Raw genomic sequence first — 144179 nt, forward strand, 5'->3', positions numbered from 1 at the left:
GTTTACATTGACCGTCCGCAGCTTCCAGTGGCTATACTTCACTGTTCCCCGCCAATGGGAGCTGCGGGAAGCCGCGAGCTGCAGGGACTTTTGCCAATCACTTAAAATCCATCTTTTGTAATCAATAAACTTATTCTAATGTTTATCATTACCAGTGCATTTGATTGAAGTGCTTGGTAAATATGCTCAGGTTACAAAGACTAGTGTATGTCCACTTTCCATTGATGAAGTGGTGAACCAATTAATAAACTTGCATTGCTCAAGAAAAGGTCTTGAGCAGTGCAAGAGGGTATATTCCTGAAGTACAAGACTGGGAGCAGGGAGGATTTGGCTGGTGCCTTTCTCTGTGTGATTCGTGAGTGGCTCTGGGAGCATTCATGCAATCTAGCTGGGTGTGGGGCTTCACATGCAATTGTACTGAGTGGTAACAGCACCTGGAGGGGTTGCTGCTTGTCACCAGTAAGGCATTGTGAGAGACAACCCAGATTAGTGAGTTAAGGGGGCACAGCAGTCCCAGGTTGCATCCCTGGGTTCCTGTCACAGGCTCACACACTTTAAAGGAGCCCACCTTGAGTTTTGAAGAGGATGGTTTTTAAAGTAAGATTAATTCAGTGTAAGTGCTCTTTTGAGTTGTAATTAAAAAGGTCAATAAGTTCATGTATTAACCATGAATGGCTAAAAGGGATAGGAGTTTCAATTTTCCATTGCTAGTTTCCTCAATAAAATCGATTTTATCTATCCTGTTACAGCGACATATGTCTGCACCTGCCTGTTAGTTTTTCAGAAAACATTTACACTGAAGCAACATTTTTCGTAAACAAAGTGCTCTGGCTCAGGTGCTGTGGATTCTGTTATTTAAAAACAGCTTTTGCATCAATATTTTAAGAGATTTTTCAAAGAGGAAATACGGGCCACGGTGGGACAGATCTTGTTGCCTTTGTCACATAAAACTCCCACTGAAGTCATTAGGAGTTTGTGTCACTAAGGCAAGTATGATTGGGCCAGAGGTGGTGTCTGGCTAGAAGTTCTACTGACAAGAGTTTGATCCTATCTATACATGTTCAGAGGGTGTACGGTGACCAAACTTCCCAAACCACTGTGGGGTTGGCCTGAGTCCTGCCTGCCCCTCCTGCAGCACAAAGCTGGGGTTGCTGCATGCCTGAGCCCTTCCTGCCTCCTTTCCCACCCCCAGCCCCTGTGTGATTGGGGTTGCTGCTCACCCAAGAACTGCCTGCCTCCCTTCCATGCGAGGCTGGGGTTGTTTCCCCTCTAAGCTCTGCCTGCAACTCCCTCCCCCATGCAAAGCTGGGATTACTGCTCGCCTGAGCCCTGCCTGCAGCTCCCTGTGTGACGTTGGGGTCGCTGCTCGCCCGAGCACTGTCTGCAGCCCCCTGTGCAAGGCTGGGATAGCTGCTCACTCAAGCCCTTCCTACCACCCCCTCCCCCCCAAGTGAGGTTGGGGTCACAGCTGGCCCAGGCCCTGCCTGCAGCTTCCAGTGGGAGGTTGGGATCACTGCTTGTCTGTGCCCTTCTTGCCGTGCCCCCTGTGAGGCTGGGGGCGCAGCTTGCCTAAGCCAGTCCAATCCCCCTCTCCCCTGTGCGAGGCTGGGGTCACTGCTTGCCTGTGCCCTGCCTGCAACCCCCTCCCCCCCCACGCCAAAGTGAGGTTGGAGATCACCCAAACCCTGCTTGTCCCCACCCCCCGGTGAACCTGGAGTGGCTGTTCTCCCGAGCCTTGCCTGGCCCTGGCCTCTTCGCCCCCATGTGACACTGGGATCGCTGCTCGCCTCAGTCATGCCTGCCACTGCTCCTCACCCCTGCTCGAGGCTAACATCACAGATCCTTCAAGCCCTTCCTACCCCTACGTGAGGCTGGGGTCAATGCTTACCAGAGCCATGCATGCCCCTGCTCCCCACCACCCACACAAGGCTGGGATCATGGTTTGCCCGAGCCCTTCCTGAACCCCTGCCCTCATGCAAGGCTGGGGGATCGCTGTTCGCCCAGGCCATGCCTGCCCTGCCCTAGGGTTGCCAGGCATCCAGTTTTTGACTGCAAAGCCTGGTCGAAAAGGGACCCTGGCGGCTCCTGGCGGCACCACCGACCAGGCTGTTAAAAGTTTGTTCGGGGCGGGGCAGGCTAAGGCAGGTTCCCTGCTTACCCTAGGTCTGTGCAGCTCCTGGATGCGGCCACCAGGTCCTTGCGGCACCTAGGCGCATGGGTGGCAAGGAAGGTGCCATGTGCTGCCCCATTGGCTGGAAACCGCAACCAATGGGAGCTGCAAGGGCAGGACCTGCGGGCGCGAGCGCAGTGGGTGGAGCCTCCCTGGATGGCCATGCACCTAGGGGCTGCAGGGAGCTGGCGGCCGCCTCCTGAGAGCCACGGTAACCCTGAACTCCCTCCCACACTCCAACACCCTGCCCCAGCCTGCTGTCCCCTCCTGCACCCAAATTCCTCCTGGAGCCCACCTCCCAAGCCCTGAGCTTCCTCCTACACCCCAAAACCCTCATCCCCAGCCCCACCCCAGAGCCTACACACCTAGCCAGAGCCCGCCCCCACTCCGAACACCTCAGCCCCAGCCTGGAGCCCCTTCCTGCATCCCAAACCTCTCATCCCCAGCCCCACTCCAGTGCCTGCACCCCACAGGCAGAGACCTCACCCCCTACACCCCAATCCCCTGCCCCAACACAGAGCCTTCTCCCCCATCCTGAACCCTGATTTCTGGCCGCACCACCAGCCAGAGACTGCAGCCCCACCACACACCACAACCGCCTGCCCCAGGCTGGTGAAAATGCGTGAGGGTGGGGGAGAAGGAATAGAGGGAGGGGGATGGAGCCTCAGAGAAGGGGTGGGGTCTTGTGGAGAGGGCCGGGGCAGGGCTGTTCAGTTTCGTGTGATTAAGAAGTTGGCAACCCTACCTGCTCCCTCCCACGCACGAGGCTGGGGCCACTGCTTGTCTGAGCCCTGACCGACCCCCCCTGTGTGAGGCTGTGGTCACTGTTCGCCCAAGGCATACCTGCCCCAGGGGTCACTTCTCCCCCCCCAGCCCTGTCTGCCGCTGCCCCTCACTCAGCGTGTGAGGTGGGGGTGCCTGCTCACCCAAACCCTGCCTGTGGCTGTCCTCTCCCCCACTCAAGGCTGGGGTCACGGCTCACTTGAACCCTTCCTACCCTTCCCTCCCCCGAGCGGGGCTGGGATCGCCCCTCACTAGAGCCCTGCCTGCCATCCTGTGTGCGAGGCTGGGGTGGCTGCTTCCCCAACTCCTGCCTGCCCCTTTCCCCCATCCACCTCAGGCTGGGGTCACTGCTTGCCCAAGCTCTGCCTACGGCCCGCCCCCACATGAGACTTGGGATGCTGCTCTCCTGAAACATACCTATCTGCCTCTCCCATGCACAGCTCGGGGGGGGGGGGTCACAGCTCGCAGGCGCTATACCTGTCCCCCTCCCCCACGTGAGGCTGAGGGTTGCAGCTCACCTGAGCCCTGCCTGCTCCGTCCCCCTCCCCCTGCACAAGACTGAGTTCGCTTATCCTCACAGCCCTGACTTACCCCCCACCCTCCCCGTGCAAATCCTGCCTCCCCCTGCTGCATGGTGCTGGCATCACCACCACCCCTCCACATTCCTCTGCGCCGCAGCCTGTTTTTTGACAAAAATGGGCATTTGACCTATTTGCTTTTGCCAGCTGATGAAGTCGGCCCGAGCAAATGGGACAAATGTTCCCTTTGCCAAAAAAGTCAGGACGACCGGGACAAGGCTTTAAAAAGGGACTGTCCTGTCCTGTCCGAAACGGGACATATCCTCACCCTCAGAGGGTGGAACGTGTCAGTGCAAAGTAGAAAATGATGAGCGAGGGGAGCACACACACACATTTTAAAGGGTGTTGCTGTGACTGGTTACTCCTGCCTACTAACTGGCAGGTGAAATTCACCCCTGTGCAGAGGGCTACAAGTCCCAAGCACCTTTTTTAAGTCCCTATTATGCCTTCAAATAGGGTGTAAGTGGTGCACAGGTCCCAGGCTGGCCATCTGCAGAGGGATGAATTTTATTCTACACCAGGAGTGCTTTAATAAACACCCCATTAACTTGAGGCTTTTACTTAAGCCAATGACAGCCTTGCCCTGCTTGTTACCCTGTGCACTGTAAGTGGAGAGAAATGGATCTTTACTACCATTCAGCACTTAATCTTACTGGTGAGCAAGTGATGCCTTCACTTGCACTTCCATTGGGTAAAGACTTGGAAGATGAAGGCCTAAATGACACAAAAACGCCTTCACAGCATTAAACAAATGGTTAGATGTCTGGCAATCCTTGTAGATGTAAAGCACTAAGCTAAAAAGCAGTCAGACAAAATACCGTGTCTCTAATACTGAACACTTTATGTATTGCCATCCCATACACAGCTGGTAGACCCAGAGGTGCCTCAGAACTTATACATGCTTTCCAAGCTAATAGATTTTGTGTCTAAATCAAAGCCCTGTGTATTCCACGGCAAACTGGACCAGAATGCTGAGGCAGTGGCCCTGGATCCTGCAGCCTTCTTGGGTTCTGCAGGTTTTTTTGCAGTGGTTTCAGTTATATTATTTTAAAATTAGGTTTCTATGAATTAAATATGAAAATGACTAATACAATCAGTACGATACTCACTGTGTTATATATTTTGGTACTCAATTCAATCTACATTGTATGCTGTCCACACATTGGCATTGTGCTGCAGATTTCTATAGCGATGATAGATACATCCATCATAGAAGTTGTTGGGGAAGATGGAGGTTTTAGTGGTTGATAGGGAAAGTGTGCGAGGCAGTTTGGGGTTGAGGATTAATGTTAGCTAGCTGCTTCACTCAAATGACCAGCAGTTATACAGTTAATACCTTTCCAAGTTATTTTCTCAGGCTGGGTGAATGTACAGGAAGACAGTGCAACATCAGTTTACTAGGTTCACGTTTCCAAGATTTTCTTCACAACTATGAGGGCTCAACTGTTTTTTGAAATGACAGCTTACAATCTGGCGTCTAATACTGTGCCAAAGGATAGAATTTACTGCAGGCCTTTTGCCTATGACCACAGAACAGCACAATACATGGCACCTTCATCGAGATAAATGGTTTCCTTTCAGGGCAGTCCATGCATTGCGAAAATATATAGAATGCCCTGCTGCAAATGACAGCTATTTCATTCTGTTTTTGTAAAGCCTTAGATGCTTTAAAGTGTTTGTTGTAGGAAGAAGTCACAACTATTTTTTTTTTTAAAAAGTCCACAGTTGTCAGTCTTCCTTCAATCTCTTCATTCTGCTATGTCATTACTGAAAATTTCGGAATGATTTCTTCAGCTGGCAAAAGAAAAATAAGTCTTAGTCTTTAAGTAACTAAAAACTAGTAATCAACTAACAACTAGTCTCTAAATAGCTAAACAGTCTTAGTCTTTAAATATCTGGTATAAAGGAACACAATACATTAAATGAAATCTTTAATTGCTTGTTTGGTTCTCTAAGCCAGGGACTTCATTCTTGGAAATGATTTCGTGATTCTGCTTTACCACTATAAATCAGGGATAACTCCTGTGTATAAAACTGGTATGAGAATAGGGTTGCCTACTTTCTAATTGCATAAAACCGAACACCCTTGTCCCGACCTGGCTCCTCATGGCTCCCGGAAGCGGTGACATGTCCCTCTGAACGCCCCCTTCTCTGAGTTCCCACCCCCTGCTCACTCCATATCTCCTCCCTCTGTCACTCGCTCTGCCCCACACTCACTCACTCGCTCATTTTTACCGAGCTGGGGTATGGGGTTGGGGTACAGGAGGGGGTGAAAGCTCTGGCTGGTGGAGCAGGCTCTGGGTGGGGCCAGAAATGAGGGGTTTAGGTATGGGAGAGGGCTCTGGGCTGGGGCAGGGGAATGGGGTGTGGGGGGAGAGGTCTCTGGCTGGGGGGTGCAGGCACTGGGATGGGGCCAGGAATGAGGGGTTTGGGGTGTGAGAAGGCTCTGGGCTGGGAGAGAGCATTGGAGTTTGTGGGGGGGAGGTCTCCAGCTGGGGGTGTGGGGTGAGGATGAGGGGCTTGGGGTGCAGGAGGGGTGCAGTTCCCAGCCAATGGGAGCTGAGGAGCTGGCACATAGTGTAGGGGCAGTGCATGGAGCCTCCCTGGCTGCCCCTGCGCTTTGGAGCCAGAGGGACATGTCGCCGCTTCCGGGAGCCATGTGGAGCCAGGCGGGAGCCTGCCAACTGGACTTTTAATGGCCCGGTCAGTGTCCGAAAACCAGACACCTGGCAACCCTAAAAGTGAGAAGAATAAAATCCACTGATTTTACTGAGGCTTATATGAAGGTAGTGCAGAATTTGGCTCTATCTATTTGCTTAAGAGAAGGTCCAGCCCTAAAGATTTGGGTCCATATTCTTAAGTGGAAAAGTGAAAGACCAAGACCATTACCCATCTGACTTTTTAGGTAGACCACTTTCTAGTTAATCTCTTTTACTAAGTTTTTGTATCTTGAACAATAAAGAAAAAAATCTTTGTCTGCCCTATCTATTTAGATTGTAAGGTATTTAGAGCAGAAACTATAGCTTGGTAGGGGTATGTATAACACCTAGCACAAAGGGGCCCTTGATTGGGCCTCTAGCCACTACTGTAATAAAAACAATAGTAATCTTGTGTCAGCATGTTCTGACATTGGAATATGCAAGCAACCAGAATAAAATGAATTCTTACACTCTGTAGAAAAGCCTTAAAGTCAATTTTTGGCTGGGGAGGACCTTTTATTTCCTTTTTACTGCTGGGGAGTTCCTGTGGGTCTAGCTCCGCTGTTGCCATAGCAGGAAACTGTATCTCTGGCATTCCTGGCATTGAGGCTGATGGAGCTGATGGGAATGTTTCACTTCTGCTCAGGCACCTTGGAACTACCGTTTCTGAGCACCCAGCTCTAGGATGCGTAGTGTCAGCGGCATCTGGAGCAACTTGTTTATTCTGGGCATTTCTTTCTTCCTTCCAATCAGGGAGTCCAAGCTCTGAAAACAGATGGGATTGTTCTCCTAGTAATTGGTCCAGCTGCAGCAGAGAAAATAGGGAAGACATGCATATTGTAGTAATAAAAATTTATTAAAAGGTATCAGACGGTGATACACAGGAGAGGTTATGAAGCATGCCCACTTCTTATTGCTGGTCAAAAAAACAAAGTATAATTTGGCAGCTGATATGCTGCCGTGAAAAGAATTCAGTAATAAATTTCAATCCCATTTTCAGGTTTCAGTAACATAAATTTCAAATTTTTATTGTGATTGACTGACACAGTTGCCTTAGGCCTGGTCTACACTGGGGGGGAGAGGAGGGAATCGACCTAAGATGCACAACTTCAGCTACGAGAATAGCATAGCTGAAGTCGACGTATCTTAGTTCGACTTACCTCCCATCTTCACGGCGCGGGATTCACTGCCACTGCTTCCCCGTCGACTCCGCTTCCGCCTTTCACCGCGGTGGAGTTCCGGAGTCGACAGCAGAGCGATCCCCAATAGATTGATCACTACCTGCCAATCTGGTGGGTAGTGAAGACGTACCCTAAGTACAACCCCCCCAAGCAGACCTCTGTGGATGTGTGCGGCAGCCCTAGATTGAAAAGGGTGTATCATAACAATTTGTGGCCCAGATTCACCAGTGCGCCATGCACTGTGTGTCATGCAGGCACTGCAAAATGAATGGCTTCAATCTGGAAATGGCTAATGGAGAATTCCTGTGGTGGAGGAGAAAGCTGGTGGAGATGTTGGGGCAGGCACAGAGTGCTGCATTGTCAATTCAACTATTCTTCCTCAGCTACTGTAAGCGACACTAAAACCAGGCAGAGCAACCCTGGGGAGATACAACTCTGGTGGCCATCTCCCTACTTTGCACCAAATGAAGATAGGGCTTCCTTCTTCCCTGTCCCCAATTTGAGTTGTGTTTTAGGGCTTATCCACACAGGGGAAAATGACAAGCACAACTATAACACAATAAGTAAGTCTCTACAGATATGCTGGAGTAACTCCCCATGGGAACACTATTCCAGCATAAAAGTGACTTTATCAGAGTAAATATTCCAAAATAAAGTCACTTTTATCATTACTGAGCTCTAGCAATGCCAGTCAATTTCCCTGCATAGATAAGTCCTTAGGGAGGCAACATAGGCTAGGAAGGAAGGATAGTTCAGAGGTTAGGGCATTAACTAGAGACTTGGGAAAACAAAGTTCAGTCCCCAGGTCTGTCAGAGACTTCTTGTGTTACCTTGGGCAAATCACTTAAGATGAGATTCACAAAGGTATTTAAGTGCCTAACTCCCATTGAAATCAATGGGCATTAGATGCCGAATACCTTTGTGAATTCTACCCCTAATCTCTCTGTGCCTCAGTTTCCCATAGGGCCAATAGATTGGTGTAGGAAGGGAACTGGTAGTGGGGAATTCCCAGATGAAGCTCAGCATCGTCCAGGCCTGAAAAGCTATTGGACTATGTGGCCTGAGCCAAGTGTTAGACAGGGAATGCTGGTGCGGAAACTGCCAGGATCTTGGAAAAGGTCTGAACTTATTCAAGGCGTGGTGCCAAAGAAGGAGGTCCTTGGGATTGTGAGGGTGTGTGGGGCTTGAAAAGAAATGGGAAGTAAACCCAGAGCTCCAATGGTCTCTACCCAGGCCAGGCATTGAATGAAAGAATGGCATTGGCTATCTTGGGGCCTTTGTCCATTATACCCCAAGGGAATAAATATGTGCTTCTAGTGGCTGACTGTTTTTCAAAGAGTGCAGAAGCATATCCCCTTCCTGATCAGGAAGTTCCGACAGTAGCATTTGTCAATAGGTTGTGTGCTACCATAGACACATGCCTCAGTTCCTGCATGCTGATCAGGGAAGAAATGTTGAATTCCCTTTGTTCGAAGAGGTGTGTGACCTTTGGGAGGTCCAGAAAACCTGCACTACACCTTATCATCCCTAATCTGATAGGTTAGTTCAATGATTCAACCACGTGTGTGTTGGTATGCTGCCCTCCCTGATTCAAAACAATCAAAGAGAGTGATATGAGCTTGTCCCCTACATTAGGATGGCCTAGTGGAGCACTGTCCAGTCATCTACAGGATATACACCCTTTATGGTGTTATTTGGTGGAAGATCTGCCTGCCTGTTGAATGAATAGCTGGGGTAGATGTTTTGGAAGAGTTAGAACATTAGCATACTGGGTCAAACCAATGGTCCACCTAGCCCTATATCCTGTCTCCAACAGAGGCCACTACCAGAGGTTCAGGGGAAGTATACACAACAGGACAATTTTGGAGACATCCAGCAGGCTTCCCCTCCGGGTTTTTGACAGTCAGAGGTTTGGGGTCACCTCAAGTATGGGGTTGCAGCCCCAACCATCTTTGGCTAATAGCCATTGATGGACTTATCCTCCATTACCTATCTAGTTCTTTTTTAAACCCAGTTATACTTTTGGCCATCATAACATCCTATGGCAATGAGTTCCACAGTCTAATTGTGCATTTCCTCTTGTTTGTATTATATCTGCTGCCTATTAATTTGATCAGGTGACCCTTGGTTTTTGTATTGTGGGAAAGGGTGAATAACACTTCTCTATTCACTTTTTCCACACCATTCATGATTGTATAGACTTTTATCATATCCCCCCCATGCCCTTAGTCATCTCTTTTCTAAACTGAACAGCCCTGATCTTTTTAGTCTCTCCTTGTATGGAAGCTGTTCCATATCCTTGAACATCTTTATTTCCCTTCTCTAAATCTTTTCTAGTTCCACTATATCCTTTTTTGAGATGGGGAGACCAGAGCTGAGCACAGTATTCAGGGTGTGGGAGCACCATGGATTTATAATGGGGATTATGATACTCTCTGTCTTATTTTCTCTCTCTTTCCTAATAGTTCCTAACATGGTTAGCCTTTTTGACTGCTGTTGCACATTGAGCTGAAGTTTTAGGAGAAAACAAGTTTAGCAATCCATCCAACTATGTCACACAGGTAGCAGGATACTTGAGTTCTGTGAGCTGCTAAGAGGAATCAGGCTACGGCCACACAAAGACAGAAAGAATATTATGATGTCTGGGTCACCAGAGAGGTGTATGAGCTAAGCAAGTCGGTGTGGGTATGAGACCAGGAAGGGGCAGGGTCCAAAATTATGCAGAAAGCTTAATGGTTCCTTTTACAGGCATCAGGAAATTGTCTGGGGTGCTTCGTGGATAAACTTTTGTGGCAGATTACAACCAGTTGAAGCCCTCTGTGAATTGAGGGCAGGGACATTGAGCCCACACAGGAGCCCTCGGTGACCACCCAACCTCAGGCAAAATACTCTCAGGAGTTCTGTATTGCAGCTCATCTGCAGTTCTTACATACAAGGAATGTTCCTGTGTCAGAAAGCCTAGAATGGGTACCCTGGCCTGATGAAGATGGGGATCGTGAACAAACACTTGAGGTGGTATCAGGATAGGGCTCAGCAGAGGGTCATTCCAAAGACTCACCCCTGCCACCAGTCTCAGAATCCCAGGGCAGACTGCAGCAGGTGCACAGACTGGCTTAAGGACTGTTTGAAGTAGCTTCAGCAGGATGCGGAGGCACATCATCTTAGAAGGTGGGCATGGAGGGTAATGTAATAAGCCAGCAGATGGCACCTAAATGTGAACAGCTACGTTATGGGAGTCAACGGCCTAGAGGGGCAAGAAACTGGAGGATTCCATGACTGTGGGGAGGAGCTGGAGGGACTTGCCATCCTGACAGGAGCATGTGTTTTGGGGGTGGGGGAGAGAGTTCTGTGGGAGGAAGAAGGAATGTGTTGCCCTGGGCGCAGTGTGAATGAGCCCAAGAACAGGACTGTCAGGGACAGCTAGATTGGGACTGGTGATGAGCACTGGGGACTTAGGGTTGCACGTATCCTGAGGGCAAGGGAAGACTGAGTAGCCATGGAGCAGCAAATCCCACCAGGACAGAGGCCCAGACTGAGCAGCTACTTCTCCCGGCCTAATTAAATGGTCTCAGAACTCTGTGTGCACTTGGGTGTTTTTGTGGCAGGGGTTTCCAGATCCAGGTCTGTGCCTGACCTGAAGAGAAACAGGTGCAGACATGCTACCTTCAGACATTTACCAGATCCTGTGTCCAGCACAGAGAAGCGGGTGGGTAGGTTGGTACAATGCTTTATAGCAACAACTGTTGCTTAATGGGGATGACAATTATGCTTAATGTGGATACCCTTCAAATAATTTAGGAGCACTTAAATCTTTTTGGGGTTTTACTCTCATGCTGGCTTTAGTTACTGCTCAAACAACAGCTTTCAGTCACTCCATAGCTACGATACGTATTCTGTGTACATCAACTGTTTCACTACTGACTGCTCCTAGCAGTTGTTTTACTTCTTTCATATTAACTGCAGACGATGGGTATCCATGCCAGGTGAATCCTTACCGCACCTACCAGCCATGTTAATTTTTACAGGCTCTTATCAGCCTTCAGTAATTGAAAATTTCTGCACTGTGAAGTTAGTATCAAAATGGTTGTTTTGTGCGTACGCTTACATGACTCTAAGTCATGCAGCAATTCTATAACTACAGTGGTTGATTTGGAGGAAAGTTGATGACATTTTTGGTTATAAAATCACAAATGGCAAGAAACAAGTGATCAGTTCGAGATCTGGCAAAATATAAAGTTCTCTCTTTCCAAAGAGAAAACTTTTGCTTTGCATCTGACAGCAGTTTATTAATAAAATACTTACTGGATTTAACATTTTTTAGATTTTGAAAGAGCAACAGTGTGGCCAACACCACTAGTGATTTTGAGTGTATCCAGGGTCTGGTTTTCAGAAGGTTGGACCTCAGAATGTTTTGAAAATCAAAGCCCTTTAAGGAGTCATAAACTGGGCACCTAAAAACTGAAGCGCCTGGAATCACTAGTCCCTTTTTGAAAATGTCGGCCCACGGTTGTACCAGGTGACACAATTTAACCTTGTTGGTTTGGTCACATGTTCAACTGACAGCAAATGCATGTGGAATCCACATACGGCAACCACTAACTGTGACATTGCACCAGTAAAGGCAATAGGATAAAGCGTCTTTAAACTAGATTCCTTTTTCCTATGTTTCACAAGAATAGCTGCTTATACAACGTACCATCAAAATTCCCTCCCTAGCCTGGCGAGATCGATCATTCAGCTGGAATTCCAGTTCAGAAACCTCACGACGAATAGCTTGACGTAAGATCTGCAGTTGTCTTTTTTCCTCCCTGTAGTAGACAACAGAAGAAAAACAATCAGGTGAATAGTGATGCTCTGCAAAGCATCCATTTCTCATTCATGCCATTAATGCAGTGTTGTTTCAGACATAGCACCACAAAACAGTCTAAATAATAACCTAACAGTACCAACATCAGATAGTTCCTTTACTGCATTGCACTATGCAGGCCACAGAACTCTGAATAAACTGAATCCATGTGTGTGTCCTCCCTTTCTCTTTTAACCTTTCCCCATATTAATTCATAGGGAATAACCATTCAGTCGTACAAAAATAGTCCTGGGCACTAGTTCTCACTGCAGACAACCCAACTAAACAGATTTTGGAGCCAGCCATTTTGAGTTATGACATTACAAAAAAACAAAAACAAAACAACTGAACAAAAAAAGACATACCTTCCCCCCCTCCACACTTCAAAGTGCTCTTCATTCAAAAATGTCTTGTTCGATTAACTGCTACCTTTTCTCAAACTACCCTCCTCTGCCAAGGGACTGCACATGAAAAATTTCAGCCAGAAACAAGTTTTATTAGAAGGAAAGACTTATTTTTTAAAATTAAGTGTATAATGGAGACTGTTTTACAATCTTGATGATGGTGTTACTGCTATGATTCTAATACAGTGCTTCCTTTGGTTATGGCCCAATCTGTATAATGCCCTCATCATCAAACCCTACCTTCCTCCCACAAACCCCCACCTATGTTCATCTGGAATGCTGAGGTCAAAATAAATGAGATCTATTGCAAATTATGCCTGTATTTCCATAGTATTTTAAGTCATTTAAAACTAAAATAGACCATATTTTTAATTCTAATGTTTCTGAACATTGAAATTAATGGAGACAAGTCATACTTTTCTATGGACACAATTACATAAAAAGTCCTTTTCACTTGCAGGGTGGGCACACGACATGCACAATACCCATGATGGCACCTTCATGATTGGGGATGTCATACTCATGAGGAATCCCAGCCATTGAGTCTGAGAAGTATCAAAGAGAGTGTACGTTCGTTGGTATATATTATAAATCTCTTATGTACACCTAACCTTAATGCAGCATAAATTGTTTATAACATACACTGCCATGATCAAGTTTAGAAAATATTGGTTGGATAAATGGATAGTAATAAAGTGATGAACAACTGAATGCTGACTTCTGTGTTATACAGTAAAAATGTTAAGTCTGAGTGTTGGCACATACAGCAAGATGCTCTGCACATGCACTCATGGTCCAAAATGTTGCTTTTTTAATGACTATAATATGTATATTTCTGTAGTGATATAATTACCTTCCTTCATCTGACATAGCACTGGAAAAAAGATCATGTTGCTCTACCAGGTGCTGCTCGATCTCATCTAGCTTCTCCCGGAATCTCTGGCAAGATCTCTTCATAGCTTCTATTTCATGGATTGTGCACTACGAAGAAGAACAAGAAGAGTGACTATTTCATTACTTTCCTTTTAATATTTGTCATACTGACAGCTCAGGAGGCAGCAGTCCTATTCTCATCAACAGAACAGGTACATCATAAGCAGGCTTGTCAGACATTAGTAGGTACAAGCTTCCAGATAACAAGTGAGATGACTTCTGAAGAATATAAATGTCGCATTTAGTTATCAGCTCTTCTTTTTAAGTCACATAGGCCTCCCCTGAAGTCAATGGAAATTTTGCCCTTGTCTTAAAGGGAGACAGGATTTTGCCCATAGTTTTGACACAATGGGTCAAATTCTTAGCTTAGTTACACTTATGTAAATCATTAGCATTGAATAGAGTTGCCCTGGATTTACACCAGCATCACTGAATGAAGAAGTTTGCTCCATGTGTCTGATTTGAAAGACAGGTTGAGCACTGTACCTCTAGAACCATCATCACATTTTCTTGACCCACCATTTGTAGACGTTAACGTTTAGCTGACTTTTACATTATTAGTGGAGGTAAAAGGATTAATAAGAATAAAAATAGCAACTGCAATTGCACTAGCTAGGATAAAATTGCAAAGGCTATACAATTCTTTTGGGATTCGAGCTGGCACTATGACATATATAGTTCAGTTCTCTTTGTATAACACATTATTTGAAGAGTTTTGAGCAAATGAATAGATCTGTGGGAATTGTGATGTTTGCAGACTTTTGGCACAAATATATTTCAGCCTATAGATTGCTCATCAACTGTCCTTGGCAAATATTGCTTCGAATATCCATTATTAACTATTTAAAATTTGAGCTGTTTTCACAGGACACAAGATTTCTGTCCCCAGACTGGATGAGTATAAGTCTTGGAATCAGGTTTCCAGGACAAATTCAAAGTTTGCTTTTTGCAGAGAGTTTGCAATATTTGTTCACAAGTCAATGTTTTGGGGACCATTCCTGCCAGTAACATTGCTTGATAGAATATACAAACACGGCCAAAGCACATTTATTTATAAAGGATATAAACTCTCCTACTTCATGGCAAAAAAGTCAATCACTAACTGACAGGAGTTAGAAAAAAAATTTCTATGGGCAGGTTATTCCCTAATCGTCCACTCCAGGTTCTCTCTTGCACAAGGTATTGGTTTGAATGAACTGTCTTTCTCTAATATGGCAATTCATATGTTTATATCCTTAAACATTGAAATAAATATTTGGAAATAATGTCTGCAGTGTTTCATCTCTACTGTGGTCATTGATTGGTATTGGGAAGTAATTTCCCCGTAGCATAGTATTTCTCCGGGGACTTTACATTTTCCCATTAAGACTCTAGCATGGGCCTCAGTTAGAAACGGGATTCTAGACGAATTGTTTAGATCAGTTATACATTGGAATAAATAATCAATGGATCACTGGCCTGCTCTGCTTTGGAGGTTCCTGCACATCAAGATGTTATGGAATGGTCTGTCCACAAGGGTATAAAGCTTGTCTGTGCATGAGACAGAGCTTTCTCAAGGGCTGGTTCAAGGTTGTGGAACCAACTCCCATGGGATCTCCGAACTACCTCAAACCTCACAACGTTCCATGCCAAGATCAAGGTATATTTCTACTACCTGGATTTTGCTAATATAAAGACATAGCATGTCATATGTTAAAAATGTAATTTCCCCCTCTAGGGAGAGGATGAGAGAAAGAAATAAAGAAAGAACCAGACATGAAAAATGTTGGTCATGTCCCCTAATTCACTGCTGGAGATCACTCAAGTACCTTAGTGATAGATATGGTATAAGAACATGAATAGACTTGAATGATGTTATGGCCACTTTGGAAAACCTAACCAAAACAATTTTTTTTAAAGTTGTGTTAATCAGCAACTGAGCCTCCAAAAGGTATGGAAATAAAGTGTTTCTGTTGGGAAATAATTTCCTTGTACAAGAAAATGTCATACCCAGACGAATAAAATATAAACATTCAAATTCAATATAATCTGATGGCTATTTGCTCTTTCAGTGTTTTAACACTGACTTCTGTCAAGAACAATGTTGCAGTTAATATAGATTTTGATTACTTTCAGGATTTTCTCTTGTTTTAGCAAATGTTTGATGCTTAAATCCCTTGACAGGCTGGACTAAAGATTATGGACCAAATCCTGTCATGTGGAATAAAGCCTACATACACAGGATTTTCTCCATATGAAGAAGTGAGGAGCAGAATCTTCAACATAGTGCAGTGGAGCAATACCCACAATTTTAAAACACCGGATGTAGCAGCAGATGCAACCTGCTGCTGCTCTCCCTGCAACTCTCCAAGATTTTAGCCCAGTAAAGCCTCAGACCCACTGACTACACACCAGCATACCAAATGCTTTCCAATTTAGATGGGGATGGAGTTCCACTGTACATAAAACTAGGAATGTTTTCTGACCCCCCTATATGGGCTTTCCTACATGTCCCTTACACCCAACACACATAATCACAGCTTTCCCAGTCGTTTGGGTCCTTCTGTGATGCAGGGGCTGGATTTCACATGATTAACCCCAGACAAGTGCCAGATTTAACACATCTTTGCTTAAACACAGGGCCAGTGCTACCATTTAGGCAAACTAGGCGGTTGCCTAGGGCGCCAAGATTTGGGGGCGCCAAAAAGCGGTGCCCCCAATTTTTTTTTACAGCGTTCCTGGGTTGGGCTGCTGGCGGCACGCTGACACGTGCAGCTCAGACTCCCTCTCCCAGCGCAGCGGCCACTCCACTTCTCCCGCCTCCCAGGCTTGTGGCGCCAATCAGCTGTTTGGCGCCGCGAGCCTGGGAGGGGAGGAGAATTAGAGCGGGGGCGGCATGCTCGGGGAGGAGGCGGAGCAGAGGTGAGCTGGGGTGGGGAGCTGCCGCACGGCTCCCCGGGGGGGGAGCTACTGCAGGGAGAGGCATCTCAGGGCGGGGGGCAGGGAGCTGCCGCAGGGCTGGGGGGGGGCGGGGCGCAAGGTGGAAGTTTCGCCTACGGCACGAAACTTCCTTGCACCGGCCCTGCTTAAACAACAGAGTTTGAACAATAGTGTAGTGTGCAGTCAATGCCTGCAGTATCCTCAGTCTCAGATTACTGAAAAAGCATCACTGTTAATGATCAGAGGAGTGATAAATAAGTTGGACAATATAAATTCAGCTGTAATGTACTGAAACACTGACATCTTGTGGCAATTGAGAGACATCTCACAAAATTCATAGCACTTCAGCAAATAGTTTAAAGAAAAGCCCCCATAGCATTGATATAGTCAATAACATGAAATTCATCAGTTTCACTTCATAGGAGTTAATCTAACCGTTTTCTGCACTTTTACCCACTTGTGTTTACAACAGTCCCAAGTTTCACTTTGAGTTTCAGGTTCAAAGAAAGAAAGGAAGGAAGAAACTCATTTGAAACCATCAAGTTTCCATAGTTTCAACACAAAACCAGGAGAAACACTCACATTCCTCATGGTGCAGAAATATCCATTGGCCCAGCTTTTCTCAGAAGCATTGTGAGCTTTCCGACAATCCTAGCAGGGCCGGTTTATGGGGGCCTAGGGCAAAATCTGAAATGGAGCCCCCCCAACCCTTCTAAAAAGGCTGACAACCACCCCCTGGCACATGAGCCCCTATACCCAGCCCTCCCCCAGGAGCCTCAGCCCTCCAGGGAGCTCCCCTGCCATCCCCTCCAGGAGCCCCTGCCTCCCCAGCCCACTCCTTACCTTACCCCTCCCTGCTGGTGAGACTTGCCTTCTGGTGTTGGGTCCATCCTGCTTCCCAGCCAGTCCCCACTGCTGAGAGAGCCACCATGGTTTTGGTAGCCAGCAGATGAACACCTGGCATGTGGCACACTGCATGCAGGGACCGGTTCATCTATAGTAGCACTGCAAGCCTGTGTACCAGATCTCAGCAACACTCACTCAATTTTGTCCCAGCTGTCCCCCACCCTCTGTCATGACCAAGGGGAGGCTGGGCCAAACCTGAGCGGTGCTGCAACCCTGAGTGCCAGGTTGCAATGCCACCCACTACAGTTTACCCCAGCTGCTCTGCATCATTTGTTCCATGGATTTGGGGTGCCTCTCAAACAAGTGAGGCCCTCCAATCCCCGGGTGACCCTGAATCCTCAGTTTTGAGTTCATAACAAAGTCAAAACCTGGTGACTTTTTGTAGTTTCAGTTCTTGTTGCAAACATTTCACATGGTTCCGACAGCAAACACAGCTTTAGGTTGGCTAAGGGTATGTCTACACAATTAAACACCTGCAGCTGACTTGGGCTCGTGGGGCTCAGGCTACCCGGCTGTTTAATTATAGTATAGACATTTAGACTCGGGCTCTGGGACCCTGTGAGTCAGCTTGGGTCAGCCACGGGTGTTTAATTGTACTTTAGATATATTCTAAAATGTTCCCTATTCTACCTGGGTCAGATTTTCTGAGATACTGGGTACTCCCCATCCACTGACTTCAGTCGGAGTTTTGGCTGCTCAGCCCTTCTGAAAATCAGGGGTATACAGTATCATATCAATTTTATTGAAATCGTTGAGTCTATTCATGGGATTATTGGGTCATATGTGATTTCATCCTTATTTACTAAGTATATAGCAGCAGGTATATAGACCAAAAGGAGGGCATTCTGCGGCTTCAGACATAAAGTGGTTAAGCTGTATAAGTTCACAGAAAACCATAAAATTTCCCTTTGGTTTCAAAACACTGGCTGACCTTGTATTACTACATAAATTTGCAAAAAGAACAGGAGTACTTGTGGCACTTTAGAGACTAACAAATTTATTAGACCATAAGCTTTCATGGGCTACAGCCCACTTCTTCGGATGCATATAGAATGGAACATATATTGAGGAGATATATATACACACATACAGAGAGCATGAACAGGTGGGAGTTGTCTTACCAACTCTGAGAGGCCTTGCTTAATAAATTTGTTAGTCTCTAAGGTGCCACAAGTACTCCTGTTCTTTTTGCGGATACAGACTAGCACGGCTACTACTCTGAAACCTACATAAATTTGACTTGTTTTTCTACAAACCTTTCCCTCCCTTTAGCCATTTCTATTTTTTTTTTTTTGCCATGAATAAGGGCCCTGATAAAATAAAGATACAGGGCCAAAGTGAGGTGAGTCTGAACTAGTGTAACTTATGGCATCTGCTGGCCCCTTCAGTGTGGAAATCACAACTATTTAGGCTCTTTTTTGGGACTCAAACTCACTTGGCCAAATGCAGAGTGGTGCATAAGAGGGTACAATTTACATATTGATAGGTAGGTGTGAGTTTAAGCAAGGCTGAGTGGGTTTGAGAGCGTGTAAGACCATTTTTGTACTGGTATAACTATTTCATTTAGGGGTGTGACTTTTTTTTTTTTTAATTGAAACAGTTATGCTGGTACAGCTCCTCGTGTGGATGCAGTTATATTGATATAAAACTGCCTTGTACCAGTGCAGTTTATTCCCTTGCCTGGCTGGGAATAAAGCTGTATCAGTATAAGCACTGTATAACTGCAGCCATATTGGGGAGGGGGAGGTTGTACTGGTGTAGTTTAAAGCAATACAACTTTTTATGTAGAGAAGCCCTAAGGGAACCCAGATTGGTAGAATTTATACACTGAAGAGAATGGAAGAAGCAGCAAGTAACAGCAGTTCATTCTCACCTCTGAATTTGACCTGTATAAACCTTAGTCCTTCAGCTCATCTTGGTCAGTTGTTAACTTAGCAGGTACCATTTAAACACTCTCAGCATTAAGAGACGTAGTCTAACACAACCTAATTTGAGTCAAAGTATATTTCGGACATTCCTCCAATTTGTCCAGGACGAACTGTCCCTTCTTCCTATCTGTTTCCTAAACTACATTCCTGACACTTTCTCTGCAACACTGAACAGTGCTTGAGTGGACCTTGAAAAAACGAACACCCCAGGAGTTTATTCTCAATGCGCCAGATTCTAGGTATTATTTCAGCAAGAAACATACTTACTGGAGAAATACTCCTCACTGCTGTATCCTGCAGGAGCTCTAATGTTTTCAAAAGCTGTAACTCTACGGTGCTGTGATTTGAACAACAGGCCCCAAGGTGTTCGGAGGAAGCAGTGAAGGGAAAGGCCCACTGAAAGCAGCAATGATGGCAGCAGACACAATGACAGCTGTGACCGCACTGGGCAGACTGGGCACCCAATGTTTCATGGTAGAATGATCTGTATTTCCCATGAAGCCCAGTGTCTAGGGAGACTGATTTTGTGAGATGACCACGTCTACAAAATGGAGGGAGAAGATTTGGGTCAGGCCACCGATTTCTTGTTTTTATTCCAATTGGGTCAGTTTGAATCGAAGCTTCTCTTGTCTCCTTTAGACTTTCCTTCAAAATACCCAGTTCTGAAGTAATTACTGGCTCACCCTCAGAGCATTGGGACCCTATGGATTTAATTTCTAAAGACTGGCCTTTGCCAAGGCCTTCACTCAGGGAAACTTTTTGCACAGTGGACACCAGCCTTGAAGACATCTGAACAGTAACAGACTTAGAGGGATTAGTATGTATTTCAGCGTTTTGGACAGAATCATTCTTCTCCGTTTTGTTGGCTTCTGATATTTTACCCAAACAGCAAGTCTCTGTGCTTTCCTGGGAACTAAATTCAGATCTGCAGTAAGCAGAAAAATTAGCCACTTGTAAAGAACTGCTTGAAATAACCTTGCTTTCATTTTGTACTTGTGAGACCTGCCATTGTGTCTCTGGTGTCCCTGTTTCACAAGGGCGGCTTATACTGTGTATATCAATGTCCGGTTTGCAAAACTGCTGACCACTTGTGGCCTTGGAGACTGGAGCCAGGGTATCAACTTTACTGAAAATCTCCTTATCACATTGCTTTCCTTTTACATGTCCTGTAATACCTTCCTGGATATTTTCCTTAAGTACTTTCCCAGCATCCTCCTCAGTCAAAGGTCCCTCTCTTGCCTCTTGTTTGGCACAGCCTCCACTGCCAGTGAAGTCAATGGGAGTTGTGCCATTCTCTTCAGCGTGAGATGGAGCTGGAGTTTTGGGTACTGAACCAAAGTATAAATGACAGTCAGGTTCTGGGGTGACAATATCTCTCACATCCTGATTACCAGCCTGAAAACATGGAGTTTGCTGTGGTATGCAGCTCTCCTCTTTCTCCAATTGCCCTCTTCCAATTTTAATCTCCTGCTTATTCGCATTGTACACCATTTCTTTGACAAAACCCTCTGATTGATCACTGAAGACTTGATGTAGACCATCTTCCACAGTTAGTGAGAGGGCGGTCTCTTCCCTCTGGTCCTTGTGTTCTCTATCTGGACTAGACACCCTTGGAATGTTCTTGCAATCTGCAGTGGAAGTGTTAGCAACAGGGCCCTTTGGCTTTTGATGAAAATCCTGGTGTGACACAGCGAGAGCTGTTCTATGTGGCAGAGCTACTTTTTGGTCATGGGTATCACAGCTGAGGTTCAGGTGTCCTGGAAAAGGTGGATTCTGCAAGGAAAATGAGAGGATGTTAAGAATATAATATTACAATGCCATGGACTAGTTTGATGAGATGGATAATGGGACTTTATCTTGAAGAATTTTTAAATACAAAAGGAACTCTTTTGTTTGGTACGTGGTTAAGGGCCGATTGTGGTCAGTTGGTCCCTGGGTGGTCAAGAGAGCAGAATGAGATTTCTCCTCCTAAATGTTGTACCAATTCCACACAAAAGCCTTGTTTTCACTGGGGAAAAAAAGGTGTGTTCATAATTCAAGTTAACATTCTTGTGAAAACAAGGTGGTCTGTAGTTAGCATATGAGTTAGCAGGCTGAGCAAAAGAATAGACCCTTAATTGTGAAGACAAGACCAACAGGGCCAATCAAATTTTCAACCCTTGCACCTCACACCTACTGAAGTCTGCACTATATGGGCCTGATTCACAGCTTATTGAAGTAAATAAAAAGACTTTTGTTGACTTAATAAAAAATAAATAAAATAAATTAATTAATTATCCCATCTCCTAGAATTGGAAGGGACCTTGAAAAGTCATCAAGTCCAGCCCCCTGCCTTCACTAGCAGGACCAAGTACTGATTTTGCCCCAGATCCCTAAGTGGCCCCCTCAAGGATTGCAGGCCAATGCTCCCCCCCTCAAGTTTAGCAGGCCAATGCTCAAACCACTGAGCTATCCCTCCCCCCACAAAGCATTTTATCAGTATGGCAGAATCAGAAGCATATAGTTTAACTGTTTTTTGTTTTCCCCAGGGTTGGAAGGGACCTCAGGAGGTCATCTAGTCCAACCCCCTGCTCAAAGCAGGACCAATCCCCAGACAGATTTTTGCCCCAAATCCCTTAACGGCCCCCTCAAGGATTGAACTCACAACCCTAAGTTTAGCAGGCCAATGCTCAAACCACTAAGCTATTCCTCCCCCGGGACTTCACTCAGCTTTGGCGCAGGGAGTAATGTCACTTTCCACCCGATATTTTGAATTCTCATTAGATGTTCTAGTTACAGCTTACTGCAAGTCTTTGAATATAGGGGATTTGGAAACCTCAAATTGTGCTACTGCCTAGATAACGTTATGTTGAGAGATGCTAATGGCTGCCATTAAGGAGCTTTTTGATCCAAAAACAAACTTGTCAAAGACAGGTGTGCCAAGCACTCATTTTCAGGCTCAGTGGCTCCTTTATCTGCAAGCAATGGAGGCTACTGTTCAGTGCACTAGGCCACATGGCAGGTCAGAACTAAGTTGTACGGTCAGTGGGTCTTCCTTGGATACAAACAGAGGAGCTAGAGTATTGATTGCAGCTGAGTGTAGGCTGGAGGCAGAAAGCAAGAGAAGCTGTTGCAAATGTGGCCCTAAGGGGATGCAGAGAGACAGAGCTTCATAGGCTATGAGCTTGATGGAGATTCACATTGAGCTATTTCTGAGCGAGGAGATGGCCTGCTGTTTCTCCTGTGTTCAGGGAAGACTTTCTGTAGCTCTTTTGTAAATAAACTAGTTTACACCAAAGAATATACTTGACTTACATCATCTCTTCCTAACAGATACAACCTAGCAAAGCCCTAAATGTTGGCTGACCACTTGAGCCAAAGGGGCAACAATACAATACAGTAAGATAGGATATAAGTAGCCAAAGTGGAATAGTTCTACAAGATATAATTTTGGATCTTGCATACTATTCCACTGGGGTAGAAAGTTTTTTTTGCCTATGAAAACTCCCTGTTTTCCCCACAGGGAATCTCAGGGAAATTCCATCCCCCTGTATTACTTTTGTTTTTCATGAACCTGATAACTTTTGGGTATTAGTTTTGCTCAAACTTTTCATTAATCTTATTGAAGAATATCAGCAGCTCTTTACTTGTAAAGGTAAGGGCTCCGGTGGTTCCTCCAGAAATCCACTGCTGTCAGACTGGCAGCTGTTTGTTCTTGTCACCAGCACTTCTGCAGGGAGAAAAGTAGGGGAGAGAAGAAAGACATTCAACAGCAAGCCAGGATAAAAATCAGTAAATGCTTCCCACTAGATCCTGCAGTGGATGGACTTTAAATGTTCGTTCCTGTGCTAAGTATATTCCTGGTCCTAGGAGTATTGCTCTGAATCCGATTATATATCTACAACTAGAATGAACTACAAGTGAGCCCAGCATAGCTGTAAATACCAGGGCAGGCATCAATTTAACCACAGGTATAATCACCACCTGTAAGTTCCATTTTACATATGTGTAAAACAAATGTCATCATCTGAACACTCGACATAAACCAATGTAAATAGTCAATAAACCACTTGTCCTATTGCTTTGTTATTTCACTTGCTAAAATTGTTGACTTTTGACTGTCTCAATGTGAAATTGCAGAACAACTAACTGTAGTCTGTAACCTATCATTTAAATCAGCTTCTGTACCAGATGACTGGAGGATAGCTAATGTGACGCCAATTTTTAAACAGGGCTCCAGAGGTGATCCCGGCAATTACAGGCCTGTAAGCCTGACTTCAGTACCGGGCAAACTGGTTGAAACTATAATAAAGAACAATATTGTCAGACATATAGATGAACATAATTTGTTGAGGAAGAGTCAACATGATTTTAGTAAAGGGAAATCATGCCTCACCAATCTACTAGAATTCTTTGAGGGGGTCAACAAGCAGGTGGACCAAGGGGATCCAGTGGATATAGTGTACTTAGATTTTCAGAAAGCCTTTGACAAGGTCCCTCACCAAAGGCTCTTATGCAAAGTAAACTGCCACAGGATAAGAGGGAAGGTGCTCTCATGGATTGGTAACTGGTTAAGATAGGAAACAAAGGGTAGGTATAAATGGTCAGTTTTCAGAGTGGAGAGAAATAAATACTGGTGTCCCCCAGGGGTTTGTTCTGGGACTAGTCCATATTCATAAATGATCTGGAAAAACGGGTAAACAGTGAGATAACAAAATTTGCAGATGATACAAAATTACTAAAGATAGTTAAGACCCAGGCAGACTGCAAAGAGCTACAAAAGGATCTCTCAAAACTGGGTGACTGGACAACAAAATGGCAGATGAAATTTAATGTTGATCGATGTAAAGTAATGGGAAAGATAATCCCAACTATACATATAAAATGATGGGGTTTTAATTAGCTGTTACCACTCAAGAAAGAGATCTTGGAGTCATTGTGGATAGTTCTCTGAAAACATCCACTCAATATGCAGCAGCAGTCAAAAAAGCGAACAGAATGCTGGGAATAATTAAGAAAGGGATAGATAATAGGACAGAAAATATGTTGCCTCTATATAAATCTGTGGTACACCCACATCTTGAATACTGTGTGCAGATATGATCACCCCATCTCAAAAAAGATATATTGGAATTGGAAAAGGTTCAGAAAAGAGCAACAAAAATGATTAGGGTATGGAACGGCTTCCATATGAGGAGAGATTAATAAGACTGGATTAATAAGACTCTTTTCAGCTTGGAAAAGAGATGGCTGAGGGGAGATGATTGAGGTCTATAAAATCATGACTGCTATAGAGAAAATAGATAAGGAAGTGTTGATTACTACTTCTCATAACACAAAAACTGGGGGTCAGCAAATGAAATTAATTGGCAGAAGGTTTAAAACAAATAAAAGGAAGTATTTTTTTACACAACGCACAGTCAATCTGTGGAACTCCTTGCCAGAGGATGTTGTGAAGGCCAAAACCATAACAGGGTTCAAAAAAGAACTAGATAAATTCATGGAGGATAGGTCCATCAAAGGCTATTAGCCAGGATGGGCAGGAATGGTGTCCCTAGCCTCTGTTTGCCAGAAGCTGGGAATGAGCGAAAGGGGATGGATCACTTGATGATTACCTGTTCTGTTAATTCCCTCTGGGCACTGGCCACTGTCAGAAGACAGGATACTGGGCTAGATGGACCCTTGGTCTGACCCAGTAGGGTCATTCTTATGTTCTTATTCTTAAGTCAAAGTAGGATTGCATGCCAAGGCAGAATGGGGTTCCCAGGAGTGGAGTCATTCTGGACTTACTCCAGGCAACAATTTGGCTCCAGCCCAGCCTCCCAACAGCTACGTAATCCTCCCTTCTGTCTAACACAACACTTCCCACAACCTGTGGAAATCAACCATTTTCATCCCATTGCACGTGAAGCTAGTTACCTAAGGGTTAATTCAAAAGACAGGACAAGAACAATCAATAGTCATTTGTGTGCATTAAGAAACATAAAAAGCAGAATACAAAAGGATGCTTTCACCCAATAGCCTACAATGAAATGTGTTACATATATTCCATTTTGACGCTTGAACTAATAAAGGGTGGAAAACATTTGTAAATGAAGGCAACTGTAAAATCAAGACCAGACCATTGGTTAAATATTACAAATTCATAAACTGTAGTATCTGTCTTTTTGTCACCAGCACATAAACTGTCAATTCAGCAATTGTTGCCTCATTTTTGATGGGAATTGCCGGCTTGTATCCTGCACAATCAATAATTTGCATCAAGATTGCTCCAAAATTTCTGTTTTATGCGTGGTCTCAAAATCACAGTTCAACTTCTCCCATGAGAAAAATATTCCACCACATCTCTAAACTTTTTTTTACAAGATGTTTCAATTACCCTTTGCACCTTAGCCAGCTGCTGCTGACAATGTATCCTGCTGTCCTACATCCATTCACATTTATCAATAAAGAAACAAAAGCAGAGCCTAATTTTTAAATGTAGTAATTTTTCAGTTGGTCTATTCCCAATCTGCATTAGACTCAAACTGATGTCCTATATGAGAAAGATTCCACATCTCAGATAGGGTCAGTCTACTGTAAGTTTGGAAATTCACACTGCTGTTAGAAGAACGTATTAGTTACCTGTATTTGTTTGGGAGTGGTGGTGATTAAGATGTTTATTCTTCTCCTGTTGCATGTGGGTTTTATAGGCAACTCATTGCTATTGGGAGTTACATGGTGGAATCTTCTGAAAATTAATAGAAGACTAGACTTTTTAGCCCCCCCCATCTACTAAGTTTGTTGTAACCATGTCATCACACTCGTGTATGACCCAATTTCCAACAGATTGCATTGAGTTGCATCCACACAGCACTTTTCCACAACACAGCCATCAAATACTCAATCATGTTTGCACATCACCACTTACTTTGCCACCTACCCTTGTTTGTATCCATGAAAAATCTACAAATCCCTGAAAGGCATGCACACGAGATGCACCAGCCAGATGTGAAGCATCTTAATGCACAAGAGGAGGATGGAAGACTGGTTGAGCTGTCTACAGATCAAAGTACAGCATTACAACCTACCTACAGAAAGACAACGATTTGCCTCCCTAGACTGTAGGCAAGGGTTACACATGCCTAGCTGCCATGATTTCCAACAATGTATTAACTATGTTGGATGTGGCGACAGAGCCAACCACGTCACTAAGTGGTTACAAACTGTACTATAGACAAAGTATTAATGTCCATTTTGTGTTCAGATTCTGTTTTCTACTGTTTTGTAGTTTATTTAAATAAATTTAGGACTGTGGTTTGAAAGCACCCATGGCTTGTTTAGGACAGAATGGGACACGGGGAGGAAAGAACTGCATGTTCAGGTAAGGTTACATCAAATCACTGAAGTGACAATGACATACTGATTGCAGAAGTTCTATAAGTAAAGACAGAAAATTTTGAAAAGATGAGACTTTCTCTCTTGTTGGTCAGCTACTCAGGTTTTTCTTTGCTTTTATTCAGGCCAATATCTCTTTTTCTTCAGTGACAGTCTGCCTATGACAAGACTACGTAAAATCTGAATACGAAACTCAGGGTACGGGCTCAAGGCGAGGATGGACTTTTTTCCAAACCATTTTAACTTACACATCATGCATTTGGGAGAACTGGGACGCATTATTGTTTTGGGGAAGAGGGGTTGCTTTGCAGTCTGTGGGCTTGATAAAAGGTGAAAAAAAAGTTAGAATCATAGAACCATAGGGCTAGAAGGGACCGCAAGGGTCACCTCTGCCAAGATGCAGGATTTGTTGTGTCTAAAAACCATCCAAGACAGATAACTATACAGCCTCCTTTTGAAAACTTCCAGTGAAGGAACTTCCATGGCTTCCCTAGGTGGTCTGTTCCATTGTTCTACTGTTCTTACAGTTTTTCCTTAGACTTAATCTAAATTTGTCGTGCTGTAGTTTGAACCCATTGCCTCTTGTACCGCCCTCTGTGGCAAGAGAACAAACTTTTCTCCATCTTTCTTATGGCAGCCTTTCAAGTATTTCAAGACTGCTATCATGTCCACCCTCAATCTCCTCTTTTCCAAACTAAACATACCCAGTTCCTTCAGCCTTTGCTCACATGGCTGCATTCCATCTCTTTAATCATCTTTGTCACTCACCTCTGGATCCTTTCCTGTTTCTCTACATCCTTTCTATACCTTGGTGACCAAAATTCGACACAATACTCCTGCTCAGGCCTAACCAGTATTGAGTAGAGTGGTACTATCACCTCCCGTGACTTGCAGGCTATGCTTCTGTTAATGTAACCTAAAATTGCATTTGCTTTAAGTAGCTATTATGAGGTAGCTGACTCTATGTGAAACATCACTTAGCACTTACTGTAGACATAGTTTAACACCTTTACACTTGAGTGAGCAGTTGGAGGGCATCCACCCTTTGGTCCCTGTACTGTGGGTCAACTCTAGGCATATGCATCACTTCAATTCCACTTCAACCTTCAAAACACGGCTGATAAGTGAGCCCTCAGTTGAGGATATGCCTTATGCTGGCTCTCTGCACAGCAGTGGATTTTACTTCCTATGAACACTGTGGTAACTAACTTTCTTGCCAGTGATAACTGTAAAAGTATTTAGTGGCTACCACTGTAAGCAAGCTGTTAGCGTTTCAATAAATTCTCCTTTATCATATATAATAATGCTGGCCTACACTAGGACACTGACACTTTGATAGCCCCTTAAATCAGAATTACTCAGTACACCAGGTTTCTCTCAAGCATACAGATTCAGTATTCAAGATAGTTTGGCCCACTCCACATTAGCAGCTAAACTTTCTCAACAATGGTTGAAGGTCACCCAAAGGGCACAAGTTGTTGCCGGCAATGGTCATTCTCCTAGGGCTGGGCTACACTAAAGCTGTAAGTTGACCTAAGTTATGCTACTTCAGTTAGATAAGTTACGTAACTGAAGTCAATGTAACTTAGGTCGATTTACACTGGTGTAAACACCGCACTGTGTTGATGGCACATGCTCTCCCGCTGACTTACCTTACGCTCCTCAGGGAGCTAGAGTACAGATGTCAATGAGAGAGTGCTCTGCCATCGACTTAGCTTGTCTTCACCAGACCCACTAAAATCGACACCGCTGCATCAATTGCAGCAGTGGCGATTTAGGCATAAGTATAGACAAGCCCCTAGTGTACAGAGACTCCCAAACCTGCAGAGATTTTCAGCATGTATGCAGAGCTTAAAGGGGAGCTAAAGTGTGTTTCGAAGAGGAGCTCGAGAGGAGACCTTTTCTGAGTTATGAATTAACAATTACAACTCAGAGAATTGTGCAGAGAACACATCTGGCCATAGTAGAAAGGGGAACTCTGAAAATCTCCCCCAAAGATGCTAGAAAGCCTTGGCTCTTAGCCTTACTGTGATAGCTCAGATTAGGATGGTTTTGCTCTTAAATCCCATTTCTGTTCTGCAAGAGTTGTAAATAAAAGTAGATTAGGATAATTTATTAATCCTGTGACTGCTCCACACCTATTTAGTCTCCCATAAGAAAGACTGCTTTCCAGGTCTCAAAGCTCATTAACCACTCAGAGCTACTTTATCAGTTTAATTCAGTCCAATAGTTTCATAAAGAGACTTAATCTCCCCATTTTGGGTGGTGCAGTGGATACAGTACTTTGCAAATTCAGCAATCTCCAGCACATAAGATTAGGGCAAACAGACTGTTTGAAATTATTGTGTCTGTATGTTTACTCCTAATGGAGGAGTACTGTTTTGTGGTTAAAATACATGACCGGGCTCCAGTTCTGAGTTTACCTGCAAGTTCTGTCACTGGTTCTCTGTTGACTTTGTGCAAGACACTTAACCTCTTTGTGACCTGGTTTCTAATCTGAAAAACCGAGTGAATATTTAACGTACCTCAAACGGATGTTGTGTTTAATAATGCAAATAATGCCGGGTGAATGCAGCAAAGAAGTATCCAGTACTATTCACATGAATTTTAAAATAAATTCGCTTGGGCCATGACCACAACTCGTTTGTCTTTCATGAGCATTTGAATACTTAAGGTTTATTGGCACAGATATTCATAATTTTCAAAGCTGGATGAATGAGTATTTGAAGAAACTGAATTTTAAATTCACACATGTAAAAATGCACATCGAAGTGCTCACCTGCTCATCCAGTCACAAAAGAGAAACAGTACGAGGTGACTTATCTGCCCAACAACAAGTAAGCAATGTGGCTCAAATTGTAAATATGTGTGATCAACCCACACAGAGTACATTTTTCTAAAAAATATCCAGCACGTATTTATTTGAATAATAAATACATTCCGAGAAACAGAGATCATGGCTATTTTGTAAGGCGGGGGGGAAAGGCTGAAGGAGTCATTCTGAATTATTCATTCAGCTTTATTTGGAAGGCACTTTGCAGTCTTTCACACAAAACTCTCAAGGTCTTTGCATAATTATAAATCATGACTTTCTCCTCCTTTAGGCCCGATTCAGCAGGATACTTAAGCATATGCCTAACTCTAAGGGTATGTCTACACTTACCGGAGGGTCTGGCGGCAGACAATCGATGTTCTGGGATCGATTTATCGCGTCTGGTTAAGACGCGATAAATCGCTCCCAGATCGCTCCCAGAAGTGCTCGCCGTCGACGCCGGTACTCCAGCTCGGCGAGAGGGGTACGCGGCATCGACGGGGGAGCCTCCCTGCCGCGTCTGGACCCGCGGTAAGTTCAGACTAAGGTACTTCGAATTCAGCTACGTTATTAACGTAGCTGAATTTGCGTACCTTAGTCCGAAGTGGGGGCTTAGTGGGGACCAGGCCTAAGCAGTGAGTAGTCCCAGTGCAACTATGGTAAGCTACCACTGTGATGAGACTCAGGTCTCCTGCAGCTATTACATGGTGGTGGTGGATCTTGAATGGAAACATTTGATTACAGATTGGATGTTCTCGTTTCTAAAAATGTATATATAAAAAAACAAACAAGCATGAAAACAAATTAGAGTGACTTGTAAAAAATCAGAGCTCAGGTTTTAAACTGACTTTAGGTGCCTAACGTAGGCACTTAAATCCATATATAGGTCACTTTTATTAAGAAGCCTATCTTCAAAGGTTCCAAATATCAAAACTCTAACAGAAGAAATTGGGCATAGGCACTGACTCCATGGGTGCTCTGGGGCTGGAGCACCCACGGGGAAAAATGGTGGGTGCTGAGCACCCACTAGCAGCCCCCTGATCAGCCCCCCCCCCACGACCCCCAGCGCCTCCCGCCTGCCACGATCAGCTGTTTCATGGTGTTCAGGAGGCTCTGGGGGGTGGGGGAGGAGGTAGGAGCGAGGACATGGCGCACTCGGGGGAGGGGGATGGAACTGGGTGGGAAGAGGTGGGGCGGGGTGGGGCCTTGGGGTCGAGCACCCCGTAGCACTTTGGAAAGTCAGCACCTGTGAAACTGGGAATTTGGCACCTTTGGAGATCAGGTCACTTTTAGTACACTCCCCCACCCCCCATAACCTATTTAAAGCAGATCACTTTAGGTGCCTGACTTTAGGTACAAAGTTTGAAAATGTCAGTCTTAATATTTACCCACAGGACTGCACCTCATGATGTCAAGACACAACATTGTGGTACCTAAAATTCAGATTTTTGTCTTGAAGGATGGACAAAAGAGTCTACTAAAGTTAGCTGGATTAACTTTGGAATAGGTACTGACTACTCCTCATTTATACCCCCCAACCCTACTGACAACACCTGATGTTGCAGATTCCTGTGGTGTCTCTGCCCCATTTATGTTCCGTTATACCGTTGGCTAGGTCTGTATGTCATCTTTCTCCACAATACAACCTTACCTACAGCATCTATCAACAGGAAATTCCTAGCCAGTTATGTCCCTGTAAGGTGTTGGACTCACCCCTGCGGCGCCTCCTGCTGGTCGTCTCCGGGAATTAGCTCATTCCAGCTCCGGAGTGCCTTCTGCAGGCCAGTGATCCACCTGTCTGCAGAGGGCACTCTGGAGGCTGGATCGAGCTAATTCCCAGAGTCACCAGCAGGAGGCGCCGCAGGGGTGAGTCCGCCCCTCTACACGTGGTGGAGAATGTGAGCATAGCGGTCCGCCCCTGACACAAGGAGCCAGGGCAAGGACTGTAGACTATTGCCCGGAGCAGAGACTTGAGAGCCTGGAAGAAGGATCAAGTCTAAAATGGTGGAGAAGAGGAGCAGTTACTGGAGGGCCTGGGCGGCCCATCTGGCTGAGCGGCAGAGGGCGTTGCTTTGGCTGCTATGGGAGTGGGCACCCGGACCCTATAAGAGACCAGGAGCCAGGGGCAAGAGGCCAGGGCCTGGACTTAAAGACTCTTTCGCCTGCGGGCGACGGGGACACTTGAGAAGGGAGTGCCACTACTGGACTGGAGCAAAGAGGCTCCACCCAGGACAATATGGAACTGTGAGAGTGCCTCCTGTGAAGCCAAGTACTGAGGAGTGTACTGCCAGGGGGCAGCACCCAGAGAAAGGGGCACCGGGGTCCTGGGAGGGAGACAGGGCCAGAGGACAGGCGGATCACCAGTTTGCAGAGGGTGCTCTGGAGGCTGGATCGAGCTAATTCCCAGAGTCACCAGCAGGAGGCTCCGCAGGGGTGAGTCCGCCCCTCTACAGTCCCACTATCTCCGAACCAACCTGCTAGATCAGGGCTGAGTAGATCAGATTATTCTTATTAGTTATTTGTATTGCCATAGTGCATAAGAGCCCCAGTCACAGACCAGGAGCCCACTGCGCTAGGCACCGTACAAAGAACAAAAACACTGTCCCTGCCCCAAAAAGTTTGCTGTCTAACTGTGAGAAGAGAGATACAGACAGACCGACGGAGAGACTACAAGGAAACCATGAGACAATATTGCTCAGCATGGTGGGCAGGGAGCTCAGTGAAACCACTAACCGAACTGCTATCAGAACATCATTTGGAGAAGGTTAAAGTAACTAGAATAAAGGATAAAGAATCACCTGTATCTGGACTGATTGATACTTCACATACTTCTGTTCCCCGAACTGCTAAACCAAATCTAGTAAAATTCCCCTGGAATAGTTACCTGTTGTCAGATATACAGTGGGCTTCCAACTATTATCTGAGCAGAGGACTCTTTGCAGTCCATTGGATTTTTGCACAGTACAAGAAAATATTTCATCTAAGCATCTGGATACAAAACAAAAATATAAACAGCTTACAAATGAGCATATGGGTCCTCAGGTATGCAGGGCCAGCTCACAACATTTTGGCACCTGAGGCAGGGAGCTCAAATGACACTCCCATGCCTTCTCGCTTGGGCCAAAACTTTGAAAGGTCTCAATTCTGCCTTCTTCCTGTTCTACTCCTCTCATGATACTGCTCTGCTACCTACCCCAATAAAGGAGAACTAACAACTTAAAATGCCTTGTTCAAAAATGTTAAGTAACACTTAACTTTCAAATGCCTGAACAGCAAATGTAACGTTTCTTGTCTGCATAGTAAACACTGGCATTTTTATCTGTTTGAATAATCAAGGTCATGCTTTCCATGCCTTCTTGGTTGCAAAGATTTGAACTGCTTCCTGAAGGGCCACAGTCTGGGCCAGCTCATGCTCTACTGCGATGGTTGCAAGGCCGACCAGCCTCTCCTGTGTCATTGTGGAGTGTAGATTTGTTTTTATTAACTTCAGCTTGGAGAAGCTGCGTTCTCCACTGGCAACTGCATGAAACGTTCTTCAACTGACTGTATTGCACAATCTAGCACCTGGTTAAAGAATTCAACTTTGAATTGTTGTTTGGGGATCTCTTATGGGATTATCCCATGCCTCGTAATCAAAATGTCGTCTTCTTCGGTGACTCTTGTATTCTTGAATGGGTGGGAAAATAGCTTCAGTGTGAAGTTCCTCTGCCAACTTCTGTGCACTCTTCAGAATGTTTTGAAATCCCTCATCTGACTGGTAAGACTGTAGGTATGACTTTGCTCTGTCCAGTTGTTCCATTGCTCCAGATATTTCAAGGTCAACACCTTGGAGTCTCTTGCTTACACTATTTATTTCAAACAATATGTCATGCCACAACACTAAGCCACACAGAAATTTGAAGTTATGTATGTTTCTGGTGATTCCATTTCCCTCTGCCACTGTTCTCCCACAAACAGTTCCTGTCATAGCATTATCCTCCATAATGGCATCTATCTTCCCAATTTGGTGTTGGATAGGCTTCATCACCTCCACTTGACTTTCCTATTGTGTGGCACTCAGTGGTTTCAGTATCAGAGAGGATGTTCCCAGATGTTGCTTCAAAGTTTGCCATCGATGAGTTGCTGCAGAGAAAAATACATATATGCTTTGAATTACATTAAAAAATTCAGCAGCCTCACTAGAAGCTGATGCTGCATCACTGCCGACCAAGTTCAATGAATGAGAACTGCATGGGACAAAAAAACTCAAGGGTTTAACTCTCAGATCCATGTCTGCACTCCTCTGTTCTTTCCCCTCATGTTGGCACCATTATCGTAGCACTGACCACTCATGTCAGCTATCGCTATTCCCTTATCTTCCAGCTTTTTAAGAGGCACATTTGTCATACCAGCTCCTGTAGTATCATCAATGTCGATAAATTCTAGAAAATGCTCTCTGACAGTCACTATTGTAGGGACATTTTCACTAGGTTCTGTTGTTGTTACAAAACGCACCATTAAAGTCATTTGTTCCGTATGGTTGATGTCAGGTGTGCAGTCCAGAATAACAGAGTAATATCTTGCTGACTTCAGGTCTGCCACAATCTTCTGTTTGACTTTTGTTGCCAGTAACAGTATGATCTCATTTTGAATTGTTTTCCCAAGGTAATGGTGTGTGTACATTTCTTGGCTGGTGACTCTTCTTAGCTGCTCCTGGAGTACAGCATCAAACTCGGCCATCAGCGCCACAATTTTAAGGAAGTTTCCATTGTTTGGCACATACAGCTGATCTGAAGTGCCACGCAGTGCTAGGTTTTGGGTAGCAGGCATTCTCACAATGGCAATGAGCCTTTTCAGAACATTTTACCAGTAAAGAGACTCTGATGCAATCTTCTCTTGATGCTGATCATCTATGGTGGCCTTTAACCTTAGTCTCATCTCAAGCTCTTTCCACCACCTATAGAATGCTCTCTGGTGATTTGCTGTCTTCTCATGGCATGCCAGATTTTTCTAGTCCTTTGTTCCTGTAGAACCCAATGTGGCTGGAACATTAGAGGGAAGAGTTTGCAACAAAAACAGCATGCAGCATTCTGGGTTTTTGAGTACATAAGCCATAGCCTCTACACTTTGTTACCATTGGGGATTTCATACCAGTAATGTGTTGGATGGAAACTTCTATTTTCATTGTCTTTGGAGAACATGAAGTTTTTCACTTGCTGTGGCCCATGCAGTACAAGGAAGTCCCTCAGGCTACTGCTCAAGTGGGTCCACAGTCCTGGATCATCTAGACTTAAGGAACTAAATTCAACAGCAGCTGTTTCTTGCGCCTCCACCACACTCTTCTTTGATCTACACTTTTCTTCAGGAATGTGCATGGTTACATCCATTTGAGATGGAGATATGGATGCTGCAGTAACTGCCAGGTCACCTGCACTCTGACTAACTGGAAGATCAGGCATCTCCTCACCACTCACATCCTCACTGGGACCAGAAGGCTCACTGTGAACATTTGTGTCTATGTATCTCAGGAGAGCGCCTTCCTGCTTAGATAGAAAAGCTTCCTTTGCTTTCTTTCTTTTTCTGAATGCTGCCCCAGAGGGGCGTTTTCTTCTTTCACTCATGACTGCTGTTCTGTGCCAGCTATAGTGGCTCTCAACACTCCATTGAAGGGGACAAATAAGCAGGCTGGTAGCAGGGCCTGAGTGAGGGAAGCTATCAGCGTCTTAAGGGCCTAACTGGCTCCTACTACTTCGGTTGACTGCCTGTTCTCCTCAAGTGGGTTCAGGGAAGCAACAGGAAACAGGGAGCTCCCTGAGAAGCTGGTGTTAATCAGTCCAGGCTCCTGGGGGTGCTAGAGAGGTACATAAGAGGCTCCTCCTCCTCTCTCTCCCTGCAGCTCCTGCTGCTTTCTGTTATTCCCTCTCACCTTTTCTCCTGCCTGCTGTTATGTCTCTTGTGCCCTCCTTCCTCCAGCACAGCACTCCACCATCTCTGTGCATCTAGAGCAGAGAGAATACATGTGCACCTGCAGCAGACACAATTTTCTACACAGTCTGGCACCTGAGGAGGCCGCCTCAGTTCGCCTCATGGTAAGGCCAGCCCTGCAGGTATGTGACCAAAATGTCTCGCGCTAACCTGTGTTGCACATCTGCAGGGCAGCTCCACATCACTGCCAAAATTGGGGAGTGCAAAACTACCACAACTGCACATTCTGCCTTTATTCTAAAGGGCTGTTTTTCAGCTGTTCTGATTATCAACATCCATGCCATGCACACTTAGTGTCACTGAAATACAAAACAGTATGTTTATGATTCAAATATATTTTCTGAAGCATTTAAAAACTTTATTTTCCCCACTGCAGAAGTAAAAATGTACGGCTCAGACGGTGCTAGCAAATCTTTGTTTATATTTACTTTTTAAATAGAAACAATATGAGGCCCAATTCTACAACCCTCTCTCATGTTTATAGTCTGTCGCCTTCTAGGAATGCCCATTTCAATGGAATTTCTCTTTGGAGTAAGGGCTGCCCAACTAGGCACATCGCCATATGACTAGACCTGACAAACAGAACAACATGCAGCAGCATAGGAGAATGATCACCAGGTGGCAGCAGCAGACAAACCATAACTTCAGTTTTCAGTGCTGGAATAAACTACAGTTTTCATTAATGCCTTTCCACTGATCTTTGTTTTAAACAAAACTATAGTAGAAGTTAGATAAATTGTTTTATCTGAAACCCACATTATAGGAAACTGGGTTATGTGCCCCACTATGCATTAGTTACATCTTATTCAAAATGCAGGTTAGCTAGATAAATTCCATGTCTTCTGTTCCATTTGGATTAAGTGAGATTCTTGTTTAAATTAGCATACACATATTACAGAATCATAGGGTTAGAAGGGTCATCTAGTCTAACTCCCTGCCAAGATGCAGGATTTGTTGTGTCTAAAAATCATCCAAGTCAGATGGCTGTCCAGTCTCCTTCTGAAAACCTCCAGTGAAGGAGCTTCCACTCCCTAGGCAGCCTGTTCCATTGTCCTACTATTTTTACAGTTAGGAAGTTTTCCCCAAGATTTAATCTAAATCTGCCATGCTGTAGTTTGAACCCACTGCCTCTTGTCCTTCCTTTTGTGGCAAGAAAGAACAACTTTTCTCCATCTTTTTTAGGGCAACCTTTCAAATATTTGAAGACTGCTAACATGTTCCCCCTCAATTTCCTCTTTTCCAAACTACCCAGTTCCTACAGCCTTTGCTCATATGGTTTGCAATCCATCCCTTTTATCATCTTTGTCACTTGCCTCTGAATCCTTCCCATTATCTCTACATCCTTTCTATGCATTGGTGACCAAAATTGGACACAGTACTCCAGCTGAGGCCTAAGCAGCTCTGGACAGAGCAGTACTGTCACCTCCTGTGACTTGCAGGCTATGCCTCTGTTATGCAACTTAAAATTGCATTTGCTTTTTTTGCAACAGCATTGCACTGTTAACTCATGTTGAAGTTGTGATCCACCACAAATTACTGGTAACATACAAAATCCTGTACCAAACGCAATTATTATTATTATTTATTTGCATTTTGGTAATGCGTAGGAGCCCCAGTCATAGGCAAGAACCCCGTTGAGCTAGGGCCTGTACAAACACAGAGCAAAGAGACAGTTCCTGCCCCCAGAGAGCTTATAACAAGAACAGAAAACTTCAAGGCACCCAGGGTCCCCAGAGATATTGCTGTATAATTATTCTACTTTTACCAAAGAAGAACCCTCTTACCCTCCTTCTCAGACAGTCTGGCCTGTTTTTCTTTCTGTAATCACAGATAACACTGATACATCTAAGATGTGATGTACATTTTCAGTTATATGCTGCCTATATTGTAGATAATTGTGCAATTTTCTCTCCTGTTTTCTGCCTCCCACTGTACATGCTATTATTTATTATCACATTTTTATAAGGCACCCATCACTGTGGTATAGGGGCACGCTTCACATAACTTGAAAAGGAACAAAATGTATTTAGTTATTTTGATTTAAAAGTGATTATCCCAGGCTCTAATCATTTCATAAGATTAAATCACGCAGAATAAAAATAAATTTATAAAACATCCTCTAAACTAGTCATGGAACAACCACAGAATAACTAGCACATCACCATAGCCCTCAGCCTTCAACCTATTCCCACCCAAAACACCTGAGAAATTAGGCGCTTGGCATCATGTTCCTCATGAGCCCTATGCTTTAGAAAATAGTGAAATGGCTAGAACTCTCTCTATCTAAGAGCACATGCTTTCATAGCTCACATTTAGTAGAAAGCCTTGGTGAGGAGCAGAACTGGGTGAAAAATTTCTCTAGAACAACTTTTAAAATGAAGAAAATTCTGTTTTCTATAAAAAAACAAATGAACGTATTCCTTTGTGTGTTTTCCAACCCCCCCTAGAATTGGAGAAGAAAAATTTAGATGAAAATGGAAAAAATGTTGTTTAATTAAAAATTTTGATGGGGGAAAAATATTTCTCAACAATCTCTAGTGAACAAAATGTTGCAACTTACTAGAAAGGCCAGAATTGAGTCCTGCAAACTTCAGAGGTGGGGGTTCTTTACTGAGAATGCCTCATCTTTGGCTCCAGCAGCCACACCCTAAAGGCAATTGGGTCAGAGTCAGAGCGAGAGTGCATTGTCTTTAAGGTATCAGGGGTTGGGGTCATTTTATGTGTGGTGATACTGCCCAACACTTTGAATTTCACACATTTTCACTGGGAATAATCCAGGGCACAGGTGTGATATGCTCTGACAACCGATCTCACTCAGAGGGTAGGCAGCTGCTTTCTGCACTAGTCCGAGCTTCTGAGTGGCTTTCTTGCTTAGTCATAAACAGACTGCATTGGCAAGTCTAGAAATAATGAAGGTGTGAATGAGCAATGTGAGATCTGCCTTTTAGAGGAAAGGGCATAATATTTTAGTTAGTGATGCATGATCAGAATTATTTCTAGCCATTGATACAATTTGGGAGTCTAAGAGAAGTGATTAATCTAGCTAAACCCTGAGATTACAGCCCACTTTGGCAATGGTCTTTTATCCTCCTTCAATTGATGGAACAGCTTCAGACTTTGCCAGGTCCTCCCAGTATTTTTCCTTGCCAGCCAGCATCACCTCCATCTTATTAGTGATTGAGCTTCAGCCAATTGGCTTTAATCCATCTTCCAATCCCTGCCAAACTTCAGGAGAGCCCGGTGATGGCTATGTCTGGTTCTGATGAAAATGAGATGTAGAGCTAAGTGTCATCAGCATACAGATGACATTGCAGATATTATTTCACAATCTCCCCAAGTGGCAACTGCATAGAGACATGAATAAAAAGAAATGACAGGACTGAACTCCTGTGGGATTCAACAGCCGAGTGCCCTGATGAAGGAGGAGGAGTCACTCGACACCATCCTATAGAATCACCCCAAACAGAATGAAAATTCCCCCCTTCCCTGCCAGGTCCAGTAACACACTCTGCTAAATGGTATCAAAAACCTCTGAAAGGTCAGCATGGATGTCTTGATGTGAAGTTCATCAGCCAATGCTATTAGCTCTGTTTCCATGCTATAGTCCAGCCAGAAGCCTGACTAGAAGGGGATTTAAGGACTTCAGGATATCAGATTTTGGATTAGACCCATCATGGCCTTCTCAGTGATCTCAGCCAGAAAGAAAAGGCTCAGGACATGAATGGGGCTCATAGGCATTACCACTTCACAGATAAGTAACAATATTGGTGTCCATTTTTTAAGTATGTTTGACCACAATTTGTTTGCAACTTCCCTGCACCTTTCCCTCTCTGAGGGAGGGATTAGGTCCAAATCACAATAGCTTACAATAGCTTAAAAACCTCTAACTAGAATACTGCATAAGACTCATTTGGAGGGTGGGACAGCACAGTAAATCCTTGTTCCTTGACCCAGTATCCACTTTGACCTTAGCTCCACAGAGGTTGTTCTGAATCTATCAGGACTTCTCTGTGAAGAACTTAAGTTCCTCAGAGCAGAAAGAAGCCACCCAGAAGAGTTTCACTGTTCAGCATTTCCACAGTGGTCATCACAGACTACAGGAAATCCCACCTATCTCCCACAACAGCAAAGTAACAGTAGTATATAAAATATTTGGAACCAAGTCACCCCGTTACGCCATACTTACGCAGTTATAATTCCACTGAAGTTAAGGGAATTACACCAATGTAAACCCCATGTAGCAGAGTGGAAAATCAGCCCCCTTTAGGTCACAGGCAACAAGATCCACACTGGATTTCCACCAGCAATGCTCTAATTTCCCTCTCTCTCACCCCATTTGTTGGAGGTCATTATTACACTAAGGTGACCTGTCAGGACTGTTCAGAAAGTAGGGACAATTAAGGACCACAATGTAAATGGTTACAGTGTGACAGTTCTAGTGGTAACCAGGACTGTGAATTACCTTGTTACCCCCTTCCGCTGGCGAGAAGGAATCTTTCTTATGGTAGCTGGCTCTATGTTGTTACTATTTTGCTAAACATTAAAAATGATGAGAGGCAACAGGAATATCCTGATGCTAGCAGAAACATGGAAATAAATGTGGATTCCTTTCCCGTACTCGTGGTGGCACGGAGCAATCAATGCCATGCACGTTACAATGAAGAATAAACAGAATTCACACTCTTGGAACACAGTCAATTAAGAAAAATACTGATTGCATTCTGGAAATATTCCCATGGTGCCACACTGTCTGTGGAGTTGGTGGGTAGGAGGAGTGAAGGTGTGATAATTAAAAGAATTGCTACTTGATAAGTCACAGGAGCTAATGTGTTAGCTTAGCATGCTGGGAAGCTAGAATGTTCCCAGCTGCTGCGAAGACGGAGTATAGTTTGATCCCTGGCACCATTAGTTGGGACAAGATGAATCATGAATGCTCTAATAGTGAGTTTCCATGTCACAGTGTGCCAGATGGAGGTGGTTACTTCTCTGATTGATTGCCTCTTGGGCTACAAAGAGGTTTTCCAGCAGGCTAATGCCTTTATGTTGGCATACAACCTTCAGGGATCAGCAGGTCCTTCTTTGGTCAATACCACATTGGAATCCTTGCATAGCAATAGTGTGGCTCCCCTAATGGGGAAAGGCATTGAGGAGTAAAGAAGAAAGAAGTGGGAGTGAACGAATACAATATTGTACAAAAATAAACCTCAGTTCCCTTGCATCCATAATAGACGTTGTTGCAAATGAATCTTCAGAAACGTGCTGAGTTAACGGGCATGAACAACACCGAAACATCCTTTAGTTAAACCCAATACTTTACAAAGGCTAATTGAAAACGGAAAGAACGATGGGGGGTAGAGAGAGAGAACAGCTCTATTGTCAAGTATCGAATATGAAATCCCTGCAACAGATGAGTTTACATGCAAGCCTGCACCTCATCAGGGCAAAGATACAGTGGAGTTATTTCCCTCAGAACACAACAGCACCAGTCCCTTGCACTGCCCAGCCAGCTTTCTCAACTGTGAGCTTTAGAATATAAACAGCCAATAAGTAAGAGCAATAACTATAGCTTCCTGCTGGGAGCTAACTCTGCCTGTCATGCATTTGCTGGGTCCTAATACAGGACAGTGAATAAAGCTTCATTACAGAACAATGGAGTTAGCTGCCAGAGCCTACAGATTTGAATAAACAACAAATAAGCAACATCTGCTCCAGCATATGTGTATGGTAAAAAAAAAAGTCACAAAATAAAAGAATTTGTAAATGCCAAAAGCAACACTAAACTGCCAGTGCTACTGTAGAGCGAATTTTTAATTGCACATGCATACAGGCAGGCTGTGGGTATTAGTCTCACATATGTCTGGTTGCTGCCAACCTGGGAGTATAGATGAATTTAATTAAATAAGGATTATCCCTTCTCCCCAGTACAATTACTTATTTATAACAATGATAAAATTGCCTAATAAAAAATTGTATTTTTTTTTTTAAAACAGAGCTAGAAAACACTGTTTTCCTTGTAAGTCATTCAGGGATGTTTGGGGGTTTGAGTGTCTTTTAAAATTAAGTCTCAGCATTCTGCCAAAAGAGAAAAGAAGAAGAAAAAAAGCTTTATCATAAAGCCTGCTGCATTTAAACAGCCAAAAGCTACATTATGGAGAAATATAAAGAAGGCACGCAGCAGACAGGGAATTGGCTTTCATGGGGAGTGTAGAAAATTAAGCAATTGGACTAAAATTGAGGCCAGGCTACAGAACCAAGGGAAAAGACCATTTAGGGCAAGTACTTCAATAAGTCACCCATTTCTAATATGCTCCATTTATGCAAAATACTCTGTTGCTAGTTAGCCCTACTTCTTCAGCACCTAGCACTACATCCAGAGGTAATGGAGTGGAACAGCTTCCATTCCATCCCTATTTTCAGATGCTTGTAACTTACGTTTCTTACAATAGATCCTGCTGGCCAACTGAGAAAGAGGTCCCATTGTGCTAGTTACTGTACAAACACAGTAACAGACAGTTCCTGCCCCCAAAGAGATTACAGTCTACATTAGAATTCACTTTTGGGGCTGTTTTCCATAATTAGGTTCCTATTTGGAAAAGCACTTCAGCATGTGGCTTTAACCATGTGCTTAAGTCTGTCCCTGTACTGGAATGCACTTAAGGACATACTTAATTTTAAATACGTGTTTAAGTTCATCACTATTCAATTTAAATTAAGCATATACTTAAGTGCTTTGCTGAATTGGGGCCTTAAGGTTAGATCCACAAAGGGGACTTAAATTCAGTGGTACAATGTTCTAGGTACTTTGCCCCCAGTGGAATCCACAATTCTGAGTTAGGTACCTAAATACATTAGAGGATCTGGCCCTACATTGTCTTCTTTGAAATTAAGACAAGTATCAATAATACCATAACAACAGAGAAAAACCAGAATTTAAATCACATGCTGAAATAACATTTTGGAACTACACCTTGTGTCACAGACATTAGTACAGGTGTAGGCAACCTATGGCATGCGTGCTGAAGGCGGCACACGAGCTGATTTTCAAGTGGCACTCACACTGCCTGGGTCCAGGCCACCAGTCTGGGGGGCTCTGCATTTTAATTTAATTTTAAATGAAGCTTCTTAAACATTTTAAAAACCTTATTTACATTACATACAACAATAGTTTAGTTATATATTATAGACTTATAGAAAGAGACCTTCTAAAAATGTTAAAATGTATTACTGGCACGCGAAACCTTAAATTAGAGTGAATAAATGAAGATTCGGCACACCACTTCTGAAAGGTTGCCGACCCCTGCTTAGTATAATATTTATACTATTTACTTGTATGATATTGGTTGGCCATTTAACTGGATGACAAAGCACTGCTGTCAGTATAGGCAAAGTAATCACATTCTATATACTGTACCATGAAATCTCGACAAAGACCATGCTTATTTCTGTGTTTTAGGCCAGAATGCAGGGTACCTAGTGAGAAGAGTATAATTATGTGATCTGCAGAAATTAATACTATTTGTCATTGCATGGTACAGTAATTCACTGGAGCTTGACAAATAGTAGGAAACTCTATTTATGAGCATTTTAGCAAATCCTGAATTGGTTTGGCTGTGGTCACTCTCTGTGAATACTTGTGCAAATGAGGTTTTCTTTGCACAAATGTTGGGGAATGACTGTTCTTTGTGTGAATACCAGTATGCAGATTATTTGTGCATTGGTGTGGGAGCATGTCTCGATTTATAAAGAGTCAGTTGTCATTCAGGAAGCAGAAACAAAACAATACCATGTAACTGAGGTGATTAATACACCATGAATAGCAAACAGGAGGACCTTATCCAAAGCCCAGTGAAGTCAATGAGAGTATGTCTACACTGCAATAAAAACACCTGTTGCTGGCCTGTGTCAGCTGACTAGGGCTCACAGGCCTTGGCCTGTGGGGTTGTTTAATTAGCGGTTAGACATTTAGACTCAAGCTGGTCATTGGAGAGTCCCAGAGTCCAGGCTCCATCCTGAACCTGAATGTCTACACTGCAATTTTTTAGCCCCACAAGCTCTGGTCAGCTGACACGGGCCATTGCGGGTGTTTTATTGCAGTGTCGACATACCCTTGAGAGTCTTTCCATTGATAGCAATGGGCTTTGGGGATCTGGCCCATCGTGAACAGCCAAAGACAGGACCAAAACGAACAATCCGTAAGCTGAAATACACCCACATACAGTGTTTATTGAACGATTATGTATAACTAACACACCATTCAAACAAAAACCTGCTCACAGATCATTTGGAAACAGAAAGAAAGAAAGGCTGTCTGATAAATTATTCACTGCAAATAGTTTGATCAGCTCTAGCATTTACTAAGTGAAGCTTATGCACTTGAGGTGAACTCCTGGCCTCACTGCAGTCAACGGGACTTGTGCTATTGACTATACTGCCACCAAGATGTCACCTTTGGAGATGTCAACTCTTGGGTAAATCAATGGGATGTATGGATGATTTGCATCTATGGATATCAGGCTACTTATTTATGTGACTAAATATGGATTTGCATTTAAATCATCAATATCATTCTATTACGATATGGTAAGGCCCACCAGGATTTCTCCCTTTATTCCTTGCTGTCTGTTCCTTGCCACTCTCAAGCTCAATCACATAATGACTCTCCCTTGCTCTAGAGTTTGTCATTGCTGCTTTGAATACAACTAGAGGGAGGAACCCTGCTAGACATTCCCTGTTCTGGAGGCTGAACAGCCTGCTTCTCCAGTACTTCCCATCCATCTCTCTAGCAGGAAGAACTCAGGACTCAAACTCAGGTCCTCCCACAGGATGTCAAGACACACTTCCACTTTACGTCGGTCCAGCAGTTTGTGTTTTAACCCTTTAAGCACTTAACACAGGCCCCAGCCTGGCAATGAGTTGTGTATGAGCAGACCTCTAGGCATACACACATATAGCCCCTTTGACTTGGTGTGCGTACTTGCAAGTCACATTATTTTATTACGCGGAATGCTCATTTGGTTGGCACATTTATAGTTGTGCAGCCAAACTGCATAGATGGTAGGAGCAGCTAGAGAATGCTTTCTGCAAGAGATGAGAAATTAGAAAAAATACACAGCAAAAATAATTTTTTTTTTAAAGCTACATTTTTTCTTAATACCTACCTGAAGTGCTGTCATGAAGATTTCCCCCTGGAGTTTCATCCTCAAAGCTCTGGATCTGAGACAAAAATAACAAACAAAAGCAAAACCAGCTTATTTATTATTACAAGTCTATTTTCCCTTTTAGAATTAAGAATTTCCAACTGAAATATTGTTAAGTCTTCTTTTGGTGGCTCTTGTTTGTATTACTGTTTAGTATTTTAAGCCAGGATCTAGTCCTGGTCACCCTCCAACTCCCATATTTAACTATCAATGCACAAAGGCCCCCTACGCCTATACTATACATTCAAGCTCTTGCCACTGAACTGACTCAAACAAATGCCCCTCAGAAAATGTGCCTTTATTAGCATAAATCAGACTATGGGGCGCAATTCTTGCAATGAGGTGTAAGGAAGGGCAGGATTTTGCTCAGAGAATGTATTTAGAGAAGCACCCAAACCTCCCGTATAGGGATTGGTGCCTCCATTGTGCTACATGCTCTTCAAAATGTATGCGGCTAGTTCGGACCTTTTAGTCCACTGTGCTGAACCACACCGCCTCAGAGAGGTACAATAGTGTTTCATGTGTTTCTCTGCAAGCTTGGATGGGGGAGGACAGCACCACGACCCCAGCCTTGCAGTCAGGGCTTAGCATTTTTCTTAGCCACTGGGAAGGGAGGGATAGCTCAGTGGTTTGAGCATTGGCCTGCTAAACCCAGGGTTGTGAGTTCAATCCTTGAGGGGGCCACTTGGGGATCTGGGGCAAAATCAGTACTTGGTCCTGCTAGTGAAGGCAGGGGGCTGGACTCGATGACCTTTCAAGGTCCCTTCCAGTTCTAGGAGATGGGATATCTCCATTATTATATAGATAAATGTAGGCTGGGACAAAACTCTTGTAGCAAAAGAAAAACTTGAAACAGGACTCGGATGAACGAGCCTCCTCTCCATGGATCCAGAATCCCACCTCCCCAAGATGACCCTTGAAAGTGGAAACCTTCCTTAATCTGCTGCCATCTTCTACGGAGGAGGCATGCCATCTCTCTCTCTCTCTCTCTCAAATTCCAAATGTTGGTAGTGGGTTGCTGGCTGTTTCCTCTCCCCATTTCCTTGGTTCTTCAGGGAGACCCTAATTGTTGGCCTCCTTCCCCTATCTTTAGTCTTTGGGTGGCTGGAAAGATAAGCCTGCTCCTCTGTGCATCCTATTAGAATTGCCAGTATATGGCAGTAGCCTTTCTGGACCTCTTTCTGCAGCAATGGGACCAGACACACTCCAGCTGATCCCACTGTTGCAACTGCACACTGTTCTTATATAAGACTAGGATTGACAAACATTCCAGGTTATGCTGCACCACACTGACTCTGATCTGCTTCCCATTGCTCCTAAAATGTATTGACAGCAGAACATCAGGGACTAGAGCCATGCCATGCCATGGAATGTGGATCAGAGGACAAGCTATTGCTTTGAATGAGCTTGTTTTTAGGACACAGAGCTTAAGGAACAACTGCTGGAAAGCACGTTGGCATTTTATACAACAGTACTTGTTGACACCATTGATTTTTTTTATGAAACACCTGTGCCAAATTTTTTGACAGTAGTTTTAACCTAAATTGAAAATCTTAAACAGTCTATAACACACAGAGAAAGGGATCTGGCTTCTCTCCCTGGTGCGGGCATATGATGTTAGAAAACATTATACTTTAGCTCTCATCCTGGACGAGAGAAGCCAGATCTACACTTGTATTTACCATCTGTACATGCACATTGTCCTTATACAGTACATTGAAATCTGCCTTACCTCTTCCATTTCAAATGAATCTGGAGGCTTGCCCTTTAGACCAGACACCCTTCTGAGTGTGTGGGTCAAGAGCAAATTGAACTCTTTCCTTGGTCTGTCTTTGACAGCCATCTCCAATGCAGAAGGAAGCTGGGGCTGCTTTATAGGTATATATGAATAAACCTGAGATTTCCCTGTTGGAGCCTGTGGCAGCTGTGATAATGTCAGTGCATCATCCTCAGTGGAAGACTGTTCCTCTGTCAGACCCACCAAGGTATTATTTTCAGAAAAGCCTGTCCTGATTGCTGTGCGCCGGTCCATCTCAGCATAGGTGGGAGACTGTTCTTCTCTATCCTTGAATGACTCTGAATTTCCAGAAGCCTGAGCGCTCCTTTGCAGTATTGTTGCCTGTCTAGAAGCTTTTCTCAGAAGATGACCTAGCCTTCTCTGCTTGGCTCGTGTGGCCTCAGCTTTGTTCCTCTCAATGTCCGTCATGCTCTTTTCTTCCCCATTACTCTCCTCTGATTTCTGTTGCTGGGTGTTAACACCATTCAGCAAAGAGGAGAAGGCACTAGTCACATGATCCAAGACTTCCAGTTGTCGAAAACGTCCTTCAGTTTGATGGAAAGGGATGAAAAGACCCATTGTTAAAACAGAAAAGATAATGCGGTCATGACCTAAACTAACGCTATCAGGTTACACACAGTTGTCACGGCGGTTCAGCCTTTCCCCTCTGCTTTTCTTCAGAGAGGCTGGGAATTTTTCAAATAACAGGTTGCTTTGGGAAATGAATGCTAGGGCTTCTCCAGATCCTTTTATTATGGATTCTTTTTTATCCATATTTTAAAGGCCAAATTTTGAAGAGTGGTTTCCAAAGTTCTGCAACCAAAATTTGCAGGGTGTACAGAGAGAGATGCATGAATATGGCTTTGGGAGCCTAACTTGAGACTCAAAGATTCAGCAAAGAATTGAAACGTGCTTAAACTGAACTTTAAAGAGCGTGTTTCTGAGCTACATTATGGGCCCTATACTCCATGCTGGCAGTTAACACGGACTTAAAAGGCCCTTAATGTAAATGAGAATCACTCCCTAAATGTTTTGTTGAAAAGGGATGGATTTAGATGCTTAAAGATAAACATGTGCTTAAGTGCTTTGCTAAATTGGGGCCATGCATGTTACATGTATGTGAATTAAGATGAATTGTATATTTGAAACAATTGACTACCTTCTGGAGCATAATTAATTTTAAAACTTTTCACTGTTAATGAACACATTAAGGGCCTGATCCAAAGTTCACTGAAGTCAACCAGTCTTTCCACTGACTTCAAATGGGTTTAGGATCAGGGTTATAATGGCTTGATTGTGCAACTCTTAAATCAGGTAGTACTTATAGAAACAGTTTCACTGAGTTCATTGGATCTACTTGTGTTAATACTACTCAGCATAAGTAAGCACTGCAGAATCAAGCCTCAAGTTCTCAAATACCATAAGCCAGATCTGATTCCAGTATTAAGACTGAATAGCGATTTGTACTATGAGTCACCCCACTGAGCTCAATTGGTCCACTCAGAGTACGGTGCTACTCACTGTGAATAAAGGTATCAGATCAGTTCTCAAATATTTACAGTTGACTGTCATCCAAGACTTCAGTAAATGTATAAACCCTTTAGCTGGTAGTGATTAAGTACTGTAATTTATTTCAATAAATAGTTCACTGTATTAATCAATACAACCCCTAAAGGCTCTGTTCTTGTTTTCAGAGCAACAGAAAACAAGAAGTGCATTGTCCTCCACAGACACAGCAGAATGCACACACACAGAAGTTTCATAAGGTTCCCACAGCTTGTTAAGCTTATTAAGTCTCTGTAATTTGCTGGCGAATATTATTCCACAGCATAACAGCTAAAGGGAAATGTGTTAATTTTTCATCTGTTTTACAAAAAAAAAAAAAAAAAAAAACCAAAGAATTTTGGAGTTTTCCATTATTGTAAAATGTTGTCAGGTTATTGATAAAAGGAGCTACAACACCTCTGTCTATATATTGTGCCCCAAACCCTTCCTGAGGCAATGAAAATGTCAAAAGGGCTCCTGATTCCTTGAGAAATTCACCAAGGAGAATAGATGGCAAAGTTCTAACATTCTTGGCTTCCGGTTCTCCTAGTGAGCAGCCAAATTTATTGCATATATTCTGCATGCAGACTGTTGAAGCCGCTTCACTGATGATTAGACAACAAGGGGATATTTAACATGGATCTGAGCTGGGCCTGTGCATGAGGACCAGTATCATGACATATAATTCCTGACTGTTACCATTTCTCTCTAAGATTCATGTTTTTCCAAACACTGCCTGATTTTTAACTTCAGAGGAGGATTTTGCCATCCCAAAGTCTTTTTAAGGACGATGACAAAGCTCTCACTAGCTCTGGTTAAAAACTAGTAATTGGATCTATCAATAGACAGAGTACAGAGTGGTATTTTGTGATATAAAGGTTTTATTGGCATGAGTTTGGGATGATGGTATGAGCCATTCATGGCTTTGCATATCAATGATGCCATCACATATTCACCGAATAAAACATATATCCTCAGTATTGTACATTGTTAGGCTGTTAACCGTGTCAGGATGTAAAAATGCCAACTTCTAATCTCCTCTGAATTATTAGTGACAGAATGGTCTAACGTTTCTAATTTAAATCAGAACCACCTTTTATAGTTTGATATAGATTGCAAAAGCAAAACAACGTGTCAAAAACGACCTCAGTTTCTGATAGCTAATGAATGAATCAAATGATGAGGAAAAAGAGAAGCAAACAATAATTCACTAATTGTGAATGAAATCAATGCACAATCTAATCCATCCCTTGTGTAACTGCACCGATTTCAACCAAGTCACTGGAGGAACTACATCAGGCTAACATTGCTTCATTGCTTAATCCTCCCCATGCAGGCCACCCCATTGATTTCAGTGGGATCGCTCCCAGGAGTAATGTTTAAACATGTGAGTAAGATGAGCAGGTCTGAATTTAGCCCACATTACTTACAGAGCTTTTAGCTCTTTTCCTAAATACTAAAGACTCAACTCTGCCAATCCTTACTCAAGTAATCCTTGCCCATGCATGCAATCCCACTGAAGACAATTAGACTACTCATGTGAATCGGGGCCTATTCACATTATAGCTGTGAGATCCTGATAACAGTACAGTTATCCTCACAGCTATTTACAACACAGCTGAAATCTGTAATATAGATGAGACTAAGTCAGGGGTAGTCATTAGGCGGACTGCGGGCCAAATCCAGACCACCAGATGCTTTTTGAATTAACCCCGAAATCTTTTTATTTACTACTTATCATTATTGTTATTGTTTTCTTATTATTTTCTCTGGAACCTGGACCTTGACTATATCTTGACCAAGAAATTTAGACCTTGACAAAAAAATAATGGACTACCCCTGCCTTAAGGAATAGAGATGAGACACCAGAATTTGCAGTTGTGTTGTAATTGTCTCAGGATAATTATGTTGCAAACAAGCCCACTGACTCAGTTATATTGCATGTGTAATTTGGTCAGTGTCTAAGAATTTGTAAGGTCAGGTCTTAAATAGCTGAGAGATTAAAAAAAACACATTTTAGTTTATCTTTACCTAAGTCCCAAGGTAAATTGTCTAGAAGACTGTGCTATAAGGATTTCGAATCTCATAAGTGGCCATCACGGAAATGAATACGGGGCCTTTGGCGTTTTTAGTGGTGACTGGAAATTTTCCAACAAAATGTTTTTTAAATGGAACATGCGGTTTCTGCAAAAATATTTCCATTTAAAAAAATTAAGCAAAATCTAAATTTTTATTTACCCTTTTGAAAATCAAAATGAAATATTTAATTTTGGTTCATGTCATCTTGGTTTTTTGAACTGAAATGCTTCATTTCAGATCAGCTCTTCAATGATGCACTGCAGTCTCCCCTCTGATTGAACTGCTATGATGGATCATGGGAGTCATAAGACAACAATATATCTGAGAGATGTAGTCTGGCTGGGGACTCCAGCCCATAAAAAAGAATGGGTGCATGAGGCACCCAAACTACAACTCCCATGAGGCACCATGGAAGCTCAGGAGGACACAGATGAATGTTAAAATGAAAGGAAATTTTTTAGATTTGTGAATGTTGAAATGTTTTCTTTGGATCAAATTAGGCCTGTTGATTAATGGCAATTAACTCACACAATTAACTCAAAAAAGTAATCGCGATTACAAAAATTAATTGTCATTAATCACAGTTTTAATCACACTGTTAAACTATAGAATACCGACTGAAATTTATTAAATATTTTGGATGTTTTTCTACATTTTCATATATATTGTATTCTGTGTTGTAACTGAATTCGAAGTGTATGTTATTTTTATTTCAAATATTTGCACTGCAAAAATGATAAACAAAAGAAATAGTATTTTTCAATTCACCTCATACAAGTATTGTAGTGCAATCTCTTTATCGTGAAAGTGCAACTTACAAATGTAGCTTTTTTTGTTACGTAACTGCACTCAAAAACAAAACAATGTAAAACTTCAGAGCCTACAAGTCTACTCAATGCTACTTCTTGTTTAGCCAATTGCTAAAACAAACAAGTTAGTTTACATTTACAGGAGATAAAGGTTTAAGAATCTGAACTGCGTTCCAAAATCTGAGAGGGATGAGGTATGGAGCATGCTTTCAGAAGTCTTAGAAAAACAACAAACACTCCAATGCAGAAACTACAGAACCTGAACCACCAAAAAAGAAAACCAACCTTCTGCTGGTGGCATCTGACTCAGATAATTAAAGTGAACATGCGTCGGTCCGCATCATCAGTATGGACGCATGTCCCCTGGAATGGTGGTTGAAGCATGAAGGGACATATGAATCTTTAGTGCATTTGGCACATAAATATCTTGCAACACTGGCTACAACAGTGCCGTGAGAATGCCTGTTCTCACTTTCAGGTGACATCGTAAACAAGAAGCGGACAGCATTACCTCCTGCAAATGTAAACAAACTTTTTTGTCTGAACGATTGGCTGAACAAGAAGTAGGACTGAGTGGACTTGCAGGCTCTAAAATTTTACATTGTTTTATTTTTGAATGCAGGTATTTTTGTACATAATTCTACATTTGTAAGTTCAACTTTCATGATAAAGAGATTGCACTACAAGACTTGTATTAGGTGAATTGAAAAATACTATTTCTTTTGTTTTTTTACAGTGCAAATATTTGTAATAAAAATAACTATAAAGTGAGCACTGTACACTTTGTATTCTGTGTTGTAATTGAAATCAATATATTTGAAAATGTAGAAAACATCCAACATTTTTAAAATAAATGGTATTCTATTATTAACAGTGCAATTAATCGCACAATTAATCACGATTAATTTTTTTAATTGCTTGACAGCCCTCGATCAAATATGTTGAACTGAAATGTTTTGACCGTTCTGAATCCTAATTTTTTGAACTTTCCATCTCACAAAAAATATTGACATTAACAAATTTTGGTGTATTGTGATTTTCCCTGGGACAGAAATTCTAATATTTGAACAGCTCTAGGAATTTAAAACAAAACAGAAACTGATGATGGATCTTAACACATATGCCCTCCTTCTCTTTAAGCAACCTTTCCTCTGTTCCAGTGAGTCACACAATAAATATATTGCACTCTGGATTTTATAGTCAAAATATTAAACTATCTTTCAGGGATATTTAGAAGCGCTTCAGAAATGCAGAATATGATACAGAATAACTTTGGGAACCTCCAGATTGATGATCCATGAGTACAAACTATAAAGTTTCTCAAATCAGACATGCACAGAGAATCAAAAAGGAGGAAGAGGAAAACAGACGGGAAATGGAGTGAGTGAGAAAGGAGAGAAATTTGACTGACATGTTTTTCTTCTTCTAAAGACTTGTGTTTTCTGGCTATTCATTCCCAGCAAAGTCCTTTCCCATCTGAGGATGACTTGAACTAGCTAGATTTTCTAAAGAGTTCAGCTCCTATTTAGACACCACAATAAGTAGCTAGATTTTCAAAACAGCTCAGCATTTTTGGTGCTTAGCTCTTATAAAAATCTGGCCATCTGTGTCACAATGGGAGCTGCTGGCTGCTGAGCTATTCTGAAAAATCAGAGCTGAAACTTTGGCTCCACTGAAGCGAATGGGAGTTTGGCCATTGATTTAGATGGAGCCAGGATTTCACCTCTGGCTTTTATTTAGATGCCCAAAGGATTGCTGAGCTCTTGAAAATCTGGCTCAGTGACTATACAGAAAAATCAATTACCACCGATCAAACAGAAGCATCAACAAATAATAACCAACTGCATTTGAAAAGGTCAGATCAGCAATTAAACTGATCTAGAAACCCAGGAAAATAATAAATCTAACTTTACTGTGGAAGCCAAACCCGCAGTTTATTCTCCCACCAACAGGGAAACCCAAATAGAAAAGACTTCACTGGGAAATTAATAACTGGGAGATTTAGAAAAAACAACAAACCCTAGAGAGACCACTCTGCCTAGTCAGACAGACAAATCTCTTCCTCCTCTGTCATCCACTCCTTTTCTCTCTTCCAAGCTAGATCTTAATCCTTTGCTCTTTCGTTCTGATCTCTTTTCCTCTTCTCCTTCACTCTTTCACTTTTCTTCTCCTCCTTTAATCTGCCCTTCCTCCTCACTCACTCCTTTCACTCTCATTGATTTTCTTCTTTCCCTCTCCTCTCCTCCATCTGGGATGACAATCTTGTTGATGTGTGGGTTTGCTGTAAACATTGAGATGGGCACACGGGTCTATGAAACATTTTCTGTAAGGGTGGACATTTCTATTGCATTTCTCATTCAATAATGTACAGCTTACTTGATGAAGTTTCTGAATAGGAAGGCAGCCAACATGTATGAGATCCTGCCTCAATGAGCATCTCATGAGCAAACTGAAGTTCTTGAGGTCATCTGGCTACCATTGTGCACCAGACAGGAGTGGAAGCTGTACAAGAATAAGAATTGCAGACTTGGGAAGTGTAGTCCAGATTTTTTTTAAAAATGGAAGGGGTGTCTGAGCAACAGGAGGAGGAAGGGAATGGTGTGATCAGTTGTGTGTGGTATATGTACTGAATAAAGTTGGTAGAAAAAAGGAGGGCAGTGTGAAAAAAATCCCCCTTTCCTTTGAAAAAATCAAAATCTGTAATTTCAAAATTTGAAAAATGTCAACCAGTCCTAATGTTGAGCCTGAAGAACAGATCCTCACTGCTCTGCTAGTGGCAGGGTGTAGTGCTGGGAGGGTGTTGGAAGAAGATGGATTGCAGTATCTTGACACCACAGAGCATTCCTAATTGCATGAGAAAGGGCAGCAAGACAAGAATGAGTAAAGATAAGTGACGTAGTGAAGTAATCTATCTACCTCTGGTATTTATGGGGCACAAAACACCAGTTACTTGAATTATACTAAGAAACATGGGTCCAGATTTTGGTAGCTTTACTCATGGTAGATACTTTAACACTTCTTCATATGTAACTCCATTGGCTTCAGTGGGACTATTATCTGAGTTAGGTAGTCTTCAGCATAAATATGGGGGAATTTGTATTAGAAATTGGACCATAGAGATTACAAGGTGTGCTCATAATTCTAAAATCCTGTCTATACTAAAGAGTAATTGATTGTAAGGTCAGAAGGGAACATTATGATCATCTAGTCTGAATTCCTGCAAAAGACAAGCCTGTGAATTTCATCAAGTAATTTCTGCATCAAGACCATAACTTCAATTTGAGCTAGAACATATTTTTTTAGAAAGACCCTTCAATCTTCATTTAAAGACTTCAAAATACCACATTGGTAGGTAGATTGTTGAAATCTTCTCTTCCACATATGTACCTTTAGACTGTGATCAAACCACCTTTTAACCTGCTCTTTGATTAGTTACATGGATTGATCTTCTTAAGTTTCTCACTCTAAACCAGGTTTTCCAGTCCTCAAATTATTCTTATTGCTCTTTTCTGAATCCTTTCACATTTTCAATATCCTTGGAAGATAGAACAACACTAGGTGCAAATATGTTAAAACACTGATTGTCCAAATGTGTCTCCCAGACCTATGCTTAAAAACAAAAAATCTCTAACATGGCTTTATCATGGTTCTCCTTTGGTGTAAAGAACTTGTCTGTGAAGTGCACGGTGTATTGTTGATTCTATATAAGTAATAAATGGAATTTAAAAAATAACAGCCCAGATAGCAAATTTTAACATCATTGTAGATGATATTACATCTTAGGGCCTGTTTACCCTATAAAAACAGTTATGTTAGAAGACCTGGTTAGATACATTTAAAAAATCATAGTTGTATTAACCATGTCAGGAAGAAGTTATGCTGTAAGTTTGCAGAACTGTGTTTATGTCCCCCGAATATGGTCCCAGGTCTCATTAATTTTCCCTCTCAAGGTCCTCTCCCTGCCTCCACAACCCCCACTTTATTTGCTGCTGTTGCATCTCTGACGAACACTTACCATATAAATTGGGATTCTCAATGTCCATACGCTGCTTTTGAGCTTCCAGAAAGACCCGAATGTTGATTCCTTTTGCTACTGAAGCATTACTGATGAATCGAGAAGGGATTTTAGTGCAAATGTCAGGTTCTTCTGTTCCAAACCCCAAATCCAGCAGAATCTCAACTGGATCCTTTTCCCAGAGCTGCAACCATTCAGTGATGCTGTGGATAAAACAAAGACAATTCATATCACTGTCCTGACATTACCCTTCTTTTTGTTTAGCTATTACATGGTTTGCCTTTGCTCAGAAATTCTATTTCCTTCCTCCACCTCACTCTCCCCACACTACTCCATTAGTGGTAGTTATATTCTTACAGTTCAGAGGCACATGATTTTTTCTCCCAGGAATGCATTAGACTGGAAAGATAAGGTGGATCTAGAGTACTCAACAAGAGGAACATATGTAGAAGTTGATATTCCTATAGATTGAAATCCTCTTTCTATCCTTAATAGAATAGATAAGACACATGCTACAGCAATTCAGCCTTCCTCACATTGCCTTACAAACATGCCTCAATACTCACCTCTGATGTCAATGGAAAGCTTTGTATCAGGTGCCTACTAATCAGTGGAGGGCCATTTTGTTCTCATTGAAGTGAATGAGAGAACTCCCATTCACTTCAATGGGAACAGGATTGGGTGTCATGTATATTTATTCTTTACACTCCATTTATTGGGTTTTTAATCCTCATATATTTGTCAGTCTCTAAACGGGACTAATCCCTACCGCTTTGGATTGAAAATATCTGGAAACTACTAACCTTTTCGGTGCACTAGGAAGAGAATGGGACGAGTTGAAACTGTTCCATCTTGACATAACAGGAGTTTCTGAAAACTGATGCAGAGATCTACAGGAGTTGGAAAAAATAACAATGAAGTGTGTTTACTCTTGGGGTCCTTTGGGATGTCATTATGATTTTTTTCCAGAGTAAACATTTGCATTTTGTCTTAGTTTATATTGATACATAATATCAAGGCCGTAGAAGAAGAGCATGTATGATACTATGGCAATACACTTATTCTCAAGAACAGTATGTTACAGTAGGTGTTAGAATGTAGGTGTTAGGTACCAGTAAATGCTAATTATAAAGGTGGCAGAATGTCTCGCTTTTGACAGATGGTGAATCTTTGGGGAACCTTTAGGGAGCACAGTTTCTCTAGCCACCTACTTCTAAAGGATATAATTGCTGTTAACAAAGTTTCAGATAGAATAGGCTTACTAAGTAGCAACAGCAGAAACTACATTTCAAATTACATATCAGTTCTTTACATAGTTAAGGTTTCTGACTGTATTTGTAATGAATAAGCTGGATAATAATGCTTGTTTTTAAGGAGCTATTCATTGTAGAATGAACATTCTGTAATCTGGTAGTCTTTTTCTAAGGCACAAATTTAATGCTTCTGTAATAGATGGACTTCGTTTTACTCACATGTACCTAAGGTGATTAGGGTCATTAATATAGTTATGGATGAAAAGTTGGTCCATTCTCTATCCTTCCAAGCTGCCCCACAAGATACAGCTTAAACAAGATTTAAATTTTGCTTATGTCTTGTACTAACGTACTAATGTTAAAAAAACCAAAACAACTACACCTCTACCCCGCTATAACGCTGTCCTCAGGAGCAAAAAATCTTACTGAGTTATAGGTGAAACCGCGTTATATCGAACTTGCTTTGATCCGCCTTAGTGCGCAGCCCCTCCCCCTCCCGGAGCACTGCTTTACCACGTTATATGCGAATTCATGTTATATTGAGTCGCGTTATATCAGGGTAGAGGTGTATCTACAGAAAAAAACTTTGTGGTTTCTTTGAAAATATTAAATATAGAATTCCTTCCTTTATATCTAATATAGCCATGCATTGTCTGAAACCTACCTCATATAGCTTTGCACAGTCATTTGCACCATTCCTGGGTTAGCCAAGGAAACTGCAAATAAGAAAATACATTTATATTTGTACTCCTAATGCCTCTCAGGACAGAAATGTTGTCAAACTAGAACAAACGTAAGATTTATTTTATTGTATGACCATGTTATTTTAGCAAAAGCAGCAAATATGTGAAAACTTTAACTTCATTGTCACACAGATGTGAGATAGGACCCCGCAGAGCATGTTAGCCACTGATGATCAACCTACCTAAGCACTGAATTGGGTTCAGTGGTAAGAAAAATAGATAACATAAGAACGGCCATACTGGATCAGACCAAATGTCCATCTAGCCCAGGATACTGTCTTCCAGCAGTGGCCAATGCCAGGTGCTTCAGAGGGAATGAACAGAACAGGTAATCACCAAGTGATCCATCCCCTGTTGCCCATTCCCAACTTCTGGCAAACAGAGGCTAGGGACACCATCCCTGCCCATGCTGGCTAATAGTCATTGATGGACCTATTCTCCATGAACTTATCTAGTTCTTTTTTGAACCCTGTTATAGTCTTAGCCTTCACAACATCCTCTGGCAAAGAATTCCACAGGTTGACTGTTGAGATGTTTTTGGATGTGGTGCACCATTAACAGTATATACCAAACTCCTTATATTTATGTGGAACAATTCTTAAATGAGTTTCCTTTTTTGTTGTAAAGATTCTGATCCCCAAGCTTTGTTGAAGTTTTGATTTTCACCTGAATCAGGAGGGCTAAATTTTCATAGGGACAAGAGTATCCACACAGGGGGTTATACTAGCATAACGATATCTATTTAAATTCACACTTTATCTTATACTGGTATAACTTTCCAGTGTAGACAATCTCGTAACATCAGATCCAATGCCCAGTGAAGTCAATGGAAGTCTTTCCATTGACTCCACTAGGTTTTGGATCAAATTTGTAATGTGTTTGGGGAGGAGCTAAAACAGTAACAGAGCAGCTGAAATAGTTTTTGTTAGAGAAATAGTCTGGCTATGAACTGGAAGTATTGAACACTGGTTACTGGAGTTCCAGGGTGCTACAGTTAGAAGTTATAAGTACACTTTGTTTATACCATCTAATAACCTTGCTCACTACTGTAAATAAGTGAGATTAGAATACAGTGTGCTGTGTCAGTTATAACTCATTGCTCCTCCCAACAATGAAATAAAACACTCATGGATTCAAAATCTTCCTTGCTGCTTGGAAGCTGGGGCAGAATATTTTCCTGTGGTTAACAATAGATGACGTTCTGTGGCACATGCCAATATCTTTTTACCTCTTTTCTCGAGATTTAAATATTTGCTTTCTATTAACAAAGCTTTGTCTACAAAGAAAGGAAAAAGCATCTTCATGTTCTCTACTGGATTACTTTCCTGCTCATAAATCCTAACACAAATTCTTGTGGTTTACTCGCTGCAAAGATAACCAATAAAATTATGAACAAAAAGGATATTGGCATTCTGTAATTGTTATGGCAACATAAACCAGAACCTCTAATAGAAAACTCTGTGTCCATTTGCACAAGAATCTGCTACTTGTCTCATGACACAACGTATACTCTTTTCCGGTTTCATGCAATCAAAAGCTGGAGATGCACTATAAAAATGTTGGGTGCCTGTCAAAGGCAAAAGAAAAAAAATGTTGGAAGTTATTAGAATTCTTCCTTGATAGGGCTTGCCAATTTTTCCTTCCAAAAGAACTTGATGCCCTGCCAACAGAAATTTAACATTATAGTAAACTCCTCAATAGTGTGTGTTACTGGGATTGAAACAAACACATGCACCACCAATGTAAAAATACAGCACTGTGGAAGCTGCTGCTGCGGGTTAATTTGAAATGGTTGTAGCTTTCAGTGTTTTGAGTAGCCATGGAACATAACTAGTTTGTCAGCAATAGGCTTAGACACAACATAGAACCATTTATCTTTGCATCTGAGGGTACCTGCTGAGTAGACTTTCATCCATAGGTGAGCTCTCCACTTCCCTTTCCTTCTTGAGCCTTAATCAGAAGATCCCCAAACCAGCAGAGTGGGATTGTAAGTGGATATATAGAAAGAAAACCTACAAATTCTCAAACTAAGAGGCCATAAGATAGTGTGATGGTACAGTAGGTATGCTTTCTGATCTCTAAAAATGCATTTATTCTAGACTCTGAAAACATTTCATCTGATTACTGAGCTGGAATATACTTTTGGGAAAATAATGCCCTTTAGAAATCAGTCAGAAAAAGCTTATGACAACAACACAAAACAAAAAGGTTTTTCTAAGCCAACAACAGTGCTAATTGGTGTTGTGTTCACAGGCAAAGATGTACTTACATAGGTGCAGTAAAGAATACATTTTGCAGGGTCAAATGTAGTATCTAATACTTGAAAGGGACTAGGACACTTTAGCAGCACAGAAGATGCTGGATAGTAAGAGATGATAAGAGGAAATTTCATTTTGAAGTTCTATACCTCTTAGGCCTGGTCTACAGTATGACTTTAATTTGGATTTAGCAGCGTTAAATCGAATTAACCCTGCACCCGTCCACACAACGAAGCCATTTATTTTGAAATAAAGGGCTCTTAAAATCGATTTCTGTACTCCACCCCGACGAGCGGAGTAGCGCCAGAATCGATATTGTCATTTCGAATTAGGGTTAGTGTGGCCGCAATTCGATGGTATTGGCCTCCGGGAGCTATCCCACTGTGCACTATTGTGACCGTTCTGGACAGCAATCTGAACTCGGATGCACTGGCCAGGTAGACAGGAAAAGCCCAGTGAACATTTGAATTTTATTTCCTGTTTGCCCAGCGTGGAGAGCACAGGTGACCACAGAGAGCTCATCAACACAGGTAACCATGTAGGCCGATAATCGAAAAAGAGCACCAGCATGGACAGTATGGGAGGTACTGGATCTGATTGCTATATGGGGAGAGGATTCATTGCTAGCAGAACTTTGTTCGAAAAGACGAATGCCAAAACTTTTGAAAAAATCTCCAAAGGCATGATAGAGAGAGGCCACAATAGGGACTCAGATCAGTGCTGCGTGAAAGTCAAGGAGCTCAGACAAGCCTATCAAAAAACAAAGGAGGCAAACGGTCACTCCAGGTCAGAGCCGCGGACATGCCGCTTCTACGCCGAGCTGCATGCAGTTCTAGGGGGGGCCGCCACCACTACCCCACCTCTGACCGCGGATTCCGAGGCGGGGATAATCTCATCAGCTACATGTGAGGATTCTGCGGATGGGGAAGAGGAGGAGGAGGAGGAGGAGGACGAGCTTGCGGAGAGCACCCAGCACTCCATTCTCCCCAACAGCCAGGATCTTTTTCTCAGCCTGACTGAAGTACCCTCCCAACCCTCCCAAGCCAGTATCGAAGACCATGATCCCTTGGAAGGGATCTCAGGTGAGTTTACCTTTTAAAATATAAAACTTGTTTTAAAAGCAAGCGTTTTTTAATGATTACTTTGCCCTGAGGACTTGGGATGCATTCGCGGCCAGTATAGCTACTGGAAAAGTCTGTTAACGTGTCTGGGGATGGGGCGGAAATCCTCCAGGGACATCTCCATGAAGCTATCCTGGAGGTACTCCAAAAGCCTTGCCACAAGGTTTCTGGGCAGTGCAGCCTTATTCCGTCCTCCATGGTAGGACAATTGACCATGCCATGCTTGCAGCAAGTAATCTGGTATCATTGCATGACAAAACCTGGCAGCGTATGGTCCCGGTGTTTGCTGGCATTCAAGCAACATCCGTTCTTTATCTCGCTGTGTAATCCTCAGGAGAGTGATATCACTCATGGTAACCTGGTTGAAATACGGGAATTTAATTAAGGGGACAGAGGTGGCCGTTCCTACTGGCTGTTTGCCTGTGGCTGAAAAGAAATCCTTCCCTGCAGTTAGCCAAGCACAGGGTGGGGGGGAGGGGAATTGGCCCAGAGCTTTTCGCATTTGGCTAGCAGGGATCTTCCCTGATACCAGCCATGCGGTGGGGGGAGCGGTAAAGCGATCATCCAGAGAATTGGATGGGGGGGGGGTTAGTTTGTTTTCTGCTGCTGAAGGTTAACAGGAAAACCGCAGCAGTCAACGGGCTTTGCTTGGTATGTGGGAAAGGAGGGCGCAGAAGCCGAAAGACAATGGCTTACCATGGCCGCATGCAAGTCGAATTCTGTTGCCCGGACCTGCGTCTGTGATCTCTAGCAGCAAAGCCACAGGCACTCAATATTAAGAGGCAAAATGCGACCTTGCACAGAAACCACATGTGCTATGTAATGTGAATAGTGTTGGTCACCGTGAAAGAGTATAAGCATTGTTCTGCAAAATATCTTTTTAAAAAATTCTCTCCTTTTTTCCCTCCCTCCAGCAGCTGCAAATTTTTCAAGCCTCCCTCCTCCGTCCCGAAGGCTATCTCAGATAAGGCATCGGAAAAAGAGGACGCGAGACGAGATGTTCGCAGAAATCATGGAATCCACCCGCAGTGAAAGAGCTCATCTGAATGAGTGGAAGGACACAGTTTCAAAGTATAGGAAAGAAGCCAGTGAACATGAGGACAGGAGGGACCAACGTGAGGACATGAGGGACCAACGTGAGGACATGAGGGACCAACGTGAGGAGAGGAGCGATGCTTGAGATGAGAGGTGGTAGCAGGAAGATCAGAGGAGGCAGGATGCAACGCTGGGGCTGCTGCGTGAGCCAACAGACATGCTCCGGCGTCTGGTGGAGCTTCAGGAACGGCAGCAGGATAACAGAGTGCCGCTACAGCCCCTGTATAACCACTTCCCCCCTCACCATGTTGCATAGCCTCCTCACCCAGACGTGTAAGAACACAGAGGGGGAGGCTCTGTACACCCTCCCATTCCACCCCAGTGGACAGCCCAAGCAAAAGGCTGTCATTTTTTTAACCTTTTTTTAGTGGCCTTTTCCTTCCCTCTGATCCTCCTCCCAAACCCCACCCGGGTTCTCTCCCTCTTTTTATAATCAATTAATAAAGAATAAATGATGTTTAAATGATAGTGACTTTATTTCCTTTGAAAGCAAGCTGGGGGAAGGGGAAGGGTGGGTTCCTTACAGAGAATGAGTCAATAAAGGGGGCGGGTTTTCATCAAGGAGAAACAAACAGAAATTTCACACTGTAGCCTGGCCAGTCATGAAACTGGTTTTCAAAGCTTCTCTGATGCACAGCGCTTCCTGGTGTGCTCTTCAATCGCCCTAGTGTCTGCTGCATGTAATCAGCAGCCAGGCAATTTGCCTCAGCCTCCCACCCCAACATAAAGGTCTCCCCCTTACTTTCACAGAGATTGTGGAGCACACAGCAAGCAGAAATAACAATGGGGATATTGCTTTGGCTGAGGTCTGAGCGAGTCAGTAACGATTGCTAGCGACCTTTTAAACAGCCAAATGCACATTCTACCACCATTCTGCACTTGCTCAGCCTGTAATTGAACAGCTCCTGACTCCAGTCCAGGCTGCCTGTGTATGGCTTCATGAGCCATGGCATTAAGGGGTAGGCTGGTCCCCAAGAATAACTATTGGCATTTCAACATCCCCAACGGTTATTTTCTGGTCCAGAAAGTAAGTCCCTTGCTGCAGTCATTTAAACAGAGTAGTGTTCCTGAAGACGCGAGCATCACGAACCCTTCCTGGCCAACCCACATTGATGTTGGTGAAACGTCCCTTGTGATCCACCAGTGCTTGCAGCACCATTGAAAAGTACCCCTTGCGGTTTCTGTACTGGGTACCCTGGTGCTCCAGTGCCAAGATAGGGATATGGGTTCCATCTATTGCCCCACCACAGTTAGGGAATCCCATTGCAGCAAAGCCATCCACTGTGACCTGCACATTTCCCAGAGTCATTACCTTTCATAGCAGCACCTCAAGCTTTGGCTACTTGCATCACAACAGCCCCCACAGCAGATTTGCCCACTCCAAATTGATTCCCGACTGACCGGTAGCTGTCTTGCGTTGCAAGCTTCCACAGGGCTATCGCCACTTGCTTCTCAACTGTGAGGGCTGCTCTCATCTTGGTATTCTGGCATTTCAGGGCAGGGGACAGCAAGTCACAAAGTTCCATGAAAGTGCCCTTATGCATGCGAAAGTTTCGCAGCCACTGGGAATCATCCCACACCTGCAACACTATGCGGTCCCACCAGTCTGTGCTTGTTTCCCAGGCCCAGAATCGGCATTCCATGGATAGAACCTGACCCATTAACAACATGATCTCCAAAGCACCGGGGCCCGCAGTTTGAGAGAATTCTGTGTCCATGTCCATGTCCATGTCCTCATCACGCTTGTCGCTGCGCTGCCGTCACCGCCGCCTCCTCGCCTCATTTTTCTGGTCCTGGCTCAGCATAAACTGCATGAGAATGCGCGAGGTGTTTACAATGTTCATGACTGCTGTCTTGAGCTGAGCGGGCTCCATGCTTGCCGTGGTATGGCATCTGCAGTGTTCAACCAGGAAAAAAGGCGCAAAATGGTTGTCTGCTGTTGCTTTCATGGAGGGAGGGGTGACGCTGTACCCAGAACCACCTGCGACAATGTTTTTTGCCCCATCAGGCACTGGGATCTCAACCCAGAATTCCAATGGGCAGGGGAGACTGCGGGAACTATGGGATAGCTATGGGATAGCTACCCACAGTGCAACGCTCCGGAAATCGATGCTAGCCCTGGTACATGGACGCACACCGCCGAATTAATGTGCTTAGTGTGGCCGCATACATTCGACTTTATACAATCTGTTTCCAAAATTCGAATTATATAAATTCGGATTAATCCCGTAGTGTAGACATACCCTTAATTTTGAGCAAATAGGAAGTTGAGAATACCATGTTAGAATCTGAGCAGCATTATTAAGCAGTTATTTGGATCCACATCAGGTACTCAAGATTTGAAAGCTTTGGTGGACTTACATATCTGAAAGGGAACAAGGGGTTGGATTTTTTGGCTCCCCTTCATGTTCCCCCGTCACTGACATAACCCAGAGATCTATTACCCTCAGTTAACAAGTACATTAGGAGAGATGTTACAATCAAAGCAAGAATTAAAGCAGATCAAATCAAAAACCACAAAAACTCGGTGGGCCAGATCATCCACTGGTAGAAATCTGCATAGGTATCTCCATTGACTTGAGTGGAGATATACAAGTTTACATCCATCGAGGATCTGGAGATTACAGAGAGTCTCTGCTGAGTACTAGTTTGGGAGTCTTCTGATTGAGACTCCAGAGGGAGAAGGAACAGAGAGTTTACCTATGGATGAAAGGCTCTACACAGCAGATGCAAAGACAAATGGAGAGCTGTGCCTTTTAGTATTGTACAAATGAACAATTCTTCAGAGGAACAAGACAAATGGTGAAACGTTTACTGATTATTTATTAATCATGGATGTGCTATCTGATGTAGAATATCTACCATTACTGACTAAAGTTAACCCTTTGCCCAGAGAGGCAGATGTCCCAGATTTTTTATTGTTTTACCTGCTTTTTCTCTGTCTTGTTGTAAATCTTCACTTGTAGATAAACTGTAAATAAAAGATGTGTTTTTTAAAAAGAAGGAATTTAATCACCATAAAAAGCATGATACTCAGCTGCTCCTTCATTAAATAGATATGGAAGGGGGATGCAGTTTCATAGAAAAGTACAGAACTAGGCATTCAATGTATATTAGAGCTACCATGTATGTATGGTGGTGAGGAAAATGCTCCCTTTGCCCAACTTAATTTCCACCAGTACATGCCCCCTCCCCCGCTCCCCAACATTCAGAGACCTTAATTAAGCACTAAGGGTCCAATCTTGCAGTCCTTGCTACAGACAAAACCTCTAGCTGTCTGTCCCTGAAAATTTTGCCTAAGTAAAGCTTGCAGTTTATGGCCCTAAATCTATCAAGGACTAAAATTATTTCTTCCCCTGTGCACATGGACTAGTGAGTGAAGAGGTTGAACAAAGCCTTACCCTTTTAGTGCACCCACACCGGAGGCAGCCATAATCTAGTTCCCACTAGATCCAATATGTGTGGTGGGGTGGTCACTAGCTTGCAATACTGTACTAAATGACCAAGTGGGGCATGGCTGGGTGGGACAGGCTGGGTGGCACAGGCCATGGTAATGGTCCTGCCCACGCTACGCCTAGAAGGTGCTGGCATGCTTCTTACATCCTTTTATACTCATCACCAGGTCTCCAGACACTGTTCCTAAGGCTGTGCCATTCCTTCTCCCTGGTGCAATTCTGCCTAAGAAGAGGCAGAATGTAGTTCTAGCTACTGAAATACCGTATCCACAGTGCTATAGGCTACAACTGAGCAAAATTAAGAATTTATGTTCCCTGGGAAATTCCAATATTTGTTTTCATCACAAATTGGATAAAACAGCAAAATCTTATGGAACAAAATATTCTGAAAAATGTTGATTTGGAAATGTTGAAACATTTCACTTTGCCATTTTCTGTAGAAAAAAAACATTTCAACATTCCTGAAACTGAAGTCTGATGCCTCTATTCTTTTCTATAAACCAAACTCCCTCAGCAGAGAACATCTCCCATGATCCACCTAAATCACATGACTCCCATGATGCATCACACAGTTTGGTCAGAGGGTTATCCATATTGCATTATTGAAGGTGTAGCCCCCCTAAACCATATGAGAGAATGGGAAAGTGCACTACAACGCCCATGAGGCAATGCACCATAATAGGGAAACATAGTTTAATGTTGAATTGATTCAAAACAAAACATTTTGAACACACCTTAAAATCAGCTATTTAGTTTTGATTTTTCTAATGGAAAATTAAAATTTTTCAGCAAAATTTCAATTTGCCTGCAGAAAATTTCAATTTTTCAGAAATTGCATTGTCTGTCAGAAAATCATCCCAATGGAAAATTCCTGGCCAGCTCTACTGTTGCTATCAGTAAGTGCACAGGCATAATTCGAGGATGCAGGAAATACTTATTCAATAACATGACCAAAACTTACAAGAATCCAGAATCCAGCCAGTGGCGAATATTTTCTTCTTTACAATCTTCTAAAAATAACAATAAAAAAAAGATATAGGATCATTGGCTACAGTTGCTGATTGGTTTATAGCCCTTTACCACATGACTGAACTGCTTCATTTCCCAGTGACATTAATCCCAGAATTTGCAAAAGCTATCCAGGGAAAGACTGGCAGTAATTTCATTTCAATAACTTGAGTTCTTTCTAAATGAAGTTCCATTGTGCTAGGCACTATACAAAAACATAGTAAGAGACAGTCCCTGCCCCAAAAATGGTACAATCTAAATGGAGAAAATGAATAAAAGGTAGGAGAAAGGAAGGATTATTATCCCTATTTTACATATGGGGAAACTGAGGCACAGAGAGACAATTATTTAATTGCTAAAAATGCTACAATGAAAATCTGATATGTATTAATGCTTTTTTTTTTTTTGCTTCTTGATGTTCAGATAAATCATCAGTTTAAAAAATAGCCTAGCTGTCACCACTGAGTCTTTAATTAATTAGGGATTAGGATTAAAGTTCATTGGAAGAGTATTCCCTGGAAGTTTGTGTGCTGTCAAATGTTAGACCCTGCATTCACCAAAATATAAATAAGAGATGGTCAGAAAAATACAACAAAAATAAAATTTTAACAAAACCAGAAATTGGGGTGTGGATTTTTCACTCCCTGAGAAACATAGTTATATTGACCTAATTTCCTGGTGTAGACCAGGCCTAAATCAGTTTAAAGCCTATTCAGTGCAACATGAATGTAGAGAAGACCAAGGTTTGTTTTGCATCTTTTCCCACTGTGCACACACATTAACAGATCAGGGCCTAAAATGGAAACAACAACAAAAAACAAAAAACAAACAAACAAACAAAACCCAACCCCACAGATTCAAAGAAACTCATGTTTAATACATCTCACAAATCCTGGTTGTTTCACAATATATCAACCTATAGACAGAGCTCATCCTTTAGCTCAAGTGGGAGAGGCCTGCATTTCCGCAGTGTAAGGTTTGGGGTTAACAAAATAGTTTTAAAATAGTAGATAAAACACTGATACCTCTTTTAGTCAATAAACATCAACCAACCAAAAAATACTCTGAAACAAATCAGCCTTAAAAAGTAAAAGGAGAAGTGCCAGGGACTACATGAATCCCACTATGGACTTTGCTATTCCTCTCAGTTTTACATGGAAGGGGCTCAAATCCTATGGTGATAGCTGACAGTATAAAACCTTAAAATAACTAGAAATGAAATATAGACTAGAGAAGGGACAAGACTGGGGATCGATCTATGGGAGCAACTGGCAAATATAGCAGTCAGGCAAACTCAACAAAAATAAAAGGACTGCTTTTATTGTACAGTCATATACTCCCCACTTAAGGCTCTTTGGTACTGAAAAACTGTGTGACATTCTTGGTTATAACTTGTATCACCAGAGTTATTAGGAGATAATGCAATAGTATTAATGCTTATTACTGTGTAATTGTTTCCACTGGAGTTTGCATATTGTCTACCGTGGAATTATTGTAAAATGACATGATTATTTCAAGGTAGCCATGTGACTATAAGCCTGATCTTACTTCTAGTGCAGTGTGTGCCTTAGTACTCATGTCATTAGTGCAGTCACTACAATGCAAGAAAAATGCCATTATCCTCTGTCATAATAGGCTTTTAAGAATCCAGTAATGCCATTCCCAGGTCTCACCAAGCTGTGAAAGAGGAAGAGGGTTGTCTACTACAGTTGGAGTCAGAGAATCTTCATCCAGGTGAGACCATGATGCTTTGGCAAATAACAGGATATCCCTCTTGTTCATTTCAAAGGTACTGCTGGTCTCATGACAGTAAGACTCTGAAGCCATCCCAGGGTGCAAGTTTGTGAGCTAAGAAAACAGATACAAAGAAAATCATGTTTAATACATTTAACAAATCCTGGCTGTTTTACACTATAGCAACCTATAGACAGAGCTCATCCTTTAGCTCAAGTGGGAGAGGCCTGCATTTCAGCAGTGAATTTAAGGCACTGGACTGGAATTCAGGATACCTGGGTTCAATGCCTGATTCTACCATAGACTTCCTGTATGAACTTGGGCAAGTCACTTCACCTCTCTGCGTCTCAGCTCCCTGTCCGTAATGTGGATATGTTTGAATTGGAAGGTTTTTGGGGCAGGGACTGTTTCTTACTATGTGTTTGTACAGTGTCCTGTACAATGTGTCCCTGGTCTCAGATAGTCCTGTAGGGTGCTACTGTAATACAAATTTAAAATATCTTTGCAATGGGCATTGCAGGCACATCTTACTCTCTACCAAGCTTAGCATGGTTCAGCTGTTAACCTTCCACATTTCAGTCTAGCAAATCACCTATTAAGTCTGCAGTTAAAAAAAAAAGAAAAGTGGTCCTGACTCAACCTTCCAAATGCTGCCGTTCAATCTGCCCACAGCGCTCCAACGCAGCAACATTCTAACAAAGATCACTGTAGTCATGAATCACATTTTCAACAAGATTGTTTTTTCACTGTGTGTGTGAGATGACAGATGGAGGCCAGACTGCATCAAAAATTTTAAGAGAGGAGAGAGGATTAAGCCCCATAAGAGCAGCTTTTAAAACCTTTTTTTATCATAAGCGACAGAGAGAAAAGAAGAGGAAGGGGAACATTGGTTAGGTTGTCTCTCTCATTTTTTAAATTAATCTGAAGATTTTTTTTCTTTGTCAATGACAAAACTGGCTTGAGAAAGGCACAGTTTAGCAGGCATTGGGAAAGTCTCCCCTCCTCACTTTGCTAAGGCACTTCATAGCCACGGTCTCCCCCAGGAAATCCAATCTCTTCTTGTGCAGAGAATCTTTCCCAGCAAGTGGCATAGCAGCCAACAGTGGGGCAGTTTAGTGACGCTTATAGTTTCAAAGCCTAAAGATCCCTTTCAAAGTTTGTTCTGTTAGAACTACACATAATAAGCCTGGAACTGAATGTAACTGAAAAGGCAGGAGCCTACCCAGCAAAGTGTCGGTAACTAGGGTGTAAAAAAATCCCTCTGTTGTCTGTCTTTTGTGGATGCTTTCAAGGTAAATGAACTGGGATTCTTAACATCCTTTGAAACCACTTTTTTTTTGTTGGCTGAAGCTCATTCATGGAATATTGGCTTATATGACCTGGTCTACCCATTGAGTTCTTTCCTTTCTAAGGTGACCTGGGCGCTTCCGAAAGAACTAGAGAGTGAAGTCCTCTATTTATGCAGAGAACAGACCTAGTAGAGACAGTGCCAGCGTGAGCTTCCCCATGCTGTGCTGCCAGTGTGCTCCTACCTTTTCTTGGAGGGAGTCTAGTCCATTCAGACTCCTTTTGTCCAGATTATGGCAGGCAACGGAGAGGGACGTAGTGTGGGGGAAGGGAATGGAGAGAGGGAAGAAGAGAACAAAGGAAGCATTTCTCCCACACACTCACACCTTGTGCACAGTCCCAGTCCTGGCACTCTGTGAGAGGGTACAGCGTGACCTCCCTCTCTCTCTACTTGGAAACATAGCAGTGTCCGGGGGGGATACATGTGAGGTCTTCTCTATGTGAGCAGTTTTGGCCAACACATTGCAGGGAGACAAGGGTGAAGGACAGAGCTATGTATGCCTTTCCATCTCTGCTTACCTGCTAGGCAGGGGAAGAGGCAGAGGCAGAGAAGAGGGCATGGAGTGCCCCCTTAGCCCTATGCCTACAGGCCCAACCTCCATAGAGGCTGTGCCAGCGTATAAGGCAGGGAGATCTAACTTCTCCTTACACTCATGCAAGGCTACACAGCCTGCCTCGCTATTGAGCCCATAGTGAAGATATGGGACTACAGGAACTACTGCCTGCAAGGAAGTGGAATCTTATGCTTATCAGGAAAAAAAATACTGTGAAAAATGCTTGGAAAGTAGGACACACAAAGGATGCAAATCCACACCTTTTACAATGTGGAAAGGAGATCTCCTTTTTCTCACCATTTTCAGCAGAAACAGAAGGTGAGATGCTGTGACACGGAATGTCTGAGGACGAAGGACAAACATTCAGATATAGCTTAGTTTAATGTGCCTATTTTCAAGTTTTGTATCTGGGGGCCTGATTCTCCTGCACCTTGTGTTGTCCTTTTTACCTGGGCAAAATGGGTGTAAAATACTACCAAATCCAAACTGGAGTGTATTGTACCCATTTCCCCCTGGTGTAAATGACTACACAAGGTGCAGGGCAATAGAGAATCAAGCCCTACATCTGGAGATGTACATAGGTAACTCCCATTAGCCTTAATTATTTTTAGCAACATTAACTTATTTTCCATGGATAGTGAGTCATAGAGTCATAGAATGAGTCATAGAATATCAGGGTTGGAAGGGACCTCAGGAGGTCATCTAGTCCAACCCCTTGCTCAAAGCAGGACCAATCCCCAGACAGATTTTTACCCCAGTTCTCTAAATGGCCCTCTCAAGGATTGAACTCACAACTCAAGAGCTCCTTTTGATTTCATATTAATTATAAGACATAATAATTAATCTGATAAGATACATCTTTTCAGACAAGACTGTCCTCTTGATCACAGTTTGGGTGCCAGAGCCACTCATCATCTGTGTGTTTTAATTTAATTGATCTCCAGAAGTAAATTTAGCTCTGCAAATCTGTCGATGAAATGAATGACTGGCTAGTTTCCATGTTCTGTGTATTTTGTTCATTTAATAAACACATTGGGAACATCTTGGAGGCTCTATTCACAAGGAAGGCAACAAGGTAGAAGTTAAAGACTCTTGTGAATGAGCTATGTACACAGGTTCTTAACTACACAAAGTAAATAAATAAACAAATAAATACATCTGAAATAAGATGTAGACAATTTATGGCAAGTTTTCAGAATGATCAGTCTCACTTAAAGTTGCCAGCACTTAGCAACCCCATTCTTCTTGCCACTGAAATATTTAAATGTTTATTTCACAAAAACAAGTTACTCTGGAATTCCTTTCATCACACCACATTCATCATGGTGTGCGATATGCACACGTTAACAAACATTTAAAGGAATTAGATAAATACTTGCCAGGTATGAAAACTAGAAATTAGTTGACAAATAGAAACTAATTATTAATGTAAAGATCTCCAAATGGAAAAGTAATGTGCCGGAAGGGTCAGTCTCTGGAATGGATATCATTTAATGTTTTTATTAACCATCCAGAGAAAGGATAGAATTCAACAATCATCAAATCAACTGATAACAGTAAAATGGAGAGGTTTGAATAAAACACAGGAGGACAGAAACAAATTACAGGACAAGAGAAACTCAGTGGCTTGTACATAATGAAAATCAGTACTGATAAATGTAAAGCTAAGCTCCTAGGAAAGTGACATACATCACACAGATACAGATTAGAAAACAGCAGCAATTCATAGATGCTCCAGTTCAGCTAAGCACTTAAGGACAGGCTTAACTTTAAACACATTAGTAATTCCATCTCCATTCAGCAAAGCACTCGAGCATGTTCTTGGGGCCAGAATGATTTATGTATTATAAGAGCAAACTAAGCCTACTGTTGCAATCCAACACCATTGTGGAAAAAGCCAATGCTATTTTCAGACATATGTATTGGGATTGCACAACAAGTTATGTATATCCTGGGATGTGTAAGTGGAATACTATATATAGTTCTAAACTGATCACCTGCATTTAGGAAGGATTAAAAAAAAAAAGAGAAACCCCCACACAAAGATGGCCTTTGCTATTATTACTTTGAAAGTATTTGTAGAATAGAATCACGGTCATCATCCTGAGTCTTCTCTCTTCTCTATATACCAATATATAGCTCCATCAGGTGAATGGAGCACAATATACATAACCTAGTAAAAAAAGAAAGAAGACACAGGATGCACAACGTCAGGAGTAGAAGGGGAGCGACATAGGTTGTAGCATGCACTTTCCTCTACCAAAGCCCTGCCAGCTCCAGGGAGGTGAGCACCAGCAGTGACCAGTCCCAGGAGGGTGGGGGTAAAAAAAGATTTCTTGCACCCTCTTTCCCCTCCCACCCCAGGCACCTGTGCAGAACTGGTCACAATCTAGCCCTAGAGACGGGATCACACTGGAATCTCAAATTCAAGCCTCCCTCTGCCAAATTTGAATTGGAAGAGGGTTTCAGCTTCAAATTTCTGGATTTGAACCCACGATTACAGTTTTGGTTCATATCTAAAACTGGAAGGGATTCATTTTCTGGAACCTGTTCCCTGTTTGGAGGTGGACCAAGATGGTGGAAATCTTGTGACAACAGCCAATCTACATACACAGTGGAACAATTTTAGAAGGAGAGGCTAAGGGAGCCCAACATCAGAATATCCCTGAGGGGTGGCAGATCCTTGTTCCAATCCATTCTCTCCCTCTGGCAGAAGGGGTATTTGAATCTGGAATCTCCCACATCCCATGTGAGTACCCTAACCACTGGGCTAAAAGTTATGAGGGACGACTCCTCCTTGTTTCCCCCAACCTTTAGGCCATTTTGTGTACGCTCGCCTTCAGGGGCCTGATCCAGTAGGTGAGCTCACAGCACAGTGATCAGGTCTGTCCCACAAGTGAGTTAGGCATAGGAACACCTATCTTCTCCCAGTTTGTGCATCACTCTGGGATTTAGGTGTCCGGATACCTGGTGTGGTCTGCAGCGCACACGCTCAGAGGCAGAAAAGTAGGTGTCTAAGGACTGTTTACTACAAAAATTTAGGCTCAGTGATTTTAGATGCCTACAAGATTCAGGGGCACCTGAGCAGGGGCTATGAGATTCCCAGTGGGGGCCTGATTCTGTGGTTTAGGCACCTAAAGCGGCAGTTAGATAATATGTCTTTTTGTGAATCTAGCCCTCTGTGCCTCGATTTCCCCATGTATACTAAACTGTTTTACAGAGACATTGTGGGGCTAAATTAATTGTTTGTTAAGCATATTGCAATCACTATGTGATGCTGGTGTAGAAGTGTAAAATATATACTGGGGACTAAAATAATAATAATATGAAATAATTCCATGGTATGAAATAGAAAACTTTTTAAAAATACAGCAGTTACTCAAAATGGAAAAAAAGTTCAAATAATGCCTTATTTTTATCATGATTTTGTAGATAAAAATCTGCTGTGAATTACAGGTCACAGTGAAGTCAATGGCAAAACTTCCATTGACTTCAGTAGGGCCAGGATTTCACTCCTGTTCTTATTAAAGTAGAAGTACTAGTGCAATGTAAGACAATTAATGCGGCTCTTTGTGAATGAATTCTGTGACGGAAGCTGAATCATATCATAATGTTAAATTTTAATCATAATGATTTAGCTCTTAATTGAGAAAACGAAGCATAGCAGATGATAAGAACCAACAGCACCCTCACTCCCCAAAATTTTCCATTTGAAACACAATGTAAAACTGTACAGAGAGAAATAGTTGAATTTTAAACCTCTTTAATATTGTCACAAAAGGGAAAGTTTGAAAATTTAGCACAGAGCTCATCACTCGTGAAACTTGATACAACCTGTTAACTAGAACAACTTATACAAAAGCAACAACCTCAAAGGTCTAGCAGTTCATTCCATTTGACCAGATTCCATTGCCTTCATTAATAACATTTCTTGGTCAAACAAGTACAAGCTACAAGGCTGGGAAAAAGCTAAAGAAATCAAGGCTACAGTTCTTTTAACTGGAACATAAACCAGAAAAATAAAAACAAAACAGCATTTTTTCCATTACATTGGAAGAACAGAAGGCATTTTGTAGTATAATAAAAACAGTTAGCTGCGATCTAACCTGTATTGCTTGCTCCAGCTGTTAATAAAATGGAATTGGTGTCTGGGTGCATCTACATCTGTGCTGTGCTACTCCCTCAAAGACTGAAAAACCAAGATACAGGAACTTGTGCTCATGGGTCAGCTCTCCAGCCCCCATTAAACTAAAAAAACAAAACAAACAAACAAACAAAAAAACCAACATGAAGGGCCAAGAAAGGCTGTTTGCCAACAAGTGGTGTTTGAGTTGACAGTTAAGATGGATGATTGTTTGCTTATCCTCCCTGCCAAAGGAACGTAGGAACAATGTCTAGTTTAGGTTCTAATGATGAGAAGACTTAAAAAAAAAAAATCACAGAGTGAAGGGGGGTGTGAGAGAGAACTGAGACAAATAAAAAAAGTAGAAACTGCTTTATTTGCCTTTATTTTTAAGAAATGTATTCCTGTCTCTTTAACACAGTGTGACCCTTTGGCATATGCACAAGGGGAAGGATTACACTTTACTAAGGAAGTAATGCAAACTTGTCTTCATTTGGTTACCATGGATATGGTTCTCTTTGATACAAACCCTTCCATTTGCATTGCAAACAATCACAAGCAATGAAGGACACAGAACTTGATATTCAGGATGCAGAGCACCTGAACCTCCCTGTAAAAGCTCACAAGTAAAAAAAGCCAGACCTGTAGACCTGCATTGGTACTTAGAATACAAAAGTTGAAATAAAGGATTTAGGTTTCAGGTTCTTAAGTAACGGGTACATTCGATCGTGCTTGAGACTCTGTAACCAGCAAATGACATTTCTACTGATATCTAGTTTTGAACTGTAGTTTCAGGTTGTTTTTTTCCCCCAATTTAGTAGCTACTTGGCACCAAGGTTATATAAATCATTTGATATTTTCAAAGTACTAGATTTCTATCAATACTGGAATGGAAATGAAAGTGGCAAAGTTGTATTTTTATTATTGTTATTTGTTATTGGTATTAACATCATGCCTAGGAGCCCTAGGGATAGACCAAGACCCCAGTGTGCAAGATGCTGTGCGAGCTAAAAGAATAAATGCAAAATCCCTTAAACAGAGCTACATGGATCCAATCTGAATGCATAGTAGCAAATAGCAAAGTGAAAAACTGTGTCATTTGCCCCAAAAAGGAACGGCACATAATTGATTACTAGTAATTCTGTTTATTAACTAAAATGTAGCCATCATTATAGTCATTAAGTCCAGCACATCATTTTTATTCCATGTGATACCAGATACAAATGGTCCAATCCTGCTCCCATTGATGTAAATAGCCAAATTCCGATAGATTTCAGCCGGAGCAGAACTGGGTCCCAAATTTGTCAGTCCATGTCAGTTATTACAAGAACCTATTAAGGGTTTCTCATTTCAAAGGATCTGATACAGTTTAAAAAGGAACTTTATAAAGACATTTGGCTAAAAATGCTGTTTAATCACTTGGGGTTGGATCGTGCTGTCTTTGCACTGGGAACACAGCAGTCAGATCACCCCAAAGGAAGCAGAAAGTAAGGGGGCCTCCCTGAGTTCCCCAATGTATAGGGGAGCACACAAACTGTTGCATCACTAATAACTGCAGCATGATCTCCTTTGCATGGCCAGCCAGCTTTGCCAATGTAGGTAGGGTGACCAGATGTCCTGATTTTATAGGGACAGTCCCGATTTGTGGGTCTTTTTCTTATATAGGCTCCTATTACCCCCCCCACCCACTGTGTGATTTTTCACACTTGCTGTCTGGTCACCTAAATGTAGGTGGAGCAAGGAGGGCAGAGCCATGGCTGCCTAATCCCTACCCCTTCCCTGCACCATTTGAGGTACTGTCTTCCCCCAGAGGAGTAAATTAGGGCTGCAATTCAGCCCAAGCCTTACATATGCCATGCAAGGCAGAGGAGGCGCCTTCCTTCCTCCCTCCCTCTCAGATACACCATTGGAGCCACAGAAGAGCTGTGCAGAATCTAGCCCTGGAGAAAGAACAGCTGATTCAGAATGTAAAGCAAGACTATATCACAATTATTTACTCCTGAGGGCATTCTGCACCAAAAAGTTAAAAATTCTGTACCAAAAAAAACAAAAATTCTGTGCACAATATTTTAAAATTCTGCAAATTTTATTTGTCAAATAAATGTGGAGGCGCCAGCATGGCATTGGGGAGCACAGGCCACTGACTGCACAGAGGTTGGAGATCACTGTGCAGCTCTCCCCTGGCACACGGACTCAGCGGTGAGGCTGCACCCAACCCTGACACAATACAAGGACTGGGCCTGTCCCAGAAACACCCCAGAGCCCTGCCCCTCTATGCCAGGTGCACCAAGTATGGGCAGGCAGGCTCAGCAAGGCAGGGTCCAAGTGTGGGGGGATCCAGGTGTGAATTGACAGGGTTCTGTGTGAGGCAATCTAGGTGTGGGCAGCTCAGTGGGGGATCTGGGTATGGGGGGGATCTGGATGAACAGGCTCATTCAGGGGTTCTGGGTGCAATGGTAATGGTAATGGGACTCTGCAGGGGGGTCCACGCGAAGGTGGTTGAGGCTCAGCTAGGGGGATCTGGGTATCGGGGGATAGAGCTCAGCAGGGGGGTCTGAGTGTGGGGGCGGTCCAGATGAAGGAGTGGGGCTTAGTGGGGTGGGGATCCAGGTGCAGCTGGTTGGGACTTGATGGGGGCGGGGGAATCTGGGTGGCTCATCAGGGTAGTCCAGGTACATGGGGAATGGGGCTCATGGATAAGTACTGAGTGTGAGGGTCTGTGTATGAGTGGTCTGGATGCACGGGGTTGGGTGGATGGGGGAGCAGCGCCCTGCAGAGGGATCCCTCCCCCTGCAGCTGAGGAGTTATGGATGCAGGAAGCTTCCTGAAGTTGGGGAAGAAATCTGGGGGTGGGTCTGAACTGGCCCTAGATATTGTGCAGGGGAAGAGGAAGTCCCTTCCTCCCCAGCCCAGCTGGGACTAGCAGCTGAGCCCAGCGCAGGGTAGGAGTCATCAGCCAGGTCTTCCCCAGTCCCGTTCCCTGCCCCACAGTGATTTACCTCTCCGCTTGCTGCCCTGGGCACCCAAAACATACTTCTGGGGAGGGTCGCGTGACTGCTATTGTGGCTTCCCTTTGCTTCCCCATCAGAAAGTCATTTTTCTGTGGGGAAGCAAAGAAATCTGCAGGGGACAAATTCTGTGCATGCTCAGTGGCGCAGAATTCCTCCCAGGAATAACAATTTAGGACAGATAAGGAGGACTGTTGTGTACATGTGAAACTCCTGGGGAGATTCAGGGAGGTAAAATATAATTACCAGACTTGGAAATTGACCAGGACACGAGGCATAGACATCCTGACTTGAATAAAATGAGTCATTGGATCTTCAGTGAGCAGAAGAGGTCAGGATTCCAGTTTGATGAATATGCCAAGAGAGAATAGGACCCCTAATTCCATGCTAGGACATTAATTCCATACTGCCTTGGGGCAGAGTGCCACTTACTGTATGGTCTGTCTGGGAAGCTTAGCCCTCAAACACACAGTCCCCAGTACCACAACTGAATCCAGATCACCACTATCTGCAACAACTGAGTTTTCTCATCCAGACCAGCAAGTCTACTGAGATTTGACATGGAAAAAGCTAGAAAGGGGAAAGGAGAGAATTGCTTGGTATATAAAGAGTGGGTCTGATTCTCCGCTCACAGGAACCAGTTTTACACTAGTGTAGCTCCAGTGACTTCTGGGGATTTGCTCCCTGTTTATATTGGTGCAAGTGAGAGGAGAATCAGACCCAATATGTTTCTTCCTCCGCCCCATCCAGATACGTTTTGCTTTTCATTTTCTTCTAAACCTGGGAGCTGGCACCATGCCTAGCCCAGCATGTGTTTTTAAAACTATATTTGCAGAAAGCTAAAGTCAACTGCTATTGTATTACTGAGAAAATACAGCAAGAAAATAAAGAGCAGGAAGCTTTGCGAAAGGATTGGGGTTTTATTGTTTGTTTTTTAGCTGACCTCTTACTTTACATTGTGGGCCCAGTTCTCAGATGTGAGCATCTACCTGGTTGCTGAAACATTCACTTTAGGGCCTGATCCAGTGAGGTGTTGAATATCCCTCATGAGATGCTGAGTGCCATTTTCAAGAGGTGCTTGGCACTTTACAGGACCAAGACTTTCAGATACCCCTGTGCCCATTTTAGGCACCTCCCATGGCCTTAGTGATAACTTCCCCTCAGTAGGACTTTCCCTCTGCCAGGCCCTTAGATGAGCACACTGTGTGCAGAAGAATGGGCCCAAAGACCCTTCCTCCATCCTTGTGTGGCCTGAGTAAAGCACAATTAGACACTGCATTCAGGGTAGTTACTCTGTTGCTACTCTTCCAAGGCACACAGCACTGCAAAGAGGACATGGCCCTCCTTTCCCTTCACACTGGCCCATAAATCGGGACAAGACAGCAGAGGAAGGCAGGCTGGACTCTATAAAGGGGTACAGCAGCAGGACAAGAGCTCCCCCTGCCTACGAAGGGGTTCCCTATTGCACAATGCTTCCCCATTCTCCCCCAATGCAGTGCAGCAGAGCTTCCACCCCCAGTGCACAGCTAGGTCTAGCAGGCATGTCTAGTCCAGTGTTTTTAGCATTCCAGGTATTCCCTCTAGCAAGGACAGGGAAGTATAGCAAATACTGAGGTAAACTTTTCAATATAGCGCAGGCAAAATTGGCAAGTGTTGACTGTTGTCTGCAAAGGCAGAACCTGGCCCTCTAACATAGGTGCTTGAAAATTTATTGGGCTCATACTTTCAACTTTTCAGTTCCATTACTCCTGTCCCAAAAGCAGAGTCCTTTCCTTCCTCCCCATTTTCCATTGCTATGCAATTAATTTTGAAATGCTCCTGCAGGCATTTTTTTTTAAATGGCAAATTTACCAGATGGTAGCACAAACTTTTCAAACTCTAGTAGCATGGCAAATTAGTTAAATGAAATAGTCATTCTGAGTGAATAATCCATTGAGAGAGGTGTTACCCCAACACCTCTGAAATAACTTTCGTCTAGATCCTCCACCCAATAGATCAGTTCCCTGTATGTATTCAGAGATATATCCACTTACTTGAGTGAGGAAAAAAAATGTTTGGTTCTTTTTAATTCTGTTAGTCCTGCAGAGGCATCACTTCTATGGGAAAGGCTGTATTCTATCAGAGGGGTAGCTGTGTTAGTCTGGATCTGTAAAAAGCGACAAAGAGTCCTGTGGCACCTTATAGACTAACGGAAGTATTGGAGCATAAGCTTTAATATTAAAGCTTATGCTTCAATACTTCTGTTAGTCTATAAGGTGCCACAGGACTCTTTGTCACTGTATTCTAGTCTCTCTGAAATCGACGCACTTGCTAAATTCTACATGCAGAGAGCCATGTTCCCAGCTGGTATAAATCACTGTAGTTTCATTAACTTCATTGGAGCTAAACACATTTACACCAGCTGAAGATTTGGCCTGTTATTTTTATTTTTAGTGCTGCCAGAGTCAGAAAGAACCCAATTTGACTCTCAGAGCCCAAGCTAAATTCACAGAACTGAAAAATAAAATTGAATCCAGTAAGTACGGTGAGATAAACGTAGAACCCTGCAATGTCATTTTTATAGGGCTGCTTTTCAAAGTAGAACTTAATTTTAAAATATTTTTGCACTCATTAATATTTATAATAATAAACTTTTGGAAAGTATTCTATTTCCTTGCCAACGTCTATTCCCACTGCCCCATTGCATGCAAACACTGGCTTATATCTCCAATACAAAATCAGCATTGGCTATGTGAATATAACTATTTTTGATTGGTGTCCAAAATGAATAAGGCAGGAAATGTACGCTCAGTTTCTGCCATCCTTACTCATACTGGGCCTGATTCTGATCTTACTCATGCACCCCAGTTCACAAGCAGCTCCACTGGCTTCAATAAGAGTATGTGGAACAAGATAGCCTTATCTGAATTCTGATACTTTTCAGTCTAAGCAAGGCTATCTGAATAAGGATAGAATTATTCAGTCCTTGGACTAATCCCCTACTCCACGTGAGTAAGAGTGGCAGAATCAGATGTTAAATACTACAGTTATGTGGTAGATTTGTTCTCGTGAATATTTAACGAGCACCTTCCCTCTTCCCCCTCAGGGGTCAAACTTCTGCTCATCTTACACATGCAAAAGTCCTTTTGAGTTTAAGTGAGGAAGTAGATAGGATTTTTCCCTAAATCATTCCCAGTTTATCTGAGAGACTACAGGCCTGATCCAAAGCCTATTGAAGTCAGTGGAAAGCTGCCCGTTGCTGTACATTTCATTGCATCAGGCCCCACATGTGCTAATGACTCTATAGAACTCTGCTGTCTGTGAATTTATATCGCAAATTCTTAGGGCAAGGGTTTTATTCTGTTTTGATATGTATAGTCTAATCAACTTTGCTTACATCTTCCATATTATGGGCATCCCTCACTCAGTCAAATGTCCATTGATGTCAGTGAGAATTTGCCTGAGTGAGGACTGAATGGAAACTGAGAAAAAATAGTACAATAGACAGGTTTGATTTAGGATTTGACCTGCTATATAAAAAAGGAATAATGCATTGCTGGAGAGTCAAAAAATCTGTGTGCTTGATTACTAGCACCATGAGTTAATCACTAGGCGACGCAGTTTTCTCAGTCAAAGAGATCTGAGATAGAAACAACAATAAACAATTTCCAATAGACACAACTAATTGACAGCATGTGAGATCACTAGTGAGTCAGTCTTTCCCATCACTAGTGAGTTGGTTGCACCATTAGATGCATAACACACTTTAGTGTACAAAGGATTTGGTCTTTCAAAAAGTATTTTCCTTGGCATCACCTTCAGGGCCGGCTCCAGCATTTCTGCCGCCCCAAGCAAAAAAAAAAAAAAAAAAAAAGCTGCGATCGCCGGCTGCAATTGGAAAAAAAAAAAAAAGCCGTGATCGGCGGCAGCAGTTCAGCGGCAGGTCCTTCGCTCCTAGAGGGAGTGAGGGAACTGCCGCCGGCAAATTGCCGCAGGTGCCGCCCCTCTCCCTTGGCCGCCCCAAGCACCTGCTTGTTAAGCTGGTGCCTGGAGCCGGCCCTGATCACCTTTCTGCCAGCTGTGGGATATCTATAATATATTTGTAAGACAAACATGGCTTTAATAAAGGTTAGGGGAAAGTAGTAAAACATTACTGCGAGGCTCACTCATTTTTATAGTCCTACACCAGAAGGTTATAATAGTTAAATAATATATATACAGAGAGAGTGAGAAATAGCCTTACCTATGGAAGTATGAAATCCAGAAACCACTTTCTAAAGCTCATCCAGAAGCAGAAAACTAACAGATAAAGCTCTCCAGCAGAATTTCCCATTTTAGCTCAACAGCTTTCACGCTTTAAAAATCCTTGACACAGCTTTAACAGTTCCTAATGGAAGAAAGGAGAAAGGACAAATATTTGCCTAATCTATGTTGACATTTTCATATCCCCACCCATTCATTCTAAAGAGAAACCTGTTTTTCAGATACACCTTATCTGCTCCTACTGTCACACAAGTGTTCTCAGGAAGGGATGGTGTGTTCAGTGAGCTAACTAAACTGTTCAACATGCAAACTGGAGAGGGGAGGGAAAAAAAAAAAAACTGTTGTGACCTATCAATCCCTGTTCAGAATTGTCTTAGGCAGGGGGGCAGATTGAAAACAAGGAGGAATAAAGGAGGAGGTGTGCCCAGAGGCTGACTTCTGTGAGTGTGTTCTCTCAGGTGATGATGACAAGATTTTGTATAAAAGCACTGGAATAAAGGAAGGAAAAAGTAAAAATTGGTTTTGCAGATTTTTAAAAATGCATTCTTATATCCAGCTAGACTCTGGCAGTATCTTCCAGTGAATTCTTACCTTTTGGCTAAGATCAAATATAGTAGCCCTTTATTATCCAATACATCCTCTGACTGGGTCTATCCTGCACGTGTGGGAGCAGGAGCAGTTTAGTACACCTTTTCCACCTGTAATTTCAGTTACACTATAATCATTTATGTAGCATGTGATTATAATAAAGTACAAGAGAGGACATATTTTATATCCCCAGACAAAGTGGTGTCAAGATGGAGTTAAGTTTGATGCCATTACACTGGTCTACAATTTTTGAGAAGTCGTCTGCTTCAGAGATAAAATGTGCTATTTATTATGTATTTTGATGTGCTGAATTCAAATATGACAATTAAAACAACTGATTGGCTACTGTTTCTAAGATATTTAAGTTTTTACATTTTATGTCTATGTATATTGTGTAGATAGTAGAGTTTTAATCATAAATTGTAAACCTAGGTCTTTTCATGTGTTTATGGTTGCTTTACATGATAATATTTCACCTGTCCTGTTTATGTAACACTTGAAAAATCAGGAAAAGGGTTAGATAAATAAAATTTATTGTGAAACAAAAGGCAAAAAACTATTATGTACATAGTTTAGTCCTATTCAGTGTCTACTCGGCACTTCTTGGCTTGTCTCTTGTATTCATTAAATGGAGCATCTCTTGTCACTGTCCAGCAATAGTCTGCAAGCATTGATGGGCTCCATTTGCCCTGATAGCGTTTCTCCATTGTTGCAATGTCCTGGTGAAATCGCTCGCCGTGCTCATCGCTCACTGCTCCGCAGTTCGGTGGAAAAAAAATCTAGATGAGAGTGCAAAAAATGTATCTTTAGTGACATGTTGCAACCAAGGCTTTTGTATGCCTTGAGTAGTTTTTCCACCAACAACCTGTAGTTGTCTGCCTTGTTGTTTCCGAGAAAATTTATTGCCACTAACTGGAAGGCTTTCCATGCCGTCTTTTCCTTGCCACACAGTGTCTGGTCAAATGCATCATCTTGAAGAAGTTCACGAATCTGAGGACCAACAAAGACACCTTCCTTTATCTTAGCTTCACTTAACCTTGGAAATTTTCCACGGAGGTACTTGAAAGCTGCTTGTGTTTTGTCAATGGCCTTGACAAAGTTCTTCAACAGACCCAGCTTGATGTGTAAGGGTGGTAACAAAATCTTCCTTGATTCAACAAGTGGTGGATGCCGAACACTTTTCCTCCCAGGCTCCAATGATTGTCGGAGTGGCCAATCTTTCTTGATGTAGTGGGAATCTCTTGCACGACTATCCCATTCGCAGAGAAAACAGCAGTACTTTGTGTATCCAGTCTGCAGACCAAGCAAGAGAGCAACAACCTTCAAATTGCCACAAAACTGCCACTGATGTTGGTCATAGTTTATGCACCTCAAAAGTTGTTTCATGTTGTCATAGGTTTCCTTCATATGGACTGCATGACTAACTGGAATTGATGGCAAAACATTGCCATTATGCAGTAAAACAGCTTTAAGACTCGTCTTCGATGAATCAATGAACAGTCTCCACTCATCTGGATCGTGAACGATGTTGAGGGCTGCCATCACACCATCGATGTTGTTGCAGGCTACAAGATCACCTTCCATGAAGAAGAATGGGACAAGATCCTTTTGACGGTCACGGAACATGGAAACCCTAACATCACCTTCCAGGAGATTCCACTGCTGTAGTCTGGAGCCCAACAGCTCTGCCTTACTCTTGTGTAGTTCCAAATCCCTGACAAGGTCATTCAGTTCACCTTGTGTTATGAGGTGTGGTTCACAGGAGGAGGATGGGAGAAACTGTGGGTCCTGTGACACTGATGGTTCAGGACCAGAAGTTTCATCCTCTTCCTCATCTGACTCAAGTGAGAATGATTCTGGTGCATCAGGAACCAGCAGTCCTTCTCCGTGGGGTACTGGGCGTATAGCTGATGGAATGTTTGGATAATGCACAGTCCACTTTTTCTTCTTTGACACACCTTTCCCAACTGGAGGCACCATGCAGAAGTAACAATTGCTGGTATGATCTATTGGCTCTCTCCAAGTAATTGGCACTGCAAAAGGCATAGATTTCCTTTTCCTGTTCAACCACTGGCGAAGATTTGTTGCACAAGTGTTGCAGCATATGTGTGGGGCACACCTCTTGTCCTGATCTCCAATTTTGCAGTCAAAATAAAGGTGATAGGCTTTCTTAACCATAGTGGTTATACTGCGCTTTTGTGATGCAAAAGTCACTTCACCACAAACATAGCAGAAGTTATCTGCACTGTTCACACAAGTACGAGGCATCTCTGCTCACTTTGGCTAAACAGAAATGTGGCCCTTTGCAAAATCAAAGACTGACAAATAAGAGAGCACGACACTGATTTCTAGAGCTGATATAGGGCAATTTGTTCAGCAGAGTGATGTAAGCTTCATTATGATTGCATCATCAATGACTTCTAGGAATAACATGATGCAATTCATATCATGTTTGACGCAATACCAGCTTCAGATTGCATCATTCATTGTTTTGGCTAAAAAGCAAGTACTGTCCAAACCCAGTCATAGATTTATTCATAGATCCAGTCAAAGATGTATTTTAGTCATTTCTGGTTTAAATTGAGATCCCTTCCCTTTATAACTCACTTATCCTCCGCCATTCCCAAGTCAAGGGTCGTATATACTGACCCAATAGCATATCTTGAAAACTAGAGCCAATCAACAATTTTAATCATCATTTTCATTTTCAGTGACCCAGAATTAGTAAAGTTTGACTACATTTATTTCAGAAGCATTTTGGCTGTAGAGCAGTGTTATCAATAGTTTAGGGTAAAATACAATTACAGGGATGTTGCAATTATCTTTCCCCTCTTTTCCTCTCCCTCCAACCACAAAAATATCCAGAGTTAAGGTTAAACTTTAAAGAAACCCAGACATATTGAGCAATGGCATGGTTAGCATTTCCATTAACACTGCCCTCTTATGACACCATGCAACAACCATATGGTTACTATTAAGGCATTGTAGAGTTTGTGGTCCCAAATTGCATTAAACTGATTTTTAAAGGCCCATTAGGATATTGTTGTTTTCTCTCCCTTCCTTGTCAGCAAAGTTAAAATTGTTAGGATGACCTAACTGTGCGTAAGTAAGGCCCTACTTAACTTGCGATGTTGCAGAAATTGCGGTTTCCACCGCAGTCTTGACAGAGGGGGCCCCCACTCTCAGCCCCATGCAGCCGACAGTGGAAAATCACGGAAAAGTAATAATGGACTTTATTATCACAAATAATAAGGTTCATTATTATGTTTCTACAATTTTCCATGGCTTGTCCGCAACTCAGCCGCAATTTTTTGACAATCATCCCACAATTCAAGTAGGGCCTTCTGCATAACATTTACATGTCTATAAAGTTTATGGCTGAAAAACTTAATTTAAAATATGATTTTATTATACTTAACTCCTCAAGGAAAATCAGGATATTTATAGTATCAAGATCTTAGAATAATCCTTGGCAGTATGATGACACACACACACACTATCTTGTCACGTATGCCCAAGAGTTTGTCTTTGAAAAATCAACACCATCTCCTAGAGGCACAAAGATCTGTATACTCCCAAAAAGACAATAACCTCCTGGGGAACTGTCAGCCAAGCACTGGAGAGAGTTCATTGAGGGACAAAAAATCCTGATGCCTTCATGACACTTGTAAATTACACTCGGCTCTCTCAAACATCAATCAGAAGAACAAACAAGACTTTTAAAACAGACAAGATCACAAAAACAGACCCAGCCCTTGAAAATAACAACAAAGCCAAAGCATACAAAGCTGCTCTCATCAGACTTAAAAAAAAAAACAGCCAGACCAACGACAAAACCAGAGCACACAAACCTACTCTCAGTAATACAATATTATAAAATACATATGTGTGAACAGATATGCCATTCAAGGGCGGGGCACTACCTGCCCATCACCCATACAACCTTACACCAGGAATTTAATTGGTTCTAGTGCAGGGAATGGGAGGTTACAGGGCTCCTTACCATATAACCCACAATGCGGGGTAGACTCTCCTCAATCTACTCCCCAAGACTCAGCTCTCTCTGAGTCCTAGCGCACAAATGCGCACACACACACACATGGGACAGAGGGTACAGCAGAGCAGGGATCTCAGCCCACGTGGGTCACAAGGTCTGACCTCAGCCAGCAAAGGCCATATAAGCACAAGTCCCATCACCAAAATCCCAGGTCTTTTATCTCTTGGAACCATTCATTTTATTTTCTTAACCACAGAAGAAACCAGCCGTGAGTTGTGACGTGTAAGCAACACAACCCCAGTGCCTCAGTTAGGCACCATGCACATTTCTCCTTAGCCCACTGCAGCTTGCTGATGCTGCGAGAAAGGCAAAAAACTCCCTGCTCCTCTGCCAATTTTGCCTCTAGGAGAAAAAATTTCTTCCTGACCCTGTGTAGCGGGATGGTAACCCCGCTCCGGTCCAGAGGGGACTGTGGCTGGAGAAAGCAGCTCTTAGGCTGAGCTGATTGGGGGAAGCGGCTGCAGCTGGGGCCATGCCCCAAACAGACTCAGCTGGCCCTATAAAGGCCAGGGCAGCCAGAAGCTTAGCAGTCTCTCGCTGAGTGCAGAGAGAGAAGGGCCTGGCTGCAGCAAGCGAGGGATAGTGTACCTGAGTGGAGCAGGGCTACGGACAGGCTGGGGAGCTCCAGCCTGGATAGGCCCAGGCTGTGGCCTAGCAGGAGGCCAAGGGGTACTAGGGGTTGTAGAGGGCAGCCCAGGGCTAGGCCAAGGCAGCAGGTCCAAACCCTCCTTGCCAGTGATGAGTGGCCTATACTGCAGTCTGCCCCAGGGAGCGGGGGCTAGTTGGTTACTGGCAGTGGCCTAGTGCTGAGGCAATGTGGGGATAGTGGGTGGGGGTTCCCCTGGGAGGGGAGACCTAGCGTGTGGGTACTGCCAGGGGGCAGCACCCAGAGCAAGGGGCACCGGGAGCTGGTCCTGGGCGGGATACGGGAGCTGAGAAGGACAGGTGGATCACTGGCCTGCAGAGGGCGCTCCAGAGGCTGGAGGGCTGATTCCCCGAAGCAACCAGTAGGGGGCGCCGCAGGGGTGAGTCCGGACCTTCTTACACCCCCTAAACAGGCCGTCGGCTCCACAGCCTCTGCCAGGCGGGGTTCTCATTCCTAGTTCAGGTGGGTAGGGTGTGCTGCTGGAATGGAGCCAAAAGAGGCTCCACATGGCCCTGGCACTGGGCTAAATCCTGGGAGCTGGGGAATGCTGGCCAACCAGCACCCCTCTCCCCCAGTTAGCCAATGGGCGCCAGAGACTCCCATGGGGACTGTCCCCCCCCTTTCACCACCAGCCCCATCAATTTCCCCCACCTGCTGGTGTGGGTGGGAGGCATTTCTAAACCTGGCTCTGCTGCTGATTCCCTCTGTGGACTTGGCAATCACTTGACTTCTCTGTATCTCCATTTCACCACCTGTAAAAATAGTCTATAATACTTTACTTATCTTAAAAGGGTGTTTTGAGGATTGGTTTGTTAATGTATTTGTAGCACTTGAAAGTGGCAATACATTATGTAAATTGTTACCTGTACCCCCTTAAACTCAAGTCTTGTTTGTGGTGAGGCATTTTCTCTGCAATCAGAGGCCGAAAGCCCTGTGCACAATGCACCTGTGAGAAGCCACTCCATAGGCCAGCCTTTCTGACCCAGATTCCTGCCTCTCTTCCTTTTCTACTTCATCTTAAAGGCTGAAGGTGGTTGCAACCTCTCCAGGATGGTCCGTGTGAAATTCCCAAATCACATGCTAAGGCTCAAGGGTCTAATTAAAAACACAATGAAGAACAACAAGAGAAGAAGAAGATTAGATGCAAACAAAAGAGCCTAGTCTCACAGTCTGTAAAAGCTTATGCAGATAGGTTCACCTTAAGTCTAGTTACAATGAATTTGGGCGGGGGGACACACATAAAAGGTGCTTTTGTTGGGAGTAATTTATCCTTTTCCCCTCTCTGACTCCCAGCGTATGTCTACACTACGAAATTAAGTTGAATTTATAGAAGCTGGCTTTATAGATATCGGTTTTATACAGTCGATTGTGTGTGTCCCCACATAAAATGCTCTAAGTGCATGAAGCCGGCAGACCGCGTCCACAGTACCGAGGCTAGCATCGACTTCCGGAGCATTGCACTGTGGGTAGCTATCCCACAGTTCCCGCCGCCCATTGGAATTCTGGGTTGAGATCCCAATGCCTGATGATGCAAAACAGTGTCGCGGGGGGTTCTGGTTATATGCCGTCAGGCCCCTCCCCCTCCGTCAGAGCAACGGCAGACAATTGATTGGCACCTTTTTATCTGGGTTACCTGTGCAGACAACATACCATGGCAAGCATGGAGCCCGCTCAGCTCAGCTCACCGTCACCATATGTCATCTGGGTGCCGGGAGACGTGGTACTGCATTGCTACACAGCAGCAGCTAATTGCCTTTTGGCAGTAGATGGTGTATTATGACTAGTATCCGTCGTTGTCGTATTCCAGTTCAATCATAGGCACCTGGGCAGACATGCTTTGTCTCCTGGAGACTCAGTCCTGCCGGCAGTCCTATTGAACCGTCTTGACGATGATGACTAGCAGTCGTAGTACAGTATCTTCTGCCAAGCACCCAGAAGATGCCGAGGGCTATCAGTGATGCTGCACCGTCTGCTGCCAGCTTAAGATGTAAAAAATAGATGGACCAGATTTGTTCTGTATTCATTTGCTTCCCCCTCCCTCCGTGAAATCAACGGCCTGCTAAACCCGGGGTTTTGAGTTCAATCTTTGGGGGGGCCATTCTGTGTGACAGTTGTTTGTGTTTCTCCCTGATGCACAGCCACCTTTGTTGATTTTAATTCCCTGTACCTGTACGCCATGTTGTCAGTCGCCCCTCCCTCCCTCTGTCAGTTTCGCGCCTTTTTTCAGACCAGACGCCATAGCACTGGGATCATGGAGCCTGCTCAGATCACCGTGGCAATTATGAGCACTATGAACACTACGCGCATTGCCCTGGAGTATATGCAGAGCCAGGACATGCCAAAGCAAAACCAGGACCAGCCGATGAGGCGATTGCAGTGCAGCGACGAGAGTGATAAGGAAATTGACATGGACACAGCCCTCACACAAGGTACGGGCCCCAGCAATGTGCAAATCATGGTGCTACTGGAGCAGGTTCATGCCGTGGAACGCCGATTCTGGGCCCGGGAAACAAGCACAGACTGGTGGGACTGCAGGTGTGGGACGATTCCCAGTGGCTGCGAAACTTTCGCATGCGTAAGGGCACTTTCATGGAACTTTGTGACTTGCTGTCCCCTGCCCTGAAATGTCAGAATACCAGGATGAGAGCAGCCCTCACAGTTGAGAAGCAAGTGGCGATAGCCCTGTGGAAGCTTGCAACGCCAGACAGCTACCAGTCAGTCGGGAATCAATTTGGAGTGGGCAAATCTACGGTGGGGGCTGCTGTGATCCAATTTGCCAGGGCAATGAAAGACCTGGTGATATCAAGGGTAGTGACTCTGGGCAACGTGCAGGCAATAGTGGATGGTTTTGCTGAAATGGGATTCCCAAACTGTGGTGGGGCCATAGACGGAACCCATATCCCTATCTTGGCACTGGAGCACCAAGCCACCGAGTACATAAACCGCAAGGGGTACTTTCCAATGCTGCTGCAAGCCCTGGTGGATCACAAGGGACGTTTCACCAACATCAATGTGGGATGGCTGGGAAAGGTACATGATGCTCGCGTCTTCAGGCACTCTGGTCTGTTTCGAAAGCTGGAGGAAGGGACTTTCTTCCCGGACCAGAAAATAACCATTGGGGATGTTGAAATGCCTATCGTGATCCTTGGGGACCCAGCCTACCCCTTAATGCCATGGCTCATGAAGCCGTACACAGGCAGCCTGGACAGTAGTCAGGACCTGTTCAATTACAGGCTGAGCAAGTGCTGAATAGTGGTGGAATGTGCATTTGGACGTTTAAAAGCACGCTGGCGCAGCTTACTGACTCGCTCAGACCTCAGCGAAAAGAATATCCCCATTGTTATTGCTGCTTGCTGTGCACTCCACAATATCTGTGAGAGTAAGGGGGAGACATTTATGGCGGGGTGGGAGGTTGAGGCAAATCGCCTGGCTGCTGATTACGTGCAGCCAGACACCAGGGTGGTTAGAAGAGTACAGCAGGGCGTGGTGCACATCAGAGAAGCTTTGAAAACGAGTTTTGTGACTGGCCAGGCTACGGTGTGAAACTTCTGTTTGTTTCTCCTTGATGAACCCTCCACCCCCCACACCCGGTTCACTCTACTTCCCTGTAAACCAACCACCCCACCCTCCCCTCCCCCCTTCGAGCACCGCTTGCAGAGGCAATAAAGTTATTGTTACTTCACATTCATGCATTCTTTATTAATTCATCACACAACTAGGGGGATAATTGCCAAGGTAGCCCGAGAGGGGTGGGGGAGGAGGGAAGGAAAAGGACACACTGCAGTTTAAAACTTTAAAACTTTAACACTTATTGAAGGCCAGCCTTCCGATGCTCGGGTAATCATCTGGGGTGGAGTGACTGGGTGTCCGGAGGCCCCCCCCACCGTGTTCTTGGGTGTCTGGTTGAGGAGGCAGTGGGACTTGGGGAGGAGGGCTGTTGGTTACACAGGGGCTGTAGCGGCGGTCTCTGCTCCTGCTGCCTTTCCTGCAGCTCAACCATACGCTGGAGCATATCAGTTTGATGCTCCAGCAGCCGGAGCATCGACTCTTGCCTTCTGTCTGCAAGCTGACGCCACCTATCATCTTCAGCCCGCCACTTGCTCTGTTCATCCCACGATTCAGCCCACCACCTCTCCTCTCTTTCATATTGTGCTTTTCTGTAGTCTGACATTGACTGCCTCCACGCATTCTGCTGTGCTCTTTCAGCATGGGAGGACATCTGGAGCTCCGTGAACATATCATCCCGAGTCCGCCGTTTTCTCCTTCTAATCTTTGCTAGCCTCTGCGAAGGAGAAACATTTGCAGCTGGTGGAGGACAAGGGAGAGGTGGTTTAAAAAAAAGACACATTTTAGAGAACAATGGGTACACTCTTTCACGTTAAATTTTGCTGTTCACATTACACAGCACATGTGCTTTCATTACAAGGTCGCATTTTTCCTCTTATATTGAGGGCCTGCCGGTTTGGTGTGAGAGATCACTCACGCGGTGCCAGGCAACAGAATTCGGCTTGCAGGCAGCCATGGTAAGCCACAGTCTTTTAGCTTTTTAAACCCTCATAACATGTGGGAATGGTTTCAAACAGTAGCGCCCTCATTTCCCATACCAAGGACCCGTTGGGTTGGCCATTTAAAATGGGTTTGCAATGTAAAAGGAGGGGCTGGGGTTTCCGGGTTAACATGCAGCACAAACCCGACTAACCCCCCCCACACACACACCCCCAATTCTCTGGGATGATCCCTTCACCCCTCCCCCCTACACCGCGTGGCTAACAGCGGGGAACATTTCTGTTCAGCCGAGCAGGAACGGGCACCTCTGAATGCCCCCTTAATAAAATCACCCCATTTCAACCAGGTGACCGTGAATGATATCACTCTCCTGAGGATAACAAAGAGAGATAAGGAATGGATGTTGTCTGCATGCCAGCAAACACCGGGACCATACGCTGCCATGCTTTGTTATGCAATGATTCCAGAGTACGTGCTACTGGCCTGGCGTGGTAAAGTGTCCTACCATGGTGGACGGGATAAGGCAGCCCTCCCCGCAAACCTTTTGCAAAGGCTTTGGGAGTACATAAGGAGTGCTTTCTGGAGATGTCCCTGGAGGATTTCCGCTCCATCCCCATACACGTTAACAGACTTTTCCAGTAGCTGTACTGGCCGCGATTTCCAGGGCAAATTAATCACGCTTGCTTTTAAACCATGTGTGATATTTACAAAGGTACACTCACCAGAGGTCCCTTGTGTGCCCTCAGGGTCTAGGAGCACGCCTTGGGTGAGTTCGGGGTTACTGGTTCCAGGTCCAGGGTGATAAACATATCCTGGCTGTTGGGGAAACCGGTTTCTCCGCTTCCTTGCTGTGAGCTATCTTCTTCTTCTTCTTCATCTTCATCATCATCTTCCGCATACCCTGAACCTGCTTCCCTGTTGCATGTTTCTCCATTGACGGAGTCAAAGCACACGATTGGGGTAGTGGTGGCTAGAATGGCATGCAGCTCCGCGTAGAACCGGCATGTTTGCGGCTCTGCCCCAGACCTTCTGTTTGCCTCTCTGGCTTTGTGGTAGGCTTGCCTTAGCTCCTTAATTTTCACGCGGCACTGCTGTGCGTCCCTGTTATGGTCTCTGTCCTTCATGGCCTTTGAGACCTTTTCTAATATTTTGCCATTTCATTTACTGCTACGGAGTTCAGCTGATTCGTCTCCCCATATGGCGAGCAGATCCCATATCTCCCGTTCTGTCCATGCTGGAGCTCTTTTGCGATCCTGGGACTCAGTCATGGTTACCTGTGCTGATGAGCTCTGCGTGGTCACCTGTGCTCTCCACGCTGGGCAACCAGGAAATGAAATTCAAAAGTTTGCGGGGCTTTTCCTGTCTACCTGGTCAGTGCATCTGTTGAGAGTGCTGTCCAGAGTGGTCACAATGAAGCACTGTGGGATAGCTCCCGGAGGCCAATAACGTCGAATTCCATCCACACTACCCCAAATCCGACCCGCAAAGGCCGATTTTAGCACTAATCCCCTCGTCGGAGGTGGAGTAAAGAAACCGGTTTAAAGGGCCCTTTAAGTCGAAAGAAAGGGCTTCGTCGTGTGGACGTGTCCAGGCTTAATTCGATTTAACCCTGCTAAAGTCGACCTAAAGTCGTAGTGTAGACCAGGCCCCAGTCTTTCAAAGTATATCCCTTTGACCCTTTTCCTCAAATAGCAGTTCACAAACACAGCCTCTGGTTTTGGAGGTTCTAAGTTTCACTGCCTCTCCAATTCCAGCTCCTATCTGTCATGACTTTTGTGTTTCAAAATCCTGTTATCCTCCTAAGCCTCTAAGATGGCCAGGATGAGTTCACCAAGTGAATTGTAGTTTATGGTACAGGCAATCTCACCATCAGGGTGGCATGCACAGGGAGGATTTAGGAGCTGCAATGCAAAGTGTTCCTGTGCCTAATTTTTAGATACCCTGCCACTCACTGGAATTCACAGCCAAGTTAGGTGCCCAGGCCCCTATATAATACATGGGGAGAGTTGGCAGCAGGCTGAGCAAGGAAGCCGCTAAACTAGCGAGTAAGCAATACTGAGGACAGAGGTGTGGCCCAAGCTCTCACCCCCAAAGGAAATTAGATGCCTAGCTCCATGCTGCCTCTGCTCAGGATTCACAACATGAATCCTCTTCTGGAGTTAGATGCTTAAGTCAGGTTAGTGGTTTTTCATGAGAAATAGGAAGGAGATGCCCTTCCCCTCACCCCCCATAAACCTTATCTGAGGAATTAGAGTGCTCATCCTGGATGTGGGAAAGGTGGGTTCAAATCCCCACTCTGCCTGATGTGGAGTGGGGACTTGAACCTGGGTTTCCCATCACCGTGCTCTAGCCACTGGTCTACAGAATATTCCAGGGCAAGGCTCTCTCAAGCTCTCCTATAGGAGCTGGTGCCCTATGTATAAATTATTGGATATTCATGAGAGTAGTAGGACTAGAATCTAGGTTTCCCACCAGCTATGCAGGGGTGTGTCCTAATCACTGGGCTACAAGTTATAAAGGGAGTGGAGGCATCACCTTCTCTGGTAGCATTGGCAGCATCTTTTGTGTGGGTGTAGCTCTGAGCATGTCTACTGGATCAGTCCCCAAGGTAAGATAAGCGGGGGAGCACTTAGGCTAGGGTCTACACTAGAAAAATCCACACCTCTGCCTGGTGTAGTTAAGTTGACCTACCCCTCAGCAGAGATAGCGCTATGTCCACAGAAGAATTCTTCGGTTGACCTAGCTACTGCCTCCGGGGAGGTGGATTACCTACACCGATGGAAGCACTACAGAGGTGCAGCTATGCTGATGTAGTATTTCAGGTGATGACAACCCCTTAGTTTGTGAATCCCTCTGGGGCTTAGGCATGAGTTATGTGCTGAGCTACCTGGTAGTGCCAGAACTTAGGCAGCTGTGTGAACACCCAGCTGCCAAAATTTAGGTTCCTTGGGGACTTTTACAGTAGAAACTTATGTGCCCAGGCACTTTAGGTGCCTACGGGGTTAAGTGGCAGCTGAGCTGGGGTTTTGTGAATGCCAGTGGCGCCGGAATGGTGGACTGCGGTGCCTAAAGTGGCAGTTAGGCATCTAAGTCCCTTCATGAACCCACCCTTCGTGTTGTAGTAAAGTGATTAAATGAAAAATTCAAATTAAACAGGTGGCCACCAATAAACCAGCTTCTTCTCAGCAACTGTCTAATCCAGTCAGACGATGGGCTTAATTGCCATTTACAGTGCCAGAGTGGTGGAATGGAGCTTATTGTACATGACAATTAGGCCCTAAATTGTTGTGAAGCAATTTATGTGTATGTTACATCCATTTGTAAGAACATTTTCCAAAGGGAGTAGACAGGCCTGCTGAAAACAAAGGAGCAGGTGAATATGAAGGAGAGAGGGGTAAAGCTCACAAAGATATAACGCTGTTGGAATCCTATAAAGATCTGACTTTCAATCTCTGCTCCCTTTTAGCCATACGAGAAAAGCATGAACAAGTACACTGCTGAACCCTCTGCATTGTTTTTCACTGCAACACATCTAAGGCTTAGCCCCCTAGACCTGCTCATTAAGGATTTCAACTGTAGTGATCACTGAACAAAAACAAGGTCATATCAGTTCCATCTTGAAACTCTAGAAAGGGACAGACACATGGTATCTAGGACTCTTTAAACAGAGCCCATGCCACCGCTGACTCTCACATGGATTCGGCTGAGTGGGTGAGGTTAAAGTTAGGGTGAGCCCCTCAATTAGGGTATGTTAAGTTCAGTTCTGTTATTATCCTTATTGTATAAGCGAAGGGTAACATTTTATTACCCCTGCACTCAAAACTGAAGTGAATTTTAACCCAAAACACTGGCAAAGCAGATTTGTCTGCTGATTACCTAGGTAGGTGTCACTAGACAAACTGTCTGCTCCTAAAGTCTTTCCTCCCAATTTATCAATAGATGGCCAGGAGAGCTCATTCAGACTCTGGCTTACAGTAATAATGATGCAAATGCAGAGGGGACAACAGCTGGATGAGTGAGGGAAAAGGGTAGACTGGGACAAGCATTCTGGTGAGACTGGGATTGGAGAGGGAGAAAGACTGTGACTAGGAGTTAGGGAGGAGAGTGGGACAGGTTGGGTCACAAGATTTGAGCTGTGAGGAAGAGGAGGCCAGGACTGTTTGGACAAGGAGTCTGGGAAAGGTAGGGTAATGAGATTGGGATTTAGAGCTATGTGGGGTGGGGGTGGGGGTGGGGGACTGGGACCCAGTTGGCTGCTAGAGGCCTGGGAGCAACTGAGGGAGCTGGAAGAAGGGAATGGCTGACTAGGAGACAGGGATGAGGAAATCAGTGGTTGGGACCGGGGAAGAGAGATGAGGCAGGAGGGGAGACAGATCTGACAAGGAGCTGCTTCCATGGGGAGAACTGGAAGTAGATGGGCAAAAAGACTTGGGCAAGAAGCCACTGAATGAGGCAGGGGCATGTGAAACAAGTAGTATGTGATCATGTAATTAAAGACTATCGTAATGGATACACATGGGCAAGTGGCTAAATTAAGGTGGCATAGGCATTTTGGCATTTGGCATGCTTGACTTTGCAATCTCAATAATGTTCTTTTAACATTGTTTTATAAATATGTTACACACACAAAACTAACTAGACATGTGACAAATCCATGTATAGTCTTCTAGTGGATGCCATTATGGATAAGAGATATTTATGGCCATTATGGGGAGGGAACCAGGAATAAAGAGACAGAATTTAAAGCCATTTAAGTCCAATCAATTCCCAGTAAACTCAGTCTATCCGACCTCTGCCACTCCTACCCACCAGCAGTCTCCCAGCTAGTGACCAAAACCGGAAAAAAGCCAGGTGGAATTACATTGCATCTCAAAGATTGCCAGACATGGGCTTTGATTAGAAGCAAAAGGGAATGAATTCCAACGTTGAGAATCCTCTGCCACCCAAAGCCAGAAATCCAACCCTCGAGACGATAGATGTACACAACACACAACTACAGCAATGGATTAGCAGTGTGCACTTGTGCTGCAAAATCTCTTTGATATCAGCCTCACCATATCATCAATGACATGGGCAAACATTTAGGGACAATGGACACGATCCTGCTCACATTGACACAATGGTGCATGATCATACTAAACTCCCGGTGATACATGATTCATGATGAGGGCCAGTGTGTCTTTGTTTGCTGCTGTCAACCCAACAGAAGGAACCTCCGACACTGGGGCAGATTTTCAACTAGTATAAATCAGTGCAGCTTCATTGATTTTAGTGGAGCTATGCCAAATTACATCCACTGAGAAACTGGCTCAATATTTTTTGCTGTGTGTTACATAAAGCGGATGGCTACTGTTTCATTCTCTTCTTTATTTGTTGCTGATAAGATATTTTGAAACTTGGAGGGGTTTTGCAACCTGATTAAATAATTTTAAGGAACCAGTAACCCATAAAATGATGAGTCAAAGGTGGTTTGCAGGAAGAAGTTCTCAGTAATGCTTCCTAAACATCTACCACCAAGTGGAAGGAAGTTTGGGCTGATTTCCCTGCGTAATACAGCTCACCTCCTTTCTGGATAATTCTAACTCATCCCTGCCATGATCTATTTTTGGGGCTCCTAAAAGTAATTTTGGAGAGTCATATTTCTCCTTTGGAATGCACCTGATTAGTTCAAATAGCAGAGATTTAAAATAAGCTTTCCTAGAGAAAGGTTCCCTTAGGCTCCTCTCAAAACAGCTACCAGCTTCCCCGCCCAGTGCCCACCTGTCAATCTTACTTTACACAAGTTGGACAGAGTCTCATACTTGTACCTGAACAAGTGCATTGGAAAGTATAAACATTTCCAGCAAATATACTTAATAGCAGTGTTCTTGCCAACCATTGCAGCCTCCTTTCTTCATTATGGTTACAAGGAAATCTTTGTGTAAATGGAAACAAAACCACAAAGGAATGAAATCCCCCCCTCCCCGACATACATTCTTTCCCTCTTCTCAAAGTATGGTTTAAGTGGGATTAAGTGGTGCCTAGCCCATCTGCTGGCACTCTGCACAGCAGTGAATTTCACCCCAAGAGCACACAACTGCAACAGAGGTGTTTCACACAAGCTAGGGAAGAGTTTTTGTGGGAGCCCCATGTTAAAATACTGGCAGCACAATGGGTGCAATAACAGTTCATGCCCACTCACACTGAAGTCAATGAGAGTTTTGTTGTTGATATGACCATGAGAAAGATCAGTAGATATGGTGTTCCCTTAAACATGCATGGCCAAATTCTGCTCTCTTACACTGGGTGCACTGAGGTAACTGAGGACAGGATTTAGGCTCTGATTCAGCAGACGACACAGTTAACGTTTTGGACAAAATGTTTCCCACCGCCCCTCATAGGAACTGAAACATCTCCCAGCAACATACTGGTTTCACACACAACTTTCATTTTCAAGGTTTCTCAAATCCAGGATGGAATTTCTGATCAAAACAGGAGAGGGAACCCACCCAACTAGCCGACAGCCTGGGGGCTGAGGCACTCACATACAATGTGGGAGACCCAGGTTCAAGTTCCTGCTCCAAATCAGGTACAGCAAGGACTTGCACCTGGGTGCTGCATCTCCCGCCACGGTGCCCTAGCCACCAGACTAGTGGCTCTTCGGGGTGTGTGCTGGGGGGTGGGTCTTTCTCTGTTTTTTCACAAAAGTTTCTAAAGGTTTCAGTTTTCTTCCAATGCAGAATGAAAAGACATTTCAAAATCTTCAGATTTTTCTCAACACAGAATTCTTGTTTTCTGGCTAGCCCTCGTGCTTAAGTATTTTGCTGGCTAGAGCTAGACCTAAGCTCATGCTTAAAATTAAGCATGAATTGGGGCTTTAATCTGAGAATCAGCCTGTTAAATTTTCTTGAACAACATATTTCAAGTAAAGCAAACTTCCTCCCTCCTCCCTTTCAAAAATGCAAATAGGCTGGTTGCTGCATAGAGAATTTAAGGACACATACACCTTCTATACAAATAATAAATGAAAGTCCCATTGATGATGTATGGCTTTCAAGCAAAACTGTTCCTGACAGAGCTATTTCTGGAACACTATGCAAAAAACAAGAGAACATTTTTCAACAAGGCAGTCATTAATAAGGAAGGGATTTGAGAACGTGTGTGCATGTAGGCACGTTTGTGTGACTGTGTGGAAATTTACGTGGTACTGTTGAAGCTGTATTTCTCCTGTGTCCTGAATGACTTTAGCCGGAAAATGGTGACGAACATAATTCAGAAGAGTAATATTTTACTCTTGCCACCTATGTCACAAAGAATTCTTTGTGAATCCTCTGTTCCTTCCTCCCTCCCCCCATCTCTGTTATATAGGACACAGTCTCATGACCAAGGCAAAAGAAAGAAAAAAAAAATATACAGACAATGAGCCCAATCCCGTTAAAGAGCTCTAGATAGAGCTGGTGAGAAAATTTTCAAAGAAACTTTTTTCAATCAGAAAATAGTGGCATTTTTTAAAGGAAAATGTCAATTTCAACATTTTTCAATTTAAATTTTTTTTTCAGATAGAAACCCTAAATTTTTCATTTTGATATAATAGGCTTTCTCCTCACTGTTACTATTCTCTAACTGGCACAAGTTGGTAAATAGGCAGAAAGTATGGAAAAGTAACTTTTCCCCCCCCCCACTTTCTGCCTGTTTCCTGACTTCTGTTCCTTGGAAAAGAGTGGCAAAATGTGCAGATCCTGCTAAGTGTTGGAAGTGAAGTAACACTTTCAACATGGGCAGAAGTTAAGGTTCTACAAGAAAACATGAGAAAGTGGAGGAAAGTCTGCCTTCTTCACACCTTTTTACTGTTGAAAAGAAATGCAAATAAGTAGATGGGTATTCCCCTCATTTTTGCCTTTTCTTCCTTTTTTTCCTTCAATAGGAAAAAAAAACACAAAAAAGGGGGGGGACTCCAATTTAAAAAAACTGGGGTGGGGGTTAGAAAAATCAAAAGAGAACACTTGTAGTTGAAATAAAATTAAAAAAATATTTCATTTAGGGATGGGGATTTGCAATGAAAGAAAATGTACCTTTTGCTTCAAAAGTCACAACAGCAATTTATAATTTTTCAATCCCAACATTTCAGACCCCCCTTCCCTCCCCCCCCCCCCGTAAATTTGCTGGATTTCCCTCTCCCTCCACTTTCCAACCAGTTCTAGTTCTAGGTGCCAGATTTTCAAAGGTAGGCACTTATCTGCATCTTCAGATATCTAAATATCTTTGAAAATCTGACCCTAGCTCTATTCCCAGCTCTGCCATTGACACACATGTGTAACAGTCTTCCTGTGCCGAAGTTAAGCTTGGTTTCTACACACAGTTGTGTATTGGTATAACTATTTCACTTAGGAGTGTGATGTTTTTCATCAGACTAGGTATACTAGTTCAACCCGTAATGTGGATACAGTTATGTTGGTGTAAACAGGTGCCTTCCCATTGCATCCCTTCATGGCCTAGGCTGGCTTCACAGGAACTCTGCCTCCGTTTCCCACTGAGGTTTTAAAAACAACTCCACTTACACCCAAAATTTCTAAAATTTCCCCCTCTCCAGGGTCTAATTTATTAAACAGCATCTGGCTCCCCAAAGAGCCCCAAATGCCCTCCCCCCTCAGGTTCAGGCTTTCACAGTCCTCCTTCTAGGGACTGTACTTTTCTCCTTAAGTTCAGGGCTTTCACAGACCTCCTTCTTGAAACTTGTGTTCCTCAGTCCTGGTCTCCATGGCCTGTAGACTCTCCCCAGCAAACTCAGGGGTTGCAGAGCTCCCCTTCCCTGGATGGTGTGCTTTGCTTTCAAGTCTCAGCCTCTGAACATTCCCCCCTAAAGTTCAGGTTTTTCACAGCCATCCTTTCTGGGGCTGTGTCCTGGCTGAGTTCTTCTTCCTAGCTAGCTTCAGCAGCTTCCCCTTCAGCCGTTCTCTGTAGCTGGGCTTGGACAGTCTTTTGAATTCTCCTGCCCAATCATCTAATCGGGCTCTCAATGCTTCCCAGGTGGGTCTGATAACCCCCCAAATCTGTCCATACTGGTTGGGAGAGAGGGGAGCCTTGCCCTGCCCATTGTACCAGGCTCCAGATCCTAGGCCCTTAAAGGAACAATGGTCTGGCATGGCCCCATACCTTCCCTCTGCCAGCCACTGACTGCTCCCTGGGACCATCTTCTTCTCTCCTAATTACTGCATCAATTATTTTGTGCCTGTCCTCTGCCTCCCTGGACCCATGGAACAGGATAACTCACCTCTTTCACTACCCCTTTGGCCTTAAAGGGCCAGTACCCTGTTATAACCAGTATGAAAGCATATCAGTTCAGCTATTTTCCCAAATTTACAGCAATCAATTGTAACAATATAAACACTGCATCTACATTCAGGCGATTGTACTGCTGGAACTATACCGGTATAGTTAAAATGGTACAACTTTCTAGTGTAGACAAAGGCTACTATGTGAAGCAGCTGCAATTGTAATGTGAGGATGTGAAGGTGACTCAGACTATGTCACTTAAGGCAGTGTGTAGAGTACATACACTGCACACTCCCAGTAGTGTAGACAGCGAGGTACAGCTTAGGAGAGTAAAGACGCACGGAAATCGTAGAATATGCTCCCTACATGGCTCTCTACCGGTGAGTAGGCCGTATGGTCCAGTACATCATACCAGTAAGCTATTTATAGCCAGTACGACGTACTGGAAAGACACAGGAGGAGCAGAATGTGGGGCAGCTGAACGGCCGCACGCCAGCAGCTCCTCCAGCGTGGCTGTACTGCCTCCAGCCCTTCCACCCGGCTGCATTCCTGCATCTCCTGTCCGGGGCCTGTCCTCCCACCGGAGGACAGGGCTGGGGGCGGTACAGCCACGCCGGAGGAGCTGCCGGCGTGGGGTCGCCCAGCTGCCCCATGTTCTGCTCCTTTTGCCACTGTGGCTCCCGGGAGAGCTCTGTGGTTCAGGGCTCTCCCCGAAACTGCAGCGGCAAAAGGAGCAGAACACCACGCCGGCAGCTCTTCTGGCACGACTTTACTGCCCCACTCCAGCCTGTCCTCCAGCAGGACTTCTGTACAGACCCCAGACAGGACTCAGGAGACGCAGCTGCGTGGCGGGATTGGGGGTGGCACAGCCGCACCGGAGGAGCTGCCAGCGCCAGGGCCAGCTCTACCTTTTTTGCTGCCCCAAGCGGTGAAGCAAAGGAAAAAAAAAAAGTGGCCGCAGCAGTGACGCAGAAGAAGAAAAAAGAAAAAGCTGCCGCCGAAGTGCCGCCAAAGAAGGGGGGGGAAAAAGTCAGAGTCCCAAGAACGGACGGGGTGCCGCCCCTTCAGATTTGCTGCCCCAGGCCCCTGCTTCCTTGGCTGGTGCCTAGAGCCAGCTCTGGCCAGCGCGGGGCTCGGTTGCCAATGTGTCTGAAAAAAATATTCTCTGCTGTCAGAGGGAGCTGGTTTGAAGCTCTTCTGCTGGCAATTCCCAAAGCAGGTGTGACTGTAAACTGGCTGTTGTTCCAGAGAGCAAGCCCTCCTCTTCTCTTAGCAGCCCACACAGCAGCTGTGCCGTGTCCACCCACTGGGAGCACGGCCCCTCCCCGCAGTAATACAGGATGGATCATGGGGAGGGAAGGTGGACAGCGCGGGGCCCCGGGCTGGGGGTGGGGCAGAGGTCATGTGAAAAGTCATGTGGGGGGGGTCACGTGTCCCCCCCCCCCTTAGCTGGTGCAGCGTACCAGTACGAAATGCTCTCTGCATGCCCATGGGGTGCCTCCCACGTCTACACTGCTATTTTCAGCAGTATAGCATCCTGCTGCTGGAGCCTTTCCCCATTTCAAGGAAAGACTCCGGCAGTGGGGACAGGCTCTGGCAACTCCATGCTGCCAGAGTCTCCCATGCCATGCCAAAGCCTTTCACTGCCGTGAGGATACAGCCTGCTTCTCAATGCAGCTTGTAGCTATACATATCCTACATCCTGCTACCAGTGTAGGCAAGGCCTCAAGGCCATCCACCATTTTGGAAGGCAAGTTCTGGACTGCAGGGGGCCGAACAGACAGTGCTGACTGCCGATTATAGCAGCCTCTGGTTGCTGTGTTCTCTAGCATTTAAAAAAAATAATTTCAATGGTAAATACAAATGCTCTGTGAGAACCACCATACAGTTACTTCACCTGTATAATGGGGAGAATAATACCTGCTGTACTTCATAGGGGAGTTGTAAGGCTTACTTAGTGTGTGTAAAGAGTTATGAGATCCTCAGAGGAAAGGCATCATGTGAGTGTCACTGTTATTCATTATGATTATATATGTTAATAAAGGAGTTGTCTTTTGTTCCTTTCAGATGAAAGCTTTAAACCTGAGGCCCTGTCTGCTCTGCTTGGGGACTAAAGATGATGTGACACTTTTTGTAAGAATAAAGTTTTGCCTGGTATCATTGGCCAACATTTTCTATTCTTCCATCGTTATATGATGTGCTGTGCTTTGGGTGATTGCCACCCTACATCCAAAGGTGGCTGCATTTTATTATTTTCAATTTAAGGGCCCTTTAGATTCCAAAGTGGTGTAAAGTGGATTAAGTGTAAATAAGAATCAGGCTCTAAGACTAGAAAATGTGTTGTGGTGCTGTGGAATGAAGTGCGCTATAAATTAGTAAATGTAATATAATATTATTTCATATGAAATTCATCCACTATATAGACAGTGTTACACTGATTATATTCTAACATAGCTGATCTAACTGGGCCAAAATCATCCTTGATCTAAATCCAGTGATACTAGTGCTTATTAATTATACACATAAATTAACATGCATGTGAGAAGAAGAACAGGAGTATTTGTGGCATATATATAGCTATATGCATCCGAAGAAGTGGGCTGTAGTCCACGAAAGCTTATGCTCTAATAAATTTGTTAGTCTCTAAGGTGCCACAAATACTCCTGTTCTTCTTTTTGCGGATACAGACTAACACGGCTGCTACTCTGATGCATGTGAGAGGTTATCACTGGAGTGGGAGTCATTGTTGCAGGATTTTGTTGAAAAGCTGGGATGTAATCAGCTATTTTTAAAAATTGATAAAAATATCATGAGTCAGTCTTGGACATCGGTTACAAATCAGTCTGTGTTCCAAGTGTTCTCTTTAATAACCTCCTGATCTGACTTTCAAGCAGTCAAGTTTTATCTCACACCTATTCTATCCTGTACATTTTTGGTACTAAGGACAGTTGATAGTCTACAATTTTCTGCCTCTAAAATATTCAAGCACATCATAATGGAAATATACTAAAAACATACACAATACATTTTGAGGCAAATATTCATGAGAAGATTTTCATGTGATTTGATACTTTATCAATTGAACAGATATGCAAAATTCCACCAGCAGAGGTCATTTTGGCCCAAGAATGAGTTAAGTAGCTTCGTGAAAGGCCTGCTTTTATCTAAGGAAACATCTTGATACACTGTATGAATGATTTGACTATTCCAGACCAAAGATAATAGCCCTGGGATGGGTGAAGAAGAATGCTAAAAAAGGGTTACTAAACTATACTTGTTTGGTCAAACAAATTCAATATGTGCTGTGAAGTATCAACAATATTCCATTGTTTATGTTGTTAGTGCATATGGCATAGTTTAGTTGTTAAGCAACCAGGACAGTCTGAATATTTGTGCTGAGAAGTTACATTTCTCTTAAGCAAATTTGTCCATACGATAGTAAAGCATCTTATAAATCTCAGTATAAATGCTATGGTTAAATGGGATCCATCTGTGTCCCCTCTTTCCCTGGATGTTTCCAGCACCATTGTCTGTGAGTCCCTTCATTGAGGGCCAAATCCTGGCTTCCATTACATCACCTAAGTTGTGTGGGTGTCACTGATGACAGCGTTTGGCACATATACTGTATGCCTGCAGACACACAGACATAAATGTTCTTTCTCAGAAATATATTCTGTTCATCCCAAGGTGCCCCTGTGCAATTGATAGATACTTAGATTTATGGGAGGGTTTTCTTTATTATTAGCTTTAGAAAAGGTGAGAATGTACATTTAAAAGGGAATCAGATATGAAAAATCCAGAAAGGACTGTAAAGTGCAGTTGCTGGATGAAGTTGGGGAAGTATAAGCAGCTGACCATAAGAAAAAAAATAGAGAAAAGCTATAGAGCCCAATAATATAGCACAAACTCATTTATCCAAAATGGATGTTGGGAGCATCAAAACTACTTGGATAAACAGAAGCTTGGGTCATAAGGGAGACGGGTAACGATTGACTCTTATACAATCACTTTGGGACACATAGATGCATTTAGGATCACAGGGAGTTTTGATTATTCTGGTTGTAGTATATAAAAATGTATTGTGCCATGATGATGTCTAAAGAGGTCTACTTTCCCCTCCCATATTTCCATTATTACAAACATCCTCAGAAGTTTGCACTGCCTAACCAAACATATCTTTATCCTCTGTATTATTATTTGTATTGTGGTAGTGCTTAGGAGTCCCGCTCACAGATCAGGACCTCACTGTGCTAGGCCCTGTACAAACACTGAATAGAAAGATGGGTCCTGCCCCAAAGAGCTTACATTCAAAGGTCAACATTCAATTATGATAGCACTCCACTCAGGTTTACCACTGTGCTAAACATTGTACAAACATAATGGATGTAGATTGTTACATGTATACATTGCATCCTATATGTATAATAAATATTTCAAAATTATTAAAGTCCAAGGACACATTCAATTACATCAGAGTTCTAGAAATTCCCATTGTGTGATGTGTCAGTGGAGTATGAATGACTTGGAGTGACTGATTTGTGTGTTTTACAACTTAAAAACTCCCTTTCTATAGTTTTGTAAATTTCCCAGAAAAAAGACTACCCTGGGGTGAGATGTGGCATATGAAATTTCCGAGGGATGGATTTGGGCCAGTTGAAAATCAGTCTCAGAATGCGATGCCGGTTTCATGTTTAACTAAGGAGCAGCTAGTGCTATTTTACAATCTCTCTCCGAACAGCCATGTATTTTTGTTTGTTCCATATAAGCCTGATCCAAAGTGGATTGAAATCCATGGAAAGACTACATGGGCTCTGGATACAAAGGTGTTGTTTTTATTTCTTAAAACGGTGGCAGGCACTTTACAGTAAATGTTTGGAAGAAAAAATAAATGAATGATGCCTTCTTCTAAGTTTTAAAACTCTTATTGCTTTGAAATTACTATATGATAATTAATGCTTGGTAAAGCAATAAGGTCCCTATTTCTCCTCATTTTAGTCCAAGGACTGAAAAGGGAATTGAAGGAGATTAATTACATTGCCTGCGAATCAAGGCAAAGACATATTTTTCTGCTCCGCCATCTCATAATTTTTATTTCATCTAGTTTTTTTTTTTTTTTTTAGGATCGCCAGATGTCCCAGTTGCACTGGGACAATCCTGGTTTTTGAAGGTACATCCCATCTGCTCTTGAAAATATTTCTGTTCGCTGCTCTCTTGTTGACTGTGTGCTTTTAGAGCAGCCAGCCAGCAAAGGAATGTGGGAGAGAAGCTGATAAATTATCAAACTATAAAAAGCTACCCATATTTCCCCAAAGCTGATAATTAATTCTGCAGAGAGATCTTGTCATAAAAAGTAAATGGTCATCATGGTATGAGAGTAATTATGCCCACAATTTTCATTGCTGTTCAGTGATTACCTCTTACATGTGCACGTTTCCAAAGGGGGCTGGTAAATTTGCTCTTGCTATAGTGCATGGGTACCAATCTGTGCGTGCAACATCTGCATTTGCCCAAGCAAATCACTGTCTGATTACCTGATCTGAATACATGTTTACTTGTGCAAAGGCAGGTTTGGCACACCTAATTTTGCAAGTATAAATTTAGAAGACACTTTTGAACATTGTATCTGTAAGAACAGCTTTGCCTTTGTCACATGTACAGAGTGTGGACAAGATCCTCTGCTAAAATGGGAACACTTTTTGCTGAACCACTGGCAAAATTTGGCCCAAAAACCTGAGCAATCATCTCCACGCAGGGCAAATCCTCTGATAACCGGAGGGGAAGGCTGGAGGAAAGTGGGGGTGGCTGGGATGCTCCTACACTACAATTTCAGTTCATTGAGCTGCTTCATGTCAGGGTTGCTAACTCCTGTGATATTCTGATGAATCTTGTGATATTTGGTATTTTTCTTAAAGCCCCAGCACATGGAGTCACATGAATATGTGAGAAACAAAGCTTTTATTTAAAAAAGAAAGTTTCTAATCGTCATGGTTGCAGAGAAAAGCTAGGAAAATAGACCCCTCTAAGCTCAAAATCTAGAAATTATATAAAAAGAACCCAACTTTGTTATTTTTAAATCAGTCTCGTGAGTTTTTTGGGGCCAGACTTATGATTTTTGAATCCTTGGGGTTGGCAATACCATCTTGTAGGCTAGGGAACTGGCCCTACACAGAGCATCCTCAGGGTTGGGGAGTGCAAAGGTGAGCTTTATCTCACTTCTGCCTCTGCCCCCCACACCTGCCCTGTGCAGAGTTCAGGATCCAGCCCACTCACTCCTATACAAGGGAGTGCAGGGCTTTCTCAGTAACTGGCTCTTGGCTCTGTCACTTACTCTCTACCCACTAGGATTAACAATATTGTATTTCAAAAATAAGGGACTTTTTTCTTAGCACCCCCTGCCCCACCACTCCTCCCAATATTATTATAATTATTATCATTAATACATAAAATAATAATAATAATCTGCACTCACCTACATTCACCAGGGGCATTTCTTGATGCTTTCTGCAGCACTCAGCAACTCCAGACTTTGCTGTACAGAGATGAAAAAATAAGGGACATCTCTTGCACTAAGGGACTGTTGGCAACCCAGCTACCTGCCTACACACCCTTGGTCTGACAGAAGCTGAGTTTGCTGACCTTTAGGGCCTATTGTAAACACTCTCTTTTCCCAGACTGTCTCTGATGCGGTAGGCCTGGGGTGGGAAGGTTCTGGGTTGTGTAAGTTGGAGAATGTTTCTCATTGTCAGCCGTATCAATGTGGGTTTTTTCATAACAGTGTGTTTTGATAATTGAATAGAATGGAATGTTCATGTGTGTAGAGTTTGGAGGTTGCTACACCTACATAAATGAAGTACACGAGTAAACAAATATGAAACACGGCAGTTTTCACATATTATACCAAACTTCATAGCTGCATGTGACCATTCTGAGCTTGCTCTACTGAAGGCTTAACAAGGAAATAGATTTCATTTGTGGAATTTTGTAGAGGACAAAAATGCGTGTTATAGCTGTGAGGTAAGGTAATGTCTAGTAAGAGAGTCACTTTCATTGCAAACTATTCTCCAATGTCAGACTTTCAGTGGTGGATTGTGGGAAAAAAGGGTACCCAAGCTGCGTATGCAAAATATGCTTTCATGCATCCAATATTTATGTGGGGGAGATATGCAGCTGAGTGCATAAAATAAGTAATGGTTCCTGTTTGTATGTACAGTCACTCATTCGATCCATTCCACTGCATACTGTGCCTGCCTGCACCCACATGTGCAGTTTTAGATTCTAGGTAGATTGAAAGACCATCAGAGGAGAAACATTGTCTTTGTTCCTGTAAATCATCTACAGTTGCACATTTTGGATGCTGCATAGGTAATAATACATTTTTGCCTGTTTTTGAAAAACCCCTCAACGCTGTGTGCTAGTGACACTCATAGCTTCCTCTAGCAATGCTAGCAATAGCCGCACTGATTCTGCCCCATAGGACCCTCAGGGACTCTTTCTGAAGGGTACAGAATCCCTGTGCATCTTTAGTTCTCAACATACACTGGATTTTTTTTTTTTATTCTACATTTGTTCTTAGCAGAAATTAAAAGACGTGAACTAGGGTTAAAATTGCATTAGTGTAATCAGAAGAGCAGACAATGGAGCTGCACAAACAAACTTGTTGCCCTATTTCATTTCTCATTACTTCTTACACTGAATTTGTGCTTTCTGTTAACATGTGTTTTTGTATAGTTTTGCTAGGAAAGTCATCTTTGCTTAGCAAATAGGCCCAGTTTCATCTTTCAATAACTTATTTTTCAACAAACATAGACCCAGACGCGTTTGTAACAAAACTGAAGCAAACTCTAAATTTTGAGTAGTATCATCTGCCATTGCTCCAGCTCAGAAAACCACATACAAATGGGCTTAAGTTCATCCCTATTAATGACAGCATATAAGCACATGGTTAACTTTAAGTAGGGTGACCAGATGTCCCAATTTTATAGGAACAGTCCCCATTTTTGGGTCTTTGTCTTTTATAGGCTCCTATTACCTCCCACCCCCGTCCCGATTTTTCACATTTGCTGTCTGGTCACCCTAACTTTAAGACTTGTGCTTAGATTTGGGATTGAAGCATGTGCTTAAGTACTGTCCTGAACAGAGATTCTTTCCCAAATCAGGGCAATTGTCATTATCTGGCCTACCTTTGATGCACAGAAACCATGCATAGAGTAACTACAAATTCACTCTAGAGAACAAAGATGATAAATTCAATATCCCATTAGTCTCAAGACAAATGTACGTATCATTAAACATCACCGCAGTAGTGTACATCACATAAACAGGATAAAATATGATCAAGGATACAAAGACAGTTCTGCCTCCATAATGCATTCATTCTAAGTAGTCATGGGAAAGCCAGTTCTGCTAAAATAAGAAATGACTAAAATTTTCACCCAAAACTTGAACTAAATCTGAAAATGTACCTTCTAGGAAGCGCAAAAGATTTGGTGGTGGTTTTTTTTTTCTGTTTTTGTTTTCATTATTTGCAGCATTTTCTGCCCGTGGCCAAGATTGGAAGGGCCAGCACTGACATGCATGCAAAAACCAACTCTTGTAGTGGTTCTGACTAAGCAAGAACCATGAAGTACCAGAAACATTATCAAACTCCTCTGTGATAAGTACTGTACAGGACACCACTGGTCTCTTTGCGTGCACCCCCTTTCGGGCCTCAGACTGTCACTTCTCTGTCACACACATGATTCTCTCAATTTTGCAGTGCCGGGTGCTAACTGTGATTAGCTCATCAGACCGGACTTGCGTTCAGTACCTGCAGTTCTGTCCCCTCTGGGAGCAGTGACCAGTGGTGAACACAGCAACGAAACAGCCTTCTTACAGTAATGTATGATTTATTTAGAGCAAAGACATTTAAGAGAACATAGGTCTTAAAACAACAAAACAGACGACATGCATATCTAGTGTGCAAGGCGTCTATCCATCTTCCACATGTGGATCCTGATAGGTCTAAGCTAACTACAGGCACCCTAAGAAGACTGCTAAGATCTGTATTTCTTTCTTTAACTCAAAACCATTCCCCCTTTCTGCCCCCCTCACCCCCGTTCAGGGGGTCATCTCTAAAAGTTGCTCAGTCTTTTTGATCACCTCCATTTTCAGAGAAAAAGTCACTGTGTACAGCCCTTTGACCTGTAGGCTCCCAACCTCAGCAAAACAACGATGTGCCTTCAGGTTGGAAACTGGAAGTAAGCCATTTTCTAGTAATTGTCCTCCAAGTGTTTGTTGGGAGATTGCTTATCTAGATTCATTGCATTGCTTTCCTGCTTGTTCTCTCCCCTCCCCCATCGCCCCCATTAAGCTAGATCAATACATCCATACAGAAAAGTCTAATGACTCAGTACAAATATACAGTAACTCTACCTCGCTGATGAGGTCACATACAATATTCATAAAATTATTATAGATCAGAATTCTGAGATTATGACATAGCAGCTGCACATCTACCGCATACATCATTGGAAGATTGGGCCCAATCCTGACCTAAGTATAGAAGACATCCTGTGTGATGAGTGATAGACACAACGCAAGAGGCTTGGAGAATCAGTACAGTTCTGAAAAGCATCCCGAAATCTGGAAGCTGAGCTAAACTTATACATACAAACCTATTTGCTCTAGAAATTGGGCCAGAAATCATGATACCTGAAAGGTAAACTAGGAAGTTTGCATTACATAGGTACTAAGTTTTATATATAATCTTCTATATCTCAGGTACTTATATGGCCTCCATTGCCACTTTTCAGTCTTTAATGTATTTCTCCTCACAACACCCCTGTGAGGCAAGGAAATACCATTGTCCCCCTTTTACAAATAGGCAACTGAAGCAACAAAGAAGCTAAAAGGACTTGCCCAAGGTCCAACAGGAAGTCCATGCTGGAGCAGAGAATTGAAGCTGGGTTTCTCCAGTTCTAAGCTACTGCCAGAACCACTAGGTCATACTTCCTCTCCCTCTGAATAGTAGCGAATCTATCCAGATATGCAAGATGTACAGGGCCAAATTCTCAAAATGTGGCCATCCCACTTTGCAAGCACAATTTTACATAGTATGGGCCTGAACCTGCAAGGTGTTGCATACCCTGAACTCCCATTGACCTGGAGTTGAGAGTGCTCAGTACCTTACAGGAACAGCTGACTCTTAGCATGACTGAGCTCTGTCACTGGTGCCCACACACAATAGAATTATATTCACCAAACATCACATGCATGTTCAAACAAAGTGAATTTGACTACAAGTGAGTTTTACTCAGGTACACTCCAGCAGTGATACGGGCAAGTGACGATGTGAAAACATAGTGCGTGCTTCTGAATTCAACACACAATGCTGGACATGCAATGTAAATATTTTTCCCTAGTGGTATTGCCAATATTTGAACTATTGTGCTTTTGTTCACTGGAGATTCTAAATATAAAATATAAGTAAATAAAACAAAGAATTGTGCTGACATAGAGGAACACAACCCTGCTATTCCTGAAGAGAAGAAATATTTTTCTGCCACCGTTTCTTGATTCCTTGTTGCAGTTCTTTTCATTTTCTTTACTTTGAAATTGAGGTCAGATTGGATGGTCCCTCACAATGGTCCCTTCTGGCATTAAATTCTGTGAAATTGGAGCAGGCCTGGGTCACCTTTTTTTATTTGTTTTTTTTTTTACTCTGGACATTTTTTTCCTCTACCTGGTCAGATTTCCAATTGTATCCTTCATGCCAAGGGGAACGCAAATAAATTAATTACTGCCGACTACAATGTAGTCAGTAACACCCAAAAGTACTCAGCACACTGGATGACATTTAAATCAGTGTGGAGAGAACCTTTGGGAGCTTGAGGGTTGCAAGCCTCTTTGGATATTTTGCAGGTAGACAGAACTAGTTCTAGGCCTGGGCTCCATTTGAAATTTAGGTCGACATAAACCAAAAAAACCTTTAACCAAAAAAGTTGAATTTTTATTCTATTTTATTTTTACATAAAAAGCTGCATTTTTCACTGGTTTCCTGCCTTCCCTGGGAAAAAAACAGAACATTTCAACCAAAATGATCATCTTTGTTTTGGCAAAAACCCACGTTTTGTCAAAAAACAGTTTCAATGGAAATGTTTTGACCAGATCTAATTTAGATATTAAAATTAACTTTATTTTCCATGCTTCCACCTTTTCAGTTCTCAATTATGCCACAGAATTTTGTGCTGACAAAGAATAACTGAGGCCAGGTCTACACTAAGAGCAAGTTGCCCATCTAGCCATATCAGTGTGTTATACCAACAAAGCACTCCTACTGTGGACACGGCTTTTTCTCACTTTGCTGGCATAGCTTATTCTAGTCTTCCTGAGCAAAATAAGCTATCCCAATAAAAACACAGATTTACCAGTATAGCTGTAGCTATATTGGTGGCTTTCCCTGCAGGGCTATGTCGGTCACAAATCACACCTCAGCACACCCCTCACTGATATGGCTATGCCAGCAAAAGTCTGTAGTGTAGACCTGGCCTGAACCATAGAAGCTGTTGGGGGACGTTTATGGTTTTGGTCACTGGGTAGTGGATAGATGGAGCTTTTGTCACCATGGAAGGCATAAAAAGGAGTTCCTAATTGTAGGAATAAGCACATTAGCTGGATGTTTGTGCTCAAATGATCAGCAGTGAAATAGGGACAGGTGTAGATATTTAGGCTACTTCTACGCTATGTGCTAGAGGTGTGATTCTCTTGCTTAAGGTACTCATACTGGTGTTAGCTTGATGAGAACTAGTGAGGCCTTAAAAAGTAATGTAGCCACAATACTGCCGACTCAGTCGGGCAGTGGCCTGAACTGAGGGGTGAAAGTAAGTCCAGTGACTTACCAGTACGCTGGGGCCAGCTCTGGCCCCTGGAAGGGGTGGGGCCTAGGGCGGAAGGGGCGGGACTGAGGGAGTCAGAACCAGCCTACCCTGTAAGGTAAGTGCCCCTCCCCACCGGGGTAGCAGCAGCAGCCCAGGGCTCTCGGGGCTATTTATAGGGCCCGGGGCTCCCCTATTTCTACCGCCCTGGCCCTGTAAATAGCCACGGGAGCCCTGGGGAAGTGGCGGAGCTACCGCAGCTATTTAAAGGACCAGGGCAGCAGAGGCAGCTGGAGCCCTAGGCCCTTTAAATAGCCCCCAGAGCCCTGCAGCCCTACCCCAGGGCTCCAGCAGTGGGGCTCTGGTGGCAATTTAAAGGGTCTGGGGCTCCAGCCCTTGCTGGGAGCCCCAGGCCCTTTAAATTGCCCCCTGGGGAAGCTGGGCCGCCCCGGTACGGCAAACCAGCTCTTGCCAGTACACTGTACCGGGGTGTATCAGCTTACTTTCATCTCTGCCTGAACCCCATGGGTACGTACTTGGCATGCTTGCTGCCTGTGCTATCATGGCTCCACTACTATTTATATTTACACTAGCTCTCATCAAGCTAGCACTGGTATGAGTAGGCAAGCTGGGAATCACATCCCTAGCTCGTAGTGTAGATGTAGCCTTAGTGTGTAATATTTCAGTTTCAGAGTTAAAACCCTATTAGATGAATGAGGCCATTCTCAGAGCTGCTGTTTCAGTCTGTCTACAGATTCATGAAGACGGCACTGCATTAATTTACACTTGGTTTATACTTTGAAGGCTTTTTTCCACAACCATGTAGGTTACACTCAGCCCTGGTCTACACGGGAGGGGGGAATCGATCTAAGTTACGCAACTTCAGCTACGTGAATGACGTAGCTGAAGTAGACGTACTTAGATCGACTTATCGTGGTGTCTTCACCATGGTGAGTGGACTGCTGCCGCTCCCAGGGCCGGCTCTACCTTTTTTGCCGCCCCAAGAGGCGAAGCAAAGAAAAAAAAAAGTGGCCACAGCAGTGCCGCCGAAAAAGAAAAAAACGAAAAAGCTGCTGCCGAACTGCCGCTGAAGAAGAAAAGAAAAAAAGAAAAAATCGGAGTGCCGCCCCAAGAACGGACGGAGTGCCGCCCCTTCAGATTTGCCACCCCAGGCACCTGCTTCCTTAGCTGGTGCCTAGAGCCAGCCCTGGCTGCTCCCCTGTTGACTCTGCCTGTGCCTCTCGTGGCGGTGAAGTACAGGAGTCAACAGGAGAGCGCTTGGGGATCGATTTATCATGTAGACGTGATAAATCGACCCCGCTGGATCGATCGCTGCCCGCTGATCCAGCGGGTAGTGTAGACATACTCTCAGTTTACAAGTTGACATGGTTACTGTGGCTGTGGAACACACAGGAGTATATCTACACAGCAGCTGGGAAGCGTCACTCCCAGCTGAGGTAGACATGCATGCGCTAGCTCTGCTCAAGCCAGCATACTAAAATTATCTGTGTAGCCAGGGCTACATGAGCGGGGCTCAGGCTAGCCATCCAAGTACAATGCATATTTTAGGTGGCTAGCCTGAGCTGCCACCTGTGCTGCTGAGGCCACATTGCTATTTTTAGACGCTAGCTTGAGCAGAGTTCGCATGTGAATCTCCGCCTGAGCTGGTGTGTAGATACATCCACAGAGACTTGGCTAAAGCCTGTAGTAGGTTTAAAGGATAGAACCGCCCCCAAATGTTCAAATAGCCCTACCCTGTGCATTTCCTTTTTTCCTTTTTCTTTTTTCATTAGAATTTCTCGCTCTTCCTCTCTGCCCCTCTTTTGAATAGTCTCCCCTCAGCAGAGTGCTACTTCAGTAACATTCAAGTCAAGGTTTTGAAGCATGAAACCAAATTTAACCATGATATAAATGGGTAGCATGCTATTGACATTGATGGGACTGCATGTGTTTATGCCAGGTTTTAAATTTGTCCAACCATGTTAAAGTGAGTTCAAAATTGCTTTCCCCACCCCTAATTTAACTGCAAAGGTATTTGTGTTCTGCTTACTTTCCTTTTTCTTCAATTATTAATTTGAAAAAGAATCTTCTTGTCATAGCTGCCAAATTTTGCACAGGTGTGACCATTTATGCAAATCATTTAATGAGTGAATTTAAATATTTGCAAATGTGGAAATTAGCTGATTAAATAATTTGCATCTGGCTGTAAACTTCAACTTATGGTCAGTACAGCCTTCCCAAGCAATGGGGGAGATCAGACACTGAGTGACACATCACTTGGCAGCTATAAGGCTGGAGCCAAGATTGTGAGCCCTCTCACCTTCTGTTCTCACTGGGGTTGGGGCATCCCCTGACTGCTGCTGCTGCTTCTTCCCCCTGAGATCCAGCAGGGAGAGCAGCCAGAGGCCAGGCAGACATGTGGCCAGGCTGCCTGAAGCCAAGCTTCACAGCAGCATCTAGCAGCCACAGTTGGAACTGCAGTTCCTGCCTGCCGTTCTGCCAATGGCAAGAGATTCAGGTTGAGATGCAAGCAGACTTGACAGGGCTGCCCCATTTGTGGATGTCATGCCGCAGACATGACACCTGGGCAGCCCTGTTGTTTTTCCTTTTCATCAAGAACAAATCAACTGTTTTCTCAAGGACAGCAATGACTTGAGGTTTCCCTACTCCTTCTGGTAGAAACATTAAGTGTGTAGTGAATTGTCATTGCTTCGTGCTGATCCATGTTGCATCTGCAATTCCAAGATTTTTGTGCTAGCCTCTGACTTTCCATTAGTCATCTAAATCAGACTATGTTAAAATCCCTAGCATAACATCTGCTACGTTCTTCTCCAACTGCATTGACTGAAGGGTTCCCAGCAACTGCTACTTCCAGCTACACACCAGTTGTGCTGCTTCTTCTCAAAAGCAAGCTGCACTGCACAGCCTCTTCAAATGACAGCTAATGTATGGAACGGCTGCAGATATGCACAGTGAAATTCCTGCAGTGTAGCCTACCAACGTTTAAAGAAACAGGGGTTACAAAACCAGATAAACCAAAAATAGATATTTCCAGAGAAAGCAAACACTTCAAGTTACCTAGGGCAGGTTTCCTTTAAAAAATTAGTTTAATTACCCTGTTTCATATGGAAATGTTGTATGAACAGTATTCTGGATGTGGCACTCAGGTGGTTAAATCTGCACAATTTGCTTTTTGAAGCTTGGAATCTGCTGACTTTATTTCAAAGCAATCAAAAGTATCTAATTTGCATTCACATTCACATTAGTGGACCATATGTTACTCCTGTTTAAAAGCTATATGCTGCATTCATTATGAAATACTTGGCTTCCTTTCTTCATCCTTTTACTTTGAAATCATTGTGATAACATTGCAACACTTATATGTGGGTTAGTCTCAAATACACAAGGTTTTTTTGTGATTCAGTCTTTTTCAAAGGCTTCTATGAGTGAAAGGTTTTAGTTTTGTTTGCAGTATTATGGCAACTTGCAAATCAGTGAAATAATTCACTATCAAGCCATTTGATATGACAATGTATTATTCCTCATATCTAAAGTTTCATTAAAATATCAATTTTTCAGTCTGTCTCTGCCAGCGGTGGCTCCAGGCACCAGCGCTCCAAGCGCGTGCCTGGGGTGGCAAGCTGCGGGGGGGCGGCCTGCCGGTCGCTGTGAGGGTAGCTGGTAGGCGGCTTTCGGCAGCACGCCTTGGGGAGGTCCGCCGGTCCCGCAGATTTGGTGGCAATTCGGCGGTGGGTACGCCGAAGCCGCGGGACCGGCGGACCTCCCGCAGGCAAGCCGCCGAAGGCGGCCTACCTGCCATGCTTGGGGCAGCAAAAAAGCTAGAGCTGCCCCTGGTCTCTGCACAAGATTTCAGATCACACACAGAGTCATGATGTGTGTATCCTTTAGAATTCAAGGTGTAGTTCATTTAATTGAGTGAGGTTTTAGGAAATGGCAAATCTAGAGTTTGGTTATGTTATTACGAGTAGCATTATAATAGTGCATAGAGCATCCAGCAGAGATGGAGTTCCCACATTGTGCTATGCAATGTACAAACACACAGTAAGAGACAGTTCCTATCTCATAGAATTTACATTCTAAATGGACAAGAGAGATAGACAAAGGGCAGAAGAAAAGGAGCATTGTCCCTACACTACAGGTGAGGAACAGAGGCACAGAGAGATCAAGCGACTTGCCCAAGGTCACGCAAGAAGTCTGTGGTAGAGCCAGGAACTAAACCAAGGTCTTCCAAGTCCTAGTTCAGTAACTTAACCACAAGACTGCCATCCTCTTATCTGATTCATTTCCCCCTCATATTTCACCACTTCATTAATACTTGCTATAGTATACACTCTGCTACTGCTGCAGGGTATAGTCTTCACAGTGTCATTACCATAAACTGTGAAGAATAAAGGTAGTTTAGTACTCTGACAAAATATTGCATGTATAATACCAATAGTTTGGAATTATGATCATATTTCTTCTGTAGTTAACAGAGCCATGGTTCCTATTGGAGATTGATTTTGACTCACATACCCCCAAACTTTCTGAACAGAACTGCTTTCCCACTTGCAGCTTCACAGTTGGTTTTTAACACTTGGAAAAATCCTTTAATTTCTTCAAATTATATCTCAAAAGAACCTTGATATGAAACCTTCATCTTTGTTTTCTGCATTAGTTGTCAATGAGCAGTACACACAGAGTTATTTTTAACAAAAGGGGTGAACATTTTTTGAGTTAGATGCAAACATTTGAACCTGTGGGGGCTTCATGAAGGTCCTAGAGACTATAAACCCAAAGAGATGTCTTCCAGGATATATAAGTAACAAAAGTGCATCTGCAGAACCTATCTGTTCTGAAACATATAGCTCAGGTAAGAAAGCTAGACAACTTCCTTTGAAACCCAAAGTTGATACTGTCTAACCATGTGGAACTTAGAATATAGTAGGTTTCATTTTTTTAAAATTGTTGATTGGGTCTCTCAATACAGTGACAAGGTGGGTTCAACAAGAGATTTGTTTGTAATAACAAGTTTCAGAGTAACAGCCGTGTTAGTCTGTATCCGCAAAAAGAAGAACAGGAGTACTTGTGGCACCTTAGAGACTAACAAATTTATTAGAGCATAAGCTTTCGTGGACTACAGCCCACTTCTTCGGATGCATATAGAATGGAACATATAATGAGGAGATATATATACACACATACAGAGAGCATAAACAGGTGGGAGTTGTCTTACCAACTCTGAGAGGCCAATTAATTAAGAGAAAAAAAACTTTTGAAGTGATAATCAAGCTAGCCGAGTACAGACAGTGTGATAAGAAGTGTGAGAGTACTTACAAGGGGAGATAGAGTCAATGTTTGTAATGGCTCAGCCATTCCCAGTCCTTATTCAAACCGGAGTTGATTGTGTCTAGTTTGCATATCAATTCTAGCTCTGCAGTCTCTCTTTGGAGTCTGTTTTTGAAGTTTTTCTGTTGTAATATAGCCACCCGCAGGTCTGTCACTGAATGACCAGACAGGTTAAAGTGTTCTCCCACTGGTTTTTGAGTATTTTGATTCCTGATGTCAGATTTGTGTCCATTAATTCTTTTGCGTAGAGACTGTCCGGTTTGGCCAATGTACATGGCAGAGGGGCATTGCTGGCACATGATGGCATATATCACATTGGTAGATGTGCAGGTGAACGAGCCCCTGATGGTATGGCTGATGTGATTAGGTCCTATGATGATGTCACTTGAATAGATATGTGGACAGAGTTGGCATCGGGGTTTGTTACAAGGATAGGTTCCTGGGTTAGTGGTTTTGTTCAGTGATGTGTGGTTGCTGGTGAGTATTTGCTTTAGGTTGGGGGGTTGTCTGTAAGCGAGGACAGGTCTGTCTCCCAAGATCTGTGAGAGTAAAGGATCATCTTTCAGGATAGGTTGTAGATCTCTGATGATGCGCTGGAGAGGTTTTAGTTGGGGGCTGAAGGTGACAGCTAGTGGTGTTCTGTTATTTTCTTTGTTGGGCCTGTCTTGTAGGAGGTGACTTCTGGGTACTCGTCTGGCTCTGTCAATCTGTTTTTTCACTTCAGCAGGTGGGTATTGTAGTTTTAAGAATGCTTGATAGAGATCTTGTAGGTGCTTGTCTCTATCCGAGGGATTGGAGCAAATGCGGTTATATCTTAGAGCTTGGCTGTAGACAATGGATCGTGTGGTGTGTCCTGGATGGAAGCTGGAGGCATGTAGGTAAGTGTAGCGGTCAGTAGGTTTCCGGTATAGGGTGGTATTGATGTGACCATCGCTTATTAGCACAGTAGTGTCCAGGAAATGGACCGCTTGTGTGGATTGATCTAGGCTGAGGTTGATGGTGGGATGGAAATTATTGAAATCATGGTGAAATTCCTCAAGGGCTTCTTTTCCATGGGTTCAGATGATGAAGATGTCATCAATGTAGCGCAAGTAGAGTAGGGGAGCCATTACAAACATTGACTCTATCTCCCCTTGTAAGTACTCTCACACTTCTTATCACACTGTCTGTACTCGGCTAGCTTGATTATCACTTCAAAAGTTTTTTTTCTCTTAATTAATTGGCCTCTCAGAGTTGGTAAGACAACTCCCACCTGTTTATGCTCTCTGTATGTGTGTATATATATCTCCTCATTATATGTTCCATTCTATATGCATCCGAAGAAGTGGGCTGTAGTCCACGAAAGCTTATGCTCTAATAAATTTGTTAGTCTCTAAGGTGCCACAAGTACTCCTGTTCTTCTTTTTGTTTGTAATAATGGACTTAAATGTACAAAAAGAATTTCAAATAGATACTAGAACTGAGTGCATCCTAACCGCAGCAGGCATATACAACACAATTAGTGTCCATCTGTTATTAAAATATAAACTAAGCTTCTTTCATATAGCAGACAGTAAATGACAGTAAATGAACCCATGTGACAAAAGAAACATTGGCCTCTCTGCATAAAGCCAAATGCCACTTAGTAAAGTTTGAAACAGTAGAACCGTTAGATCCATGTGTGCTTGAGTTGAAAAATGGTCAGCAAATGCAAATGATCAAACATGTATAACTTCTTGTGTATAACTTCTCCTGAGTGCCTCCTGTGGGCTGGGTGTGGTGCTGCAATCTGTTTTCTCCTGGCACCCCTGTAGGTTGTCAACCTCATTAGTCAGGTCTTTAGTGGCTCAGTCCTCTGACCAAGTCACATAGCTAAATGGATAAGCCCATTCAGGGGTAGCAAAAGTCCAACAGAACTATCTGCCCTCACCAGGGTCTTCAGTCCCGCCTCTGGGCCCTTTAACCCTTGCTCTTTGCTTGTGCTTCTAATTAAGTCTTATCCCCTTCTTGGTTCTTGGGCCACTTTGCAGTGGCCAGTTGGGGGAACCCGGGCCTACTACTTCAGGTCCCAATCCAGGGACCCTACCAAGAGCAGCTACATACCACTGCCTCCAGTTCACTGCTGCTATTCCCTGGGTCTTTTCTCACCTAGCCTCTTTATCTTCACCCTGACCTCAGGGCTGAAGTTCTCAGATCCTCTTCCTCCTCACTGACTGCAAATACCATCTGGACGCATCTTCTGATTCTCTCTAGAGCTCCTGTGCCCAACAGGAAGTTAGTTAGTTAGTTAGCTTGCTCCCTCCATCCTCTGGTCTCAGTCAGGAACTGTCCTGCTCAGACCCTACAGCTCATTTTATCTAAGCCTGATGAGCTCTGGTTGGCTGCTTCTATGCAGCCTCTCTAGGCAGCCCTGGAGGACCCACCTTCACTACTCCTTTCATGGGGTAGGGTGTGGTAGGATTGCAGGGCCTCCAGAAGGGGGCTTTGAAGGGCCAGGTATATCTTATTACACTTGTCCACAGAGCAGGATGAAAAATATATTCTTAATGAATTTATGAGATGTTTAGCAGACAGGAATGCATTAAGGATATACATCACAGTGATATGGATTTGCAAAATACAGGCACTGTACAAAATCTCATTAGCAATAAGAAATGAAGTAAAAGCTGAACTTGATCAGATGGTAAAATCAGATGCTATTAAGATACTACTAACTGACTTGGTTAACAGTATGGCCACCATGAAAAACACAAAAACTCATGAAAGATTTGTATAGTTCTAAAAAGTAGGGTTGTCAAGCGATTAAAAAAATTAATTGCACAATTAATCACACTGTTAAACAATAATAGAACACCATTTATTTAAATATTTTTGGATTTTTTCTACATTTTCAAATATAGTGATTTCAGTTACAACACAGAATACAAAATGTACTTTAGATTTATTTTTGATTACAAATATTAGCACTGTAAAAAAACAAAAGAAATAGTATTTTTCAATTCCCCCATTACAAGTACTGTAATGCAATCTCTTTATCATGAAAGTTGAACTTACAAATGTAGAATTATATACAAAAAAATCTGCATTCAAAAATAAAACAATGTAAAACTTTAGAGCCTACAAGTCCATTCAGTCCTACTTCATGTTCAGCCAATTGCTCAGACAAACAAGTGAGAATAGGGGTTTGGATGGCACCCGCATTGTAAGATATTTATGTTCCAGATGTGCTAAATATTCATATGTCCCTTCATGCTTCAGCCATCATTCCAGAGGACACACGTCCATGATGATGATGGGCTCTGCTTGATAACGATCCAAAACAGTGTGGACCGATGCATGTTCATTTTCATCATCTGAGTCAGACACCACCAGCAGAAGAATGGATTTTCTTTTTTGTTGTTTCAGGTTCTGTAGTTTCTGCATCGGAGTGTTGCTCTTTTAAGACATCTGAAAGCATGCGCCACACCTCGTCCCTCTCAGATTTTGGAAGGCACTTCAGATTCTTAAATCTTGGGTTGAGTGCTGTATCTATCTTTAGAAATCTCACATTGGTACCTTCTTTGCATTTTGTGAACTCTGACGTGAAAAGTGTTCTTAAAATGAACATGTTCTGGGTCATCATCTGAGACTGCTATAACATGAAATATATGGCAGAATGTGAGTAAAACAGAGCAGGAGACATACAATTCTCTCCCCAAGGAGTTCAGTCACAAATTTAATTAACACATTATCTTTTTAATGAGCATCATCAGCATGAAAGCATGCCCTCTGGAATGGTGGCCGAAGCATGAAGGGGCATATGAATGTTTAGCATATCTGGCACGTAAATACCTTGCAATGCCAGCTACAAAAGTTCCAAGTGAACGTCTGTTCTCACTTTCAGGTGACATTGTAAATAGGAAGCGGGCAGCATTATCTCCCATAAATGTAAACAAACTTGTTTGTCTTAGCGGTTGGCTGAACAAGAAGTAGGACTGAGTGGACTTGTAGGCAGGCATGCCAAAACTGCAAAAAAAAACCTGAGAAATTGGGTTTGTTTTGGTTTAATTGGCTTGTGAGTTGCTTGTTGGCTAGTTTTCGACTTGTAGCTCGTTGCTTGTTTCGCTTGTAGCTTTTTCTTGATTGGCTCCTGGCAAGCAGGGGCAAGGGGGGGCAAGCAGGAGCAATGCGGGGGGAGAGATTCAGGAGTGCGCAGCGGGCCCATCACAGTCCCAGATGGCATGCCGGCGGGGATCTAGTCACATTGAGTGTTCGGATTCTTAGGGATTGGCTTGTTTTGGCCTTGTTTTGAAATGGGATTAGCTTGATTTTTGGCTTATTGTGAAAGTCGGGATGCTTATTTACCATGTGAAAGTTGGCAACTGTGCTTATAGGCTCTAAAGTTTTACATTATTTTGTTTTTGAGTGCAGTTATGTAACAAAAAAAAATCTACGTTTGTAAATTGCACTTTCACGACAAAGATATTGCACTACGGTACTTGTATGAGGTGAATTAAAAAATACTATTTCTTTTGTCTATCATTTTTACAGTGCAAATATTAAAATAATAAAAATAATAATATAAAGTGAGCACTGTACACTTTGTATTTCGTGTTGTAACTAAAGTCAATATATTTTAAAATGTAGAAAAACATTCAAAAATATTTAATAAATTTCAACTGAGATTCTATTGTTTAACAGTGCAATTAATCGCGATTAATTTTTTAATCGTGATTAATTTTTTTGAGTTAATCATGTGAGTTAACTGTAATTAATCAACAGCCCTACTAAAAAGAGTTGAATAAGGCCATCAATCATGAGCATTTCCCCATAGAACAGCTGAGGAGCTCAAGTCCAGACTTCAAAATATAAGAGTATTTTCAATTTTTGTTTCAATCTAGGATATGGGATGACCTGCCCTGATACAAGAAAATGCACCACACTGCAGTTTTGGCTCCCACTTTATCAGACACATTTTAAGCAACTCCCCTTTTTCATAGATTCAGAATCTGAGGTGGTGCCCCAATGTATTGTGTCTGCAAGATACTAACCACCTCAAAGCATATGCTTACAATGGACTGCTAAAACAGAACAGAATGATGCTCAGATTGCAAAAGGAATGCTCGCACTTGTTTCTGTGGGGAGCAGATTAGTAAATATGTTTATGGGCAGAAGCTGGTCAAGACAGAAATCACCCATAAACTGTTGGAAGCCACCGTACAGAAACCATTATGCAGAGCACCACCTACATGCCAGAAAATAATCATGAAATTGCAAAAGTACTCGTTAAATGTGAGATACAAGCATAATAAGAAACTTCATATAGCGGCCATGCTTTCATGAGTTCCTGTAAGTAGTGAGAGCAAGGAGCGATACAAAGAACAGCTGGAAGTAAATATGATGCAAGAACTACTCATTTCCAGCACAAAATTTGGCAAGCTCAAGTGAGAAATGCAAAATTATTCAAACTTACTATGTCTTGAGAGCACAATTCTAGATAGATGGCCAGCAGAAAAAGTCCAGACATCTCAAGCATGAAAATAGGTTGGTACTATTGAGGAGATATGTGACAAATGACAGGTTCTGGAAAAAGGACATCATGTCATAACACCACACAGCATGAGTTAGGAAAGTCTACAAATTATCTCCTGTGCTGCCCATCTGGATAAAGAGAAATTTAAAACATTAACCAGAGCTGACCTATTCTGACCAGGCAGGAATTCTGCAATCTCAGATAAATTACTCAAGGTGTGAAATCTAAAAATACAGCAAGAAGAGTGCAAAACCACCACTGAAGCCACATGACATTCCTGATCATTCTTGGTCCAAGCTTGGTGGATAGCTATTTGAATTAAATGGGAAAGGTTAGCTCTTGCTGATGGACTGCTTCTCCAAATTCTTGTAAATTGAGCTCTTGCACTGTTACAGTGTAATAACATATTTAAATTGCAGTTGCCTTACTAGGGGATTCCAAGTGTGGTAACAACAGAGAAGAGTCCACAATTCACAAGTGACTTCTTGCAGAGATTCTCTTTGATACATCAGTTCAGACACATTATGTCAAGTCCTATGTATAGTCAAATGGGTCAGCAAAACGTCAATGCAAACAGCAAACAACTTGATTTTTAAAAAAGTCCCAGAGGATTCAAGGTATCTATCATAACTGTGCTTTATTCTGAAAATCAGTTCAGAAATTTTGGGCAGACGGCCAAAACCTGAATGCCAAAAATCAAACAAACTTCTTAAGCCGAGGACTATTAACCCTGAAGTACTTACAGAAGAGCAATATGTCAGGAAACTAGAACAGAAGCACAGCAAGAAAGTCAAACGGTTACTCTCACTGCAAGTGGGAGAGAGGAGTGGATTTCAACAAGAAAGAGGATGATAACCTGGCAAGATAACAACTATGCCACCCATAGCAGGTTACGCATGACCACCACTCAGGGTCGATTCTATAGGGCCCAAAAAGGATGACACTGGTGCTTTGTTTCCAGAATGTTATTCACAGTGCTTGTTATTCACTGACAGAAGTAAAAGTTGGACCATCTTGAAAGAATTTTCGTCTAGAAGGTTAGGGTCAGATCCTTGGTAGGTACAAATCAGTGTAGCTCCATTGAGGGCAAGATTGTCTCCTCAGCTGGTATAAATTGGCATAGCTCCATTAAGATAATAATGCTATGCTAATTTACACCAGCTGAGGATCTGGCCCATAATGGCTAGACACTATGGAATTCTAGGGGTTTTGGATAGGTGTACATAAAACCTGATAATGCTTCAGCAAAATTACGACAGTTAGGGTTATACTCTTCCTTTAACACATGCATGTAACTCCTGTCAGAAAAGAAAATATAACCCTAAGTGTGAAAAAAATCTCAACCAGGAAGTCAAGACCTTCTGTATGCCTCTCTGTGTGCACATTGGTGTTATGCAGTTGTTACCTTAGCCAAAGGCAATGTCAACATACAGGGGAAAGAAATGAGTACTTAGGCTAAGGGAGCCACACACACAAAAAGGACTTTTCAAAGACAAATATAATGGGAAATAAGAGTAAAACTATGCAAATCAATATGTAAATTAGTCTTCAGTGACTATGAAGCCCTTCATGAACCCGAATTCCAATGTTGCCCTTGTGTAGGAATTAGAATATTCCTGCTATGGATAGGAAAGCCAATTCAGATCAAATGAAACTCACATATACCTTTACTCAAAACTAAAACAGCACTTTTCATGAGGCTTGAGAAAGTTCAGATAACTATTTACTTCTTTTTGTGTGCCCCTACATTTCCTAGTTTCAGGTCTCACAGTACTTCCAGCCTGGAAGAAAGGAAGATTAGAAATCACATTAAAAAGCATTGTGACTTGGGATGAAGGGGAGATTTAAGTGGCTACATCAGCTCTCTGTCACCTGGGGAGTCCCAATCTGGTGTTTAAAGTAGTCTTCTGTCCCCTTTTGCCTCTAGAGTGGGGCCAAAGCAGGGGTCAGGATCAGACTCTTGGCAGAAGGTATAGTTTTGATAAATTAGGGTTTTCGCTGGCTGAGTCCCTTCACAGGCTCAATAAAGATACTTTTCACAATGTGACTGCACTATCAAAGGTGCTACTCTGTGCTGTTCTATCCATGCACTTCGCAGAAATTTAATTTCACTACAATACCATTAACATATGGAACTGTCCTCAGAAACATTTCAAGAAAGACTGTGAAGTGGGCCCCTCCATTTAATTCCATGCTAAAGTTTTGAGTTTCCTCATTTGATCACATACCCCTGTGTGTCAGATTTGAACAGCTGCAAGTGAGGATACCAGATGGCCAATCATCTTAAGCGCTGCCTGGAATCTCACTTTGCTGTTGGTTTGATTGGCTTATGGGAAGTAGTGTTACCTGAACCCAAAGCTATGGTAACTAATCTCTGTTTTCCAGGCAATGTCAGGAAATAAATCAGTGGGCAACATAGAACCTCCGTCTGATAAGGATTGGTACACAAAAGAGTGCTTCCACTCAGAGATCCTTGTTTTTATTGAGTACCAAGCACACATCAAAATAGCAGTAGTCTAGTGCACCCCAGATAGATATAGTTACCCAAAGTCTGAGATGGTGTCGAGTGAGTTTGAAACAGGGTTCTGGTGGCCAGCCTTCATCTGGAGTTTGATGCCAGTCTCCTAGTTCATAGAAATCCTCTCAAACTTCTCTCCCAAGCTTCTCTGAAGTACACACTATCACTAAACTCTTTATCGTTTTTTTTCCAGACATAGGCACATAACTCATAATGGCTCCTAACAAGCTAACAATTTCCCTAGCAACAGCAAATAATAATTCATTATTCTACTTCATAGAATCATAGAATCATAGAATATCAGGGTAGGGAGGGACCTCAAGAGGTCATCTAGTCCAACCCCCTGCTCAAAGCAGGACCAATTCCCAACTAAATCATCCCAGACAGGGCTTTGTCAAGCCGGGCCTTAAAAATCTCCAAGGAAGGAGACTCCACCATCTCCCTAGGTAACGCATTCCAGTGCTTCATCACCCTCCTAGTGAAATAGTGTTTCCTAATATCCAACCTGGACCTCCCCCACTGCAACTTGAGACCATTGCTCCTTGTTCTGTCATCTGCCACCACTGAGAACAGCCGAGCTCCATCCTCTTTGGAACCCCCCTTCAGGTAGTTGAAGGCTGCTATCAAATCCCCCCTCATTCTTCTCTTCTGGAGACTAAACAATCCCAGTTCCCTCAGCCTCTCCTCATAAGTCATGTGCTCCAGACCCCTAATCATTTTTGTTGCCCTCCGCTGGACTCTTTCCAATTTTTCCACATCCTTCTTGTAGTGTGGGGCCCAAAACTGGACACAGTATTCTAGATGAGGCCTCACCAATGTCGAATAAAGGGGAACGATCACGTTCCTTGATCTGCTGGCAATGCCCCTACTTATACAGCCCAAAATGCCGTTAGCCTTCTTGGCTACTTACAGAGACTCAAGGTCAGTTAGCCACACTGCCTTCCTTTCCCATGAATCTGTCACTTCACTCTATCTATCCTTGTTAGTAACACATGGTTACTAACTGTGCAGTTGTTTTTGTCTGCCTAAAAAGCAAGGACAAATTCTTTGGCTACGTGGTGTCCTCGCTTCCAGCTTATGGTAGCTAAGGACACAAGATGGGTGCAAGTTATGTCAAGTCCAATGCTCTCATAACAGTAGTAAGTGTGACAATGGGAGTTTTAGTGACTTTAAAGGCCTAATTTTGCTCACACTGACATCACAATTTGAAAGAGAACTTGGAGTAGACCTAAGATTTATTGTTCAAAGTGATTAGCCAGGTGCAACCTTCTCTCTCTCTCTCTCTTTCTCATTTCCTGTACTAGTATTTCATTGTAGCTTCACACTGCACCAGATTCTCCAATACCCTGCACTTTGTATCATTTAAACAAGTGCAAAGTGAGTGCAAAATGCTGCCATTTTGATTTAATGTTTCATGCCACTTTGCCCTGGTCTAAGTGATTACACGAGGTGAAAGCATTAGAGAAATCTGGCTTATTTAAAATGTTGAATGGGTGGCAAGATTATGCTCATCCACAGTCTGATGATGGTTCTTGTCTCCATATGAAGATAATATGTTTTTTTTAAAAAGAGCAATAATGTACATATGTATGTTTCACCACATGATGTCAGAATTTACCTACAATATGGAGAAATCAAATAGTTCTTCTTCCAAGGCCAGCCAAACACCAACATTAAATCAGCTTTACATGCTTCCAACACCACCAGCTTTTACTGGTAATTTTGGTGCTAACTTGTCAGCCCTCTCAGTTGTTAGTGGGCAGGGCTGCCCGGGGGGTGAGGGTGGGGGGGCAATTTGCCCCTGGCCCCAGGCCCTGCAGGGGCCCCCATGAGAATGTAGTATTCTATAGTATTGCAACTTTTTTTTTTATGGAAGGGGCCCCCAAATTTGCTTTGCCCCAGGCCTCCTGAATCCTCTGGGCAGCCCTGTTAGTCGGAGATCCAGCATTTGCAGTTAAGCTCAAAAATAAGCCATGCCTTTGTTTAAAGCAGTGCCACCTCATTATAGTATAGCGGGTTAGGAAACAATGCTACACAAAACCGCTGAAATGAAACAATGCTAGTTTTGTCTGACTCATGGCATTTAATCTTTTGCAATATTAATAATAATATGTGAGGAACAGTGTGATCATTCCAAAGAAATCTGTGCATAGACAGCATGAGTGGCAGATAAATATACTTGTCAGTTTGTTTTCTAACTTTAAAGATGCTCATGCTCCAAGATGATGAACTCCTAAACTGACCACAGCTATTTGCATTTCTTTCTACTTTGACTTAACATAGGGAATTTCAAACAGAGGGATGGATGATGAACAAGATGCTTTCTCTCCTGTGTGGCTGCACAAGAGCCTCTGGTAATTACAGCCTCTGTGTTAGGTGGAGTGCAGGGCATGGCCCCTTCTACATCCACCAGGAATCAGGCCTCCAACCAAGGGGATGGAGAGAGACTAGGGTCATTGTCCTGTAATGCCTCCCCCCACCTCAAATGCCATAGCCTATGCCTTTAGAACTGAGGAATGATATTGTTGTTTCAGGTGCCACATTTCTCTCTGACTCAGTACTAAACCCTGGGGCTTCCATCTTTTGGGTGAGCCATCAAATCAAGAATCCAGTCCCAGTGTAGTGACGAGTTTGTGTGCGCTGTTCAGTGTGTCCCCATTCCACCAGAACCGTGCAACTTGGCCATGTCAAGTCAGGTGCTGAAAGCCATTGAACAAAACGGTAAACCCTGTATACAATGGAAACACTGAACAAGGGGTGCTGGAACAATTTTTATAGTAGGGGTACTAAAAATGGAAACCATGTCTTTGATTGTAATTACTGCCACACCCCCAGCACTCTTACTTCCAGCACCCCTGGAGTTAAATGTCTAACTCTTAGTATTCCTGACAGAAATTAATCATGGGTTAAAACTATGTGTGTGTGTGCTATTTAAAGCCCAGTGCTGCAGGCTCAGCCATGTGGGTTGACCCTTATACTACCTTCAGTAGTGACGTCATTGGTATGCTATGTAAGTGCAGGGGACCACCTCGGTGAATAGTTTGCAGGATTGGGCCTAAGATTGCAACACAATTGCCATCCATTCCCCTTGATTTATTTCTCAATGTTCTGGTTTTCCTTAAGGAAGATCATTTAAAACTATTTTAAAAATACCTGTTTAATGGTTAAAAAAGCATACAGGAAAGCCCTATAGAATATAATAGGGATGCAACCAATTATGGTCCTATAGAAATTACAAATTTGTAGAATTTAACAGATACTGAGATCCTTTTTAAAGATTGCTAAACATCCTATTGAATTCTATTACATAACTCTGGCCCCAGCATTGTCTGAACCAGGTATACAGCTAATTAGCTATTGGCAGGCCCAATTACCTGCTTTGCATGGTTAATCAGGGTAAAATTGTACAGTTTTTATACATTTAATCTTCACAAAAATCCAGCATTTTACATTTTACCATACTTCCAAAGTATGTAAAGTATTACCATACTTCCTACTACCAAAGCTGTGATTATACAAATACAATATTGACTCACTCAGTCCTCTAGTCATAACTCAGACTTGACCAAACACAACCTTGACCACTCATATGTTGTACCGTTTCCCCCTAGCCGATAGGTCTATAGGTCTGCATGCCTGTCTGTAGATTGTGAGCTCCTCAGGATAAGGACTGGGCCACCTTTGCTGTTTGAAGATAGGCCGAAATTTTCAAAAGTGGTTAATGTTTTCGGGTGCCCCGCTTTGAGACCTGTTAAAAGGGGCTGCTTTTCAGAAGGCACAAAGCCCCTACCCTCTGAAAATCCTGCTGCTGTAAGTTTTCTCCGTCTAGGCACCCAAAACTAGTCACTTTTGGAAAAGCAGGCCACAAACAAACTAATAATAAAGTTGACAAATGAACTCCCTCCCCCCCCCCCCGACTGATCTTTCACAATGCAATATTTCTTTCTTTTTAGAAACCAGTATTCAAAGTGATAAACAAAGCTTAGTCTGCTTTCAGAGACCTCTATACATTTCCATTTATTGCAGAGGAAAAAGAAATAAGAGGGTGTTTTAAACATTATATCTGACTAAAGTGATTTACAATCCAACACCTTCAGTCAAGTACAGAGATCTATGGCTTTTCACTAAAGTGAAATTTACCATCTCTGGAACCTGTGTACTGAGTTTGTGGACTATTTATTGTGATTCAGCCTTTAAAAAAAAGCCAATTAAGTCAAACTAAGCTGTTGTGCAATTGGCTTCTATAATTACTAGCATAATAGTTTATGGTTGGTTCAAGCAAACAGAGGATGCCTGTTGTTGGTTGTTTTTTATTTTGTTTTGTTTTTGCCATAGTAGTAGTTTCTTTTTGTAGAAACAATTATGATGGCAGTGCTTTGCAGCAAAGAAAAACATAGCCTGCAGCCATCGCATATTTCATTTTCAGTCCAGCAGTTTTAGAGAGGTTTTTTTTGCTTTTCCAGCGAATGTACAATAAGAGGAAAATGACTGAAGGTGTCAAATAAAATGTGGGGTGTCATAAAGCAGGCATAGAGGCAAACTAGAAGCAGAACAGAGAGGAAGCGGCACTAGTCTGGACAGCTCCTTGTTTTCATGCATGTACATAAAGTGGTTATATGGATTAATTACAGCGTTGTCACCTGAAAATAGGATGCCACTAATCCCCATTTACGCCAGTCACAGCTGCTATGTTATTTCCATGACTGACACAATGGTTTATGATTCTGTGATGCAAGACCCACAGGGTCAATCTGTCTCCAGCCCTAGCACAGGCAATGGTGCAAGCAGACTTCCCTGCATCCCACTTGCAAACCCAAGAAGGACTAGCCACAGTCACAGTCTGAAGGGATGGAAGACCCCCCCCCTTAGAAGTGGTGCAGCTAAACACCACAATTTAGTTTAGCCCACAATTAGAGCTGAGCAAATAAATGACTTTTCATTTGGGTGGCCGAACCAACCTTCCCCACCCCCCACCCCCCCTCCAAAAAATAACTGATTAGTTTTGAACCCAAACTGAATTTTTTTTGTTTTTCTTGCTGAAATGAAAAAAAAAAATTCACATGTTTTTAAACAAAATGTCTATTTTAATTAACATTTTCAAAACAAAATGTCAAAATGAACCGTTTTGACGGGGGGGGGGGAGGGGAAATGTTCCTCATTTTTGTTTGGCCCAAACTGCCAAAGCTGACTCAAATTCACAAATAGTTTCTGAATTGTTTTGTCAAATTTACTATTCAACTGAAAAATGTCGCCCAACTCTGCCCACAGTAACTATGAAAGACACTCACAATACCAGTGTATCAGAAATTTCCATATATACAGCACAGCTAAGGTCAAATATATCAGAAATTTCCATATATACAGCACAGCTAAGGCCGCTAAATGTGGTGTTGTCCAGAGCTTCATTATGATTTAACTTTTATAGTATAGTAGTGCCTACAACCCAGCCAGCTCAGGGCCCCATCATACTAGGGACAGTACAGACATAGTTAATGACAATCCCTGCCCTTATTTTTGCAAGCTTTCTTCATACAGCTCTGCACATTCCATTGCATCTTGGTCTGCAATGCCAGTTTTATTTTAGCCCTAGACCTTTCCATTACAAAGACTTCAATTGTCATGCCAGGCTGAATGAAGGTTTTGTAATATTGGGCAAATGTTGAGAGATTAATGGTGATCAATGGACAGGAGGTGAGTACAAAACCACATCTTACATATGACTCAAATCAAATTTAAATTATCCTATGGCAAGAAGCTAATGCATTGTTAATAATAAATAACACATAGATCAAAGAATATTTGTAGTACTTTACAAACATTAACTAATTAATCCTCACCATGCCCTCAGTGTTGGAGCTAAGATAGCTAAGCACAGTGACTGGTGCTAGAGAAAACCCTAAAATACATCAAATGGTATTCTTGCATCTGAAGAAGTGAGGTTCTGACCCACGAAAGCTTATGCTCCCAGTACTTCTGTTAGTCTCAAAGGTGCCACAGGACCCTCTGTTGCTTTTTACAGATTCAGACTAACACGGCTACCCCTCTGATATCAGATGGTAGATTACTATCCCCATTTTAAGGACACTGAAAGTGAAATGTTAAGTAACTTCCACAAAATGAGTTAGTGGCAGAGCCAGGACTGGAACCCAGGTTTGTTGTCTCCCAGGTCTATATGTAACCCTCTCAACTGATCTGCTCTCCAGCTGCTATGCTATATATAGATCCCTGCATCCAAATTCCAGCCAGGAAACGGCATATCTGTAACCTCCAAATAGGTGCAGGGAGGCACTGCAAAATCAGAGTCAATGTCTGCCTATGTTGTAGCTCTGAGCAGTCCATTCATAGTGCACCTCACAGATTTTCCCTGCTAGGAGCGTGAATGATCTGTGTAGAGGGCTGTATACAGAAATTGATGCCAAATCAGCAATGCCAAGTCATGGGGCATTTGAGTATACACATGCAGCCCATGCCCTCCCCAACCCCTAGGCTGCTGTGAAGGACCTGTAGAATGGTCCCTTCCTGAGTTTTGATGGGGGACAGGATTGATCATATAGCTTCTGCTCCACACTTCCACTGCTGGGCAGGGATCGGGAGGATTATCTGGCACGTACCTCTATGCAGCACCTGCCAGAATTCAGCCCTTAGGCATTAAAAGTTTAACTGAAAGATTATGTGGGGTTGTTTTTCCCCCTGTTTTTTTTTTAAAGCTATTCTAAGGAATGGGTGACTCTAGATTTCATGCAAGGGAAGGAAAGAAGAGCAATAAGAAGTCAATTTTTTTCTCCTCGAATTAGAAACACAAATTTTCTTCCCCTCCCACTGATTCGTGGCTCAATATTCAGCAAAGATGATCACTGAAAGAGGAAAAGCAAATGAGCAGTGATGTTTCTTAGGATATGAAATACTTTACAATTAAATAAGGTGCTGTGGAGTATTGTGCTGATCATCCGTGATTGGTAGCTCTCTGCTAAGTTGCAAATGAATTCAGCACAGGACAGCATTCCAAATTACTCGTACAAGCTTTCCTTTATTATTTTTATTTGGTTATGCTCTGACTCTCATCCAGAATTGTACTTAATGCCCTCATCTGAAGTTGTTGAAATGGCACCCTATGGCATAGTGTGACAGTGAAAGGATATTGCCTTTGGAAGCTGCTAATGGTCCATGAAAAGAAAACAGCAGAAAACAGAAGAACAGTTGTTCCAAAATAATAAGAACAAAAATCTTTACATCTTTAGCTCATCATCTTCCCCGTTGTCAGAGGACTGAGAATGGGCAGAGCATGCTTTAAAGCTAGCAATGAGCTTCACATCCAGATGGGTCATCAGTCAAAGCTAGAAATAGCGTAAAGAATTAGTGCAGTTTATAAAACAAAATTATATATATAAATCTACTGTTTTCAACTTAAAGTCAGAATTTTACTGTACAATCACTGTCGAGGCAATGCATGCAAAGAAACGGGAAAGATGGGTTAATACTATGGTACAGAAAATGCCTAGTGAAAATCCAATACGAGCTTTCCATTCAAATGTGGTCTTAAGTCACTGCTTTCAGGATACAATTATAGGCTGAGATATTGCAGTTCAGAGGTTCATGGATTCTAAGGCTAGAAGGAACCATTGTGATCATCTAGTCTGACCTGCTGTATAATCCAAGCCATAGAATTTCACCAAAATAATTCCTAGAGCATGTCTTTTAGAAAAACATCCAATCTTGATTTTAAAATGGTCAGTGATGGAGACTCTACCAGAATCCCTGGTAAGCTGTAAAAAATAGCCCTGGCAACCTGCATAAATTACGCCAGCCTCCTGAGGCTGTCCTATGGGCTGCAGCGCTGATGAAAATCCCTGCAACATTACACATTGCAACCCCACTCCCAACATGCCTCTCCCACCCCCAACCCCAGCCAGGGCTTGTGGGGAGTCATTGGAAGGCAGAATTATGGATGTCTTCCAAATTTTCTGTGCCAGGGGAATACTCCCCCAGCAGAAACCAGGTCTTTTAGGGCCTTTTTATGCTGCTCCGGCCATTTCACTCAGTGTATAGAATATCCCAGACAGTGTGTGGTCCTTGGTAAACAATGAAGACAAAGCTAGAACATAAGCTGTGTGGAAGACTGTTTGTCCCTAACAGTTAGCTAGCTAGATTGTAAACTCTTCGAGGCTGGGATTATCTCTGTTATATGTTCGTACAACACCTAGCACAATAGGACCATGGCCTCTAGGTGCTACCATAATACAAATAAATATACGAATAAATCAGTCATTACAGTGATGAGGGTCAGTGTCTCAAAGGCTCCCTAATTCTAGGGCCAGTTCTGTGCTTGCGCTGGCCTCAGCATAATTTACAGCAGACTTCAGGTTGCTCTAAATTATGCCACCTGGCTTTGGTTCCTAAGGAGCTGTCTACCACCCAGGGATCAGAGAAGCAGCAGAGCTCTGGACAGACCCTTTCTATCCTTAAGATGCCCCCTACAGCGTGTGGCTATACTAGCTTTCTGCCGCTGGGAAGATGTAACTAATTTCTTGCACTTTTGTGCCACCAGAGCTGTGCAATGGGAACAAGTCATAGTTAAGAATCTGGCTCTTAAGTTACCTTATGCTTGTCTAGATTCTGATTAACTTTGCCAAGAAATAAAGTGCTTAATTTTCCAATCTAACCATAACCTAATTGTAGATTACCATACATTTTTCCATTTTCCTCTCCTCCCCAAACAATATGATCAAATAAAATAATAACAATAATAATTAGAAGGAAAAAATATTGTCCTAGGAGACAGACAGTTTTACTGTGTAGTGATTTCCCAACAGAAATTAATTCAACACAAATTTACATTCTACATTTTAAAGATGATATAAATAATTCATATGTTCATATCATGAGCACTCTGCATGTCTTACACCGGGGTACCTGTAATTTTTCAGTTTATCCATTTAAAAATTTCATTTGGTAGCTCATTATTATGTTTTTTTCTGCTTCTATTCCACTGTGGTAATTTAATAGTCTTCAATAAAATTATGTTCAATTAAAATGTATTCAGTTTTATCATTCCAAATCTTTTTAGCTTTTAATTTAAATTGCTGTAGGCTTCAATTTTACTTATGTACTATTGACACACCTTGTTCACTCACTCTGCTTGCAAAAATAAGGAAATACTAAAGAAGTAAAACCTGTGAGCCAGATTCTGACCTCACTTAAGGCTGGTCCACACTAAGCCCCCAGTTCGAACTAAGATACGCAACTTCAGCTACGTGAATAACGTAGCTGAAGTCGAAGTATCTTAGTTTGAACTTAAAGGTACTTACCGCAGGTCCACACGCGGCAGGCAGGCTCCCCCGTCGATTCCGCCTACTCCTCTCGCGGAGTAGGATTACCGGCGTCAACGGCGAGCACTTCCGGGATCGATTTATCGCATCTAGACAAGACGCGATAAATCGATCCCAGAAGATCGATTGCTTGCCGCCGAACCAGCGGGTAAGTATAGACGTACCCTTAGCCAGTTCTACATGTCACTCCATGGACTTCTGTTGAATTACTCCTGGTTTACTCAGTAACTGGGATCAGAATCAGGCTTTTTGGCTTTATTACTTAACATCTATCCTTTTTCCATGTACAAGTGCTTAACTCATCTTCAGTAAAATCATAGTGCACAATTTTAGCACAAACAATAACAGCAAGTTATTTATGTTAGTCTGTCTTTTCCAAAAAAATATACATAAAAACAACGAGATTGTGGCTGGGCCTGGTTGTAAAATCCTTCCCAAATCAGCAGAAGACTTTTTGGTATGGAAAACAAACTTTTTTCTTTTTAAAAAGACAGCACAAAATAAAAGTCCCTTCATAAAGGTTTCTCAGTCTGCACATTCAAAACAAGGTTCATAACAAGAAATAAGTACACTTTTTTCTGTCTTTCTAAAAGATATACTTTAGTTCAACCACAAGCTCTGAACTAGGTGCAGGAATCCCTGGGTGAAATTTGATGGCCTGCCTTATGCAAGAAATCAGACTAGATGATCATAATAGTCCCTTCTGGTCTTACAATTCATCAATCCGCTTACCAAAAGTGCATATGTTTAACCAATCTCTTTGGGAGTGGTGAGTTGTCATTTTCCTAGCAACAGCAGCCTTCCTAGGAGGCTGCCCTCTTTATGGCCCTGATCCAAAGCCCATTGAAGTCAGTGGAAATACTCAATTGACTTCAGTAGGCTTTGGATCAGACTCTAGGTGCAGCTGTGTTACGTCCTTCATTCGAGCTCATGGAACTTCTCGAGTTGCCTCCCTTCTTTAGGAAATCTGGGATATGGTATAATATGTCCATGAAGGTCTGTCTATGAGTCCCAAAGGGTACCTACTGTCCATCATGCAGATAACAATAACAATGAGTAAAACATATATTTAGTGTCATATGATTGTTAATGACCACTAGTAGACAGATCTTCTGTTTTCTCTCTCTTCTGCAAGATGGCAACCCCAGCAGAACAGTGATGCCATGCCAGGCTCAGTATTGACTCAGAAATAAGAGTTCCACCTCCTGAAACACCAGTGCTCCTTTGATTAGCACCTAGGTGGAGATCACCTATTTTAGCACTGACCTATCCTGACTGCCTCTGCTTAGTTTGAAAAATGCAATGAGATCACAGATCACATGGCTATCCATGAACAGTCATTAAATATACAACATAAAGACAACTTTTAATGCACGAACAAGGGACAAAATAAGGAAAGAGTCCCAAAGTATCTTCTAAATGAGGAAATAACATAAAAAGTCTACAGGAAACTTATAATTGTCTGTTAAATTCCACAGGATTTTTTCATAGGGCATAGCCGAAGGATAGCAAATGCTATCCACAGCCCCAGCAGCAGAACTGGGAGGAAACACAGTGGTGAGAAATTCTTGGTGTTTCCAGAACAACATGTTAGACAGTGGCCTGATGGTAGGTGTCACACTGTCTGGAGTGGCTCACAACTGTGTCACTCTCAGGGCAGACCGTTAGAAAAAAAGGGCAGACACCCCAAACTGGTGGTATGCTCTATAATTAGATTTCACCAAACCAGTAACAAATGTGAACTCCTAGATCACTATATCAGTCTTATCATGGAGTCACGGACAGTCCCCTGAGCCTCTCCAGTCTATCTTGCTACCTAGACAAACTGAACTATGTGATAAAAGGTTATTAAAACTGAAAATCATGCCACATCAGGTGTGTCTGAGTCCAAAGGGACCAGTCACTTACCCCACATCAATTGATACACCAGATCTCATACCAAAGACAATGCTGGCAGCCAATTCTATAGTAAACTAACTATAGGCTTATTAGCTAAGAAAAAGAATGTGAGTTATTGAGAGGTTAAAGCAGGTAAAATATAATCTAGTAGACACTTATTTGCAGCAACACCTTGTAAGAGCAACTGCCACTTATGAGCAACATTTCCCCTGGGAACACTTTCCCTACCGTGAATTGTCCACTCGGTAACATCAGCATAACCGCCACATAACAGTGACATTTTTGTCTTTTTGACCAAGAAATCTCTCACTGAAAGAAAAAGTACAGACTATCCAAGACTGTCAAACTCTAGGGGCTACTCAAGTTGAACTCAAGTGGGAGTTGCACAGGTTGGCTGTATGCAGAATGTGGAAGCAGAAGGATAAGCTTTTGGCTAAATATGAAGATGGACAGTCGAATAGCTGCCTTAAGTACAGGCGCGAAGGAAAAGCCCCTGATATCTCCCAGACTCTCTTTATACAGTTCAAGGAGAAGAGGGTGCAGGGACCACTGCTTGCTGGACCCGCAATCAAGGAAAAAGCCCTTCAGCTTGCCGTTTCACTTGGATTAAACGATTTTAAAGCAAGTGACAGTTGGTTTACCAGATGGGAGAAACGCTTCAATGTCGCTTACAAAAAAGAGCATGGCAAAAAACATACAGCAGACAAACCAGCGGCTGAGCAGTGGCAATGCGAAAAACTTCCTCACATTCTTAAAAAGTTTTTCCCAGCTGACATCTACAGTGCTGATGAAACAGGACTTTATATGAAAGGACTCTATGACAGAGGACATGTAGGAGGGAAAAAATGAAAAGCTAGAAGGAGGAAAAGCTTCAAAAGACAGGGTAACTGTGCTCATCTGTGCTAGCATGGATGGGAGTGACAAACCCCTGGTGTTCATGATTGGGAAGTCAAAATGACCCAGATGCTTTCTGAAGGATTTCAGTAAACTTCCCCTCAGTTATGTCAGTTCAGCGAATGCATGGATGACAGGTGAGATTTTCATCCACTGGCTAAAAAAGTGGGATTGCCAGCTTCAGTAGCAGAGCCATAAAATATGCCTCTTCCTGGATAACTGCTCCACACACCCTCAAGGACTGGTTCTGACCAGCTCAAATTCTTACCCCCTAACACTGCATCTTTGATACTAATTATGGATCAAGGTGTGATTAAGAACATGAAGGGACATTACCAATCAAAAATCGCAAACTACTGGATTATTGTTGCTCTTGATGCGAACCCTGACACAGATGTTCAGATGCTCCTGAAAACTGTGAATTTGCTAGATTGCTAGATTCATCTTGTTGCCGAGGCCTGGCAAGAGGTAAAGCCGACAATAAATTCCAACTGTTTCAAGAAAGGCAAATTTGTTGTGCCAGAGGAAGGTGTGCAAGACAAGGATATTGAAGAATTTGAGGACCCCCTGAATGATGATCCATTTCTAGTTAACATAGAAAAAGAGGACTTAATAGCTGCTGCGGATGAGGATTTGCTCACATGTGGAGTGCTAACCGATGAGGAATTACTGAGGGCTGCAGTTGCTGCAAGGTCAGAGAAATGAGCTTCTGTTGATTAAACGTATCATAATCGAGAAGCTATCAAGAGAGGGAGGATGATTTTGATGAAGTTTCACCTCTGACAAACTCAGAGCCATTGAAGGCTTTGAACACACTTTGGCACTTTTCACTGCTAGAAGGACTTGGTGACAGGTTCTATGGGCCTCGTTGGGACATTGAATCCCAGCTTCAAAACAAAATTGTGACTGAGAAGAAGCAGAGCAAATTAACAGATTTCTTTCACCTGAAATGAGTGAGTTTAACTATTCTTAATTAATTTACATGTTGATACTGTATAAATAGAATACACTTTGGAATAATACTTTAATTTAGGTTATTACAGTATTATTATTATTCATTTGCTTAGCAAACATCCTTACAGTGCATATAAAATATTACAGTTAAGTGCGTGTTCAAAAAATGTTTTCACGTAAGAGAAGAGGTTGTGTTTGTTGTCATGGCTGATGTTTGTTCTTGAAACATAAAATATAAAACTTGATTCTTTTATAACATTAAATCAATTAAATACCGCTTTCTCGATACAAGATGGTAGTAGGCTACAAATGCAGACCAAAGCCCATGTTTAAAATGTACAGTAGGTATACTAATTTAATGATGTAGCAGTGATAATAAACATACATCGCACTGTTACAATTATGGATTAGCATTGTTAGAATGAGACGTAGTTGTTTTATGTATCAAAAAAAGCAGGCTGCCTTTGGCCAGACAACACTCCCTATAACAGCAACAGCTGCTTAGGAGCAACGTAGCCAAAGAGCTATTGCTACTAACAAGCGTCAACTGTAACCAATGAGTCAAAGTTTGCAAGTCCAAAATGATAGCAGAGATGTAGTAATCTGATAAAAAGAAGAACAGGAGTACTTGTGGCACCTTAGAGACTAACAAATTTATTAGAGCATAAGCTTTCGTGGACTACAGCCCACTTCTTATGCATCCGAAGAAGTGGGCTGTAGTCCACGAAAGCTTATGCTCTAATAAATTTGTTAGTCTCTAAGGTGCCACAAGTACTCCTGTTCTTCTTTTTGCGGATACAGACTAACACGGCTGTTACTCTGAAAGTAATCTGATAGTTTCCCAACAGTTTTTGCCAGGGCTACCCAGAATAATTCTGGGGATCTCCATCTTCTCGTTCAGTTATTCTGCCCTGTTAGGATCCAAACAGTTGAGAGATAAAGGATCTTCCTTTGATTCAGTACTTATAGCTTCTTCTTTTCCAGACAGCCATCTAAGTGTTTGTACCCACACAATGACCAATTGGTTTGAATTTAGCATTCTTCTTCATTTGCATTCAATGAGTTATTTAGTCAGGCATCAAGTATCGGGGTGGCCGTGTTAGTCCGTATTCACAAAAACAACAAGGAGTCTGGTGGCACCTTAAAAACTAACAGATTTATTTGGGCATAAGCTTTCATGGGTAAAAAACCACTTCTTCAGATGCATCTGAAGAAAGAAAATGTTTTACCCATGAAAGCTTATGCCCAAATAAATCTGTTAGTCTTTAAGGTGCCACCGGACTCCTTGTTGTTTTAGTCAGGCATGTACATAATGTAAATGCCTGTCATTAAATTATAATAGGAATAGATGTGTGAAAACAATACAAGTAACATTCCATTCGTTTTCATGAAGTTCTGACACCTGACTACACTGTTACATTAACACACACTTTGATCTAGGGTTATTTAATTACCAGGCATGCATAATGTAAATATAATGTAATAGTAAGCAACAGGTTATAAATAGGTGCAGACAATACAATTAACATCTCCTTTGATCTTCATTAACACACACGTGAATTGGCCTACAGCTCTGGCCTGAGCTGGTCTGTCAGCATCACAGTAGGAAAAGAAATAGCTAATTCATGTGCTTTTTTTCTGTGAATTGCAGAGGTTGACTTAAAATACATGAATCATGGCGCTGGAGGTTCAGCAAGACTGCTAGGGTCAGATTTTCAGACGTGCTCAGCACCTCGCAGCTCCCAGGGTGATACTTCTGGCTAGATTCACAGAAGAGCTCAGCATGTTGGATTCTTTTCCCATTTGGAAAATCTGGCCACTAATGTCACTTTCAGAGTTCTCTTTTCTGGCCTCCAAACACCACTAGATCTGCTGCAGCATTTGACAACCCATTCCTCATATGCAGCTGAGCAACGTCAATGAGGCAAGATCCCAAGTTCTGCAAGGCCCTGTGAGAAGTCACGTCCAGGACTCTATCTGCTTCATGCTGAAGAAGGATGCTACCTTAACATCCTTTTACCATCTTATGTACCCCTTTGGTTTCTGGTCACCTCCCCACACCAGACAGGGTGAAAACTAAAGGCTTGCTTTTGCAAGACGCTGAACACCCTGCTCTGATCCTGCAAAGCACATGCTTAACTTTCGCATTGAAATCAATGAAACTACTGATGTGCTTAAAATTAAGCACATGGGAAAGCACTTCACTGGACTGGGGCCACGGTGCTCAGCACATTGCGGGATCATGCCATAAGAATGGAGACAGTTACTCATCCAAACACTTTGGATAGAAAGGAGAAAGGACTCCACTACCTGTGCAAGGGTGGAGGGGTGAGAACCTAAAGTCAGGTTTCCTTTTAGATTTATATAGCTTTGTATTGCACTCAGATACCACAGTGAAGGCAGGGCACAGAGAGAAAGGGTCAGAAAGGTCCACACGGGTCTCTTGGCACTGCAAAGGGCTGTTCTTGCATGTAAGTTCTGCACCATGTCAAGTGTACTCAAAACATCAGGTCTAACTATCATATTTATATTAGTGGGATGGGGAAGAGATGTTACCAAAAGGAAAGGAAATGAGTCACAAACACAATTGATTGAAAAGAGTTCGATACATATATTGGCCCCTGTCCTACAATCTCTCTGCATGGAGACTTCAATCTCTGAGTATCCTCAAATTATAATGGGCCTGATTCCCCTCTCACATCCATGTGTAAATCAGTAGTAATTCCATTGAACTCAATCAGTGTAAACCAATGAGAGGAAAATCAGGCCCAACAATGCCGTTATCATTTGCCAAAGAATTTGCCATAATTTTTACCCCACATGCCAGGATATCATTTGTAACCATCAATAACTCAGCCAGTTGTTGATTTCTTTTTGTCTCCATCAGCAACGATTCATTCACATCATGAACTAGCAACATTGCACGTTTAATATCAGAACCACTTCTGAGCCATGCAGTTAACCCAAAAATGATTTGAAGACCTTCACATGCCATTTCCCAAGTAGCTCAAAAATAGGAAAAACAAAGTTTGGGAGTTTAAATTTCAAACACAAACGGTTGAAGTTAGGCTGAGATTTTGTGTGCCAAGTTTCAGCCTGAAGATAATTTTTTTTGGCTACTCTATAAGCCCCAGAGAATAGAGGTTTCTAATGGAAGCATCAAATCACACTTAACTACTGTATGTCAGAACAAGTGGCTCTACTATAATACAATCACTCAATAAGATAATTTCTTATGTTAGCATTTTAATTAAAATAAAGAATACTTGCCTCCACCTTACACTGTACAATTCTCTCTTCAAATTACATAATCAGACAAAACATATAAACCAAACAAAAAACAGGCTCACAAATTCTAGCAGACTTGAAGGCATGACTCAGAATCTTTTCAAGAAATATGGTCAATAAAACCAGAGTTAATGATTCTATAAACATTTATTTCTACAAAATATTAACAACGGTCCCTAAAATGTTTCAGGGCAATAAAGGATAAATAATACCTATTATTAATATAAAGGTAAAAAATGTCATTTACTGCACATTTGCAGTACTATAATTAAATACATTATTACATGGATTAAGAGTGAACAGAGGCTGCAGATGTTTCCCTGTTGGGTTTTATCAGTAGCAACATGGTTGCAGATAGCCCAATTCTGAGCCCAGTGTGGACAGGGCCTGTGGCTTTCTGTATTTATTTTTTGGATGAAGAATAAGACTTGTGCAGATTTTGCACTAGGCTTGGTGCTTTGATCAAAGCACTTTTCAATGGGCATGAAAGCTGCTGGAAATGTTTGCATCTACGCTTTCATTTTAAACTAAATCAATGGGGTAAAACCCTGTCAATCCAGTCTTCCATCCCACTGTTTCTAGCCCAACAATTGGACACATGGATTTTCCCCTGTCCATGCCAAAGGATGACTTAGTGGCCTTCACAGTACCATCTTCCCCCCACCCTTCACATTGCAGAAGCATCTTCAAGCAATCCAGGTCAGTGCTGGGGAGTGGTTAGATATTGGGCCACTTGAAGCAGAGTGGGTAGGCCAGGGAGGAGGAGGTACATCAGCCCCTTTCTGGCCTTGCAGAAACTAGTAAAAGAAGAGACTACAGCTCCAGCCCTTAGTAATATGGTACCAGAGGAAGCATAGTGCCAGCGAGCACGGAAGGGGGAAGGGGTATGCTGAGAGCAAGAATTGGTGCAGAGGTATAGGAGTTCCACAAGGTTGACCTTATGTGAATCCCTCGGGATCTGTATATGGATCTGCCAAATTTGGGGGTGAGTCCTCAGCCCTTTTCTATGGAGGGGTAACAGTTAAAATTAAGAACTGGGACCTAAACAGGGCCTCAGATTTCACAACATGGTCTTTTGCATCACTTGTTCCTGATATAGTGTAACATGTCCACCTAGCAATATTATTGTCAGTTGGACTGTTCTGCAGTGTACAGTGAGAGAGAGAGCACATGTGCGCAAGCATAAGCACTATTCTCAACTGACCTGTTCCGGAGTTTTCACATCTTACAATCATAGTTCCACTACCCTCAGATGTTTAACTATTTGTTAGACTTTTATCTGTACAATAAACACTAAAATGTGTATCTCTTTTGTCCTGCTACTTGGTAGGAGGTCATTCCGACCAGCTCAAGTATGTTAGAGATCATGTCAGCCCTAGTGGCTAAGTGCTACTACACACGCTGATGTCTTTGGAAACTGTAGACTCTATTTTACAGACAGTTTACATTTAAAAAGAGTATAAAGTACAAATCTCCATATCCAAACCTTGTTTAAGACTTCCTCTTATTTGAATCTTGATCATGCCCCAAGATGCGCATCACTTGTCCAGTAATTCCCGCAATTATCCACACTCCTGTGTATCCTAATGATGACCGAGCAAATCGCCAAATGCTATAGTATATAAGTGAGTCTGATTTCTTTCTGGTTGCTTAGTAGTTCCCAGTGATTAGAGCTGGTCAGGTATTTTTTGACAACTTTTTTTTGGGGGGGTCGGAAAATGCCAACTTATTGAAACTGCAACGCTTTGTAGGAAAGGGTCAGTTTCTATGAATTTTTCATTTTGAAAAAGTTTGGCAGAAAAAAGTTTAAAAACAACCTGTAGTTTGGTTTGATTCAAACAAATTGGTTTGGTTCAAAACAATTTTCTGGTTAGAAAGTTAAGCTTATTATAGTGAATAGGGTTACCATATTTCAGCGAGCAAAAAAGAGGACGGGAGGAGCCCCGCCCTAGCCCCGCCCCTGCCCCTCCCACTTCCCGCCCCCCCTGACCTCCCAACCCTCCCCCCGTTCCTTGTCCCCTGACTACCCCCTCCTGGGACCCCTGCCACTAACTGCCCCCCAGGACTATCTAAGCCTCCCTGCCTCTTGTCCCCTGACTGCCCCAACCTTTATCCACACCCCCACCCCCAGACAGACCCCTGGGACTCCCACGCCCCATCCAACCACTCCCCACCCCCTGACAGCCCCCCCCAGAACTCCCAACCCATCTAAACCCCTCTGCTCCCTGTCCCCTGACTGCTCCGATCCCTCTCCGCACTCCTGCCCCCTGACAGCCCCCCCCAGAACTCCCAACCCATCTAAACCCCTCTGCTCCCTGTCCCCTGACTGCTCCGATCCCTCTCCCCACCCCTGCCCCCTGACAGCTCCCCCCCAGAACTCCCAGCCCCCTACCCCCCCCGCTCCTTGTCCCCTGACTGCCCCCTCCTGGGACCCCTGCTCCTAACTGCCCTCCAGAACCCCACCCCCTACCTAAGACTCCCTGTTCCTTGTCCCCTAACTGCCCCCTCCTAAGACCCCCCCCCCAACTGCCCACCAGGACCCTACCCCCTACCTGTACCCTGACTGCCCAAAACTTTCTCCACTCCCCCCAAAAAGCCCCCCCCCCGTTTCTTGACTGCCCCCTCCAGAACCTCCCTGCCCCTTCTCCTGCCCCCCCTTACCCTGCTGCTCAGAACAGGGTGTTGGGCTCTGTGCGAGCCGGACACGTGGCTGAGCT

General features: G+C 43.1%; 1 protein-coding gene across 6 annotated transcripts; it reads right to left on the minus strand.

Annotated features, from left to right (window-relative positions):
* Positions 1–4351: 4351 nt before the first annotated feature.
* On the minus strand, positions 4352–80936 carry ITPRID1 (ITPR interacting domain containing 1). Of its 6 annotated transcripts, none has more exons than XM_054016784.1 (18): positions 80823–80936; positions 73576–73717; positions 71535–71642; positions 69767–69811; positions 67508–67682; positions 65788–65836; positions 64299–64342; positions 56819–56870; positions 55705–55791; positions 54902–55104; positions 46409–46998; positions 44638–44692; positions 22974–23056; positions 19615–21120; positions 13515–13642; positions 12108–12219; positions 6700–7035; positions 4352–5325 (listed from the first exon to the last, which is right to left on the minus strand). In XM_054016784.1, the coding sequence occupies exons 4-18, from the start codon at positions 69767–69769 to the stop codon at positions 5296–5298; spliced, it is 3453 nt and encodes a 1150-aa protein (XP_053872759.1). In that variant the 5' UTR covers positions 69770–69811; positions 71535–71642; positions 73576–73717; positions 80823–80936; the 3' UTR covers positions 4352–5295. The 6 variants fall into 6 exon arrangements, with proteins under 6 accessions (XP_053872759.1, XP_053872762.1, XP_053872760.1 ...); XM_054016787.1 differs by having other exon boundaries at positions 69730–69811; XM_054016785.1 differs by lacking the exon at positions 73576–73717.
* Positions 80937–144179: the final 63243 nt, after the last annotated feature.

The sequence above is a fragment of the Malaclemys terrapin genome, chromosome 2 (genome assembly GCF_027887155.1).
Source record: "Malaclemys terrapin pileata isolate rMalTer1 chromosome 2, rMalTer1.hap1, whole genome shotgun sequence".
NCBI classification, from domain to species: domain Eukaryota; kingdom Metazoa; phylum Chordata; order Testudines; family Emydidae; genus Malaclemys; species Malaclemys terrapin.

Coding starts and splice junctions, on each gene's coding strand:
- ITPRID1 (XM_054016785.1), bottom strand. Junction 65,837..67,507: donor TCTTCCTCTTTCACAGCTTG/GTGAGACCTGGG, acceptor TGTTATTTTTAG/AAGATTGTAAAGAAGAAAAT. Junction 21,121..22,973: donor CGGAGCCCTTACCTTTACAA/GTAAAGAGCTGC, acceptor TTTTCCTTGCAG/AATCCACCTTTTCCAGGACA.